This window comes from Macrobrachium rosenbergii, chromosome 23 (assembly GCF_040412425.1).
Source record: "Macrobrachium rosenbergii isolate ZJJX-2024 chromosome 23, ASM4041242v1, whole genome shotgun sequence".
In the NCBI taxonomy this organism is placed as follows: domain Eukaryota; kingdom Metazoa; phylum Arthropoda; class Malacostraca; order Decapoda; family Palaemonidae; genus Macrobrachium; species Macrobrachium rosenbergii.
The window spans coordinates 8,663,508-8,785,403 of NC_089763.1; the positions used below are offsets into that span (position 1 = coordinate 8,663,508).

At 39.8% G+C, this 121,896-nt stretch overlaps 1 protein-coding gene across 1 annotated transcript; it reads right to left on the bottom strand.

The window, feature by feature from the left end:
* Positions 1-61,139: 61,139 nt before the first annotated feature.
* LOC136850999 (uncharacterized) lies at positions 61,140-121,343 on the bottom strand. Its single transcript, XM_067124973.1, has 4 exons — positions 121,281-121,343; positions 113,204-113,389; positions 108,974-109,091; positions 61,140-66,835 (listed from the first exon to the last, which is right to left on the bottom strand). Exons 1-4 carry the CDS (start codon positions 121,341-121,343, stop codon positions 66,252-66,254), a joined length of 951 nt encoding a protein of 316 aa, XP_066981074.1. The 3' UTR covers positions 61,140-66,251.
* Positions 121,344-121,896: the final 553 nt, after the last annotated feature.

Consider the following 121,896-nt stretch of genomic DNA (forward strand, 5'->3'; position numbering starts at 1 on the left):
ACTTTATAAGATGATCAAGGTGCTGGCACAAGGCCAGCTAAATCTAAAACATTAACTCCAGTTCAGGCTGCTCAAGCAATTGTGCTGGCACAAAACCACAAAAGCAAATGAACAATCAAGAAATACACTTGTCTTCCTGCTCACTTGTGGATGTAATGATTGTTTCATTGAACTGTGCAATAAAAACAAAAGCATAACAAAAGACAGTTTAACAAACATTATAAGAAATTTTATAAGATGCAGAAAAAAAGAAACTACAAGTTTAGACACTATGAAAAGGGCTGTATGTGCATTGGACACAATGTCTTATAAAGAAAAACAAATAAATGTTATAAATAGAATTTTAGAAAAAATGCAAATTGATGATCCACAAAAAGAAAATAAAACTTGAACACACTAAAAAATATTTTCAATAATTATATTATACAATGGAACGTGAATGGTCTACAGACCAGATAACAATTGGGAGAAATACAACGATTACTAAAGGAATATGAACCAATGATACTATGTTTTACAACATGTCAACAAAACAATATCAACAATAGGTAAGATATACCTTAGTATCTACATCTAGAGAGGAAGAAGGAAATTTAGGTACTGCTATATATGTACATAACAAAGTATGTTATGACAAAGTACCTGTAAACTTTACTGACTTGCAAATATCAAGTATTAAAATACGAATAAAAAACGATAATTACATAATTTATAATTTATACAACCAACCTAATAAAAATTATGACATTGATAAACTTAAAGATTTACTTAACAATACCAAGGAACCTACATTAATAGTAGGTGATTTTAATGCCTCACAACCCAATATGGGACTGTAATTGTACAAACTCAAATAAAACAGGTAGTAAAACAGAAGAGTTCATGGATTCAAATGACATGTGCTGTATAAATGATGACGAAATTAGCACATATTTTCTAAAAAGCACATGGAACATTTTCCTCAGTAGACTTAACCCTATGTACAACAAGTATAGTTGACAGATTGGACTGGAATACAGTTGATGACTTGCATACAGTGATCATTTCCCAATATTAATTTCTTTATTACAAAATAATCTTGCAAAACATGTCCCTCAATATAGTATTTATAAAGCAGATTGGGAGCAATATGAATTCCACAATGGAAATATCCCACCATTTAAATATTTAAAAGACCATAATGAAACTAATAAATTTCTTGTTGATTTCATTAAAAATGCTGCTGATAAAGCAATGCCAAAATCAAACCCCATCCAACAAAACACAAAGTTCCATGGTGGTCAGATAAGTTAACAGAATTAATAAATATAAAACACTCAATAGGAGACGATTAGATAATTTGAATAGAAAGCTCAGTAAAATAAATAAAACATTACCAATATTAGAAGGAACTTTACAAAACTGACTATATTATTACTAGAAATTGATACATTAAAACCCTCTATATAACAAAATATCTGCAAAAGTTAAAAAAGAAGTAATTCAAGGAAGAATCATTTCATGGAAAAAATATGTATCAGATCTCTCTAAAATACTCCCATACAAAAAATATGGGAAAAATTCAGGAAAATAAATGGCAAAAAACCCATGTTAAACCACCTAGACATGCCATATTAAAAGATGGGAAAAGAACACTTGATCCAAAAGAAATAAGTAATGTAATGGGAGAAAATTTGGCAAATGTAAGTAGTGATAAAAATTTAGATGAACACTTCCGTACAAAGAAAAATGAAGTAGAATTATTAATAAATTTTGAAACAATAGAAGATATATATTTAATAGAAAATTTAGTATGGAATGTTTGAAATTTGCTCTGTTGAACAGCAATAAATTTTAACATATTTGTTTTGAGATGATCTGCCACTTAGCACCTTTGGTAAAGTCATACTTATTAGAGTTTTATAATCATTTATGGCTTCAAAATTCATTTCCTGATGAATGGCGTAAAGCTATAATAATTCATATCCCCAAACCTGGAAAGGATCCCAGTAATGTAAATAATTACAGACCAATTTCTTTAACAAGCTGTTTATGCAAATTGTTAGAGAAAATGGTAAATGCTTGACTAACATGGCACATTCGAGAAAATAAAATTTTGACTCCCACTCAGTTTGGGTCACAGTGTAACAGATCTACATTAGATTCTCTCTCTAACTTAGAAGACCATATATGTAGAGGTTTTGAACGAAAACAAATTACTGTAGCTGTCTTTTTTGACATTGAAAAAGCATACGATACTACATGGAGGTATGCTGTATTAAAAACTTTACAAAACAACAATATCCGTGGACATTTACCTAGGTTTATACAAAACTTTTTGACAAATCGCAGTTTTCAGGTGAGAATTGATGAGTTCTGTCTAGAACATTTCCACTTGAAAATGGTGTTTCACAGGGTAACTTCCTTAGTGGCACACTGTTTTGCTTTAGCAATTAATGATATCAGTAATAATCTACCTATTGGCATTAAAAGTAACCTGTATATGGATGATTTTGCCACATATTATTCAGCATCCTGAATAAAACATGCAGAACAAATCATTAATAAAAGCTAGTAAAAATAGATGAATGGGCCTCACTGATTATCTGCAGGCTTTAAATTTTCATAGATAAAATTCAAGCAATCATGTTTTATAAAAAAAAAAATGGAAAAAAGGTGAAGAAATAGACTTAAAAATCAGAAACCATAGTATACCAATTGCCCAAACAGCAAAATTTTTGGGATTAGTATTTGATATTCACTTGAACTGAAAGCCCACATAGCATACGTAAAATCTAAATGTAAAAGAGCATTAAATCTAATTCAGAAAACTATCGAACACTACTTGGGGAGCCGATAGACATACCCTTACTTTACTGTATAAAACAACAATTCTGTCTATCATTGATTATGGAAGTGAAATATATGGCTCAGCATTGGATGCAGCGCTGAAAATGTTAGACCCAATTCACAATGAAGGCCTTAGAATATGCTCAGATGTACTTTAGATCATCACCAAAATCATCTTTACAAGTTGAATGTGTGAACTGCCTCTGTCTCTCCATAGAGAGCTAGTAACAATGAAAAGTGCTCTAAGAGTTCAGACAAGTGATTCGCCAACAAAAAAAATTATTTGAATTAAGAGATGTATTTATAAATAACCATCCACCACCTTTCCCAATTAGAGCTAGAAGATTGAGTCGCTGAATATAAATATACAAGTGCCTTTAACAGTAAAATCACCTCTTCCCTGGACAATGAATAAAATGAGAATTTGTACACACCTCAAGTATTTATCAAAAAGTTGCTCATATACACCAGAACACCATAGACAACATACATTAGAGCATATAAAGTAGTAAAAGGTCCACATTACGCAATATATTTTATGGATCTTTAAAATCAGAACACAGGTGGAATATGCTGCAGTGTCCCAAGAGAAACTTATCAGTTCTCTCTTCCTAATAACATGCTTCAGTATTCACAGCAGAATTGTGTGGAATTGCATCAGCTACAAAAATAATTAAACATCATCCAATAACTTTGTTATTTTTAGTGACTCGAGAAGTGCTATAGAAGCTATTCAGAGTTACAAATAAAAATATAATACAGTATAACAATTAAATTATATCTCCATAGTTTAAATAATAATGGAAAAATGAAGAAATATGTTGGATCCCTGCCCATGTAGGGGTCAAAGGAAATGAAGATGTAGACAAAGCAGCCAAAGAAGCAACCCACATGACAAGATCAAATGTGAATATCCTTGGTCACTGAATATTCAAAGATACATAAAAATGGGTGTCATAAATAAATGGCAATATATATGGAATGAAGAACCTGAAAATAATAAATTGAAACAAATAAAACCTGATGTTAAAAAATGGAGTTCATCATGTCAGAGAGAGAGAGACACGCACAAGTAATTCTAACACATCTCAGAATAGGCCATACTCGTCTGACACGTAGGCACTTAATGAGCAACCCACGTGGCCCAGCTCCAGAGTGTAGACTGATACTAACGGTAAGACGTGTGTTATGTGTGTCCCAAGTATGACCAACAGCGACTGTCAACCTTTGGAAATAAATCAATGGAGGAAATTTTGTCAGAATCTTTTACATTTCAGTCGTTCCGATTTTGATGCGAGGAACTGTAATTTAATTAATAAAATATAAAAATGAAGTAAAAAATAAAAACTGAAAACCCAATCAGCATTTGTCAAATTAAAAAAAAAGCAAAACTTTAAAATATTACTTAATTATATTCTGAATTTTAATATACCCTTTTTAGTGTGAAATAAAAGGAACACTGTAAATGTATTTATATATGTATGTGTTCCAGTATGCATGGGCCTATGTGCAGTTTTAATTTCATTTTAATTTGTTCATCATTGTACTGAATGATCTACTGGGTCCTAGTGCTTGGTATTTTAATCTAATTCTTCAGGCCAGCCTATGAGAAGCAAAAAAGTCAGCTCAGTGGTCTTTGTTAAACTACTTTAATAATAATAATGATGTTCAGTGGACCTTCACCAGTAGTGCCTGTTGTTGTTCTAAACAAACCCACTGAGTCATTTTATAAAGATAAGCATAACAAGCTCGGCCAAAAATCCTTTATTATATACCACTGGTTAACGTAATGTTAAAAATTTCTGGACATGGTTTGTCTTGACTTCAGTCTGCCAACTCCATGATCCTGTGACAAGCCGTCTGTCAAAGAATTTCTAAATTATTCCTGTCGGTCCACTTCCCTTAAATGTTGAAGAAAACCAGGATTAGTCTTGAATCATTTCTTCCACCTCCTGGAGAAACGCTCATTGGATTATAACGTCTTCTTAAATCTTAGCCAGAGTCCAGTTGTAAAACAGAGTACTAAACTCAGTTTTTTACCGAGGAGCATTTGCACTCACTCGTAGGGGTGCCCTTTTAGCTCGGAAAAGTTTCCTGCTAGCTGATTGGTTGCAAGTATTTTGTCTGAATAGCATTATTGGTTTCAAATAATTACCAAGTAGTGTGAATCGAAACTTATTTACTAACCCAAATTTCTCTATCAGATATATGTTTTGTTAATAAATAATGTTAACGAATAAAGAGATTATAAAGTATTGTGATGGTAAGTCTAAATTTAATAACAACACCCGCCGAAGTCAACGACAGGAGCTTGTTTTCGGATGCACACTACATATTTTTTACTTTTCACATATTTTAACACCAGTTGGGATAAATTGCACTAAGCATAAGAAAAGCATGTTATTATAAACTTTCTTTGAATACCAGAATCTACTAAAAACATGGAATTAATAAAACTCGCTGTTGATGAAAACTTCCGGGCAGGTAAAAGGAACAGCCTGTGGCTTTAGATAAAATTTAGATAAAATTACCTAGATAGGTAGGCCTATAAAGTCGGTTTTTTTCCATCTGTCCACCCGCCTGTGGTGCTCGCGCATGGTTAACGCTGCGCCCCGGCTTTAAATAGTTATGCTGTGTGTAAGTTTTAGGTAAATAAAAGGATATCTGGGTGTACATTTGCAACTGAAAAGTGTTTTAATAATTTACTGTATGCGAATTACACCGTTAATATCGAAATAGGATATTGTTATTATTGTTGAATGTAAGCTGCCTTTTCAGGGTGGCGAATGGAACAGCCAGACGCAATGGCGGGAAAATTGCTTCTCTCTCTGTTCACTACGGCAACAATAATGTATTGATTTTATGTAGCGATATTATTATTATTATTATTATTATTATTAATTCTAGCCAATAAAATTACCCTAATGAACTGGTGAAATAATTAATGTTGTTTTCATCTTTTTCTTAACAGTTATTTTTATTGTTATCCCTCTCTCTCTCTCATGCACATGCATAAGAAGTTTATCTCAATATAAAGAGGAATAGAAAATTCAAAAGATAAAATGTTGTTTATTTAGCAAAATATCGCATCTGGCTAAAACGCATTTTATAAAAATTAAAAGTATATACTGATATACTTACGTGTAATGAAGTAACACGTAGCCTAGTGGCAGAGTAAGTGAGGTCCAGTAAAGTTGACATCTTGCCGTAGTGAACAGCGAGAGAAGCAATTTTCCCGCCACTGCGTATGGCTGTTCCATTCGCCACCCCAAAAAGGCAGCTTACATTCAACAATAATAACAATATCCTATTTCGAATATTAACGGTGTAATTCGCATACAGTAAATTATTAAAACACTTTTCAGTTGCAAATGTACACCCAGAATCCTTTTATTTACCTAAAACTTACACATATCGTAACTATTTAAAGCCCGGGACGCAATGTTACTATGCACGAGCTACCACAGGCGGGTGGACAGATGGAAAAAAACCCAGTACAGTTATTCATATGGTATCCAAATGCCAACAAATGTTGATGGGCAAGAAAACTTTTCAGATACATATCATCTTTTATAGGCTTTTGTGCTGAAGCCTTTTGTTATATCATTATGATAAATATGGTGATAAATATGAAGAGGCTATTTTTCTTTACACAATAATAATGTACTTTCCCTTAATATGGCTTTTTTATTTCTTGCACACATTTCAAACTAGGCTAGCCTATGTCTATGTGTCTTACACCATTTTTGACAATTGCAATAAATTTTTTTAACTCTTTAAAAGTAAGGGTAACAGTAAACAGTAGCTGATGCTTGATATAAGTTTTAGGCTAGGTGTATGTAGGCCTATGGTGTAAGTCCGTATAGAAAGGGTTTGCTAATTTTGTCGTGAAGGTATAGATTCTATTAATAGCACTATTTTCGGTTTGAGGATACTGTATTGTTCCATAAATTGCATAAAAATCACAATCAAAAGAATTCATAATTTCACCGAGTTACACCCATGATACCCTCCTTCCCCTTCCATCCCTGCCTCGGTATTTGACAGTAGACGCCTATAGACTACTAATCCTTAAAATGTATATGTGTATAGTACTTTTTACTCAGTCACATGTTCTTTTACGTCTCAAAATATCCAGAAACTCGTGTTAACCTTATATGTGTCCTGAACAGAATGCAAAATAAGAAAATAAAAGTTTTTCTTATCTCGCATTTGTCTGCTGTAACTAACATGAAAGAGTAAGTTGTTAATTCTGCGAAATATATTTTTATTAGTGTGCACCTACAAAAAAGAAGCATAGAAACTAATTGCAGATATAGCCATTAAAGTAATCTCAATAACATAACACTGATTTCAACACTTACATAAATCAGGAAAAAGCTGCAATGACATAAATCAGGAAAATGCTGCAATGGGAATCAGCTGGGATACCTTTCCGCCAGGCCGCCATAGGCTGTTCTTTTACCTGCCCGGAAGTTTTCGCCAATAGCGAGTTTTATTAATTCCATGTTTTTAGTAGATTCTGATATTCAAAGAAAGTTTATAATAATATGTTTTTCTTATGCTTTGTGTAATTTATCCCAAGTCGTGTTAAAATATGTGAAAAGTAAAAAAGTTATGCAGCGTGCATCCGAAAACAAGCTCCTGTTGTTGACTTCGGCAGGTGTTGTTAATAAATTCAAACTTACCATCACAATACCTTATAATCTCTTTATTCGTTAACATTATTTATTGACAAAACATATATCTGATGGAGAAATTTAGGTTAGTAGAATAAGTTTCAGATTCACATTACTTAGTAATTATTTGAAAACAATGATGCTATTCGGACAAAATACTTGCAGCCAATCAGCTAGCAGGAAACTTTTCCGAGCTAAAAGGGCACCCCTGCGAGTGAGTGCCAATGCTCCTCGGTAAAAAAAAAACTGAGTATATTTACTGTGATCCTCATAATGCAGGTGGTTCATAGTTACCAGACGAGGTTAGTTAAACACTTCATAAACTCTAAAGGTCAAGCAAGTTTTATTTTGATTTGAAAAACTTGTACATTACTTTAATAAAAAATGATGTCCTTACAAATCTATAAACATTTTGTTAATAGTACTCAGTCTCAACACATTTCATTTCATCATAAAACATGGAAATGGGAAGAGGAAAGGGAGGGGAGAGGAGAGGGATAGGAAAGGAGGAGGGGAGGGGAGGGCGAAGGGGAGGGGGAGGGGCGAAGGGGAGGGGAGGGGATGGGGAAGAGGTGAGGAGGGGAGGGGGGAGAAGGGGAGGAGGGGATGGGGGAAGAGGTGGGGAGGAAGGGAGAAGGGGGGAAGGGAGAGTGGAAGGGGATGGGAGGGACACACAACACATGCAAAAAGGCATCCAAGAAAATTTATTATATATATATATATATATATATATATATATATATATATATATATATATATATTATATATATATATATATATATATATATATATATATATATATATATATATATATATATATCTATCTATATATATATATATATATATATATATATATATATATATATATATATATATATATATATATATATATATATATATATATATATATATATATATATATATATATATATATATATGTTAAATGGCCTATCCCCAGGTCAAATAGGGCCATCTTTTATTGCTGTGGCTGTTTTTAAGAACAGAAACGATCAGTGGCTCATCCTGGGTCAGCAGATTCCTTCTCCTTCGATGACTCCTCTCACTAAATCTATTCTTAAACAAAGGCCTACTGAAATTAAACACTGATATACAAAGCTAGACTTTATTAGCAAATTTAACGAAAGTGATCCAGCAAAGCTACGATCATGAAATGGAGTGAATTCCACCCACTATAAAGGAAATCATTACTAGAGGAAATTCTGATTCATAAATATTCAGATTAATAATACGAGACCAACTACTACTAGTGACTAACACCCTGGTCACCAAACAAAGTAATAGGGTCATAATTATTCTAGACCGCAATAAATGTTATATAGTATATAAAGAATAAACACCGCTTCCCAAAATACTTTTCCTCTCAGGACGAACCCAGAATTCCTGTTGAAAGAAACATATATATTAAAGCCTGAAATGGTGTTAAAATACATGAATAATCAAATCAGGAAAATGCACAATGGAAAATGGAACAGAAAAATGCACAAGGGAGACACAACGGGGCCTCACTGCAGCACTACTAGGTCTTTCCACCAGATGTCTGGAAAAGATATTAAGTGTTCATGAGCTATTGTACTCACTTTCTATGGCGACAAATAACAGATTTTCCAGTGGCGATCTTCCAACACTTCGCCACTAACCAAAACAGGCCCAGTCTCTTAATGAAGTCCCCCTGCATGAGTTTATCCCCCTGTTAATATACCATTCTTGAGTGCAACACACATACACACTCACACAATCATTTCTTCCAGAAATGTGAGGACCCAGGTCAATGTTCAGAGATCACGCTGTCTATGCACTTAAATCGTGATCAAAAAGCTCTCTGTACCAACTGTGCAAACCTCCAAGTCGACACAAATGCACCTGCAGGAAGTACACTGACAGGCCAGCACATACTTCTTCAAAGTCATCCAGGACTTTATATATATATATATATATATATATATATATATATATATATATATATATATATATATATATATATATATATATATATATATATATATATATATATATATATATATATATATATATATTGTAATATCAGCTACATAAGTTTTTATCTCGTGGCTCACGTTAAAGTAAACATTTGTTTATTAATTACTGTTCAATTTTCACTAGTCCATTTGAGCCTCGAATTCTTGGTTAGAGTTTTGTTTTGTTGTGCTTCTCTCACCGCTCATGAAAAGTTCTCTTTATTTTCATGCACGAGTGTTTCGTTGGTTTGGCCTTTGGCCTCCTGCGTGTTGGACTGTTTAAGAGGCGAGTTACATATTTTCGTCTGGATTGACAAGGTATTGCGTTCGGCTCTCCCTGAGAAGATCCTAAGTCTTTTTTTGCAGCCCTGCTATATTTGGATGAACTTCTTGCTTCGAGTGGGCTTGTCTGCTGCTGATGATCAGCGTTGCTGGATGCACACACCTGACCCCCTTTGTAACCTACGGGTGTGCTCTCGTGCTCTCAGGTGTACTGCGACCATCGTCATCACCCACATCCTGAGCTCTTGTCAATTGTTATGGTGGCGCTTCCGGAATCTTCCTGCGAACAGCTGTTCTTGACTCGAGATCTTCTGAGGGCTGTTAGGAGGCCTTTTGGTCACGAAGAAGAGTAAGCATCTGATTCTGTGCCTTCTTTGTATCCAGAATAGACTCATTCCCGTATGGTTAAGCATTAGTGTCCTGGGACGACCAATACGTCGAAGTGTCATCGAAACCATCACTCGTTTGATAAACTGCTTCAGTGCGGAGATTAGTGCCTTGTTTTTGTCCGGTGTGAGGAACGTATCCATGTAATGGTATATTATTACCGTAAATATTGTGTAGAGTTAGGTTAAGGTTTTCGCTCTTTCTTTCATCTCCCACTTATTTCTGACTTAGTGCAGAAGTTTTGTTTCTCCCTTCTCCTCAGCACTTTCCCTCTAACTGTCGTTTACGTGAAGGTTAACTGTGAGTTTGAGTGGGAGTTGTAAGAGAATGTGTTCTTGCCCTCAGCCAGTAATTCGAGGACGTGTACAAATAATTCATTGTAATAAATCTAGGCATTTACGCTGAATTTTTCAATTACCCCCTCAATAAAGTGTATTCTGTCTATATTGCTGGTAAATCTTACTTTTTAGCTTACAAGCTGTCGTAGTAAGTGTAATTTTTTTTTATTGGAAAGCTCAGAAAGTGCCTGGAAATATTATTCGAACTTTAAAGTGGAAAAACCAGCGTTTTGATAAATTATCTTATCGGAACAACGGAGTTCTTAACCATATACATTAGCACTGAGCATCATAACACACGGAATATTTTTCATGCGACCCGAGACCAATTTGATTTTCTCATCAAATAAAATAAGTTCAACTGATTACACAATTTAATATCCATGGACACTCCATGTGAATTTTATCATGAGGTACTTCCTGCAGTAGTAGAAAAATGTTGCTTTGTTCAAGGAGGACAAGTGCTTTCATTTCGTTAACAACAAACTTGAACTTACTGTACTATTAAGAAAAGCAATATTAATTCCCATGATACGTTTAAGCTACTTCTAAATTACTGTAACGTGGGATGTCAATTAATGGGTTGGAGGGTTAACAAACTTAGGTTCTGGAAAAGAATTTCATTATGCCAGTTTCTGTAGTTAAAGATTGGGGATAATCACCAGTTGTGCCATTGTGCCATTCCACCATAAGGAATTTTGGTGCCAAATCTTTACTAGTACTACCTCTGGATAGAATATCAGCTGGATTATCCTTAGAGGGTATACTGTAGAGGAACTTGAATTCATTAATTTCAGTGGACTCTGTTTCTGGGTAATATTAGGAATTTTACTACAGCTGTTCTTCACCCAACAAATAGAAAACCATGGAGTCATCAGAGAGAGTGCAAGAACTCAATCTTAAATCATCATTCTGCATTAATCTTCCAGCAAGTTTCACACCCATGATTGGGCGCCAGTCAATTCCAAAACGCGGAATAGTCTTGTTTAGGTTTGGTGCAACTTTACACTTACTGACCAGTAAATTATTTACACTTCTCTTGAAATCAATCACATAGGCAGCAGCTCCATATGCCTTGTTAGGAGGCATCACAAAAGAGCATGTAAGTGGGAACCTTCAGGATGTACAACAAACCTAGGAAACTTTAAACTTTCTACACATTTCTAATACACTTGCAAATTTCATCAAACCTTGAAATAATGATTCTATAGTTAATATCCCAATCTGTAGTTACTCTCAAATAAACATTTAAGAAAATGACACTTCTCACCAGACAGGACAATAATCCCAGAGGACAAACATTGAGCTTATTACTGATAAAACCTTTCGCTTGCTAAAGGTCCTTATAATTGCACAATTTACTTCCTTCAGTGACATCTCATCTTGTGTTAGATACCACTAAACCCAAAACGTTCACTCCTTTCTTTGATAACATCTATGGTTCTGTTAAACTCTGAATTATTACTGACCCATTCTGTAGATATATTAGCATCTTCAAGAATCTCTACTTATTACTGATACTCATCCATCAAGACTGACACATCCTTGTAAGTTTACTAAAATTATTCATACATAGAAATTTTTCATCAGAGATGATGCAAGGGGATTATCATGTAAAGATAAATGATGCAAAAAGGGTTTGCTGCAAGAGAAAGGGGAGCATGTAGTCTCTTCTAAACAAACCACGCAAACCGGTAAGTTAAGGTGCAGACTTCAAATCGGAGACTAGTTATCCATAGAAATTGCAATAATCACGACAGTCAGGTGAAATGCCTATCCTTAAAAAGGCTTTACTGATATCTGAAATCACAGCTACTGGGTTTGTACGGAAACTCAACAGGGCATCAAAAAGTTTAGTAGTTAATGAGGGACCAGTTAATAAACAATCATTTAAGGAAAGTTCTCCTTTAGCCTTGGAAGAAGCATTAAAAACTATTCGAATGGGAGTTGTTTCTGAATCCTTCAATACAGCATGGTGGGGTAAATAATGTCCATAATAGGGGAGCCTGAGGGAATTAATTTATAAACCCAGACTGAACGTAATCTTGATAATCTTATCATATCGAGCATACAAGGAGGGGTCAGATTCGAATCTATGTAGCGAGTAATTTAATTCGACTAAAAAGGTCTATAGCTGACAGGCGGTCTATTTTCATCTTAAATGGTAAGGACACTTCATACTTATTGTCAACCCTTTTATTTTATCCTTTAAACACTTAACTGATTTTCTTTCTTCAGGACTACTTCAGATTGACGAATACCAACACTTTCAAATCCCATAATTTTCTAACTTCACAACAAGAATTAATAGATTTCTACTTATTCTGAACAACATACATTTGATGTAGTAATTCATTAGATCTTCATCGTCATAAGACCAACTAGGAAGAGGTCCAAAATTAGTGCACCAATTGTGAACTATTCAATATCTGTATTCCAGAGCAAATTTCTGACTGTTATGAATGAATTTTCCATAGTAATCAGCTCCAATGACTAATTCTATACCATTCACTTCATCTGAATTTGCAAATCATTATCTGCTAATTTTATGCCTTTACTCGTCAAGAACGCAGCTGACTTCTTAAACCTGAGAATAAATTCTGAATTAACTCTATCGAATGCAATGGCATTAATGACAGTACGAATCTTACCTAGTCTCACCACAACTCTACTATATTACAATTAACTTCCATGGCATCACTGCCAACGGTCGACTTTACACATTTGTTATGGACGGTAGACTGCTTTTTATGAACTAATTCCGTTGCAATAAACGTTCTTGTGCACCAGGAATCAAAGAGTGCTCCAAAGGAGCGATGTCCATTCCTGACACAATTACATTAGCAGGGAAGAGCAGTCGAAACAGAAATCTTATTAGTCTGAGAATGATCAATACCCAAAGAAGCCAGTCATAACTACTGGGAATCACCTCTACTTACAGCACCTTTAGAATCATTATGAGATTTCCCAGAATTAACATTTGACTTACTAACATTAGTACTATTTACACTCAACTTGGTGGAGCAGGATTAATAGGGTTTTCTGTTTTCATAAATCATCGGGGTAATGAGGCCCATCATATACATTACATTTCGGTTTGTTTCCTCTACATTCAGAGAATAAATGATCCTCCTTGAGGCAAAAGGTAAAGCACAATCTAAATATTTAACTTGTCCCTCTACTATCAATGGTTTTGAAAGTCTTACAATCGCGAAAGGCATGGTTCGATGAGCAAAACACAATTATGGTAAGAACCACACATTAGGCTTACTGGTTTTACTTTTGTTGTGCTCTCAATGTTTCATAATATTTGAGGAATCACTTTATATCAGTTACCCTGATCACGTTTTTCTGTTATTAGAATTTCACCTTCGTAACAAATTCCATTAATTCACAAACGTATTTCAAACCTGAGGAAATTTGTTTAAATCAAGAGATACCATATGTTTACGATAGCTTATAGCCTTACGTGTTTCAGGTGATAATTTCGCATATTATACTAGAGAAAATATTCATGGCCTTCACATCTAAATTCAATGTGTTCATTTGTAAGATAATCTTCATATTCCAATTTGAACGTGTTCAAATCCTCTATTGTATAATTGGGAGGGACCAAATGCGTTAATCTTGACATAAGTCTACGTTTCAATTTGTCCCATATCACACTTCCAAGGGTCTGAATAGCTACTGAATAATTGGCATTAGTAACAGTGCAAATCTTCTATGGCTTTAAAGGCGTTATCCTTAAACCAGCTCTATGGGTAGAAAACTTTAATCACATTGGAAATATCCCTACGATCGTGAACTAAACTGTTAAATATATCCCAAAATGTGCAAGCCATTGTTCTTCCTCACTGCTAAATTCAGGTATCTTAATTGCTGGGAGCTTAGGGGAGGGAGAGGGTTAATGGGAGCTGAAGGAGTAGGCAAAAGTGGGCTGGTTGATTTATATTTCCCGTGTCAATCTCGCTCATAGTTTCGTGCAGCAGCAATAGCTTTCTACACATCTAGTTATTAGTTTCATAACTTACATAAACTATCATATTCACTATCCTGTGAAATAATCGTCACATTCTGTGACCAACTATCTTCAAAACGTCGTAGACCTCAATAAGACAAACGTTCATACATTACAAGGGTCGATTTTGGTGTATCGGTATCACCGATGCAGTTACCTGCCTCATCATGCAAATCTTGTAAGGAAATAATTTCCCTTTCAATAACTACCTTAATCTTGGAATCCATTATCTTGTTAATGGATCAATAGCAAACTTGCTCAAATATCAAAAATTATCTAAACCTGATTGAAAATATAACTAATCTTATTCACAGGTCGAATAACATTCACTGAATGATAGACACCACCTACGTGCTCTTCATCACTTCACAAAATACATCTGGTCACGAAAACCTAAGTTCAAAATAGCTACGAAATTCAACAAGAATTTCTTCACAGAGTGATCACTAAATACGAACACACACCCATAAACAACAGATTACTTGGCAAAGACCTTAAGTAATTCAATACCTTACCTCTGCTCACCAAATAACTTTGACACGTGCCAGCTACACTAAAATGACTTTATAGCCATCCATCACCAACGTGAACTTTATCGTAAATTATCTTAACATCCAAAAATCCTTTGTAACCGTGTTATGCATCCGGTTCGTTCGAAGGACCAAAGCAAAGTACTACTATATAACTAGCAAAGAATGTGGTGAACTTAAAGTTTTAGGCCCACATTCGGCATGATTTCATTCAACCTAAGCCTCTGCCCTAGCTTGAATGAGACCAAGTTACAGTGCTGAGGAGTTTACTAACTTACTTAAATGTACTATGAAGTCAAGAAACATTATATTCTTCCAACAAAGTGTTGAGAACAATCAACCATATTTCCTTGCACCAATTTTTTGGTGATGCCACGCGGGTTCACAAATACGCATTTAAAAAGTTTAGCACATATAATTACATTTAAAGGACACAACAATCATCCAAGTTATATTAAGAAGGAAACATTAACATATTAATGCAAAAATTGACAAACGTTACGTTACTTTCGATAGAGGAAACATAAATGGCCAAAAAGGGGGATTTTGTGAATATTCTATGAAGAAATTACTGCAATGGCGACGACAGTTCACGAGGTGTGATGGGGCTGGATTTACGGAGAACTTCTTCTACAACTGCTTCCGAGTTTGCTGCGAACAGGCAGAGCTTCATGTTCTCACCCTGAAGAAAATCGAGGAGTACATTGATAGTACAGTTGTCACATCTACAAAACTACAGGGTTACGAACAAAACCATCAACTAAAACACAAACATTAAGTTGTTTAACAGAACCCAACATACAAAAAAAAAAAAAGGGCTCTGGTCCCCATAGCTACAAGCTTAATCCTACTGGCATGCCTACAACAAAGAAAATAACATATACATTCCCTCACAGGAAGAAGCTGATACACTGCAGAATCTGATGGTCATCTAATTTTATAGAGATGGATAAAATTTATGAGAAAGGTGTGTTTTACTACTTTAAATATCAATGTACTAATTATACAAACTCATTGCTATAGTTAATATAATAAAAACTTCTGTGGAGCAAAACAATCACATCAACGTATTTTTTCTATAGAAACTGGGAAATACATCAAAATAAGTATTCAAGAAAACTAGGAAATTTTATTCAAGGGGAATAAATGGCAATTTTTGACAACACATATTCTTTATATACTGTACACTTATTGCCATCATATGTTTTATGTTAGTTTCACTATGGCCTTTCTTTACACAATTTTTACACTTGAAGATGCTGCTAGCACATTCATTTGATTTGTGATTTTCACCACATCTAGGGCAAGCTTGGTCATTTCTACAATTTGTTGCTCTATGACCAAATTCCTGACATTTATAGCATTTATGAGGCATGTAGGCTATTAGTCGTATACTTTGCAACGGTTATACAGCCGTGACGCACTTGTCAATTTATCATAGATAGTCTAGATTGTGTGTCCATTTGATGATATAGTACTAGATTATCATCTTATTATCATTTCCTTCACAATTTTCAGGTCGTCATTTTTAGAAATGAGATTACCTGTAGAAACTTAAAGTTTTAGGCCCATATTCGGTACGATTTCATTCAACCTTAAGCTCTCCTGCTCCTAGCTTGAATTACCACTTATAGCGTTGAGGAGTTTACTAACTTACTTTAATGTACCATGAAGTCAGAAAACATTACATTTCCAACAATGTAGTTGAGAAAACAATCAACTATATTTCCTGCACCAATTCTTTTGGGTGATGCCACACGGGTTCACAACACGCATTTAAAAGTTTAACACATATAATTAATATTTAAAGGACACAACAATCACTGCTACATTAAGAAGCAAGAAAACATTAACATATTACTGCAAAATTGACAAACGTTACGTTACTTGATAGAGGAAAACATAAATGGCCAAAAAAGGATTTCAGAATATTCTTGATGAAGAAATTCATTACAATGGCAACACAGTTCACGAGGTGATGGGGCTGATTTACGAACTTTCACAATCCCACTTTCCTGGAGTTTGTCATGAACAGGTGAGCTTCATGTTCTCACCCTGAAGAAAACCTTCGGAGGAGGCATTGATAGCACAGCTTCTTCACATCTACAAAACTACAGGGTTACGTAGAACAAACCATCAACTAAAACACAAACATTAAGTAGTTTAATCGTAACCCAACATACAAAAAAAAAGGGTTTCGTCCAGAAGGCAAGCTTAATCCACTGGCATGTGCCCTTACAAATAAGAAAATAACACATATATTCTCCACAAGAAGAAGTTTGACAACACTGCAATCAGACGTCATCTCCAATTTTATAGAGATGGATAAATTTGCGAAAAATGTGTTTTACTACTTTAAATATCAATGTACTAATTTATACAAACTCATTGCTATAAGTAGTTAATATAATAAAAACTTCTTCTGTGGAGCAAACAATCACTTCAACGTATTTTTCATAGAAACTGAGAAATACATCAAAATAAGTATTCAAGAAACTAGAAATTTTATTCAAGGGGAATAAATGTACTTTTGACATTCTCCCCAAGAAGAATCATATCAGAAGCAATCACAACTGCACCCAGGAGCGAATTGGTTGAATAACGCTTATGCAGCTGTGACCATCTTAACACATCAAAATTTAAATCAAATATATATTTTAGAGTACATCCATACTCCTCTTCAGGAAATTATTAAATCCAACAAAATTCTACCATTGTCAGATAATCAGATTCCTCGCAGAGAATGATATGCTACAAAGCGTCGAAAGCCAGTAGGGAATGGAAGCAGTCGCGGAATGAGTCAATTCAAAATGAACTGCCCTGCTCGTGTAGTACAGTAAATAGACATATAAAGACCTTCTCCTCCAAGCCGTCCATGATCAAAAACATTAATAGCACCAGTATAATCAACTCCTACTGATTGGAAAGATCTATCACATCTCACTCTCTTTCTGTGGGTAATGTAGGAGGAGGAGGTAAACAACCGTTTCTTGGTTAACTTGACACAAAACACACTTTTGATAGAATTGATGGATAACTTGTCGTGTTTTCGTACCCAAAAGTTTTCAACAATACCAGTACAGAATTGACACCACAATGGTGATGATGTCTATGCAAAATACACCAACTATCAACACTGTTAACAACTTCTGGAAGGCAATAACATTTTCAAGTAATTGAGTATCATAAGACATGAAGCGTTTTTCATGCGACCCTGAGACCTAATTAGATTTTCCTCATCAACAAATAAGTTCAACTGATTACACAAATTTAATATCCATGACACTCCATGAATTCTTATCACAGAGGTAATACTTCCTGGTAGTAGAAAATGTTGCTTCTGTTCAAGGAGGAAAAGTGTTTCATTTCGTTAACAACAAACTTTAGAACCCTACTGTAATACATAGTATTAATTGACCATGATACGTTTAAGCTTACTTAAATTACTGTAACGTGGGATGTCAATTACTGAGGGTTAACAAACTTAGGTTCTGAAAGAATTTCATTAACATGCACAGTTTCTGTAGCTAAAGATTAGATAATCACCAGTTAAAAGCCATTTAGGGGCTATTCCACCATAAGGAATTTTTATACAATCTTTACTAGTACCTTCACCTCTGATAGAATATCAGCTGGATTATCCTTAGAGGGGGGTATACCGTGAGAGGAAACTGAATTCATTAATTTAGTGACTGTTTCTGTACATAGGGAATTTTACTATTATTGTTCTTCACCCAACAAATAGAAACCATGGAGTCACTCCAGAGAGTGCAAGAACTCGACCCTAAATCATTCTGCATTAATCTTCCACAAGTTTCGCACCCATGACAAGGTTATTGACCTAAACTATGGAATAGTCTGTTTAGGTTTGGCAACTTTACACTTACTGACCAGTAAACTGTTTACACTTCTCCCTGAAATCAATCACATAGGCAGCAGCTCCATATGCCTTGTTAGAGGCATCACAAAATACATGTAAGTGGGAACATTCAGGATGTACAACAAACCTAGGAAACTTTAAACTTTCTACATTTCTAATACACTTGCAAATTTCATCAAACCTTGAACATAATGATTCTGGCAAAGGGTCATCCCACCCGTAGTTACTCCACAAACATTTAAGAAAATATTTACCTTCTCACCTGTATTATGACAATAATCCCAGAGGATCAAATCATCGAGCTTGATAATGATAAAAACCTTCGCTTGCTGTTGTCCTTATACTCACAATTTACTTCCTTCAGACATCTCATCTTGTGTTAGATACCACTCTAAACCCAAAACGTTCACTCTTTCTTTTGATAACATCTATGGTCTGTTAAACTCAATCATTACGACCCATTCTTGTAGAGGCATATTAGCATCTTCAAGAATCTTCATTTATTACTGGATACCATCCACTTAAGACTGGACATCCTTGTAAGTTTTACTAAAATTATCTACATAGAAATTCCTCATCAGAGATGATGCAAGGGGATTATCATGTAAAGATAAATGGATGCAAAAGGGTTTGCTGCAAGAGCAGGGGGAGTATATTCAAAACAAACTACACAAAACCGGTAAGTTACAGTAGACTTCAAATCGGAGGGATCAGTTATCCATAGAAATTCGTACACCACACAGTCAGAATGCCTATCCTAAAAAGGCTTTACTGATATCTGAAATCACAGCTACTGGGTTTGTACGGAAAACTCAACATGGCATCAAAAGTTTAGTAGTTAATGAGGGACCAGTTAATAAACAATCATTTAAGGAAAGTTCTCCTTAGATTCCTTGAAGAAGCGCATTAAAAACTATTCGAATGGGAGTTGTTTCTTAATCCTTCAATACAGCATGGTGGGGTAAATAATGCCCTATAATAGGAGCCTGAGGGAAGCACTTATAAACCCAGACTGAACGTAATCTTGATAATCTTATCATAATGAGCATACAAGGAGGTAATAGACTGAATCTATAGTAGCGAGGAATTTAATTGACCAATGGCTATTCTATAGCAGGCGGTCTACTTTCATCTTTAAAATGGCAAGGACACTTCATACTTAATATCAACCCTTTTACTTTATCCTTAAAACACTTAACTGATTCTCTTCTTCAGGACTAATTTCAGATTGACGAATACCGCACTTTCTAAATCCCATAATTCTAACTTACAACAAGAATTAATAGGGATTTCTACTTATTCTTGAATACCATTTGATGTAGTAATCTCATTAGATTCTACACGTCATAAGACCAACTAGAAGAGGTCCAAAATTAGTGCACCACCAGAACTATTCAATATCTGTATTCCAGAGCAAATTGACTGTTGTGAATGAATTTCTTCCATAGTAATCAGCTCCAATGACTAATTCTATACCATTCACTTCATCTGAATTTAAATCATTATCTGTAATTTTATGCCTTTACTCGTCAAGAACGCAGCTGACTTCTAAACCTGGAGAATACCCTGGAATTAACTCTCTATCGAATGCAATGGCATTAATGACAGTAATGAATCTTACCTAGTCTCACCACAACTCTACTATATTACAATTAACTTCATGGCATCACTGCCAAAATGGTTTTACCTTTAAGGCTACTGTTGCTGGACGGTAGACTGTTAAGAACCAACTCTGTTGCACAAACGTTCTTGTGCACCAGAATCAAAGAGTGCTCTCCCAAAGGAGCGATGTCCATTCCTGACACAATTACATATTAGTAGGAAGAGCAGTCGAAACAGAAATCTTATTAGTCTGAGAATGATCAATACTCCAAAGAAGCAGTCATAACTACTGGGAATCACCACTTACAGCACCTTTAGAATCATTATGAGATTTCCCAGAATTAACATTTGACTTACTAACATTAGTACTATTTACACTCAACTTCTAGAGCAGGATTAACAGGGTTTTCTGTTTTCTACAAATCATCGGGTAATGAGGCCCATCACATATATTACATTTCGGTTTGTTTTTACATTCAGAGAATAAATGACCTCCTTGGAGTGCGCAAGCAGCACAATTCAAATATTTAACCTGTCCTCTCTAATATCACTTATTAGTTTTGAAAGTCATACAATCATATGAGAGGCATGGTTCAGATGAGCAAAACACACAATTATGGTAAGGGACTACCATTACTTAGGTTCACTGTTACTTATTAAAAGCTTCTGCACGTTTTGCACATTTGAGGAATCACTTTAGGAATAGTTACCCTGATCAATGTTTTTCTGTTATTAGAATTTCACCTGTAACAAAATTCATTAATTCAATAAACGTATTTCAAACCTGAGGAAATTTGCTTTAAATCAAGAGACATACTATTATGTTTATTAGCTATAGCCTTACGTGTTTGTGGTGATAATTTCTCGCATATTATACTAGAGAAAATGGGGGTTCATGGCCCTACATCTAAATTCAATGTGTTCATTTGTAAAATAATCTTCTCATATTCCACTTGAAAGTGTTCCAAATCCTCTATTGTATGACTGGGAGGGACTAAATGCGTTAATTTGACATAAGTCTACGTTTCAATTTGTCATATTATCATATTCTCCTTAAGGGTCTTGAATAGGCTACTGAATAATTGGCATTAGTAACAGGCAAAACCTTCTATATGGCTTTAAAAGCGTTATCCTTAAACTAGCCTGAGGTAGAAAACTAATCACATTGGAAATATCCTTACGATCAGAACTAAACTGTTAAATATATCCCAAAAATGCAAGCCATTGTTCTTCCTCACCGCTAAATTCAGGTATCTTAATCGCTGAGTTTAGGGAGGGGAGAGGGTTAATGGGAGTCAAGGGAGTAGGCAAAGTTTTGGCTGTTGATTTATATCTCCGTGTCAATCTCTGCCTATAGTTTTCTGTGCAGTAGCAATAGCTTTCCTTACACATCTAGTTATTGCTCATAACTTCTACATAAACTATCATATTCACTATCCTGTGAAATAATCACACATCTCTAGACCAACTATCTTCAAATGTCAGACCACAAGACAACGTTCCATACATTGGCATAATGATTTTTGGTGTATCGGTATCACCGACAGTTACCTGCCTCATCATGCAAATCTTGTAAGGAACACTCTCTTTCAATAACTACCTTAATCTTGAATCCATTATCTTGTTAATGGATCAATAGCAAACTTGCTCAAATATCAAAAATTATCTAAACCTGATTGAAAATATAACTAATCTTATTCACAGGTCGAATAACATTCACTGAATGATAGACAATTTGACCACGTGCTCTTCATCACTTCACAAAATACATCTGGTCACGAAACTCTGTTCAAAATAGCTACGAAATTCAACAAGAATTTCTTCACAGAGTGATCACTAAATACGAACAATAATGTTCCATAAACAACAGATTACTTGGCAAAACACTCCAAGTAATTCAATACCTTACCCTGCTCACCAAATAACTTTGGACACGTGCCAGCTACACCAAAATGACTTTATAGCCATCCATCACCAACGTGAACTTTATCGTAAATTATCTTAACATCCAAAAATCCTTTTGTGAATCGTTATGGCATCCGGTTCGTTCGAAGGACCAAAGCAAAGTACTACTATAACTAGCAAAGAATGTGGTGAAACTTTAAAGTTTTAGGCCCACATTCGGTACAGATTTCATCTTGCAACCTAAGCCCTTCCTGCCCTAGCTTTGAATGAGACCAAGTTGATAGTGCTGAGGAGTTTACTAACTTACTTAAATGTACCAAGGAAGTCAAGAAACATTATATTCTTTTCCAACAAAGTGCAGTTGAGAAACAATCAACTATATTTCCTGCACCAATTTTTTGGTGATGCCACACGGGTTCACAACATGCATTTAAAAAGTTTAATACATATAATTAATATTTAAAGGACACAACAATCATCCAAGTTACATTAAGAAGCAAGAAACATTGTAATATATTACTGCAAAAATTGACAAAACGTTACGTTACTTGATAGAGGAAACATAATGGCCGTCAAAAAAAGGGGATTTCAGAATATTCATGAAGAAATTACCGCAATGGCGACGACAGTTCACGAGGTGATGGGGCTATCATGAGAACTTCTTCTACAACTTGCCTTCCAGGAGTTTGCTGCGAACAGGCAGATCGCTGTTCTCACCCTGGAAGAAAACTCGGGAGGAGTACATTGGATAGCACAGTTGTCACATCTACAAAACTACAGGGTTACGTAAAGGGGCCCATACACGTTCAAAAAAAGCGTCCAAATTTTGCATCAAAATTTTGATATCAAAATTTTGATGCAAAATTTGAGTGTGAGTAGGACGTTTTGATGTCAAAAAAAGATTTGAAGCAAAATTTTGATTGATCAAATCCGTTTGATATTTTTTGACGAGTCGTCAAATTTTTATGCGTGTGGGTTCTGTCAAAAATTTTTATCAAACTTTAGTTCACAGGTGACTGACGAGAGATAGACCATGTCTGTGAAGAAGGAGGCCGAAAAGAATTTGATTGAAGTTTTAGGAGAATTCTGTCAGCAGTATTTTAAAAACGCTGACATTATCATAATCGAATTTACTTGCTCATGATACCATCCATGACTCTCTTCCAAAAAAAAAAAAAGGAACAGACAGGAAAATCATACAAGGATCCATTTCGAATCAAGACAAATCCACGCGGATGTGTGGGCTTACATTACAGCTAAACCTGCGCTTTTTTATTGTTTTTTTTACTCTGTCTCCTGTTTTGCACAAAAATTAAACTATATAACTAATAAAATACCCTGTGACAGTGCAAATGAGAAATAATATCCAAATAACCAGATATAACTTGAATCATGAACCTTCCCTTACCCAAGCACTTATTATCAACCATACTATTATTCGGTTATAACCTTCCATATTATTCTGTTATACATGTTTCTGACATTTTCTCTGCGCCAGAGCGTGAATGTAAAACTTCTTACATACAGAGCTGAATTCTCACAAAATGGCCTTGTAAGGTGTCAAAGAAACGATATAAAACATTGCCACTTTATTACAGATCCAGGCAGTTTATATTGCAGCTGGACTGACGCCGGGTCGTGGAGAGACAATGGAATTGACTGTGACCTGAGGTCAAAACAATAAACAATAATATGCAGAATGAGTACAAATTACAATACAAACATACAGAGCTACAATATAGATACAGTCTTGATGCCTGTGAATGAAGAAACATGTGATACACAATGTGACATCTGTATAAATACCATAAAGTAAAAAATGATTAAAATGCGTGACCTGGCACGTTTTAGGCGTGACTAATTGAGCTTGAAGAAAACGGGAAGTCACCAAAGAAAACAAGCTCAGCGGAGACTTACTCACGGCGCCGCCGAAACACCATCCTGGCGCCGATTTGGTGACTCTTTTTACAAATACTCCCAAGACGCAGGGACGCGTCTGATTAATCCCTGTATCTGCCGGGACGCCAGCGCGCCGCTCCTTGGAAGATAACTGAGGGGCCTCCCGCCTGTGAGGCTGCTGTTTGGGCGTTCCCTTCCCTGGGGCGTACGCTTCGCGGGGGTGAGGCGTGCTGGAGGCGCTTGGGCTTAGCAAGGCGTCGCTGCCGGGACTCCGGACAGGAAGGCGGGCTTTAGCCGGTCTATGGAAACCCAGTCGTTTGCCTGGGAGTGTTATTGAACGCTCTTCTTGCTGTTCCGCTCCAGCACGTGGAAGGGTCCCCTGTAGGCTTTAGTTAGTGGTGGACGGACGGCGCCGACTTGACGAAGACGTGTGGCGGATGACAGCTGTGGCGGCATGAAGGTGGTTGCTTTGTCGAAGGGCGAGCTACTGCAAGGGCGAACTTGCCGCCACGCCGCGGAGCCTCTCGTGAGATGGGAGTGGCGCCATCCGTCACGCAGCCTTCCGCACCACGAGGGGTTCCCCATAGGTTTGTTCAGCTGCGATGGGTGCCGCCGGGCTCTGGGGTGGTCTCAACCCGGTGAGGACCCACGGCAGCTGATGCTTCCAGTCCTCAAGTGCAGCGGCCATGAGGGAAGACTTTAAGGACCTGTGGAACTGCCTAACCAGGCCGTTGGCCGCTGGGTTGTACGCTGTGGTGGTGTGGTGCGTGGTTCCCAGCAGCGAGCCAGGGCAGCAGACCACAACTCGAGAGGAAAGCGGCCCTGTCGGTTGTGATGTGAGTCCGGGACGCCGGGCCGCTAACCCAACTGAGAGCAGGGCTCAGCGCACGCAGCTGGCGGTGGCTTGCATGGGTGCGGCTTCGGCCACCTGCCGAACGGTCTACCACCGTGAGGAGGCATCTGATCCGCCTGATGGGGAAGGGGCCCGATGACGTCGCATGTGGATGTATCGGCCGCGCCTGGCTGGAACTCGCCACCCCCAACATCATGACGCACCACTTTACTGCTGGTTCCTTTGGCACTGCAGGCACTGTTTTGCCCAGGCTGCATGTTCTTTGCACCCGCATGACTAACTTTTGGAAAGCAGTTTCACGTGGTCCCGCCGGGAGTGGGTGTGAGAGGTCGTGAATGATGTCGAATACCTGGCGGCAAGGGTGAGGTTGGAACCAAAGGGCGGGGCTGGCCTGTGCTGATGTCACAGAGCAGGCTAAATTTCTCCGGGGCGAGGGTCACGCCCCGCCACTTGAGGGATGTGATGGCGTGTGCTGTGGCGCTGGGGTTTCTGGCCACGCCTGTTCTCTGGCAAGGTCCTGGCACTACACCAAGCTGCACTGGGCGCTCAACTCGACGGAGAGGGCGCTCTACGATTTTTCTTTGCCGGGAGGTACCTGACGGAACAGGTAAATTCGTTATGGCTGAGAGGTGGCGCTGCTGTCTGAAGACCGTAAGGCCCCCTGCTTCGTGGAAGGCGTGAAACCAGTGGCTGGCGGTCTGTGAAGATTGTGAAGAGCGCCTCCAGGAGTGAACTTGAGGCGCCAACTGCGCCGGTACACGCAGAGTTCTGTCGAAGGTGCTGTAGCGGACTCTGCGGGACTGAACTTTGCTGAAGAAGGCGATGGCCAGCTTTCTTCGTTGATGATTTGCTCCCAGAACAGCCAATCGCAGGCACCGCACACGCTCGTCGCTACTGAGGAGCCTTGGGATCTTGAAAAAGCCAAGGCTGTTAAGTTTTGGTGAGGGCGGCCTTCGCCAGGGTGCGCCGGCTGGGGGTCCCAAGACAGGGACTGCTGATCTTTTAGGACTTCCGCTAGGGGGCCAAAGGATCCCGGGATGAACCGCCTGTAGTAGTTTACCATCCCAAGGAACTCCTGACTGGCCTGACGGAGTGGTCGAACTTGGCACTGCCACACTTTCGATGTAAGAGGCTGGACGCTGTCGGAGACACCTCGTGACCCAGGAATTCTGCTTTCTGGACGAAGGTACACTTGTTTCCAAACGACGACGAGAATGCTTGAGGCGCTGAGGACTGCTTTGATGTGCCTCTGGTGTTCGCCAGAGACCTGGAAAATATGAGAGAATGTTGCCGACGAGCAGACGAGAATTTTAGGTCCCCAGGATGCTGTCCATGAGCCGCTGGAAGGTGGCCCGCGTGCTCTCAGCCCGAAGGTGGAGAAGGCGAACACATAGGAATCAAGGGCGTGATGATGGCTGTTCTTTGGTATGTTCTCAAGAACAGGTACCTGGAAATAAGATTTAAGAAGGTCCAATTTAGTGAATATTTTGGCCCCGTGAAAGGAGAGGTCGTGAGGTCTTGCATATTGGGTAGAGGTGCAGTGGTCGGGTTCTGTTGCAATGTTGATTCTGTAGTCACCGCAGGTTCCAGGAGCCGTCCGGTTTCTCGCACCATGTGGGAGGGGGAGGCCCATGGACTGGAGGCTTTCCTGGCAGATGCCCATCTGTTCCATCTCCGCTGCACGCTTGCCGCTTCCTGAAGGCGCCGAGGTCATGACCAAGATGCAGTCAGCCCTTTAGTCACTATATGGTGGTATATGCCGCGGCTTGGCTGGGGCCCTGGGACTTGGCGTAGCTCGGGCTTAAATACCTCAGGGAACCCGACAGAAGGTACACTGGTGGGGGCGACGGGCGCTGATGGTGGGTCTGGGTCCCGCCAAGTAATGGAGACCGCAGGAGTCGGTATCGAGGAGGGCGCTGCCCACGCCGAGACTCAGCAGGCCGAAGTGCGCCAGAAAATCGCCCCAGGAGTGGGGTTCCCTACGTCCAAGGACGATGAAGTCCTGGTGAGGCCCTGGCCAAGGATGGATCGGTTGAGAGCCTGGTGCCGCAGGAGAGACAGTCTTGCTATATGTCAGAAAGCGCCGGTCTGGTGTCTGGTTGCGTCCTCTCTGATGCTGGGAAGACCGACTAAAGGCTCCTGTGTCACCAGCATCATCCTGCCGTGAGACGGTGTCGCTGGACTTAAAACCTACTGTTTTGAGGCTCCCAATTTTTTCGGGCCGCCATGGCGTGCCTGTCTCTGTTGGCCGCCACCCCTTCGCTTTTTTTGAACGGTTGAACGAGCAGGGGCGGGCAGGCAGTTTCGGCGCCCCCAACCACTTGTAGCGACAGAAGCCCGGGACCTCCGCCTGCTGTGGTTCAGTGGACGCCTGTTGGCGATGCATGACGGCTGCTCACGCCCTTCAGGCTGACCTGAGCGACCGGCTGTGTAATGGTTTTAGCCGCCAGAAGCTTCTGACGAGTTCAGAGGTGTTGTGCCGCCTATGCGTCCTCGACAGGTGGGCTGGTGTAGGGGTGAGCTTATCTGGCTGCTGCATTTCCGGGAGTGAGCTGGCGGCTGCAGATTTCGCATGAAGCTTATCTCCTGTCACAAGAAAGCACCAAGTTCATATTGACAGGAGATCTACGCATCATGCCCCAAGCGCCTCTGGATTGAGGTCGTGGCGTGGATTATTGGCGCGTCGATAGCACGGGCGGCCCGCTTCGGCGATGGCAGGAGCAAGCTTCGGTGAGGAACTTTTTGTGGTGCTGTATGTGAGGGTGTGTTTCGGGTACTCGCGAGATGACGCTTTCTGCGTCGCCCTCCGAATGGCGTTGGAGCACTGTGTCGGCCTGTAGGATTTTCGTCCGTGAGGTCCGCGATTCTGAAGTGGCTCTCCACCCCGCGCAGCCACATCGATGGGTTCCCCGCGTAAACGGGCGCAGCTGACAGGTGAGGGCGGCCCGCGATTGTGTTGCCCGCCACGTGTGTTCGGGCGCTGGGTGTGGAGTTGGCGGGAGGGCCTCGATGCGGGAGCATGGAATGGCTGTGATGGAGGTAGGTAAACTCTCGGAGTCCGGGGTCCGCTAATCAATAACATGAAGGAGGGGAGCATCTGCCCATGCTCAAGCCTCCTTTGGACCCCTTACTGAGTGGGGTACTGGTTGGGGTACGCACTTTCAGGCGCTCGTGGTTCGCCAGGACGCCAGGGGTACGCGACGAGTCAGCACGCCAAACGCTGGCGTTACAGCTGCGTTTGTGGCCGCTAAGGCCGTTGGGAGGAAATCCTGGAGCCAAGACTGAGTCAGGTGAGTCCGCTAATGGTCTGGATACTCCGGGGTCACCACTGCAGGTGTCAAAGAAACGAGCAGCAAAGTTACTGCTACTTTATTACAGATCCAGGCAGTTTATATTGCGTTTGATCGACGTCGGGTCATGAGAGACAATGGGAATTGATCAGACCTGAGGTCAAAACAATAAACAATAATATGCAGTGAACGAGTACAAATTACAATACAAAACATACAGAGTTATTACCAGGGATAATACGTCTTGATGCCTGTGAATGAAGAAACATGTGATACACAATGTGTGGCGATTCGCATAACACCATAAAGTAAAAATGATTTAAAATGGCGTGACTCATAACGTTTAGGCGAGACTAATTGAGCTTGAAGAAAACGGGAAGTCACCAAAGAAAACAAGCTCAGCGGAGGCGATCAATGGCGCCGCCGAAAACACTATCCTGGCGCTGATTTGGTGACTTCTACAGCCTCTTCAATCATTTAGCCATCGTTTCAATGAAACAAGGAATATTTCCACTTCATCTTTTCTCTGTTCATGATGCCACAATGCCAACACTAGCTTATGGCCACCGGATGCATCCATGTCGAAGATTTTGACGATACTGAATTTTGATGGGAAAAACGCCTAAACGTGTGTGGGCAATTATGCATCAAAATTTTGTATCAAAGTTTTACACGTCAAAATTTTGATGCAAAATTTTGACGCTTTTTTTGAACGTGTATGGCCACCTTAACAAACCATCAACTAAAACACAAACATTAAGGGTTTCGTCCAAAAGGCAAGCTTAATCCACTGGCATGTGCCCTTACAAATAAGAAGATAACACATATATTCTCCACAAGAAAAAGTTTGACAAACACTGCAATCAGACGTCATCTAATTTTATAGAGATGATAAAATTTCATAAAGTATGTTTCACTACTTTAATATCAATGTACTAATTTATACAAACTCATTATAGTTAATATAATAAAAACTTCTTCTGTGAGCAAAACAATCTTGATCAACGTATTTTCATAGAAACTGGAATACATCAAAATAAGTATTCAAGAAAACTAGGAAATTTTATTCAAGGGGAATAGGAATGTACTTCTTGACATTACCTATCCATGGATTTTTCTTACAATGTTATCGACAATGTCATCTTCATCCTTCGACATAGAATACTTTTATTTTAGTTTAAGTTTTCCTTCTTACTTCTTACTGACATATTGCTGATTTCCTGAATCTCCATTTTTGCCTTTTCTGAGTTTTTCCTGTCTGGAAATCTTACAAATAAGTGTCCATCTCTTGTTGTAAAATTTTAACCTGTTCAACTGGCGCCGTTATTTTACTCATAATTTGTCTCTTTTCATTTGCTACTGTGCTCTCTTCTTTTGTAGATTTAATCAGAAGCACTTTTTTTTTGTCTTTAGTGATTCAGCATAAGTTTTGTCCATGTTTGTCATGGTCTTTACATCTTTATCAACTTTAACAATTTTGTTTTGGATTTCACCTACGTTGATCATTACGTCACTGCTTTTCTGAGCCGAATCCTGAATCAACTTTGTTAATATTTCTGTGTTTTCTTTATTTCTTCAGGTTCATCTTCAATGAGTTTTTTGTGTTCTTTGTTCAGGCCTCTTGCAATTATTACATAGTATGTTGTCACTCCGATTATGGGTGTGTATCTGACCTCGATAACTGAACATTCATAGTGGAACCATGCATCACACATTTCACAGCAAGTTCCTTCAACATCAACTTCCCCAGAGCAATGTCTGCAGGTTGCTGACTCTCTCTCTCGATTTGGGTTGACTCATCCTTCTCCAGTATTTTCTTTAGTGTTCCATCTTTTCGTGCTGCTTCGATAATTATGAGATAATGCTCGTATGATAGTTTGATCTTTCCTATACAGTACTTGATTTAATTGCTATTGGTATTTGTTTTCTCTTTTTCCTTCCTCCTCTTCGTATTCACTTTGAACATCGCGCAAGTCAGGCACTTTTACACAGAACACTTCACAGACATGTCCTACCCGCACGAGCAACAATGGGAAAACAATAAATGGATGTAAGTAAGAGTTGTATGGAAGAGATGGGAATAACTGAAAGAATGCTCATAAGGATGAATGAAGAGGAAATAAAAAAATGAAAAGAAATGGATTGTAAAAACTGAAAGGAAGATGTCATCAATAAAAGTGAGGAACATATAGTGAATGGAAAACAGAAATAAGAGTTGATGAAAACAGGCCAGGAGCATTTCATTTTTACTGAACTAGAGAAATTGGCCTTCCCCTAAACGAACAAAAGTAAAAGAACTACATCACCCACAGCGATAAACAGAGAAAAAATGTAGTAGGAGACTCCTTGTTTACAGAAGAAAGAAAAGAAACGCAGAAAAGAAAGACACTATACAGAATGTGGAAGACAAGAGAAAGGACACTACAAGAGCGCTGGAACAAGGAGGTGCCGATGTAAAGGCAACTCGTGAAGACTGACTTGAACTTGCACGGGAAAACTTTTGGGTTCAACTTCAGGGCAAAGCAAAAGTTTGTACTCAAGCTTCAATTGACAAAGCAACTCTCTCTACGTCAATGAAGAGTTCAGGTTCGTAATTATTTCTTGATGATCTATGAAGTACTACTTCCGGAGTAGTTAGGAAATAATATTTAAGGAGCAGGATGGGAGATATGGACGTTTCTTCGAATAGTTTGCCTCAAAATAATGAAAGAAGTAGCCAAGTGTTCTGTCATCTACGTTAGAACAAAGAATAGCCTAAGTAAGTAAGCTGGCAGACGACCTCTAAGTCATTTCCTCTCTTCTCCGCCTATGTCCACGATTCTGTCTACGGCCACATAACATGAACACCCATACCTCTTACATACACACTTTTATAACATTTTAATGTCTTTGTTTATTGTTCGTGTTATTTTGGATAAGATAATATGCCGACTGGATATCAAGGCAGACCAGCTGTGACCCTTAACGCAAGGACTCGGTTTCCTCTCCATCCCATATGATCAAATAACACAAAGCATTACAGCGGCACTTAGCTCTGCTCAATGAAATGTTTAGACAAAGCAGAGGCTGCCTGCATAGCCTAACCTTTATGGTGGGTGGGGTGGGGTGGGTGGGGACGGTTCATATATCCCATACCAGTGTGAGATGAGGCTAAAAACCTTGTTGTATAGAGAAGTGGGCTCTGGCACGTGGGGTAGTGTGGATAACTGAGGTACGCGCCTGTAGCTCATTAACAATGTAACGGGTTACAAAAAACGAGCGACGTGAGGAAGGTAGTAGCAGAAACAAGGTTATAAAGCTATGGACGAACTGCATACAAGGCTCTGTTTCAAAACATCACAATTCACGTTGCAATAAAGCAACTGTAAAAAGAAAGGTAAATGCTCTGCTTACCTTATTCAGAATCACTGCTGTCCTTGTTGGTGCAGCCACTTCGTAAATTCACCAGTGTTCCGTAAGAACTAGAGGGTCGTGGAATGTACAAATCCGTGTACGAATTAAATTCTTTAACGGTGTTAACTTTCAGGAAAAAAATCATGTCGTGACTCTCCATCCCGGCTGTTAGAGAAGCAAAGAAAGTGTGACTGTGGTCTGAGCACGGTCCTGTGAATCGTATCGATAAGAGAAATTCTGATTGGTTCGAAGTATTTAATCCGTGAGCCCTAGGGAATGACCTGGGTCCGCCTGAGATACAATTGGACGGAATTAAATTTCCCACAGTCAGGTCGGGGCGATGCACGGCGGCAGCCTTAGGAACTACGGGGTGAGAGGAGCACCACACTTCGGCCATCTTAAGAACTACGGAAGAGCAGTGCTGCTTGACACCGTTCACGTCAACTTGGTACTTAGAAAAAGTTACGCTGCGCTGAAAAAATTGTTGTTCAGGAAAATCAAGCAAACTGGTAAGGTAAGTTACTTTTTGGGTAGATTCGGGCACGCTGAACAACATTTATTCTATGCAATTTTTCGTCGGGAGTCATTGTTAGTTTGTTTATATATTCCTTGAATATCCACACCAACTGCAGTACTGGTTTTGGACAATAATTCTTTATTTTGTTGAAAACAGAAATACAGATTACAAAACTACAGGGTAACTCTGCACAGATTACTACCTTAGAAATAGATTTTTCCTATACTTTTAGTGTTGCCAGTGAAGGAAAGGAGGTGGTGTTTATTGTCGGTCAATTATTAATAACCTCACATCTACCCAACATGGTTGGTGGTTGGGGACCCTGTGGGAGCACGGGCTTTTAGAAACGGGAGAAAGACCGGACTGCCAAGTTGTTGTTATGGAATGGTTTTGCGAATGCACAAGTCATTAGGGAGCCCTATGTTCAAGAAGGGATACCTATTATAAAGGAACTATACTAACCTAACATACCCTAACCTAACCTAACCTACTTAGCCCCCTGGACCCCCAGGTGAAGGAAACTCCACTTTTTACCAAAAGCTGCCCTATTCCACTGTGCATGCATTTACGAGCATTCCAGGATGGCCAAAATACAAAAACATTCACTTGATGTTAACATACCACAGTCAACCAAAAACTGGCAATTTGTTAATAAGCAACCAAAATTCCATAGGAAAAGTCAGTTGTTCCGACACGACATACAAACCGTCGGTCCTTTACATTAGAATTGCTTATATAGGCTGGAAACGGCCACAAAACTCTCTTGGAGCAGCGTGTTAGCAGCAATCATCGCTAGGAAGGGAATGCCCGCCTGCCCGGATGTAAACATTCCAGTTTGCTTTTCGCCGTCATGCGTTGCAGGCGTGGGTTTCGGATCTTCTGCCTGACTGTCGTTAAGCCTTATTATCCCAGTAGGATCTTTCCAATGTATTTTTGTGTGTATACTGTATATTGCGTAGTTTAATATTCATTAACACAAACCTACCATTTGTGACAACCTTGCATAAGCCGTCATTCCCGCGCGCTATCTTGGGTTTGACGCCATGGGTCTATAGTGTATTTAGAGAAGCCGTAACTGGAGCATAATGCTTCTTCCAGCAGCCTTATTTTAGATACCATGCTCCCTGCACGCTGGGAGATATTAGGTTAGGACGTAATGTCTTCGCTCCCATACATTGATCGGAACGTAAGAGTTCACTTCCCATCCTGGTCTCTCGCCTTCTGTGTACAAGGACATGACTTCTTCCTTCCTACTTGTGCTGAGTGTTGTTTTCGCCGCCTGCGCTTAGAGGGTTGCGGGTGGGTGGGAGGCCCGGCATCATCTGTAAGTTCCGCTCCACAATGCCCTTGGTGGCCTCCTCCTTCCTTCTCTCCCTGTAAGGCCCTTTCCCTATCTCTCTCAGAGATCTCTCCCGCCTCCTCTTCGCTGCTCATGCAAGGGGCGGTCGAGCAAACCTTCTAGGGTATCACCTCCTGCCAAGTGTAGGGCAGTTCACCTTGTAATGAGAGGAGTCTCCTCTACTAATCACCTTTACTTTTTCTTTCAGGTTGACAGCAGCATTGCAGTACTAGCAGTAATTGGCCAGATATCTCAGATATCTTGCATGATGGAGTCCTCACATTCATCCATTGCTGCCGACCCACCTCCACAGTACCCGGTTGGAATGATGTTCATTATCAGATCGTTCACACTGTTCCCACCAATGTGATCGATCATTGTTATTGCTGGTCTTCATGCATACTTCGTGGCACCGTTTCCGGCGATTCGTGGTCCATCTGCTCCTGCTGTTTCGTGTTGTGCTCCTGTTAACCGACTTTACAGTCTCTGGGTTGCTCTTCCGTCACTGCTGGTGACTTTCATGTGACGCCTTTGCCGCTGCTGTAGTTCTGCACTGGCTGTCCTGGATCGCGGCTCGCTACTTTCCCGGTGGTCGCGCTTTCCAAATAGCCATTGTGTTCCTGCCTAGCTGCCCTGGAGGTTATGATGTCCGCCATCCTGTCGGAGTTGTCGGAGCAAAGGTGAAGGAAATTGCCCTGTGGAAGCAACGTTCCTGGCCGTTGCGATAGCTCCTGCCTTTTGAACTGCTACCATAGCTCCTGCATTGGCTGTCCTGATCATGCCTCAGATGCTCTCCCGAGGTGGTGTCCTGCCGTTTCTGTTGTGTTCCCGCCTTAGCCGCCCTGGAGGCAGGATATCATGTCCACCAGCCTGCAGAAGATGTCAGATGAAGGTGAAGGAAGTCGCCGTATAGCTGCCATCTTTCTTCAACTTATCTTCATTTCATTTCTCGCTTCTTGCTGCCTCTTCTTCCTCTCCGAGGTCCAAGGTCCAGACCGCCAGACCTCCATCGCCATGGAGAGAAGGCTGCTTCTTTACCCTTGATGTCTCTTGATGTCTAGGGACTGCCTCCTCTTCTGAGGAGGCAGTGGGCCTCGCTGGTTTTTCTGACCTTTTGGGCTAGGAAGTCGATTGCCTACCCCCGGGTTTTGTGTTTTGCGTCGCGGGTGCGACCTCGGTTTACATCCGTTCTAGTCCTAGAGGTTCCGGGCCTAAGATCGGCTGCTTCGGCGCCGTCAAGGTGCCACTCTGAATGCTCAAGATTTTATGGAATATCGAGTATCCTGATCTGGTCTGGAGAGTACTCTTCCCATCCTAGTTCAGGAGCAGTGCGAGAAAAAAGGGCTGGGGCACCCAGGTGTCTCAGCTCTTCCTGCCAGCACCACAAGCACTCCCTGAGTGCTTACCAGTGCTCGGTCGGGTTCCCAGTCTGGTGTCTCGATCCTATCGGTTCGAACACCAGATGAAGCTGAAAAGAGATTCCCTTTGGGAGTCCCAGCGGACCCATAAGGACCAACTCTCTTCCGGACAAGTTTCTCTCTGGCTCTTCCTAATTCAGGCGGGGACCGATTCGCATTCTCCTGTGGTGTCTGGATGCTTAAATAATGAGCACAGCCTCTCGAGGCCACGCCCCTCATTGCCAGTCTTAGAAGTCTGCATCTAAGACTGGTTCTGTGCCTGGCTCTTTTCGATTTCTTAGGAAACTGAAAGCAGCCGCTCCCGATTTTTGGGAGTCTCGTAGGTCGCTCAAATTCTATGAATCACGAGCGCTCTCCTGGTGAGAGGCACAGGACGAGAGAAAGTGCCGAGACCCAGGTGTCTTGGTGGCAATACGCCCAGGTGTCTCGATACTGCCTGCCAGCTGCTTCAGTTGTTTGGCCAGTTTCATCCTCGTCTTGAACCTAGGTTCGAGCGCAGGGATAACAGACACAGACCTTTGAACCGATATTCTCACCGAAGGAGTTTAGAGCTGGGAAACGAGCGCCAGTTCATGGCAGACGCAGTTCTGCCCTGTCCAGTGCCAATCGGGGGAGCTGCGGCAATCGCTTGTCCGCCTCGCCAGCCCCGGTCGCGCTTGGCGACCGGTCACCACTGCTTGCCCGCCCTTCTGCCCAGCCCTGGTTAAAGCGCAAGACTGGCTTGGCTACCGCCCACCTGCCTCCCAGTCCACCGCATACCACCCAGTCAGATTGCGTTCACGTGATCGGCTCGATTCGGTGCATCTTGTCTCTGCCCCACTCAGTTTTTCCGAATTGGGCTCTCGGCTCTGTTCAAGTGAACTTTCTGCTTTCCCCAGGAAAGCTTGGTATATAACAGATTGTAAAACGATTAAAGCAACACAGAAAATATTATCCCAAAATGATGCATGAATTCGTAACGCGCGGACGCAAAAAAAGTTTTTTTCATAAATTCTTAAAAATCAAAATATTGTGCTAGAGACTTTCCAATTGTGCCAAAATGAAGGAAATTGATTGAATATTACTAGACTGTAAGTTTTTTAACTTACAATTGCATTTTGAACCATTTCGATCGAGTTAAAGTTGACCGAAGGTTGATTTTTCTATTTATCGTTATTTCGATGTAAATATTTAAAAACTGTGAAGAGCTAAAGGAATGATTTATTTTTTGTTGTATTCTACATGAAATTGCGCACATTTTGATGTATAACACTTTATGTAACGAATAATATGAAACGGCGAAAAAATTACGGCAAACTGACAAGAAATGACACGATTTTCAGCGGAGTCGGGCGGAGCGGAGGAAATTATTTTTTCAAAAATTCACCAAAAATCTAAATATTGTGCTAGAGACTTTCCGTTTGTTGCAAAATGAAGGTAAGTGATTGATTGTTACTCGAATGTAATAATTATGGCTTACGAATGCGTTTTTCGATCATTTCGGTCGAGTCAAAGTTGACCGAACGTTAAAATTTTAATCAATTATCGTGATTTCGGCGAAAATATTAAAAAACTGTGAAGAGCTAAAGGAATTATTTATTTTTGTTGTATTCTACATGAAATTGCACATTTTGATGTATAACACTTTATGTAACGAATAATATGAAAGGGCGAAAAAATTACGGCAAGCTGACGCAAGAAAATGCCACGATTTTCAGCTGATTCAATTTATTTGAGCGGAGGAAATTATTTTTCAAAAAATTCACCAAAAATCTAAATATTGTGCTAGAGACTTTCCGTTTGTTTAAATGAAGGTAAATGATTGATTGTTACTCGAATGTAATAATTATGGCTTACGAATGCGTTTTTCGATCATTTTGGTCGAGTCAAAAGTTGACCGAACGTTAAAATTTTGTCAGTTATCGTTATTTCGGCGAAAATATTAAAAAACTGTGAAGAGCTAAAGGAATGATTTATTTTTGTTGTATTCTACATGAAATTGCGCACATTTTGATGTATAACACTTTATTATGTAACGAATAATATGAAACGGCGAAAAAATTACGGCAATTGACGCAAGAAATGCCAGGATTTTCAGCTGATTTTGCGCGCGCGGAGCGAAGGAAATTATTTTTCAAAAATTCACCAAAAATCTAAATATTGTGCTAGAGACTTTCCATTTGTTGCAGAATGAAGGTAAATGATTGATTGTTACTCGAATGTAATAATTATGGCTTACGAATGCGTTTTTCGATCATTTCGGTCGAGTCAAAATTGACCGAAGGTTAAATTTTTTCATTTATCGTTATTTCGATGAAAATATTTAAAAACTGTGAAGAGCTAAAGGAATGATTTATTTTTGTTGTATTCTACATAAAATTTTATTTACATTTTGATGTATAACACTTTATGTAACGAATAATATGAAACGGCGAAAAAATTACGGCAATTTGACGCAAGAAATGCCACGATTTTCAGCTGATTCCGCGCGCGTGGAGCGAAGGAAAATTTTTTTCAAAAATTCACCAAAAATCTAAATATTGTGCTAGAGACTTTCCGTTTGTTGCAAAATGAAGGTAAATGATTGATTGTTACTCGAATGTAATAATTTTGGCTTACGGATGCGTTTTTTCGATCATTTCGGTCGAGTCAAAGTTGACCGAACGTTAAAATTTTGTCAGTTATCGTTATTTGCGAAAATATTTAAAAACTGTGAAGAGCTAAAGGAATGATTTATTTTTTGTTGTATTCTACATGAAATTGCGCACATTTTGATGTATAACACTTTATGTAACGAATAATATGAAACGGTTTAAAAAAATTATTTATTTAAATTTATTTTCAAGAAATGCCACGATTTTCAGCTGATTCCGCGCGCGCGGAGCGAAGGAAATTATTTTTTCAAAAAATTCACCAAAAATCTAAATATTGTGCTAGAGACTTTCCATTTGTTGCAAAATGAAGGTAAATGATTGATTGTTACTCGAATGTAATAATTATGGCTTACGGATGCGTTTTTCGATCATTTCGGTCGAGTCAAAATTGACCGAACGTTAAATTTTTCTATTTATCGTTATTTCGATGTAAAATATTAAAAACTGTGAAGAGCTACAGGAATGATTTATTTTTTTTGTATTCTACATAAAATTGTTGCACATTTTGATGTATAACACTTTATGTAACGAATAATATGAATTTTTGTCGAAAAATTACGGCAAGCTGACGCAAGAAATGCCACGATTTTCAGCTGATTCCGCGCTCGTGGAGCAGAGGAAAATTTTTTTTCAAAAAATTCACCAAAAATCTAAATATTGTGCTAGAGACTTTCCGTTTGTTGCAAAATGAAGGTAAATGATTGATTGTTACTCGAATGTAATAATTATGGCTTACGAATGCGTTTTTCGATCATTTCGGTCGAGTCAAAGTTGACCGAACGTTAATTTTTCTAGTTATCGTTATTTGGATGTAAATATTTAAAACCTGTGAAGAGCTAAAGGAATGATTTATTTTTTTGTTGTATTTAACATGAAATTGCGCACATTTTGATGTATAACACTTTATGTAACGAATAATATGAAAGGGCGAAAAAAATTACGGCCCTGACGCAAGAAATGCCACGATTTTCAGCGGATTCCGGGCGCGCGGAGCGAAGGAAATTATTTTTCAAAAATTCACAAAAATCTAAATATTGTGCTAGAGACTTTCCGTTTGTTGCAAAATGAAGGTAAATGATTGATTGTTACTCGAATGTAATAATTATGGCTTACGGATGCGTTTTTCGATCATTTCGGTCGAGTGAAAGTTGACCGAAAGGTTAAAATTTTTCATTTATCGTTATTTCGATGTAAATATTAAAAAACTGTGAAGAGCTAAAGGAATGATTTATTTTTGTTGTATTCTACATGAAATTGCGCACATTTTGATGTATAACACTTTATGTAACGAATAATATGAAACGGCGAAAAAATTACGGCAAGCTGATGCAAGAAATGACACGATTTTCAGCTGATTCCGGGCGCGTGGAGATTTGTTTTTTAGTAAAATTTTTTTTTCAAAAATTCACAAAAATCTAAATATTGCTGTTTCTAGAGACTTTCTGTTTGTTGCAAAATTAAGGTAAATGATTGATTGTTACTAGAATGTAATGTTACTGGCTTACGAGTATGCGTTTTCGATCATTTCGGTCGAGTCAAAGTTGACCAAAGAACATTTTTCTATTTATCGTTATTTCGAAAATGTAAATATTTAAAACCTGTGAAGTTGCTAATTTTGATATATTATGTTTTGTTGTATTCTACATTGAAATTGCGAAAAATTTTGATGTAATAGGCAGAGCAACTGCTATTCACAAGAATACTTTCTGTTGATAAACCACTGGAAAAAACTAAATTGATACGTGAAGCTTTGGCTAACAGGTTTTTGAATGCTCAAGATTTAAAGCGGATCAGTTGCCGCTAATTACAATGACGCGGACCAAGGAGAATATTACTTTCAAAATTGAGTCAAAAATCTAAAAATTGTGTTCTTTTGCCAGACTTTCCACATTGTTGCAAGAATTAAGTTTTGTTTTTTCCAGAGTCCAAAATGATTGATTGTTACTTCGGTGAATGTAATAAATCAAGATACACATAAAATGGATGCGTTTTCGATCTTCATGTTTTTCATGGTTGAAGGAAAGTGGTGCTGTGAAAAGTGCTTCTTTCAAAAACAATTTTTGACTCTTAATCGCAATTTCGATGTAAATTTTTCAAAACATGTGAAGCCTCACGGGGTGTTTATATTTTTGTTGTATGTCACATTATTTTCTCCCAATCTTCATCTAAAATAAGTAAAATTCATTAGCTAGAGCCAATTTGGTTCAAGAATAACTTTTTTCAAGGAAACAACATAAAAATTGAGCCCCATTTTTGTTGTTGTCTAGTTTTGGAGTGATAAGAAGCTGTTTTGAATTTCAGCGTAACATTTTTTTTGTATGCGTCGCGGACCACACCTGCATAAGAATGTTTACACTGTCTGTTTTCAGAACATCATGCAAAATTTGCATGGTTCATTACTGAAAATTTTTAGCTAAATGTCATTGTGCTCAGACTTACTTTCCGTTTGTTCAAAATTGTCACTCAAGGTAAATGATTGATTGTTACATAGAATTTGAACGTTTGAATTATCTGGCTTACAAGTAAATGCGTTTTTCGATCATTGGTCTTAGTCAAAGTTGACCGAAGTTTGATTTTCTTCTACGTTATTTGTTCATTTCCGAGGCTGTAAATATTTTCATTTAATCAAACGTTTCAAAGGAAATGACGCCAATGTTAATGCAGAGATTTTTTGTATCAGACTCAGTCCTTGTTTTTTTCGCGGTTTCAAGAGTTGACCGAAAATCTTTGACTTAATGACACGCCACTTTGCAATGGACCTGTCAGCTTTCATGGCTATCAAAAACAGCGAAATCCGTTGGCAAGCTGACTATTCAAAGACAATGACTTTTTTTTGCTTATTCTATCACTTCCGTTTTCTTTTCCGCGCACATTTGCTAATCATACTGACAAAATAATTAGATATATTTTCTCTCTCCCGTTTCCTAGACATTGTTTTTCACCAAATTTCTTAAATATTGTGCCAAAGACTGAAGAACCCCTGCTTTGTTCCAAATTGCGCTGCACCAGTGGTAAATAACACATTTTGTTAAAAATTCTTGTAATGGAGGCTCCAACACCAACAATTCGACCTTACTTTTGAGAAATTTCTGTAAGACATTGTTAAAACGAAAAAATTGTGTTATTATACTTATACAGTACAGTAAATTTTCTTTTTATCATTTCTATCTTTTTCATTGCAGACCTTTAAAGCACCTGTGAAGAGCATCATTCACAGTCTTAATGCCCCCCTGTTCTAAAAGTTGTATTCTACCATGAAATCCCAGTAAAGTAAGTTTGACGGGCAGCAAGCCAACCACTAGAATTTGTAAGAACACGAATGTTTTATAAATTGTTAAACATTTTATCAAAAATTAGTGTACTGTTTATGAAATCCACAGAAGTCTTCTTTTATTACCAACTCATTTTTCATGTACATTATCATTCCAGGGTCCCTGACATGCACCTTTAACCTGACCTTTTTTTGGAACTGTACAAAAATCTAAATATCATGCTAGAGACTTTGTTCTTTCAAATGCAAAATTGAATTAAGGTAAATGATTTTTTGTTATAAATGTCATATATGGCAGTACATTTGATAAATATATCATTTCGGTCGAGTCATTCTAATATTCCAGACTGTTGAGCATTTTTCTAGTTCCGTGATATTTCGCCTCCATCTTATAAAAATCACTGAAATTAGCTAAAGGAATCATATTATTTTTTTTTGTATTCTGTTGAACATAGCACATTTTGATGTATAATACTTTATGTATACAGATACAGTGTAAAGGAAACATATTACAAACTCTGCAGCAATTTTAAATATCATTGCAGGATTTTCACAATCTCCATCTCCCCAACCTAGCCTGGAATATATTTTTCAAACAATCACTGAATGAAAGGGAAATATTGTGCTTTATATACTTTATATATTTATTATTCTATGAAATACTAAATGATTGATTTATTACTACAGTATGTAATTGTTGCATGCAGGACTTACAGTATTATATACGTTTTTCGGCATTTCGGTCCAGAAAAGTCCCCTGAATCATGTTACACCATTTTTCCAGGGTTATCGAAGCACGGGGCGAAAATAAAAAAAGTAAGAAGCACTTTTTTTATCTTTATAACTCTTTTGTATTAATTACAGTACAGTATGTACTGTACACCTGTGTTACTGTATAACATGTTGTATTTTACTTTTTGCAGTATATGTACAGTACTCTCTATACTTTACTGCATACAGGATTTACTGTACAGTACTGTATTTGTAGTATAATTGCAAAATTTTAAATTCCAGAACCACCAGTTTTGGATCACACCACATCAAAATGTAGGTAAAACATCAAGAAACAACATGCAGTATACCCAAAGGATTAAAGTAATATTTATAAAAATTTGTTTCAAATTTTTATACAATTTTCTGGCGTATAAGTATGCCATCGTTTATTGACGATTTTATATATTCTGATATATATATACATAAGAATAACCACCGTCAGTAATTACCCGGGATTATATATATATATATATATATATATATATATATATATATATATATATATATATATATATATATATATATATATATATATATATATATATATATATATATACATATATATACATATATATATATATATATATATATACAGACATTCATACATAAACACATATAAATTATATTGTTTTTACTTTTTTGAAAAACATAACTAAAAGGAATGGTTGTGAAAAACTTTGTTTTTGCATAAAACGAAATTATACAAAAACAGCAATGAATACAGATATATAAAAACTTGTAATAAATATAAAACTAAAAATAAATTCAATGCAGAATACTCACTCATAAATATAAAACTAAAAATAAATTCAATGCAGAATAAATAAATATAAAACTAAAAAAAAAAAAAATGCAGAATACTCACTCATAAATATAAAACTAAAAAAAAAAAAAATGCAGAATACTCACTTGTAATCCTGACTCTTTGTGCTGTTTCTTGTTTTCTCCCTCCTCCATTGAAGAGTCTTGCATTTTTCCTCCCGACATGACGGGCACAAGCGGAGGAGGAGACGCGCGAAATTACTGCTGGTGGGCCGCCCTTGCCGGCAGCTTCGCTGCGCCCTCGGTGTCGCTCAGGCAGGCGCACTCCAATAAATAACCGCATTGTGGTACCTGCTGTTACACTCATCCAACCTGCAAAAGTGCTACCTTGCAGGTGCGAATTAACACCCGGCTGTCTCTCCTCTTGCCATTCATATGGCACACCCGGCACCGTTTCTGTCTGCCCCCTTCGATGAGCTCCAGTGTGTGATCTCCTGGCTGCAGCCGACACACAGGGGTCGGCTACCCGACGGGACACTGGAATTTGAGGGGCGTCATCTTCAGGGGCAGTGTCATCATCAGGTCGGCGGCAGCAGGCGGCGCCGGCAGGATGAGGAATTATGATGTCGGGGTATCGCACGACATCTGACCTTTCCTCTCGGGGCAGAGCTGGAGCTCGGGGCAGGGGGGCACCGTTGGAAGGCCACTCCTCGGGATCAAAGTTGATGAGGGCATTCCCAGCCACCTCAAGAAACTGGATGTGGGTCAACCTCCGAGCGTAAAATTATACCCACAGTAAATGATGTAGGCATTCTGGAGGGCCAACTGAAGGAGGTATTTGAGGAGCTTCTGTGTCCACCTCCTGGTTCTCCTGGCGAAGGGATAATACTGGATGAGTTGATCAAGAGATCAACTCCTCCCATGTGCCTGTTGTAGTGCCCGATGACAGTAGGGCGTTGGACACGAAACTCCTCATACGTAACTCGGCCCTGCGGCGTGTCTTCTTCCGCTGGGTGATCTCCTCTTGGATGGGCTCATGATTTGGGCATTTGAGTCGGACCCCTTCCAACAGATGACGAAGGCATCTCCCTTCCGCCGCCACTCTGTCTCTCCTCTTGCAAGATGTTGCGGGTGGCTAGCAAACCTCTTGAGGACATTCGGGCCCCACGCACCAACCGAAGGGTACCACTGACGTGCACACCTGCTTCATACAGTTCCTGGGCCAGGGATACCGAGTTATAATAATTATCCATAAACAGGTGGTATCCTGGTTACGGAAACGATTCACAAGACCGAAGACAGTGTCACGCAGCGTGAGAAGACCCCAGAATACACCAAGAAGTCCTGACGTATCCAGTGTTGGCTTCCGTAATAAAAAAATAACTTTACACCATACTTCTTTGGCTTCTTCGGGTTGTACACTTTGATACTTAGATGCTTTTTTTGTATGGCATCATACCCTCATCCAAAGAAAGGTTCTTCGAAGGAACCACGAGAGTCTGGCACCGTTCACGAATGAACTCCAACACTGGGCGGACTAAGATGAGGCAGTCGGGTTATTCCAGGGTATAGCCCGCCGGTTGAAGGCGTTGAAATACCTGTCCAACGCCAGAAAACTATCACGGGACATAATGCCGGCCACATTAGGCGTACTTAAAAAAAAATTCCGCCTCCAATATTGCCTGACGTCAGCAGCAGGCATCATCCCAAAGAATATGTGGAGCCCCAAAAAGTGCGCCATGTCCGTGAGGTTGCAGCCCCGCCAGTGGTGCGACAACGTCGTCTGCAATTCCTCACGGCAGTACCGAGCGTAATCTACCGTCTCCGCAAGCAGGAATTCAAGCAATTCCCGCGTCAGGAAAAGCTGAATGAACCCCAGTACCGTGAGAGGCACAGGGACGGTCAGTCCAGGTACTGCCGTGAATGGGTGCATGTTAGGTGGGGTGGGGTCCTCCGACCACCCCTCATCACTTTCGGACGAACGGCCTTCACCCGAGCTGCCACGACGTTGCGACCTTCTACGGGTTTGCGCTCGCGCACGCAAAACACTCTCACACTCCCAGCTGGGCCATCTCCCTTCACTTTCCCCATCACTTTCTGTTTCGTCCCCACCAGCCACAATCGAGTCATCCTCCTCCTCCTCCAACTCACTTTCTCCCTCGTAGGCACTAAACCCACTAAACTCTAATTCACTTTCCTGCTGAGGATCCCGTATGGACATTGGTGGCAAATACTCGTCATCGCTGACGTCAGGCATTATGTCGTCATCGCTAGATGACCAACTACCACCGAAATCAGGACTTTTGACCTGCTCTCGATCGAGCTCCAACAAGTACTCGTCAATGTCCTTCTGTTGGAGGCCTCCCAAATGTTTTCGGATGCCCCTCAGGACACCCCGATGCTTCCTAGGGGTCGTAAAGGAAGGGGATGTGGTCCTTGGTCACCATAGGTCACACGTGGCCGAACAACACGCTTCTGAGAAACTGGGTCACTCTGGTTGCTAGGTCCTTCTCCAGCATCCAAGTCCAAAACTCGCCTCACACGCTCACTTCCGACAGGCAATGTGCGCCTTTCACGGTCCTGACGCCTTTGCGACATCTCTGCAAATGTTCTGTTGCAGCACGAATACGCTAACACTCGCAAAAGTTCAACAAAACACGTCTGCGTCAAAATATCGCTCCCGCAAGGCGCTACTCTGATGCTCTCTGATGCGAGATGGGGGCAACCTGACCACATCCCGTTCCTTTACGACCCCTAGGAAGCATCGGGGTGTCCTGAGGGGCATCCGAAAACATTTGGGAGGCCTCCAACAGAAGGACATTGACGAGTACTTGTTGGAGCTCGATCGAGAGCAGGTCAAAAGTCCTGATTTCGGTGGTAGTTGGTCATCTAGTGATGACGACATAATGCCTGACGTCAGCGATGGCAGTATTTGCCACCAATGTCCGTACGGGATCCTCAGCAGGAAAGTGAATTAGAGTTTAGTGGGTTTAGTGCGAGGGAAAAGTGAGTTGGAGGAGGAGGAGGATGACTCGATTGTGGCTGGTGGGGACGAAACAGAAAGTGATGGGGAAAGTGAATGAGACGGCCCAGCTGGGAGTGTGAGAGTGCAAAGACGTGCGTTGGACAGGTATTTCGGTGAAGGCCGTCAACCGAAGTGATGAGGGGTGGTCGGAGGACCCCACCCCACCTAACATGCACCCATTCATGGCAACCTGGACTGACCGTCCCTGTGCCTCACGGTACTGGGGTTCATTCAGCTTTTCCTGACGCGGGAAATTCTTAGATTACGCCGGTACTGCCGTGAGGTTCGGACGACGTTGTCGCACCACTGGGTGGGCTGCAACCTCACGGACATGGCGCACTTTTTGGAGCTCCACATTTTTTTGGGATGATGCCTGCTGCTGACGTCAGGCAATATTGAGGCGGAATTTTTTTTTTGGATGAGGGGCATTATGTCCCGTGATAGTTTTCGGCGTTGGACAGGTATTTCAACGCCTTCAACCGAAGGGCTATATCAATAGTGTCATCTTAGTCCGCCAGTGTTGGAGTTCAAGTGAACGGTGGTGGTTCCTTCGAAGAACCTTTCTTTGGATGAGGGTATGATGCCATACAAAGGGCGTCCTAAGTATCAAAGTGGAAGCCAAAGAAGTATGGTCAAAGTTATTTTTTATTACGGAAGCCAACACTGGATACGCCATGGACTTCTTGGTGTATTCTGGGGTCTTCTCCACGCTGCGTGACACTGTCTTCGGTCTTGTGAATCGTTTATCGTAACCAGGATACCACCTGTTTATGGATAATTATTATAACTCGGTATCCCTGGCCCAGGAACTGTATGAAGCAGGTGTGCATGTCAGTGGTACCCTTTCGGTTGGTGCGTGGGGCCCCGAATGTCCTCAAGAGGTTTGCTAGCCACCCGCAACATCTTGCAAGAGGAGAGACAGAGTGGCGGCGGAAGGGAGATGTTTCGTCATCTGTTGGAAGGGGTCCGACTCGTGCCCATGATTACGGCGAGTCATGAGCCCATCCAAGAGGAGATCACCCAGCGGAAGAAGACACGCCGGCAGGGCCGAGTTACATATGATGAGTTTCGTGTCCAGCGCCCTACTGTCATCGGGCACTACAACAGGCACATGGGAGAGTTGATCTCTTTGATCAACTCATCCAGTATTGTCCTTCGCCAGGAGAATCAGGAGGTGGACACAGAAGCTCCTCAAATACCTCCTTCAGTTGGCCCTCCAGAATGCCTACATCATTTACTGTGGGTATAATTCGGACGCTCGGAGGTTGACCCACATCCAGTTTCTTGAGGTGGCTGGGAATGCCCTCATCAACTTCGATCTGGAGGAGTGGCCTTCCAACGGCGCCCCCTGCCCTGAGCTCCAGCTCTGCCCTGAGAGGAAAGGTCAGATGTCGTGAGATACCCGACATCATAATTCCTCATCCCCAGCGCCGCCGCCTGCTGCCGCCGACCTTGATGATGACGCCGCCCCTGAAGATACCGCCGCCCCTCGAATTCCAGTGTCCCGTCGGGTAGCCGACCCCTGTGTGTCGGCTGCAGCCAGGAGATCACACACTGGAGCTCATCTGGGGGCAGACAGAAACGGTGCCGGGTGTGCCATATGAATGGCAAGAGGAGAGACAGCCGGTACGTGTCGCACCTGCAAGGTAGCACTTTGCAGGTTGGATGAGTGTAACCGCAGGTACCACAATGCGGTTATTTATTGGAGTGCGCCTGCCTGAGCGACACTGGAGGGCGAGCGAGCCGCCCGAAGGGCGGCCCACCAGCAGTAAGGGCGCGCGTTCCTCCTCCTCCGCTTGTGCCCGTCATGTCGGGAGGAAAAAAAAATGCAAGACTCTTCAATGGAGGAGGGAGAAAACAAGAAACAGCACGTAAGAGTCAGGATTACGAGTGAGTATTCTGCATTTATTTTTTTTAGTTTTATATTTACGAGTGAGTATTCTGCATTGAATTTATTTTTAGTTTTATATTTATGAGTGAGTATTCTGCATTGAATTTATTTTTGTTTTATATTTATTACAAGTTTTTATATATCTGTATTCATTGCTGTTTTGTATAATTTCGTTTTATGCAAAAACAAAGTTTTTTCACAACCATTCCTTTTAGTTATGTTTTTGTAACAAAGTAAAAAACAATATAATTTATATGTGTTTATGTATGAATGTCTGTATATATGTAGTGTGTATATATATATATATATATATATATATATATATATATATATATATATATATATATATATATATATATATAATTTTTTTACTTGGTCTCTTTTGGGTAAGCAAAAAATCTCATATTCTGGTGATATTCAATCCTTTACCTTCATTTTGCAACAGACGGAAAGTCTCTAGCACAATATTTAGAATTTTGGTGAATTTTTGAAAAAAAAAATTTTGCTCAGCGCTCGCGGACTCCGCTGAAAATCCTGTCATTTCTTGCGTCAGCTTGCCGTAATTTTTTCGCCCTTTCATATTATTCGTTACATAAAGTGTTATACATCAAAATGTGCGCAATTTTATGTAGAATACAACAAAAAATAAATGATTCCTTTAGCTCTTCACAGTTTTTTAATATTTTGCGAAATCACGATAACTGACAAAATTTTAACATTCGGTCAACTTTGACTCGACCGAAAATGAAAAAACGCATCCGTAAGTTTATTACATTCGAGTAACAATCAATCACTTACCTTCATTGTGCAACAAACGGAAAGTCTCTAGCACAATATTTAAAAAAATTTCCTCCGCTCCGCTGAAAATCATGGCATTTCTTGCGTCAGCTTGCCGTAATTTTTCGCCCTTTCAAATTATTCGTTACATAAAGTGTTGTACAACAAAATGTGCGCAATTTCATGTAGAATACAACAAAAATAAATGATTCCTTTAGCTCTTCACAGTTTTTAATATTTTCGCGAAATCACGATAACTGACAAAATTTTAACATTCAGTCAACTTTGACTCGACCGAAATGATCGAAAAACGCATCCGTAAGCCATAATTATTACATTCGAGTAACAATCAATCATTTACCTTCATTTTGCAACAAACGGAAAGTCTCTAGCACAATATTTAGAATTTTGGTGAATGTGAAAATCATGTCATTTCTTGCGTCAGTTTGCCGTAATTTTTCGCCGTTTCATATTATTCGTTACATAAAGTGTTATACATCAAAATGTGCGCAATTTCATGTGGAATACAACAAAAAATAAATCATTCCTTTAGCTTTTCACAGTTTTTTAATGTTTTCGCCGAAATCACGATAACTGACAAAATTTTAACATTCGGTCAACTTTGACTCGACCGAAATGATCGAAAAACGCATCCGTAAGCCGTAATTATTACATTCGAGTAACAATCAATCATTTACCTTCATTCTGCAACAAACGGAAAGTCTCTAGCACAATATTTAGATTTTTGGTGAATTTTTGAAAAAAAAAAACGGAATGGGCTGAAAATCGTGGCATTTCTTGCGTCTGCTTGCCGTAATTTTTGCCCTTTCATATTATTCGTTACATAAAGTGTTATACATCAAAATGTGCGCAATTTCATTAGAATACAACAAAAAATAAATAATTCCTTTAGCTCTTCACAGTCTTTTAATATTTTCGCCGAAATCACGATAACTGACAAAATTTTAACATTCGGTCAACTTTGGCTCGAATCAAATTATCGAAAACGCATCCGTAAGCCATAATTATTATATTCGAGTAACAATCAATCATTTACCTTCATTTTGCAACAAACGGAAAGTCTCTAGCACAATATTTAGAATTTTGGTGAATTTTTTCGCCTGAAAATCATGTCATTTCTTGCGTCAGTTTGCCGTAATTTTTCGCAGTTTCATATTATTCGTTACATAAAGTGTTATACATCAAAATGTGCGCAATTTCATGTAGAATACAACAAAAAATAAATCATTCCTTTAGCTCTTCACAGGTTTTAAATATTTACATCGAAATAACGATAAATAGAAAAATCAACCTTCGGTCAACTTTAACTCGATCGAAATGGTTCAAAAATGCAATTGTAAGCTAAAAAACTTACAGTCTAGTAATATTCATTCAATTTCCTTCATTTTGGCACAATTGGAAAGTCTCTAGCACAATATTTTGATTTTTGGTGAATTTTTGAAAAAAAAACTTTTTTTTTTACGTCTGCGCATTACGAATTCATGCATCATTTTTGTGATATTTTCTCTGTGTTGCTTTAATCGTTTTACAATCTGTTATATATCAAAATCTTCGCAATTTAGTGTACAATACAACTAAAAAAAATTAACTCATTAGCTTTAACCGTTTTCCTTACAGCGCGATTTGTATACAATTATATACGATTTTTTTTTTTGCTGTCATATATTCCAATATTTATATATGATAATGATATTTTTTTTCATTTCTGATGATTGCATACTAAACTTCAGGCAATGAGAAAAAAAGGAGCCAAAAATGAACTCTTAATCTTGAAAACTAAGCGTGCTGTGATTTTTTGAAAAAAAATGTTTTTCCGCTTCGGCGCTACCTCTCGGAGGCCGCCGGCATACGGGAGACGTTTTTGAAAATAGGGCTTCGGAGTTAAAGGGTTAATGTCATGCCATAATGGGCTGCTACTTCTCCGTGACTTTCACCCTCTCTTAACAAAACAATCATGTCTACTTTCTTCTCATCAGTCATTAATTGTAGGCTATTGGCCAGAGGCCTTAGAAGAAGCAGAGCATTCAGAGGACATCTTAATGCACGATTTCAATAAATATTCTTAGGCCATAGTACTGTACACGCAAAGCACACAAACAAGAGATAGCAATGAAACGAGTTATATTGGGTCATTTGCCAATAATTTGCTGCTACAGTATACACATGGTACTGCTGTATTGCGCATACATATATTAACACTGATATTCTGCGTATACAGTACGTACATTTTATTAAATGTTTTGTTGTAGGATGATTTTTAAATATTACATACAAAACATGTTTTAGGATGATACATAGTACAGTACAGTACTACGGGTAGTATGTAGAGCATATCTAAAATACGTAAGACAACAGGAATAGCAGGGTACTTATGTTTACGTCTGCGGTACTTAGCATTTTCATGTATGTGCTAAGTATATATTCATGACTACTGTAAGTACATTTTGTATGATGAAAAAAGATTTACTAATTTTCAAATATTACAGTACTGTAATATATTAATGTAAACACAGCAAATTTCAATAACATATATTTGTTTTTCTTAAAAGTGCTTCACCTAAGCTACCTCTCTGCAAATATAAAGAACTCGAGATGCTGGACGCTGTGTACCCAGGACCAGTTATATTCGACACACTATTGGCTGTCATCTGCAAAGCAGCCAATCCAGAAGCACCATTCATTTTCCTTGGCGCTCATTGGCTGAACATTCACAACCAACTCGCGAACATGGAATTCTGGGAGACCACATCCACGGCATCTTTCTCAATTCATGCATAGTTCGCAGCATCTTCTTACCATGTGAAATCGCACTTTGCGTTTGGTTTTTTAATCTTAGTGCATCAGCTGTATTCAGCCCTAAACTGCCTCCTAAAAAATGCCCTGTTCCTTCAAAGACTTCTGGCAAAGAGTCTAAAGGAAAGAAGACTGTTATGAAACTCGAGGAGAAGGTGAAACTTCTTGACATGTTAAAGGAGGGCAAAAGTTTTGCTGCGGTTGGCCACCATTTTAATGTTAATGAGAGCACAGTGAGATATAACAAGAAGAAAGAGGCGGAGATACGCAAGTCTGTGAGCATGAGCTACTTCGGTAGTGCATAGACAGTTTCGACAGTGCAGGATAAAACAATTGTGAAGACGGAATCTGCTCTGGCATTCTGGATAAAGGACTGCCGGAAGAAAAACGTGCCTCTCGACCCCAACGTCATTTGTGAGAAAACGCGACAACTGCTAACTCTACCAGCAGTTATCAACTGCTATGGAAGGCGACGACGTAGTACAGGCAGAGGAAGGCGTTGAAGAAGGCGAATTAGAATTCTTAGGCTTTGATGAACCAGCATCTACAGAAGCAGAAGAAGAAGAGGGGGAAGAGCCCCAAGCAGGACCATCATCAACGCCTCAAGGTTTCCAGCCAGCAAGGGGTAGTTCCACCAGTTTCAAAAGCGGTTCCACCTAAAGTCTGTTACATTGCATGGGGAATGGGGAATCAGCATCTGCAGACATTGAAGCAGCTGCGAAATATCCGGAGGCCTTCAAGAAAATCATCGAGGAGAAGGGCTACCATCCACAACAGGTGTTCAATATGGATGAGACTGGCCTGTTCTGGAAGAAGGTTCCTTCCCAGACATACCTTATGAAGGACATAGCTAAAGCCTCCGGATTCAAGGCCCAGAAGGATAGGGTTACCCTCATCATGTGTAGGAATACAGCTGGTTTCATGCTTAAACAAGGCCTCATTTACAAGGCTGCAAACCCCAGGGCCCTCAAGAATAAGAACAAGGCATTGCTTCCTGTGTTCTGGATGCATAACCCTACGGCCTGGATCACCAAAGTCCTCACAAAGTACTGGTTCCATCAGAGCTTCATCCCTCAAGTTAGGCAATACCTGAACGACTTGGCCATGGAGTTCAAGGTGTTGCTGATTATGGATAATGCTGGTGGCCATCCTCTCGATCTTTATTACAAGGGAGTCCAGCTTGAGTTCCTCCCTCCCAACACCACCTCTCTCCTCCAGGGCGTGATCCATGCCTTCAAGCCACTCTATACCGGGAACTCCCTCCAGCACCTTATGAATGCGATGGACAGTGACAGTGAATTTGCGCTAAAAGAATATTGGCGTAAATTCACGATTGCCACGTCTGACCATCATCAGCTGATCACTGAATGACATGAAGGAGGAGACCCTGAACGCATGCTGGAACAAGTTGTGGCCGGAGTGTGTTCATGATTACAGGGGCTTCGCTCCTGAAGAAATTCAACATTCGGCCATTAATAAGGCTGTCCAGTTGGCGAGGATTCTAGGTGGAGAAGGCTTCGAGGACATCACTGAGGATGAAATCGGCACCCTTATTGATGCTCACTCTGACCCCCTGACGGACCAGGATTTGGAAGAGCTGACGAAGTCTGCCAGGGAGGAAGAAGATACGCCAGGTTCAGGGGAGGAGCAGGTGGAAGAGGAGGGCGGCCTGACTTTGGAACGTCTGTCCCACATTAAGAGAATGATCAAGGATACGCAGAAGTATGTTTCAACATGGGATCCTTTTATGGAACGCTCCTTAAAGTTTTCAAACATCCTTGATTTAGCATGGGAGCCCTATAATCAAGCCCTCACCACCATGAAAAAGCAGCGACAGCAGCTGCCTATCACCATGTTCATTAAACAGACAAAGAAGGCCCCTCCAAAGCCTCCCAAATCATCCGAAGTAGTGCCTCCCAAATCAACTGAAGAAGTGCCTCCCGAAGCGCCTCCTGAAGGTGAAGAGGCACCCTCAGATGAGTTGTAACTCCTCTGCTTTGCTGTGCAGTCATATCTTCGTCATTCATCGCACTGCACAGCTAATTCATCATCATCTTTGATCAACATTCATCGCTGGTGAGTACCCTTACAATTTACGTATGTAGTAATCTTATATATTAAGTAGTATTAAATTTTTTAAAATGTGCATACTTTTTTTTTGTTTTGTCTCTTTTTGTGAATTACGTATATGTAAATACCAATGTTCTCCCGAAAAAAAAACGGGACGGCTTGTAACTGTATGCCATACAGTACGTACATATAAATGTAACGATAAAATGTTTAAGATGGCTTGGAAATTATATTAATAGTATTTCAAAGATTAATACAGTAATAAGGTAATATTTTAATGTATATTTGATGTAGGCTGGTATTTTTAGGCATACTTTGGTGTTTGACCTTTCATGGTAGACAGGTACAAATATACGTAGTATTAAATTTTTTGAAATGTGCATACTTTTTTTATTTTTTGTCTCTCTCTCTTATTGTGAATTACATGTACGTAAATACCAATGGTTCCCCCCGAAAAGAAAACGGGACAGCTTGTAACTGCATGAAAGAAAATGTGCGTGGCTGAATATGTAGGGGGGACTGGATTATTTTCACCTACAGCTGTAAGCCATACAGTATGTACATATAAATGTAATAATAAAATGTTTAGGATGGCTTGGAAATTACATTAGTAGTATCATTTCAAAGATTAATACAGTAATAAGGTAATATTTTAATGTATATTTGATGTAGGCTGGTATTTTTTGGCATACTTTGGTGTTTGACCTTTCATGGTAGACAGGTATAAGTGTTTTTAGAGGGGGGTTGTAAGTATTCGCAGATTTGAGCTATTCGCGGGGGGGTCTGGAACGCATCCCTCGCGAATACAGGGGGTTCACTGTACTCTTTATCAAAAAAAACACTGATAAACCAGTTGAGGGATACGAATTTATTCGTATGACAGTAGGAGTCCTTTGCCAAGACAAGCAAATTCATACCTATCCAGTGATCCCAGCAGCACCTTTGTCTGTCAAATTTGTCAAATTCCTCACCTGGATGCGGAACACAGCACTGGTTTGCAAGACTGGATGGGACAAAACTAAGATTGTGTGCTATATGTCCAAAAAGATCAAAACACTGGTGCCTGGGATGTAATGTAGGAATTCATGAGAAGTGCTGGCCCAAGTTGGACCACTATTTTCGGGTGAAAGGGCCCCCAAAGAAGAAACATAATGATAATGAATAAATAATAAAGAAATCTTTGAACCTGATGTAAGTAGAAGAAAAAATATTTGAGTTCATTTGAGTTTTATAACACTTATTCAGTGAGTAATATTGGTGTTTGCGCTGGTTTGCATAGGCTATGATAGTAAAATACACATGCATATAAACCCATCTAGCCAATTAATAACTATTGTATATTTTTCGTATTTTTTTCAGGTATTTCCTCAGTATATAAGGAGTAATTTTGGAATGAAAAAATTGTTATTGTATAAGAAAATACTGTACAGCGCCTTCCAAAAATAAAAAGTTGTTTTTGAAATTTTTTTTTTTCCAAAACAATAATTTTAAATAAAAATTTTTAAAAGTATCTTATATTTTTTTTATTGATTATTCATTTGTGAAAAAACGTGATTTCAACCATGTATAATACTAGGTGATAAGTTGAAAAATAAGCGAGAAAATATTTGTTCTCTGATATTAGATGCAAATTGCCACGGCATCCCCCCACCACCTCATGGGTTAATATGTAGCCTTAAAGATAGGCTACCATATCATCCAGCACAGATTACTATTTCATCCAGTCAAAGGTTACATGGTCTAGGCTAACGATTTAGTCCAAAACTGGGATGTTTTGTAAAAAGTTATCACAACTTGATATAAAGTACTGCCTAGTCCTGGATTATTTAGATCATGCTTATGTGCACAGGCTTATATGAGGAAACAATTATACTAATATGTAGCCTTACTGTTGGGCTATCAATTTATTTTGCCCATATATTGTTATTATCTGATCCTAGGGTCCTTTGTTTAAGCTAGGCCACTTAAGGATACATAATTCTAGGTCACTGGCTACAGACAACATCCACTATTAATCTAGTCTAAATTATTCTCACTTACTGCCTAGATTATTGTAGACATCGTATAACCTGAAAGGATTCTCTATATTAATTATTGTAGACATCGTATAACCTGAAAGGATCTTCTATATTAATAATAAGTTGTGGAACATTTTTTTTTGTTAAAACATTTAGTTAGAATTTAAAACAATTTTTGCTTTAAGAAACTAGCAATCAACAATGAGTAAGCACCGGGTTTTGACTTTCACACACACATTATCAATTCCAAAAGTTTAAAACTAAAACTTTTACCTGAAACTTAGCATCGAGCATTTGTCTTGCTAATTTTGATGTTTCCATGATCCTCGCTAATGAAACCAGGGGAAAAAGTTGAATTTTTTCAGAGCACTGGTAACGACGTAAACCGTTTGGTGTTGACCAATAGAAAGTAATGACTCCCTTGTCTTTACCGGCCTGGTTGTAAACAAGAGGGCAGACGCACATGCGCAATAGTCACTTCTTGTTCTTGCAGGTTCTTTGACGTTGGAAAAACTGGGTTCAGCTTTGCTGAAGATAGGGGAAAGTGCCCTCTTATCTTTGAGTCCATTATATACTCCATCACGCGTTATAATGTTAATCATTACGACACAATACCTGGCCAAAAAGACCGACTAGAAGAGAATTCTTTGATATTAGTTTGGTCACCATAGAGCTCTGGTAGACCATGGAAGGTAACTCCTTGAGGACGAAACAAGTGACTACACTATCAAAGAGCCATAACTGATAAAAACTGTATCAATAGGGACAAAATTTACTTATTAGAAAAACATAAATAATTAAAACTTTACCAGTGATACAAGCGTTACAAATTATGAGCAACTGCTCTGAAGAACATGACATAAATGATGATAGGTTTGATAAACAAAAGACATTATTGATAAGAATTGTATCAGTAAGTACAATATGTATTTATTTCAAAACATAATTAAAACTTTATCAGTGATACAAATGTTACAAATGAGAGCAATTGCTGTTAAGAACATGGCATAAATGATGATAGGTTTGATAAACAAGAGACATGATTGATAAAAATTGTATCAGTAAGCACAAAATTTATAAAAAAAAAAAAGTTAAATTTTATCAACAATACAAGTGTTACAAATTACGAGTAACTTCTGTTAAGAACTGTACCCCTTGACCTGGATTATAATTTGTGACTAGGTTCTTGATCTGGATTATAATTTGTGACTAGGTTCTTGATCTGGATTATAATTTGTGACTAGGTTCTTGATCTGGATTATAATTTGTGACGGTTCTTGATCTGGATTATAATTTATGACTAGGTTCTTGATCTGGATTATAATTTGTGACTAGGTTCTTGATCTGGATTACAATTTGTGACTAGGTTCTTGATCTGGATTATAATTTATGACTAGGTTCTTGATCTGGATTATAATTTGTGACTAGGTTCTTGATCTGGATTATAATTTATGACTAGGTTTTTGATCTGGATTATAATTTGTGACTAGGTTTTTGATCTGGATTATAATTTATGACTAGGTTCTTGATCTGGATTATAATTTATGACTAGGTTCTTGATCTGGATTATAATTTGTGACGGTTTTTTATCTGGGTTATAATTTATGACTAGGTTCTTGATCTGGATTATAATTTGTGACTAGGTTTTTTATCTGGGTTATAAATTATGACTAGGTTCTTGATCTGGATTATAATTTATGACTAGGTTCTTGATTTGGATTATAATTTATGATTAGGTTCTTGATTTGGATTATAATTTATGACTAGGTTCTTGATCTGGGTTATAATTTGTGACTATAGTCTATTTTTTTCCATCTGTCCACTTGCCTGGGGTGCTCGCACATGGTAACACTGCGTCCCGGGCTTTAAATAGTTACGATATGTGTAAGTTTTAGGTAAATAAAAGGATATCTAGGTGTACATTTGCAACTGAAAAGTGTTTTAATAATTTACTGTATACGCGAATTACACAGTCAATATTCGAAATAGGATATTGTTATTGTTGAATGTAAGCTGCCTTTTCGGGGTGGCGAATGGAACAGCCAGACGCAGTCGCGGGAAAATTGCTTCTCTCGCAGTTCACTACAGCAAGATGTCAATTTTATTGGACCACACCTACTCTGCTACTAAGCTAAGTGTTACTTCATTACACATAAGTATATCAGTATATACTTTTAATTTTTATAAAGTGCGTTTTAGCCAGATACTATATGAAGTAACAGCAGAGTAGGTGTGGTCCAATCAAGTTGACATCTTGCCTTAGTGTACAGTGAGAGAAGCAATTTTCCCTCCACTGCGTCTGGCTTACATTCAACAATAACAACAATATCCTATTTCGAATATTAATGGTGTAATTCACATACAGTAAATTATCAAAACATTTTTCAGTTGCAAATATACACCCAGAATCCTTTTATTTACCTAAAACTTACACATAACGTAACTATTTAAAGCCTGGGACGCAGTGTTACCATGCGCAAGCACCACAGGCAGGTGGACAGATGGAAAAAAACAGACTATAGGTTCCTGATCTGGATTATAATTTGTGACTAGATTCTTTAATCTCTGGTTGATTCTAATACATTTTAGGTTCTGCCTTCCAATTTCTTTCCTGAGTTAACTGACATAACAACACTTCTGTATTTGCTTGTTCTTATTTTATTTTTTTAACCAACTTTTCTAAAGAAGCATGCTTAACAAACATTCTCCTATTAAAAGCATTATGCCACCCTTCGAACACATTATCTGTGAGTGGCAAGCCATTTACAACACGATTATGAACTGACCACAGTTGGATTTCGTAACAGGATTTACGTCGTCACCCACGTTAGACTACACTTCACCATGTCACTTCAAAATACAATAAAAATTCATCTAGCACAGATTCTATCTCATTTGTGAGAGAAGCAAGCAGCTCATCAAACAAACGATATACGCAATAAGAAGGAGCAAATGCCAATGCTTGAAACTGCTTTATGATGAAGGCATTCCTGGTTTCCGTATACCAGGACTGTAAGCTAACCAACAGGATTTAGCGCCATAGGCATTGGCAAAAATGAAAAAAACATCCATAAATAATAGAAGTTGGGAATGTCTTCTTTTACTGTAACAGCAGTGCTCTCAAAATCATCACTGATTGAGATTGGGTTCAAACTGCGGTCTTTTAAAAAATTACAAATAAACTCATAACTTTGCTCACCCTTCTAGCTAGTAAGGCAATACACCAATGGTAGGGTTTTGTTATCTCTCAAGGGTATGAACGGCATACAACTGCTTCCCCAAAGGAGTTGAATCAAATGACCCATTGCAAAGCCATGCTGAATATGTTTCTAATATTCTAAGATTATCATATTTTGAGTAAATGCTTCTCCTCTTGTAGTTGTAGTCAAATCTTCATCTCTGTTACTTACATTGAGTTGTCATCTAATTGTACGAGCAACTGACTCTTTCTTTGGTAAAGTGCCACACACACACACATCTAGCAACAAAGCATAACCTTCGTAAAGAAGTTTCATGCCACCTTTATTCGCATTTGTTATCTCCATTACAGCGACGGGGTGGTTTATAAAAACAACTTTGACACACTTCCGATCTTGACGAACTAATAGTGTTGAAAAAATATGCTAAAACGTTAAACACTCTCTCTTTGTTAACAACTCTTTAACGATACAAGACTACCAATTTAACGTGCTTTATTATTGATAGATTAACAGAGGAGACAGAAAAGGAGATAGAAAGAGGGGAAAAAAAACAGTGAGAAAATGAAAGGGACTATTGTAAAAAGTTAATTAAATTGCTTTATTTTATTTATTTATTGTCATCAACATTTTGTCCTGTTTGAACGGATGTCTGCATTTTGCCCATTGACATTATGTCCATAGATATTTTGTCTGTCAACATTATGTCCATCGACATATTGTCCAGCAACCACTAAACCATGCACTAACTTGCTTCTGAGTTTGGTTCTTCTGTGATGACCAAAATACGATATACGAGCACTTATAAACATACAAATTCTTGCTGTGTGATAGTGGCAGCAGAGACCAGAGAAATGAACAGGTCTGGCGCAGAGTGCGTGGTTGGCACAATAATGACCAACATGCAGTTCATTGTTGCCACATGCAGGTTAAGAGTAGGCAGCTGCTGTAGACAAGAGAACAAGCCCTCTTGTCTTGAAGTCCATTACTTTATCAGTGTTAACATGCACTATACTAGCCAAGACCAACTAGATGAGAATTCTTTGAAATTGGTTTGTGGCCAAGACCAACTAGAAGAGGATTCTTTGAAATTGGTTTGTCTATCTTATGGAGCCCCTCTAGGGATCATGAGAGTAACTCCTTTGAGGACAAACAGCAGCTACGCTATCAAAAAAATACTTAAAATTATTGTGCATGAAGGCATAATTATGGAAGAATAACGGCATATTTTCCTTTTTCATAAAATTACTCATTAACAAAGTTTCTGCACTGTTGTACAAGACAAGAAATCCTTACAGTTAATATTCATAAAAAAAATAAAATTCTTACCTGCTTATAAATGAAAAAAAAAAAGACTACTTGAAGGAAAAATGAGGTGATTTTCTACTGCTAGCTCTCTTACTACAACATACCCTTAACACCACGTGAGATGGCAGCTTAATGATGGAATATGAATCTCAAGGGAGCCCTATCTAGGAAAAGATTCTGGGAAAACCTATGATGAAAATATTCTATAAGACGCAATCAAGGCTAGGAAGGTTATTAAAACTATCAGCATGACTATTCATCTGAGGCAGGCCAAAGTTCCAGTTTTTAATCAGAATCTCTCTCTTCTTTGTCATCATTGGAAATTACCTATTAACTCCAAAATCAGTTCCAGAAATGTAATCTCATCTTAATTTTTGTCCAATTTTCTTGTAAGATTTTAGATTACTTTTCTATGTATACAGTATACATTATTTCTTCAGGTTAAGTCACAAGCCCTAAACCCTATCTTTTGGTCCACAGGTCAGGACTGAACCATGGACCTGGAAACACAAGCCATAAGTTATACAGTATATGCAAATATTTTCATCATTATATTGACCTCAATTTATTGTGGTAGGTGATAAATAGTTATAAGATGTTTGAAAGATAACATAAGAAACATATAATTGAACATAAAAAAACAGAAACAGGAAGGAATCCACCCTATACAAATAAAACAATTTTAATTGTCTATCATTATGAGATAAAGAAATGCTTCCTCATTTGTCAATTTACAAAATGTTTAACTGAATTCCCTCACACGAATTATGAAAGGCCACTAATTGCCTTTCATCACTTTGATTGTAAAATTCCAAGAACAGGTCACTCAGTGAGAGAATTCACGACTAATTATTCACTAACATTCAGCTTTGGAAAGAAAGTTCTTTATCTAAATTAATTTTTGAATATCATTTTGAATAAAAGTCCTCAGGGAAATTGTTCCCTTCAGTGTTAATTAATACTGGAAAGCTGGAAATATCCTGAGGAGATGTGTTGGGGTATTTTAAAAGGAATTGGCATATATGGAAGGAAGGAAGGATAGAGAGAGAGAGAAAACCCAACTTCACCTTGTATTAGGCTTCAATTGTCTATGATGGGATGGGTGTAACATTTCTGTTAACTGATTTTGGGCTATAAATTTTAAAAACATTGATTTAATTGTTCTTTAGCTGTGACAAATTCACTTAGTCTACTTCCAACTTGTTAATCTTATGGATCATACAGCAAAGGCCAGCTTTGCCAATACACTGCACTGTTCCCAGTTTTTAAAATCTTCATTGCTTGATGCATACCACTAGCCTCTTAACACAGTATAAGTTTACTTCTCCAACTTTATCTGTCTAGCCTCACTAAGATAGCACAGATTATGAAACCTCTCATCATATCCTAGGCTAGAAGAGGTTTTACCATGTAAGCAAAATAAAACTGGATGAGAAAAACAATAAATATTAATAAACATTTTAATCATGAAATTTATGGCTGATCTACATCTAACTGTTTAATTCTATGAAACATTTCAACAGATTTCCTATACAATGTTAATCTTAGAAAATATTTTGTGATTTAGAGATCACTTTAGCAAGCAATACTTTAAGCAAAGGTATGGTTTTAATTTTGGTTAGGCTCTTATTCAAGAAAACCAATGCAATAATAATGGCACTATAGTATACAGCAAGTCAAAGTTTAATTTTGGTGGAAAGATAACAACATAAATCAGACAGACAGATGGAAAAATTTATTCATATTTTCCAAAAACCTCAACTGTTTACAGAACTTACAGGTATTATATATTACATAATAGTTTTAATGAGACCACCAAACTCCATTGCTAAGCTAGATGCCCGAGGGCTTTCCAAAAATTAATCCAATAAAGTAGTTATAGACAGTCAAGTAAGAAAGACCAAAGGGAGCTGATGAAAAGTACAAAAAAAACAAACCAAGTAATGCAGCTGACAACAAAGGAACAAGCACACATACTCTCTCTTTCTCACTCTATCTCTTCTAAATGCAGCTGACAACAAAGGAACAAGCACACATACTCTCTCTTTCTCACTCTATCTCTTCTAAAGTGTGCAGCGAAAGGTACACCATAAGCAGTGACCCTTTACCTACAGGGGCATATTATTAAGGTAAATATTTTACTTTGGGTATGCCCTGCCATCTGATAGCTTTATGTCCATTCCCAGGCCCCAAAACTTAAGAATATACATACAAAATCTTGATATGTCAACAGTTTTTCAATAACTTCCACTCTGTGACAAAAAAATTTAAATTGGTACCAGAGATGCATGATCAACTAGTAACCCAGCCATAGGGGGTGAAACCAGCCATAGGGGGGTGCAAGCCAGCACAACTTTATGCCGGTCCCAAGCCCGGGTAAATGTTGAGAGTTGGTGGCAGGAAAGGCGTCCGGCCGTGAAACCTCTGCCAAAACCATGGACAGTAGCCCGGAACAGCCAAGAGAAGGCCAGGACGTGGGAGGGCTTCGCCTAACCCACCTGATAAATGGGCAAGGGCTACCACGTCAAGGATGGGCGCGGTTAAAGAAGAAAGCCCAAGAGCTTAGAATTGGAACTCTGAATGTTGGCACCATGACTGGACAAAGTAGGGAGGTGCCAGATGTTATGGAGAAGGAAAATTGATATCTTGTGTGTGCAAGAGACAAGGTGGAAGGGAAACAAGGCAAGAGAGATTGGTAGCAGACTTAAGATGCTGTATGGTGGAACTGGTGACAGGGAGTTGGGGTTGTTCTTAGTAAGGAAATGAAGAAAAATGTAGTTGAAGTTGAGAGAAAAAGCTGTAGTATAATGAAAGTGAAACTGTGCTGTGGGGGACATATTCTAAATGTAGTCAGTGTTTATGCACCACGAGTGGGCTGTGACGAGGAAGTTAAAAACAGATTCTGGAGGGAGATGGTTACATTAATAGAAACAGAAGAAAGATTGGTGATTGGAGGTGACCTGAATGGACACACTGGATGCAGTCGCGACAATATCAGTAAGATTCATGGACGGCATGGAATGGGAGAAATGAATGAAGAAGGAGAACTTATAGTAGATTTTGCATTATCTTTTGATTTGGCAATAAACAACATCTTTTTTACAAGCAAAAACTACGCTACATACAGTAGTGGAGGGAGACAGACACAAAAAGATTTTCTGTTGTGTAGAAGAAACCAACTGGTTGAAGTAAAGAACAGTTAGCCCACAACACAGGTTAGTTGTGTCTGATTTTTTTATACGGCCGGTTGCACAGGGGAAAACTATAGTGCAGCCCACGATAAAGTGGTGGAGGCTAAATGACCAAGAGATGAGACAGAGTTTTAAAGAAAAGGTCCTGCACAGCATTAGATTAGCAGATGATGTGAACATCTGGTGGGGAGAAAATAGCACAACGATACTGAGGACAGCAGAGGAGCTATTAGGGAAAACATCAGGTAAAGGACCACCTAATGATAAGGAGAGCTGGTGGTGGAACCAAGATACTCAAGATTAGGTAAAAAGGAAACGAGAAGCAAGGATAATATGTGAAAGGGATGAACCTGTGGAAAATGAAATGGCTTGGAAAATTGCAAATAAAGAAGCAAAAATAGAGCTGTGGCAAGAGCAAAGGTAGAAGGAATAAATGAGACGTATGAGAAAGTAGAAACATCAGAGGGTCAGAAGATGATCTACAATGTAGCAAAAAGAAGAGATAGAGCAACTAAAGCTCTGACGCACATCAGGCAGATCAAGGACCGAAATGGAAGAGTTTTGTCAAAGGAAGAATGTATAAGAGCAAGATGGAAGGAACATTTTGAGAAGCTATTGAATGAAGAGAATCCCAGAAGAATAAGAGAAGAGGGAAACACCCGAGTAAGAGCAGTTCCAGATATCACCAGTGAAGAAGTGAAGAGAGTACTTGACAAAATGAAAATTGGAAAGGCTATTGGACCTGATGGTATACCAGTTGAGGTGTGGAAATGCTTGGGAGGAGAAGGGGTTGATATACTCTGGGACCTCTTTTCAAAGGTCTACCATCAAGAAAAAATGCCGGACAGCTGGAGAAATAGTATTATGGTCCCAATATATAAGGGAAAGGGGGATATACAAGACTGCACAAATTACAGAGGGATAAAATTGATATCTCATACTATGAAGATATATGAACAAATTATAGAGAAAAGAATAAGGAATGAAACAACAATAAGTGAAGAACAATTTGGGTTTATGCCCGGAAAGGGTACAGTAGATGCAATATTTGCACTAAGGCAAGCAATGGAAAAACATGCAGAAAGACAGAGAGGGCTACATCTAGTATTTATTGATCTGGACAAGGCATATGATTGGGTTCCTAGGCAAGAAGTGTGGAGATGAATGAGAGAGAAGGGTGTTTCAAAAAAGTATGTTAAAGTAGTCCAGGACATGTGTGCAGAGGTTACCACTCAAGTAAGGAGCACTGTGGGAACAACAGAAAAGTTTAGTGTAAGAGTTGGTTTACATCAAGGCTCAACTCTCAGTTCCTACATCTTTGACCTTGTGATGGATGTTATTACATCATATGTCAGAGAAGAGGTCCCGTGGAGTGTGATGTTTGCTGGTGGTGATGTTTTGGTGGACCTGACTAGAGAAGAGGTGGAGATAAAACTAGAGTTGTGGAGACAAGCACTTGAAGATCGATGTTTAAGGATAAGCAGAGCTAACAGAATATATGTGGATGGAAGGGGAAGGAAAACAGGGTGCAGTTAAATTAGGTTTAGACGTCATCAAGAGGGTTACCACTTTCAAGTACCTTGGGTCCTGTGTGATGGATGATGGTGGCATGGACTTAGAAATGAACCACAGGATACAGTGTGCTTGAATGAATTGGAGATCATCGGGAATATTGTGTGACAAGAGGATTAGTGCAAGAATAAAAGGAAGGTTTTATAAAAGTGTAGTTAGACCAGCAATGGTGTATGGGGCTGAGACATGGTCAATAAAGAAGGCTCAAGAAAGGAAGTTGGAAGTGGCAGACATGAGGATTATGAGATGGATGTGTGGAGTCACAAGAAAGGATAGAATTAGAAATGATTATATTAAAGGGACAGTATTATATTAGAGGGACAGTCAAAGTGGTAGAAATGTCAAAGAAGATTCAGCAAAGAAGATTGCAGTGGTTTGGTCATGTCATGCGGAGAGAGGATGATCATGTGTGCAGAAGGGTCATGGACATGGAGGTGGGTGGGAGGAGGAAGAGGGGAAGGCCAAGATTAAGGTGGAAAGAAAACGTAGCAAATGACACGCAGGAAAAAAGTTAAGAGAACAGGATACGCAAGATAGAAGAAGATGGAGAAGGCTTACATGGAACAGCGAGCCCATATAGAGATGGGTAAAGGCTGAAGAAGAAGAAGAAGAAGCATGATCAACTACTGCTAACAGATTCTACTGTTAACTATATAACAGAAACAAAGTATTCATTTAAACCTGCTTTGTCATGAAACAATGTGTACCAGTGACATCTTAGGCTAGGCCTATAGCATTTTTCTTATGCCAAATCTAGTGGAAGCTGACTATCATATATAATGGGTGCAATATGCACTAAATTTTTAACATATGATGAATGTAAAGAATAACACTTTAGAATGAGGGTTTCACTAACTTCTTCCATAAAGTGTTAACATATTCATGCTTTTTACTGATGTACAGAGCCTGAATAAAATCAGGAAATTTGACCACTGACAAAAAAAAAAAAAAAAATGTTAATAACATTGCCATTGATACAAGAAACCTAGGCTATATGTAGGCTATGCAGTTATAGTCTTGATGTATGTTAAAGTATTCATACTACAGTATCTGAGATTTATTTTCATTAAAAATGTGCAAATTATGTGAGACTACACAAAATAAGAGCATAACATCTTGGCTATTTATTCAGTAAAAGAAAAGTGGAGGAGGTGTCTTGAGACACTTGTGTATTGTGTGTGATATCTGCTGAACATCCAGTCCTCTGGAGCACATCTTGGACACTGAGTGGTGCATCATTGTAATCTAATTTATGAACATTTTTTTAATTTGTTGTATGGAAAGTTGTGAAATAAATCAACAGAACTCAGAACTGATAAAACCCACAGATATCTGCAATTAAAAACAAATCCTTCTGGCAAGCCATACGAGTTTAAAAAATGTGATACGGTGGTCTCATAATTTACAACAATTATAATATTACTACAGTAATAATATTGCAGTATTACAGTGCAGTACAGATTTTCCATAGTTAATCTCATTTTCATGATCATGGATTTAATACTGGCCTCTAACGCCATCCCGACTGTCTTGAAAAAATAACTACTGAATCAGAACTTAACCTACAGTATACATGTCCATTTCTTTTAATAATTTTTCCAAACATATCCTATAAGAATGCTTATAGTCATTACCAAAAAACAAAAAAAAATATATATATTCAATGTAGTCTTCATCCCTCTACCAAATCAAAACCCAAAAAATTTGGGAAATATAAGCATTTCACAAAACTAACCCAAATTAATTGCCCTTTTTTGAAAGATAACACACACAATAACATTTAATGTCAACTGACCTAAAATCTGACCCAATGAGGTGTTTTCTCTGTAAAATTTTGCTGGTTAGAATGTCTGTTTTCTGATCCTGCCCTTCTATTTGAGGGTGGATTAAAATGATCTTGGTTTTGGAAGTAATGTGAATAATAAGACTGATTTCCAGATGACTGAAATGCATTATTATCTTGAGAGTTCCCTGTACCGTGATTTCTAGCGTAACCTCTGGTCTGATGTCTAGAAGACTGAAATACATTATCATCAAAACTCCCTTGAGGCTGACTCAGTCTGCTGAAGACATTTAGGTTAATCATATCCCAGCTTATACGAGAACCACACGACCCAAGATTATTTTGATGAAAACTAAATGAATGTGACAACCTTCCTGATAAATCATATCCATCGTTCAATCTTCCCAAAGAGTAGTATGGGTTAGTCACTTGGTTCCCATCAGTAAAACTGGAAAATTGTTCATCCATATATGACTGAGGCATAGCATCCTTACCATTAGCCTCCAACCTACATTCCTCCAGTCTTGCCTGGCCATGGCTGATCTCTGCTACTTCCTTTCTCCTTTTTGCATTTCTTCGTTTGGCCCGTTTGGTGACTGAAATGAAACAGAGAAAATATGTAAATTTTCATAATAACATTTATTTTTGATAGTGTAGTTGCTTGTTTCATCCTCAAGGGGTTACCCTTCCATGGTCTACCAGAGCTCCATGGTGACCAAACCAATGTCAAAGAATTCTCTTTTAGCTGGTCTCGCGGCTGGGTACGTGTCGTGGTGATAAACACTGTAACACTTGATGGAGTATGTAATGGACTCAAAGATAAGGGGGGGGCACTTTCCCAAATCTTTACAGTGAGGTGTATACCCAGGTTCTTCCATTGCCAGAACCTGCTTAGAAGAAGTGATTAATAATGAGCATGCGCAGTCCACCACATTGTCAATAACAGACCCTTGCCGAGACCAAGAAGTATTACCTCTTCGTTGGTCAACGCAGAAAGGTTTATTATTAGCAGCGCTCTGAAAAAATTTTTTTTCTCCGATTTCATTAGCGAGGATCATGGAAACATCTAAAATAGCAAGATAAGTGCTTAATATTAAGTCCCAGTTAAAGTTTTAGTTTTAGACTTTTGAAATTGATAATTAATTTGTGTGTGAAAGCCGGAACTCGGCGTTTCTTGCCAACACATTGGTCGGTGCTTACTCATCACTGATTGCTAGTTTCGTACAGTGCAAATTGTTTTAAAGAATTTGTCATTCTAACTAAATGTTTTAACTACAAGAAATGTTCCACAAATCATTAATATAAAAAACCTTTCGGATTATACAATGTCTACAATAACCAGTAAGTGAAAATAATTTACACTAGATTTATAGTAGATGTTGTCTGTAGCCTATAGCCTAGGATTATATAATAAACCCCCGGTATTCATGGGGGATAGGTACCATAACCCCCAGTGAATAGCTAAAATCCACGAATATTTGACACCCCCCTTAAAATGCTTATAACTGCATACCTAAGCAGGTCAGACACCAAAGACTACCTATAAAAACATTCATAACTGCCTATTTAAAGGTTCCGACACCAAATGTATAACTTAAACTACACCAAATATACTTTAAACTATCACCCTGAAACATTTTAATATAATTCAAAAGTCATCTTACAACATTACCCTGAAAAATATCTTACAGCTAAGTGTGGAAGCTAAACTCAAGTCCCCCATTTTCTCTCAGAGAGTATTGCAGCTGTCCCATTTTCTTTTTTACAGAACAGGGGGAAACACAAGGAATTCACAAGTTCAGTACGAACTTGAATACTGTACACTGAAAAAAATACATTTTATGACATTATGCTGTGTTTAGGTTTAATATTAATATCTGAAATAAATCATGTTTTTATCATAAAAAATCTATTTAGTCATAAAAAAACATCAAAATACATTACATTCAATCAGAGCCATTTTCTCTCATAGAAAAATACATTTTATAATATTCTGCTGTGTTTATGTTAATGTTAATATTTGAAAATTAATAAATCATGTTTTTACCATAAAAATATGTAATTAGTCATGAAAATAACATCAAAATACACTACATTCAATCATAGCCATATTCTATCATAGAGTATTGAGGCTGTCCCATTTTCTTTTTACAGAACAGGGGAAACATAGAATTCACTTCAGTCTAGTAGAGTATTTACTAGAATACTTTAATATTGATAATACCTGAAAATTTGTAAATCATGTTATCATAAAAAAATGTATTTAGTCATGAAAATAACATCAAAATATACTAATTAGTGAATATTTCTCTACGAAAAAGTTTGTGAATTGCTGAATTTTTCGCCAATAATTTGGGGACATGTTCCATGGAAAAATCCGCGAGTCGGTGATGCCACAAACTGCGACAGCAAATAGCAGGGGTTGACTGTATCCTTAAGTGGCCTAGCTTAGACCAAGGACCCTACGATCAGATAATAACAATATCTGGGCAAAATAAATTATAAGCCTAGCTATACGGCTACATATTAGTATATTTTTTTATATAAGCCGGTACACTTAAGCATGATCTAAATAATCCACAACTAGGCAGTACCTTATATTAAGTTATAGTGATAACTTTTATTGGACTAAATCGTTACCCTAGACCAGGGGTTCCCAACCTTTTTAAGCTGATGAGCACCCACCTGTTTTCTGGATAACTGTGAGAGCACCACAATAATTTTATAGCCTGGGAATTAAGAAGCATTCCAATTAATAAGTGAAAGACTTAGTCTTCGTTTATATAACTAAGAGCACCACAATAATTTTATAGCCTGGGAATTAAGACGCATTACAATTAATAAGTGAAAGACTTAGTCTTCATTTATATAACGGCAACAAAAATCTTAAATTACTTGCATTGAAGATTCATAAATGAATTTATACTGCTTGGATGTCTATTCAAAGTTACTACTGACATTCATCAATCAGGCATATTTTACATAACTGTCATATATATTAAAGTACAATAGTGGCACACGATGATTCACAGGTAATATGTTTACCTCTTTAGTCAGATTATATTGATATCTAAAAATGTAACTAAATGAGTTTTATTGTTCAATAACAAGCTAAAACATACATTTGCTTATTATCTATTATATTTCTCATTATATTAATCATGCTGTGATATACATGAAAAACTACATAGAAAAAAAGATAATAAAATTCATATGAAACATTACTTCCTGAATACTGATACATAAGCTAATTATTTTCAAATCTTGGACATTAGAAAAAATAATAATAATAATAAAAGTCCTCCTCTCCGCTAGTTTGTGGATTCAGTGAGAGCCCTGATGCTAAACTGCTTTGGGTATTTGCCTCATCATTTTTGCCAAAGCAAACAATGATATAAGTGGAAAACTAAAAAGACAGAGAGAAAAAATAAAATTCATAGGAAGTGTTACTTCCTGAATACCGATATATAGGCTAATTATTTCAAATCTTGGACATTAGAAAAAGAATAATAATAATTATAATGAAACACGTCCACCTCTCTGCTAGTTTGTGGATTCAGTGAGAACCCTGATGCTGAACTGCTTTGGCTATATGCCTCATCATTGTTTGCCAAAGCAACTAGCAAGCAGTGTTCAGGATGGTCCTGGCTGAGTCTAACTCTCTTCTTATTGTTCATGAAAGAAAATGCACTCACAAACATAGGTAGATCCAAATAAACACAAAACTTTCAGAGCTTCAACACGAATGACAGGAAACCTCTTTGTATCTGGAGTTTTCCAGAAATCTTCACAACTCGAGTTCTTGTGTAAAAGTTTTAGTGATGTGGATGACTGGATTTCACACAACTCCATTTTAGGAACTGGAAGGTCGTGCTGAGAGAACACATTTTTAATTTCTTTTTATCAAATTGCACTGGCATCAAACACAGTTGAAATCTGTCAGCATGAACCTCCAAATTTTGAAACCTCTTCTCACATTCCTGACTGAGATTTATTATGCTGCTTCTTACATAGCCTATGCTGGGCATGAACACTGACTGTCACTGTAGTCTTGCAGCATTTTGTGAAGTTCAGGATAGTGACAAACAAAAAAACAAAAAAGACAGAAGGGTATTTTAAATTTGGCAGTTAGGCCTATGAAGAGTTGGTGCTCACGAGCATGATTTTAACAACTTCAAAAGAGCACTGCCAGACCATCAGAGAGCACAGAGGTGCTCGTGAGCACCAAGTTGGGAACACCTGGCCTAGACCATGTAACCTAAGACTAGATGAAATAGAAATCTGTGCTGGATGTGATGGTAGCCTAGTTTTACAGCTACATACTAAGGTAACTGTGTTTTGTGTAATCTGGATTAGGCAGTAGCCTAGATTAGAGTGATAGCCTAGCTATATGGTTACACATTAGTGAGTTACTGTTTTATATAGTAAAGCAAGATGCCTAGGATTGGATATAAACAACAACTTGGGTTAGACAAAAATAGTAGCCTAACTATAAGGTTACATATTAGTAAATTTCTGTTTTTATATAGCCTATACATTTAACCCTTAGTGGACGGATTGAGCTTCTGTGTGAAGTAAAACAGGTTTGGGGAGGTGGAAGGATTGTGCTTCAGTGTGAAGCAGAATTACGCACCACTGTTATGGTAATAATGATTCGAAACAAAGGTGCCAATACTTCTATATGCTATAAATTCACTAATGGCAACTTTTATACAGACGTGAGAGCTAGGCCAGTATCAGTAATGCTTATGGCTTCAAGGGGGAAGGTACTGCATCTCTCTCTCTCCCACATGGGTCTTTTTGTAAATTTGCTTGTAAATATACAAAGGGGTTCCTGTTGTTTTTTGTTTTTGTCTTTTATGATAGTATGTTGGTTGTAAATGTAATTTTACAAAGAAATATTAGAAAAAGCATGTAAAAGTAAAAAAAAAGTTACTGAATCTTCCTTCTCGTAAACTTACGTGAATATTTTACAACAAATATGCAAAAAATTTGTTACTGCTTTTATTTCTTATCTGTTTTGATATTGTGAGAGCAGTAATAATAATTTTACAAAATCCAAAAAACTTATTTATTAGAAAAAACATATATAAGTTGGTAAAATTTACGATTGTCTTGTACATGAGGCCCCACAAGGGGTTGTAAATAGTCATTTTCAACTTCTCGCAGAAGGTAGGGAAATTTTTTTAGGATTTTTTTATTTATACAGTGTGAATGTGATTTTTTTTTTATTTTGCCGACCTCAAAGTTTCCCCGGTCTGGGGTGCTGCACATTGATAAATTATGCCGTCCCTTAAGGGTTAAGAGTGATCTAAAATAATCTGGATTAGGCAATACCCTATACTAGGCTTAAAAAAAAACATTTTAGGGAATATCCTATTATTGGTCTAAGCGGTAGTTTAGAACAAATAAGCCCAAGATTATATATAAACAGTATCCTAGGCTCAATAAGACACTAGTTTTTACTCTAAACAGTATCCTAGGCTCAATAAAACGCTAGTTTTTACAACTCAGTAGCCTATCTGTACGGCTAAATAATAGTAAGGTCTTACGTAACCTATATCCTGAAAGGTGATATAAACATAGAACAGGCAGTAGCCTAACCAGATTAAGTAGGAATCCCTTTTTAAGGGAATATCCTACTATTAACCTAAAACAGCAGTGGTCGAATATCAGATAAAAGGATAGGCTTGGCGACATAACACAGAAAACCAGATTAAACGCCGGTTCTTTTCTGTATCCTTAAGTTTTAAATAAGCCTAGAATAGGTTAAGCGAGAACCCTCTAAGAAATCCTCAGTTCTTAGCATAATGTACATTATACTAGAAGCATTAACCTAAGCCATATAAAACAGTAGCTTGGGTTAGTTAAAACAAATTAGTTCATAGCAGTTAGTTTGAATGGTAAGACATTCAGAATTAAAATTTCACATAGCCATTGCAAAAGGGCTAATAGTGCATAAGTAATACAGCCATATACCGGTGTCAAAACTAACCAAAACCTTAGAGGGTTTAAGTTACATAGATATTTATGATTAAACATATTACAACTGCACACTTGTAATCAAGTTAACCTGTAATATGGAAACTATATGAGGAACTACAAAAGTGGCCCTCATTAAAAACAATTAATACTAATTAGCTCCTAATAACAACTTGTTTCATATCACTAGAGGGCCACCATTATGCAGGACCCAAAGCTCCAGTGCTCCATAACAAATTGCTTGGTTTGCTTTTTGCCAGTGAGTACAGCCCATACCACCTGTCATGAGCACAGTCCTTGTAAAAAAAAAAAAAAAAACCCCAGAGATTTGCTTGGTTGCCAGATATGCGTGAAATTTGTAGTATACTGCTGACAGCAAGTTTTAGGGTCGAAACAACTCATTTTAAGTTGTCTCGATGGGTCCTAGGGTTCAGTAGGGGTGAGGGAGGGGGAGGTTATATCTTTCCAGCAGAACTCCTGCAGCAGATATTTAACCCTTTCTCAGAACAAGATCTATGTTTGGGTCAAAACCCAGTAACATCAGTTCCCAGTACTTCCCAGGTTAACCCCACGGAGAAAGTAGATGAATCTTTACATGGGGTGACATTCTTACTAATGAATATGAAGTGGATATTGCCACTGAAATGGCCCTGCTGAACCCAGAAGGATCAGGGATGCAAATTTCAGCTAGCCATGGGAGAAACCTCCCAGAAAAATTCTATCCCCATGCAGCTATCGATGCTGAAGAGGATCTTTCCCAGCGAAAGGGATACTAGGATCCACCTGACTGTGACTGAAATTATTACATTTTCGGAGGGGTATAGTAACTTACCCAGGACGTCTGCCCCTTGGTTAACAGGCAGTTACAGTTCAGTTGTTGAACTCAGTTAGACTGCACAAGCTCCCAAAAGGGATACTTAGTTTAAGGCATTTGATGAATTCCATGTGGAAATTATGAATAATTATGAATAATATCAAAGATGTCCTTGCCAGAGAACAGCAATATATAAGGGACATGATGCATGATTCCAAAAAGGAAATTAACGAAATTAAGTCAGTAGTGTACACCCCCAAAGAGTAAAAGTACTGAATCCTGTAACCCAAAACAGAGAGTGGATACAAATGCTGTCCAAACAAGGTCTAATGTTAGAATTCCAACTGAAAACAACAAAATGGCCAGTTCTGAATAGAAAACTTCAGATCAAAAGATAATAGGGCTCCAATCCTCACCCTTGATGATACTGATAATCCTTGGCAAGGTGCCTCAATGTGCATTTTCTCTCCCAGTAGTAAGTATCTAAAAGGTTTTGACATAGGAAAAACCTGTTTTTGGTAGTCGCTGTTGAGTCCTCAAGGAGTTACCTTCCATGGTCTACCAAGGCTCCATGGTGGCCAAAGTAACATCAAAAGAACTCTTTTCTAGTTGGTCATTTTGCCCAGGTACTGTGTTGTAATGATTACCATTATAACACGTAATGGAGTATATAATGGACTCAAAGATAAGAGGGCACTTTCCTTTATCTTCAGTGAAGCTGGACCCAACTTTTCCATCAAAAGAACCTGCAAGAAAGAGAAGTGACTATTGCGCATGAACGTCCACCTCTTGTTTACAACCGGGCTGTTAAAGACCAAGGAGCCATTACTCTCTGTTGGTCAATGCAGGATGATCCCTTGCCCAAATCTCATGCTTTTTCGCCAAGGAAGTGGGAGGGTTTTGAGGACTCAACAGCAGCTACCAAAAATAGGTTTTTCCTACATCAAAATCTGGTTTTTGATAGCATGGTTGCTTGTTTCGTCCTCAAGGAGCTTTACAAAGAAATTGACAGGTGACAAAAAAGGCTTAAGCTCTCAATTTTTAATCCCAACACCCCAAAACGAAAAAACATTTCTGGTCCGAGGTCAAGCCACAAGTTTCAAGTCCCATTCTTTATTCCAAGTACTCTCCAGGTTTTGGTACCAAGAACAAGAAACTAGGCACGAACTTACATTTTAGGATGTAGTTTTACAGTGGCTTACCTATGCAAGCTGGGTTTGGTTGCAGTACTGTCGCCCTTCTCCCCGCAATAGTTAGCATACTCACCGATCAATAAGACACCTGGTTTTCTGCTGTAGCACCTAGGGGTTAGAACTAACCATGCCGCCTACTGATACACAGTGTAGTTGAATTTGTTCGAGCATGTGGCAATAATTTATCTGATAACCACCCTCTACATTTGGAGACTGCTTCAAAAGACATTTCTGAAGAAGGCCAATGATGTATTTTCTTTCCTAATATCATGTGACCTAGGAAAGGAGTGTGGATTTACCTTTTTAATGAGAGACACTACAATCATTCTCTGTGGTTAGTTTGTGATAGGGTGTAGGAAAATAGGACCCTCTGGGATGTTTGCCGTGAATTCTAGGTAAATCTTGAGTGCCTGAACCAGGCATATCATCTTGTCTACTAAATTGAGTTTTCTTATAAGAACAGATTTCCTTTTTAAAAGATTCTCATTCTTGGACAGGAATGATGGGCCAGGGGAAAATAACAACTGATAGTCACCTGTTTCCATGATGCATCGTTCCTATCTAGGAGAGCCCAGTTCACTAATATGAGCTCCTGACGCTAATGCAATCAAGAAGGCCGCCTTTTGTAGCATGTGCGTTGTGGTTGCATTGGGTCCACTGAATTGAGAGGTTGATAGAAGTCTAAGCACCTTGTTCTGGGACCAAATACTAATTGGAAGCCTTTGTAGAGCAAAAGACTGCAGAAGGGAAGTGACAACTACATTAATATAATGGAGTCAATCCCAAATCCATAAAGCAAGGGTTCCGTTAATGCAGCCTTGTATGCCATGACTGTTCTAGCCGCAAGGCATTTGTCTTCTAAAAGGTATATAAGAAAAAAAGTGTTTCTATAGAAATCTCAACTGGGCTCTCAGTATGGATATAATCTAACCATATCTTCCATATGGACTGGTATCACCGGATACATGATGTCCGTAATTTTTGCACTAGGTACTTAGCAATGCTGGGCGAGTAATTTTCACGACAGATATTTTTTAAAAATCCATACGTGAAGGTCTCGGCACAGAAAGAAGGATGCCTTCCTAAAGACTGGAACAAGGGGAGGACAGTATCTTTTTCCTCCATTGTTCCAGACTGTCGGGGATAAAACAGAGGATGGTGGTGGAGTTGATCTTTTTGTCCGTTGTTGAAGTAATAGGAACCAATGCCTGTTTGGCCAATTTGGGGCTAAGTAAGCTGTTCCTTTGAAGGTTAGAAGTTTGCTCAAAATCTTTGAAGTCTGGAACAATGGAGGAAAAAGATACCGTCCTCCCCTTGTTCCAGTCTTTAGGAAGGCATTTCTTGTCGTTGCTTGACTGTCCAGGTTCGGAGATATATAATGTATTAGGAGTTTGTGATTCCCGTACTTGGCGAATAAGTCCACTTCTGGTTGTGGAAGCCCGTTGGCTATTGTTTGAAAAGAGTGGTTGTCCAACATCCACTCTGTTGAGGCTGTCGTTTTCCTTGATAGAGAGTCTGCTATTACAATGAGACCCACCCCTGTGAGGTGAATTGCAGGCATGTGCCACTTCCTAGCTTGTGCCATCCAAAGGAAGGCTAGCATTACCATATTGAGAGGAGGTGAATTTGATCCCGACCTCTTGATGTAGGATATTGCAGTTATGGTCTCTCTTCTGGAGGTTTGAGTTTTTTGAGAGACAAAAAGACGGCCATCACTCCAGGAAATGGAAATAAGAATTCTTCGGAGCAGTTAATCACCTCCCTGCATCTGACAACCATCCCAATGTCCTCCAACCTGTCAACATGGCATCTGTGTGTATTGTCACTCATACAGATGGAGGAGTCAGGTGACCTATTTCGCCAGAGATTCCTTCCAGATCCAAGGTCAAAGTATCTCCCCAACTTTTTTAATCTTTTGATGAGGTCAGTCTCACATCTTTTTTCTTGCATGCAATAGCCAGAATTTGTTTGCATTTTCAGTTGCAAACTAAATACTGGATCTATTTCTGATGCAAACTGCAGCAGGCCCATCATACGTTCTAATTGCCATCTGGAAACTCTAGGCTGTGCAAAGAACCTTTTGAGGGCTTGCCTTATTCTGTTTTGAGTATGATGGGGAGAGACAACAGGCCGTGAAGACTATCCCAACAGAGTCCAGCCACTTAAAGTGTCTGCTGGGTGTGAGGCAGGATTTTTTCAAATTTATTAAAAAACCTTTTGACTGTAGTCTGTTGACCAATGCTCTTAGGTTTTCAAGTACTCTTTTCTTGTGGGCCCCCAAATCAACCAGTTGTCTAGGTAAGCTATCAGTTGTATTCCTTTTTGTTTGAGTTCTCGAACAAATACAGTTGCTAATTTTGTAAAATATTCTTTAGGCAATGTTTAGCCCAAAGGGCATGAATGAATGTATATGTATCTTTCCCTATTCGGAACTTTACGAAGGGGGAGAAGGGAATGGCTATAGGGATGTGCCAGTACTGTATGCATATTTCAGATTTACAGAAACTGTCCAAATCCCTTTTGGAATGATACAACATACTTGGGCAACAGTAATTATCTGAAACTTTAGGCAAACAATGTGCTTGTTCAATGTTGATTGGCTGAGGATCACTCTTCTTTTGGAGAAATCCTTTTTGAGGACACTGAAGAGACGTACTTGGTGGCGAATATACGCATGTTTCTCTATGGGCCCAATTAACCCTTAAATGCCGAGCCTCTATTTACGAAAGTGTCTGCTGTATGCCGGCAGCGTTCAGGAGTTAGCGCCGAAGCGGAAAAAAGTTTTTCAAAAATCCCAGCACACTTAGTTTTTAAGATTAAGAGTTCATTTTTGGCTCCTTTTTTTGACATTGCCTGAAGTTTAATATGCAACCATCAGAAATGAAAAAATATCATTATCATATATAAATATTGAAATATATGACAGTGCAAAAAAAATTTCATATATAATTGTATACAAACCACGCTGTGAGCAAAACGGTTAAAGCTAATGAGTTATTTTTTTTTCTTTGTATTGTACACTAAATTGTGATGATTTTGGTATATAACAAATTGTAAAATGATCAAAGCAACACAGAGAAAATATCACAAAATGATGCATGAATTCGTAACGCGCAGACATAAAGTTTTTTCAAAAATTCACCATAAATCGAAATATTGTGCTAGAGACTTCCCGCTTGTTGCAAAATGAAGGTAATTGATTGAATATTACTAGACTGTAAGTGTTTTAGCTTACAATTGCAGTTTTCGACCATTTCTGTCGAGTTAAAGTTGACCTAAGGTCAAATTTTTTCTATTTATCGTGATTTATATGTAAATATTTCAAAACTGATAAAAGCTACAACCATGAGTTATTTTTTGTTGTATTCTACATGAAATTGCGCACATTTTCATACATAAAACATTACAAAAAAGTGACAAAAGAATTTCCGAGATGTTCGGCCGCGTTACCGCACGGACGTAAGGAAAAAGTTTTTTTCAAAAATTCACCATAAATCGAAATATTGTGCTAAAGACTTCCAATTTGTTGCAAAATGAAGGAAAATGATTTAATATTACTAGAATGCAAGAGTTTAGCTTACAATTGCTTACCATTTGGTCGAGTCAAAGGACTGAAGGTTGAAAATTTTGGCACATCGCGATTTCTGAGTCCAGCCTCGTCAGCCGGTGAAATTCCATTGTGAAAGTACGAATTTCTTAGGTATAAAATGCTAGATATACCAGAGAAAAAGAGCTTTCAGGAAAGCTGGCGTTACTACCCCAGATCGAGCGTCTTCTCCAAGGAAGACGTCGGTATAACGAAGGGTGAGTGAAGGATCACTACCACGGAGTCTTACTCGAAAGATATCTCCCTGTTAAAACCCCCAGAAGAGAGCGGTGAGCCGCTACAGCCCCCCGCACACAAACGCCCGCCAGCTCGGCGACACCAGCCACCTACCTATTCCATTTTCTAGCACGTGTCTGCTACCACTTCTTTTTGTGTGCTTGTGCCCTTTTCTGGATTATTTCACCATTAATCATGTCATCGAGCAGCTTTACCATCTCCAAGTTAAGTACCATCTTATTGTGGGGTTTTGTTCGATAATTTGGCTGTAATTGTCTCGTTTTTTCACAATTATGAGAACTTGTTATGACGCCACGGCGTCCTCTGCCAGCCATGTCAATCATGAAATAATTCCCATCAGTCTTTTTTCTGTTGGGGTTGCCCTTGTCTATATGTTATTCATTGCCTCGAAAGTCTCTCTCCCATGGCTTCTCATGTGCCCCCCCTTTTTTCGAGTTTTACATATTTGTTAGGCCTTACGGCACATTTTAGGGTGATGCCCCGTCCAGGTCCCCCCCCAGGCTGGGTTCCTTGTTTGTTACTTGGTCTACATTAGGCTATATATATTTTATTTTTCTTGGCGATGGTGCTCTATTTTGCTTTTTATTCATTGCTACTCCCTCGAGGTAGCGGCAGCCTCAGATCTAACCGCTTCCCAGAGGTAGGCTACGCACCTAATATGAGCACATTTTTATTTATTCTATATGTTTTTGTGTGATGGTTTATTACGAGTGTGGTCTTCCCTTGCCTATTATAGCTAGTATTGCTTTCCTTCCTTCTGCCCGAGGCGAGAGGATCCATCGTTGAGGGAGTTTTGCTGCTGTTTCTCCGTCGTTTTTTGGGTGGCAGAGTGAGCTCCCTTAGCTCCCCTCTCTCTCTCTTCCTCTTCCTTCGAGGAATAGAGTTCTTTGGGTGTACCCCCAGGCTAGTCGCCTCTGCCCTCTTTTCGGTCCCGGTTGGCTCTCGGCACAAAATTTCTCTCCCTGTTTGCCTTCCTCCTCCCTTCCCGCACTCCTTCCGTTAACCTAGGCTACGCTTGGTTCGGTATTTTATTAGGCTTCGCCTAGTCAGGAGTTGGGCATTGAGGCTCGGTCGCATCCCTCCCCTAGTAGTAGGCCACCCTACACGCTTTTCATTATGCTTGGAGCGGTGTGTGTGCAGTTGAGCTGGTGAATCATTTTCCTTGTCTCCTGTTTTCATTCTCGTAGCCTACCACTCTTTCTCCTCTCTACCCCACCACCTCCCCTTCCCCTCCCCAGCTTTGTTTCACTGCAAGTGGTGACGCTAGATGGCGTTTTCTCCGAGTTGAGGGACCTCTGGTAGAGGATTCGCTTCCCTCCCATACAGTCCTCAAGCACGCTGTGTTTGTGTTGGTAATCTGCTTTACTCGGGCCCGACTAACGCAGTTCTAACGACTCTCTCACACTTTCTTCCTCCCCATCGGTTTCTTGGTTGTTTATACTTGCTCCGCTTATGCTTATATATCATAATGAAAGATTTTACCCACCTTGTTTCACTGGCGAAACCAGAGGAGGAATATATAAGGGGGCGGATCCTCTCGTCTCCGGAGTGGTTTGCCTTACCATCACTTGTTTATTTTTATTGTTTATATATACATATTTATATATAAGGTATTTTCCTATCTAACGGAGTGGGCTTCTCACCTGTCCCTACTTTCTTTATATATATGCTATTGAGTGCCCGGCGCCTCTCGGGGGTTCCGCCTGTTTTTACTGGCAACCCTTATGTGAGTTCCTGTTGTCTCATATCTTTCATTCCGCCGGAGTATTCCGGGGTCTGGAAGTAATTACCTTCCACTCTGTGTAATTTGGAGCTTGTTGGCCTAGTTTTTAACGAGGGATTTCCTCTCCACCGGAGCATTCCGGTTGTAAGCTGAAATTCCCGGCCTTGCCGGCTTTAGATTGCTTAGGGTGGTAGGTTCATGATTTACACTACAGACTGTTCGGCCAGAGGAGCCGTGCACCAAGCCATTGCAGCAACCCTATGGACACGTAGTGTGCCGGACCCACGCTGGTTGTGCGGTCCGGCTGGACGACCTGGTAGTCTGGCACCCCGATGGCTGTGAGGTTTGCTTTGCTTTGTGTGCGAGTGTCCAGGACGAGTCAGTAAGTGATAGTTTTCTTCCGTATTACGTTCCTCATCGGCAGTGTTTGCGGTTCCGAACTGTTCTTTCGCTCGCTAATTGTCGGAGCCTTCTTACAGGCGGACGAGTCCTCCGCCAGTCTTCCTTGGAATCCCTCCGCGCTTGGGTGGCTGGGTTCGGGAGGAACATCTGGCCGGGAAGCCCTACGCCCCGACGCCAAGTTGAGGGACCTGCTCTACCCCGGCGCACGGGTGGCGGCCGCAGTGCCAGAAGAACTTGCCACCCCCATCATCCAGCAGATCCGGGATGCGACCCAGCCACCCCAAGTGGACATCCTTTATGCTGAAGTTTCGGAGGACGTCGCCGCTTTAGACTTGGACCTGGAACCCATGAATACGGAACAGGACCAGGTGGTAAGTAGCGAGGTAAGTGAGGTTGCGGGGGCGGGCCCCCTTTTTGACTCCCCAGCTTCTTCTGTGTCTTCCTTTTCAGGTTTTGTGAAGTCTTCCTCCTTGGGTGATAGAGCTCCATCAGCTATCCCCAAGTTGAAGTTGAAGACTTCATGGAAGGCCTTAAGGGCTTTAAGTCCTCGTCTCCAGGAAAGCTTTGCTTTCGCCCCGCCACAGCAAGGTCTCAGCACCTGTAGCCTCCGAGCAAGTCTGTCCTCCGGCAAAGGCGCGAGTAAGAGGGCATCAAAACCAAGCCCTCCTCGCCAGCCTGCCTTTGACGCGGAGACTTTCGCTAACCAGCTCTTTGAACGGTTCTCGGCGGAGGTCGAGTCTAAGTTTACCCAGATATCAGAGAAGTTGACCAGCCATGACAACATACTGGCGGGAATAGCTCGCCCAGGCGGAGCCGAACCCCAGTATGCCATCTCCTGATACGCATGGATTCTCCCTTTGACGCCGAACCCTGGCGTTTCGCCCTCCTGGCTATTCAGCATGAGGGCACCTTAACGGTGGAAGGTCTTGGCATGAGACGGTTGGAAGAACTGGAGTTCTTTCCCGCCGATCTCTTGCCCCCCTACCCAGGCTTCGTTAGGCTGACGGAGGAAGCCTGGGTACGTTCAGACAAGGTTCCTAGGGAGACAGTGATCGTCCCTAGAGACCAGGCTCAGTCGGCTCTCCTGCGCACTCTGACGGAGTGGCAGGCCGACAACACGAAGCTGACGCCTTTCAAGGGCAGTTTTACTGTTCGCCTAAGATAGTTGCCGACTTCGTTTAAACAAAAGTCACCGCTTCCAGCCACGCCCGAAAGGCGTTTTGAGGGCAATCTCACCATGCCAAGGGAAACAGACTCCACATCCCTGGGTATTCCCAGGAATGAGTTGGGACTGACGCGCTGTCCACATTCACTGTTGGGAAAGGACGCCTTTTGTGCTTCTCTGTCTCAGTTTAGCGACAGCCCTCAACCAATGAAGCCTTGCTAAAGGCGGAGTTTGACGCCCGGACTAAGCTAGCCCGATCCTTGAACTCTGTCTGCCTCACGGAAGCCACTGCCGTCTCCTGTGCAGACGAGCCTTTCTTTCAGGTCTTGGCTAAATCCCTGCTGGCGGGATTTCAGTCCGACCTGTTTGACTTTATCATGGCCAGGCTCGAATGCAGGAAATTTATTTTCGCTGATGCCACCATCCGTCACGAGCCTAACAAGCTCGTGAAGAGCTCGATCTGTGTGGGCCTAACCTTCCCGAAGAAGAGGTTACGTATCGTTCTTAGAGAGGCTAGCGGCCAACCAGAGCCCGCGCCTCGCTGGGGCATTTCGTCTACAAGCGTAAGACCACAGAATCCATGTGCCCCCAGACGAGAGGAGGCAAATGATTCAGGAGGCACAAGAGACCCCATCATCAGACGGTAGTCCAAGCCGTCCCGGTCTCGGCAGTGGCACAGCCCTCCACCTCAAAGGCCCATCCCCAACAATATGTGCTGGTTCAACCCTTGCCGCGCCCTCGTATGTTGCTTTGCCAGCATACAATCCAACCTATGAGGGCCGTGGATTCTTTCACGGCCTTAATAGGAGCGCAAGGGGGGGAAGAGGTAGGGCCTCTTACAGCAAAAGTCGAACACCACCCCAAGAGGTAAGCCTGGGATGTAGAGGGAACAAACCCACTCCTCCCACTGGAGAACACACAGGTAGGTGGTCGCCTCTGTATTGGTTCAGGACCATGGATCTTCAGCCCTGGGCACACAGCACAGTCCATGGCTCCAGGATGGAGCTGGATCAAAAGACCTCCTCCTCTGACCAGGTTTTACTCAGCCACCCTCATCAATCCTACAGGATTACGTGGCAGAATTGCTCAACAAACAAGCAATAAAGAAAGTAAGGCACCTAAAGTTTCAAGGCAGGTTATTCACTGTTCCCAAAAAAGACTCCGATCAGCAAAGAGTGATCCTGATCTGTCGCTGGTCAAATCTCTGCATAAAATGCGACAAATTTCGCATGCTTACGTAGCTCAGGCACGGACTTACTCGCTGCGGAGCCGCTACCACCTCTATTTCCATCTTTCAGACGCTTATTATCACGCCACGGTTGGGCGCTGAACTTCTCTCCGCTCCTGGGTTTCAGACTCGGGAATCAAGCCTACTCCTTCAGGTCATGCCCTTTGGACCCAAACAAAACATTGCGCCCAGGATATTTATTGCTGGCGGACACGGTAGTTCAACAACCCGTCCCGAGGATACTCAGCAGCGTACCTAGACGATTGATAATTTGGCTCCAACAGTTCTAGAATGTCGGAAGGCTACATCCATGGTCATCAACTTCCTGAGTCGCTAGGGTTTTCAGCTGAACAGAGAAGTCCCGCCTGACTCCGGAGTCCCGGTTTCAGTGGCTGGGTCTCCTTGCGATCTGTCCTTCTCACACTCCATCCTCCCGCCTCCCAAGCGGGAAGGAGATAGCATCTCTACCAGAAAATTTCTGAAAACTAATCAGCATCCCGCCGACCCAAGAAAGAATCTGGTCTCAACTGCCTCAGTGACGACCACCTGCTCTTTAAAAGCAAAAATTAAAAGACATAAACAGGTGGCGGAGTCGAGCCAATGTCAAGCTCAGAGACAAGGTCTCTCTATTCGAATCTGAAAGGCGAGACTGTGGCCTTGGCCAGTCAGTGGCCTGTCCAAGACAGTTCCGCTTCAGTTTCCCCCCCGCGGCACTAGTTGTTCACACGGACGCTTCCCTAAGCGGCTGGGGAGGATATTCGCCAAAACAAAAAGTACAGGGAACGTGGTCCACTATGTTTCAGCAGTTCCATATAAACACCCTAAAGCCATGGAGGTTTTTCTAACCTAAAGAAAATCCGCCTCTCAACCGATTCATATCAGGCTGGTATTGACAGCGCAGTGGTAGTTCATTGCATCAACAGGGCGGCTCCAAATCAGGCTCGAGTAAAACCAGGTGATGGTTGCTATTTTCTCCCTGGCGATCAAGCACAGCTGGTATCTGTCAGCCACCACCCAGCGGGTGCGGAACGCAGGCAGATCTCTGTCCAGGCTACTCCGTTGGAGACGGAGTGGTCCCTGGACGGGAATCCTTTCAATTGGATTTGTCGCCAGGTTCCGGGTCTCCAAGGGATCTGTTCGGGCACGGAGCAACTTCCAAGCTCCCGTTATGTGGCTCCGAACCTGGACCCCGAGGCGTATGCCACGGACGCGATGACGATAGATTGGAACAATTGGGAGAAGATTTATCTGTTTCCCCCAATAAACTTGCTGCTGAAAGTATTACACAAACTCAGGACATTCAAAGGTCAACTAGCCCTGGTAGCCCCCTATTGGCCGAAGAGCAATTGGTTCCCTCTTCTTCAGGAACTGGGGTTGCGGAGTCTTCGGATTCCCAAGCCCAAACTGACCCAGACAGTACAAACCAAGACTGTGTCAGCTTCCTCAAGAATTCAGAATGCCCTAGTTTTATGGACTTTATAAAGTTCGCAGCCCAAAAGGGAGCAAACATTGACCCCGCTAACACTTCCGTTTTGTGAATCCAGACAAAAGAGATTCTACTCTTAGACAGTATGACTCAGCAGTAAAAAAATTGGCCTCCTTCCTGAAAACATCTGAAGCCCAAGTCATGACGACTAATCTAGCAGTTACCTTCTTTAGATCATTGTTTGAGAAAGGCCTTGCCCCGGCCACTATTACCACAGCCAAGTCAGCCCTGAAGAAGGTATTCTTATATGGTTTTAAAATTGACCTTACAGATTCCTATTTTTCATCTATCCTTACAGCATGCGCTCGTCTGAGACCCGTATCACGCCCACAATCGGTTACGTGGTTCCTCAATGATGTTCTTAAGTTAGCATCTGAGATTGACAACTTTCAATGCTCTTATCTGGATCTGTTAAGGAAGACTTTATTTCTGATTAGCTTGGCTTCAGGTGCCAGAATCTCAGGAGCTGTCGGCTCGCTAGAGGTGATGATTTTGTGAACTTCCTCTGTCCGGAGAAGTCCTCCTTTCCCCTGACCCTAGATTTTTAGCCAAAATGAAGACTCCACAAGACAGGTGGTCCCCTTTGAAGGTGGTGCCCTTCCACAAGACCAGTCTTTATGTCCAGTTTATACCTCTAAGTCTACCTTTAAGAACTCCACAGAGTAAGTCGGGTCCTCTTTTTTACTGTGAGAAAGGTGGTACTCATCAATAAATGCAATAAGACAACAAATTTTGTATTTTATTAAACAAGCCAACCCAGATTCAGTTCCTGTTCATGATATTCGAGCAGTTGCTACTTCTATTAATTACTTTCATAATATGGACTTTCCTCAGAACTTCTAAATACACGGGTTGAAGTCACCTAGTGTTTAAACGCCACTATTTAAAAACACTCGAAGCCCTGAAGTTTTCATATTAATAGCTGTGGAAGTAAATACCCCCACCTTAATTAGTCATCTTCCTTTATCCTCCCTGCCCTCCCTGCCCGCCTGCCTCATTTACTTCTCTGCTTGTCCTCCTGGTTGATCATGCCTCACTGCCTTGCTCCTCATATTGATATTATTTTGTCTCTGTTGGAGTGGAAACTGTGATTTGACATGTTATGATTGTGGTGCTTTTTCTTGTGGGTACTGGGCGGTTTTTATTTTGTCTATGTGTCTTATATATATATATATATATATATATATATATATATATATATATATATATATATATATATATATATATATATATATGTATGTAATTGTTCCTCATGTTATATTGTCTCTACGTGTGTAGCTATAAGGTTGTGTATACCCTTTAGTCTAAGTAATTTTCACTGGCACATCGTGATTTATATGAAAATATTTCAAAACTGATAGAAGCTACAACCATGAGTAATTTTTTTTGTTGTATTCTACAAGAAATTCAGCACATTTTCATATATAAAACTTTATGTAACAATTAATATAAAACAGTGCAAACATTGCAACAAAGTGACTAAAGAATTTCAGAGATGTTGGCTGAGTTACAGGGAATGTAAGGAAAAAGTTTTTCAAAAAATTCACCATAAATCGAAATATTGTACTAGAGACTTCCAATTTGTTGCAAAATGAAGGTAAATGATTGAATATTACTAGAATGTAAGAGTTTTAGCTTACAATTGCGTTTTTCAACCATTTCGGTCAAGTCAAATTTGACCGAAGGTTGAAATTTTGGCACATAGTGATTTATATGAAAATATTTCAAAACTGATAAAAGCTACAACCATGAGTTATTTTCTGTTGTATTCTACATGAAATTGCACACATTTTCATATATAAAACTTTATGTAACGACTAATATAAAACAGTGCAAACATTACGACAAAGTGACAGAAAGAATTTCTGAGATGTTCGGCCGTGTTATATGTGTGGACGTAAGGAAAAGTTTTTTTAAATTCCATAAATCGAAATATTGTGCTAGAGACTTCCAATTTGTTGCAAAATGAAGGTAAATGATTGATTATTACTAGAATGTAAGAGTTTTAGCTTACAATTGCATTTTTCGACCATTTCGGTCAAGTCAAAGTTGACCGAAAGTTGAAATTTTGGCACTTATCGTGATTTATATGAAAATATTTCCAAACTGATAAAAGCTACAACCATGGGTTGTTTTTAGTTGTATTTTACATGAAATTGCACACATTTTCATATATAAAACTTTATGTAATGGCTAATATAAAACGGTGCAAAAATTACGACAAAATGACGAAAAAATTTCTGAAATTTTTGGCCGAGTTACCGTGTGGATGTAAGGAAAACGTTTTTTCAAAAATTCACCATAAATCGAAATATTGTGCTAGAGACTTCCAATTTGTTGCAAAATGAAGGTAAATGATTGAATATTACTAGAATGTTAGTGTTTTAGCTTACAATTGCGTTTTTCTACCATTTTGGTCGAGTCAAAGTTGACCGAAGGTTGAAATCTTTTGTAGTCGACGTACGGTACGTCCGCTCGTCACCCGACAGACAATTTTAGTCAACTTACGATACGTCCAGTTGGCATTTAAGGGTTAACAGACCCTTTCTGACCATATAAATAATACTGTCCCCCACAAAGAAAACTTCCATGGTCTACGATGTCATCGAAGCCAACTCCCAACCATACTATTCCTATTGGTATACCTCTTCTTCTGCCTTCACCTTTGATTGACATTCCAGGTACTGCTTTTCCTTTTTCCCCCTATCAGATGGTTTTTGGACCTTGTGAAAAGGATGCATTGCTACTACTGTTGTTGCTGTCCCTTTGTAGGGAATTGTCCCTTTTGACCACCTAACTGTGTTTTGAGGAAAACTTTTGGGGATGACTGACGGCTTATATGATTTTTTTATCAAAGTGAGCCTTTTTAGGGGTTGGGTAAAGAAAAATTTTAGGTTCTTTGTTTCCTGAATTCCCCTTTTCCCAAAAGGCCATACACTGCACAATTCTGTTGGCGGGCATGCTCATTGAGTTGAGCCACAACAGACTCCTCAAACAGGTCCTCACAGAAGGAGTTAGAATGTAATAATGCAGTTACATTGGAGAGTGATTTGATGGAGCTCTCCAATGCTTCCATTTGCACTTTTATGCACCATTCTAGAAGTCAAAGAGTGCTCTCCATTGGGTTCTCAAAAGACTTTTGGCCTCAACAGCAAAAATGATTCTGGAATCTTCTGGAAGCCTTTTGGTGGCAACTTCCAGCAAGGTGGTGGCTGAGGTTATAATACTAAGTAGTCAGAGCCTAGCATAAAACTTTGAAGAGGCTGTCCCCTCTGAGAATCTTCTCATACGGGTCCCAAATGGAGCTTTTTCCTTTCAAAAGGGAGTTGTAGCAATGCCCATTCCTTGGTGGAATTTCCTAAAACTGGGATGACCGTGGCAGATGGTTTTAACCCACGACAGACAACGGCCAGCGCCGCCAAAGGATGACGGCTGTGTACTGATAATTAAAAAAAAAAAAAATCTTTCGTTTGAATTTATAAGTATGGTATCATTGAAACCACAAGATGATGAACTTTTTGAATATGCTATTTATTTTTGTATATATTGTTAATTAGTTTGGATATCAAAAGAAAATTCTTAGAAATTACAATTGCAAAAAAAATAAAATCACTTGGAAGCTGGACTATTACAAAACTTATTCCTATTTGTTTTATTAGCATTAATTTTCTAAAGAATTTAGTTTTGAAAATGTCCTCAAAAAACCAGAATATCCCGTCCAGTAATAGCTTAGTAAAAAAATTATGTGTCAACATATCAAGTGATACTTTTTCACCATGCAGTAATTCTGAATTACGTACATAAGTAACCTCGAGTACATAATTCTGAATACCACGAACTCAAGAATGAGGCTTCTTCACGTGTAATTAGAGCACTGACTTTATTGAGTCTTCGTGGTCATCATCGTCCTCATGTTTCCTCTTAGGACGACCTTTCACCCTGAAGTAATGTTGCAGGTTTGGCCAGCATTGCTCATGAATGCCAGCATTGCATCCAGGACACCAATGCTTAGAACGCTTGGGACAAACTACACATAATCTTTGCTTGCAACCATCTAACCTGGCATATACATGGCTTGAACCAGGTGAACTGACTGGAATAGGGTTACGACCTAGTGAGTTAGAAATTCGGCTACCTGGCGACTGTGGAATGAGGGGGTAAAATGCAGCACCCGTGACTGACAGACCTTCAATGGCGTCATGAAGTTTATCATCTCACTTGGATGGCTTATCAGTATTTTGCTGATAAATAATAAGCATTTAGAAGTGAAATATCTATACAATTACTATAAACTTGCTTCCAATATCTCCTGGTTGACCTCTATGCAGCATAATGATAAAGTGTTTTGTCCAAAAGGTCAACACCTCCCATACCAACATTATAGTCATTTAATGACTTTAGGCTTAACTTTTTCTCCATGTCTTGTCTGTAATGTGACATTTTCAGCATGAGCATATGTTGTCAAAAGGTAAACTGGCTTATGGGTTGCCTTTTCTTTGAAACCACAGGTAAGCAACTTTCCTTTTCTCACGTAAACAGTATCACCTGTGTTGAGCTTCTGCTTGACCAAAATTTGAGGCAAAAATCTAGAATTAATCTTTACTGTTCCTGTGGGTGATGTCTTTTGTGTTAGTAGGGCTTCTGCCAGAGGAATCTTTGTATACAAGTGGCCAGTAATTAGGTGGTAACCTTTATTGAGAAGCTTGCTTTTCTCCATTATATTCATTACTACTGTATGAGTAAAGCCTTGCCAACTTTCCGTAGCATAAAAATCATGTCCCGCGTCTAAATCAATATGATAAACACATCCAGCGGAAGCTTCCCAGAGTTCAAACTTTTTTATCCCAAACCTACAATGCCGTTCATTGGGCATATATTGTATGAATGCACACCCATTACACATACCAATCATGCTTTCATCAAGGGAAACAGTCTGCTGAAAATTATAATGTTCCTTGAATAATTTATGACAGGAATCTAAAAGAGGGCGTACTCAAAACCAGTGGTCATACTGTTGGTCACCTCTGGGCTTATTCAAAGTATGAATATGCATATGAAGAAAAAGTGACTAAGAAGAAGATATTCATCTCGTGGCATGGTTTCTCCAAAAAAAGGAATTAGAGTTGAACGAAAAGTACTCCAAAAATCCTTGATATCCTGCAGTCTTATCAATCCCAAGAGCAAACTAAGACCTAAAAACTTTTTAATTCTTTCACAAGTTACTGGTTTCCATCTTCTGTACTTGCTTCATGGATGGTCTCTCACCCACTCTTCTTACTAGCTAAAAATCTGTCAGCATATTTGTTGGTTTCACGAACAAGAATATCTATAATATTATCAGTTACAAATAAAGAAAAGTATTCAATAGGCTTTGCACTGGGGTTAGGAATCCCTAAAGGACCTAATTTCTTTGGGTAAAAACAAAATCACTCCCACAATCAATGCCTTCAGGCAGATAAATACGTGCCCAGGATGAAGCAACAAGTTCAATGTCAAGATCGTCAGCATAAAGGTCACTATCATTGATATAATCATCACTATCATACTCACTACGGCTGTCCAGATCATCAACACCTGTTTCTGAATTACTATGATATTCAATGTCAACCATTATAAAACAAACAAACACTTATTTTTACATAAAAAAAAATTTACTTTTATCAAGCTGGCAGAGAACAAAAACCTAGATTGATAAGCCAGATGGCTCCCACCCCAACCTCCAACTGCACATGCTTATAACGCTCCTATAACCTCAATTATAAAATTTTTGGCAACTTTGCTTTCTAAACAATCATTGATTGGTTGCAGTAGCCTGTGACGTCAATAGAAAGTGGAGCTAAAGCCATACATATCAGGGAGGAAGGAGGGAAAAAATGCATCCACAATATAGACGCTCGCAAGTTGATAGCAATGAATGCATCCATTACATGGACGGGTTGTCCTTCATGGGTTAATTCCGCCATTGTCTCTTGTTTTTAGCCACTGCAAGTTCTGAAAATCTGTCTTCACATGATTCATACTTTTGAAAGTGAAGGGACAGAAGGCTGGGGCTACTTGGTGAGCAACTTGAGTCTTATTCAAAATGGAAGTAGAGATCCATTTTTCATTGACCTGGTAAGGGGCGATTTCTAGAGCTTTTAATGCTATAGGAACAGGTACGAAAACCGTTTTTGTTAGTGGTTTCTCTTTCTGGTGAAGATGGTACCAGGCGCCATTCTGTATTAGGGAATGCTGCCCTGTTTCTAAATTCTACATGTACAACTTCGATCATAATTTTTCTCTCATTAATTACACACTTGCAATCAGGAGAGAAAATGCACACTGAGGGTTCTCACCAAGGATTATCAGTATCATCAGTCGGAATTCTAACATTAGATCTTGTTTGGGCAACATTAATTGTGTCCACACTCACTTTTCGGTTACAGGATGTAGTACTCTTACCCTATGGGGTATACATGACTGACTTCCTTTTTGGAATCATGCTTCATGTCCCTTATATATTGCCGTTCTGTGGCAAGGGCATCTTTGATGGTACTCAATTTCCTTACGGAACTGATCAAACACTGCAAACTGTGTATCCCTTTTGGGGGAGCTTGCACAATCTAACTGAGCTTCAGCAACTGAAATGTAACTGCCTGTTAATCAAGGGGCAGACGTCCTGGGTAAGTTGCTATACCCCTCCGAAAATGTAGTCATTTCAGTCGGAGTTAGGTGGATCCTAGTATCCCTTTTAGGGGAAAGATCCTACTCAGTAACTGCACGTGGAATAGAATTCCTTCTGGAAGGTTTCCCCATGTTGAGCTAAAATTTGTGTCCCTGAGCCTTCTGGGTTCAGCAGGGCTGTTTCAATAACAATGTCCACTTCATATTCTTTAGTAAGACTGTCAACCCCTGTAAAGATTCCTCTACTTCCTCTGCACGGTTAATCTGGGAGGTACTGGGGACTGATGTTACTGGGTTTTGGCCGAAACATTAATGTTGTTCTGAGAAAGGGTTAAATATCTGCTGCCGGAGTTCTGCCGGAAAGATATACTCTCCCCCTTCTTCACCCCTACTGAACCCTAGGAACCATCGAGTACTCCCACACCTGGCTCCCTCACTTCCAAACCCAATGCCATTGCCAGTCTAGAGTCTAGGTTTCACAAGAAAATTATCCTACTAGTGAATACAGTGGCAGAGTTAGGTGCATCACTGAAGGCATTTATGGGAAAACATATTCAGACGGCGCCGCTTCCCACAAAGTGACAAGTGATAGTATCGTGCAAGTGGAGGAGGTCACTACTCATCCCATCAGTTCTAGACCGAGGTCACTGTCCTACTCCCCCAACCCTGGGAGAAGACATACCAAAAGTCCAAAGGAGGCCAAAGAGGTTTGCCCTTTGACCGTGGGTAGTTGCCCCCTCAACCAAACCTGTTGTACAGTCCCAGGTGTTGGCAGACAGCCATTGGAAAAGCTTGTCCAGGGATGCGCATGGCTTGTCCTCAAGCCTATCTTTTTAAGCGCTCTTCTGCAAGCCTCGGTCAGAGTACCGATCCAATGGGGAGTCCAGTGCCTGTTAAGAAGTACAAGCATTTTCTTTGCAGTCCCAGGCCTTCATGCAGTTACTCAGTGGAACTTTATGTGTCCGCTTTGGTCCACAAGTACCCACACCTGTTCGCTTTGGACAGTCCGGAGAAAGTCTCATCCATCTGCTTGACTTTTGTCCACGAATGAATGAATGAATGATTTTGAGTTAACTGGCATCATGACAACTGGGTCTTTGTTGCCGACATCAATTAAATGAATAACATTGCTACTATAAAAACAATAAACAGATAAAAAAACTGAAATACTATATTTTTGCGAGAAGATCAGTGTTGATAATAAATCTCAAAATGCCACTGGCATCATACACCACATCCTCTCCAAGGATCTTGGCAAGGATGAACCTGCCATCCCAACCAAGAGCCTCAGAGAGGTAATGGCTTCTAATAACTCCAAGACTGGGCCACTCAACCAGCAAGTGCCTCACAGTCAAGGGGACCAGACAATCCTCACAAAAAGGTTGATTCTCCCCACCCATCAAAAAGCTGTCTGTTAGGCGAGTATGCCCAATCCTTAAACAGCAAAGAGCAGTCTCCCATCTTCTAGGCATCCCGCCATACTTCCAAAGAAATATAACATCCGTCATTTCTTTCATTTTATTTTCTCCTGTACTATTCCATTGCTCTTGACACAAATTAATTTTAAATTTTCTAATGCTTGGGAAGAAATCATTATATAAAAGTGGACACCTCCTTGGAAGTAAATCTAGAGCTGCTGCTTTGGCCAATCTGTCAGTTTCTTCATTTCCATGCACACCAGCATGTGCCAGAACCCAACAAACACTAATCTGTGTTCCTTTGCATAATAACAGGTGCTCCATTGCTGAATTTTTACAACCAAGGAGTTAGTAGAGTTAAGAACATAAAGTGCCTGTAATGTACTCTTAGAATCACTAAAAATTGTAAAGTTTGTTTCATCAATAATTGCTATTTTTTTTTCAACGACATTTAAAATTCCAAGCAACTCTGCTGTAAAAACAGATGTTAAAACAGGAAGTGCATCTTTGGTGCAAAACTTAGTACTAAAAACTCCAAATCCAATGCCAGCACTGGATTTGGAGCCATCTGTGAATACACAAGTTGAATCCTTATGAACCTCACTGTGTTCCATAAATATGGAACAGATCTCTACATCTGTCATATTTTTTTAAAACTATAAAAATATTTACAAAATTAAATTGCTATTAATTTCCTTGGCAGGGTTACTGACATTTCATAAGGAAGCACCTCTTTTCTACTAATATCAGCAGTGCCAAGTAACTGTTTAAGTCTATACCCATAAGGTTGTGGACATTTAGGATGCAACTCATAGTGCCTAAAATGTCTTTTGCTTGTTATAATTTGAAAGGCTAGAGAACTGGGAAGTCTCTGCATCCTATACCAGTAGCGAAGGATGGATGACTGGTGATGGAGTTGTAAAGGCAACTCCCCAGCATCAACCAGCAGGCTTGATATTGGTGAGGTCTTGAACCAGTGGCCAGTCTAATGCCTGCATGATGTATAAAGTCAAGCATTTTCAACCTGCTGGGGGTTGCGGAAGAGTATGCTTCACACCCATAAAACAATTTTGATAAAACCAGGGTTTAGCACCCATTCCTGGCTCCCAAGCACCCGACTCCCAGACATTCTATGTTGCTTTCCGAGCACCCAGTGCCAGCTACCGAGCGCCCGGCACCCGCTCACGAACGTCTAGCGTCCACTCACAAGCGCCCAGGCACCCATCATCTGCTTCATTTTCCCAGAGACTGAGGTCCCCTTCGCCTCCTCCAATCGGACCTCCTGCTTCATCTCCTTCATCTGTGGACCTGGTCGATCCTGCTCTGACTATGAGTAAATGCCAATTGGTGCAAATTATGGACATTCTGAATAAAGCTCCACCTAAGCCTGTTCAGGATGACAACCTGTCTCCGATTTCTTCGAAAGTAGAGGTCGAACAAGAAACTGCAGCTCCTTCGACATTTGCTGCCTTACTGAGATATTTGATGGCAAACTTTCCCTCTTTTTTCGTCCCAGCTGCCCCATCTTCTCCAGCCTTGGCATTCTTAATGAGGAACCAGATAGATAATAGTGCCCGTCTCCCCAAGATGGTTCTTTCCTCTTCTTCTAAGAAGTCAATTAAAGAAATGGAAGATTGGCTTTCTGCCAAAAGAGACCAGAGTGAAGCACCTTTTGCTTTTCCTCCTTCTCAACTAAGTCACAGGGAGTCGCTGCCTCCTCCCAAGGGAACTTCTCTGGTTTGATCGACTTGTCTCGTTGTTCAGCTTTTGCTTCAGCCAAGGTTGTGTTCTCGCCCGCAGAACTCAATCATTGACATTTTCAATGTTTTTAAAGTCCTAAGTTTCCTTGATTGGGTAGTGGGCCCACTGGCCAAGAGCATCAAGGATCATGAGGATCTGGCTGCGGACACTGCTTCGGACTGGTTCGGGGTTTTGTCCTGTGCAGACAAAGCCATTAGAGATGGCTCGCTTGAGCTTTCTGCTTTCATTACCTTTGGGGTACTCAAGAAACAAGAGCTCTGGTGCCCCTTCACATCCAAAGGGGTTACCCAGTTGCAAAAGTTAGCTCTGATGTTCTCACCGCTGGATAAGAATCACCTCATCCCTCAAGATACGGTGAAGGAACAGCCACAGATCTGCAGAAAAAGACAACTCAGGACTTGCTAACCCAGTCTTCAAGAAGCCCCAAGGAATCGTCTTCCTCTCTTCAATCCAGGACCGTCTCCCCTCCTTCAGTAGCATTCCCTTTCATGAAGGGAGAACGAGAACGTCTTTCAGAGCTCGTCCAATAGTCCGTTTTGCATCCAGCAACATGAGAAAGACTTCTGCCAAGTCACTGCAGTAAAAGTGAGTCAAAGTCCTCCATGTACCAGTAGGAGCCACACTTCTGGAGTTTTAGGAGAAGAGGCTGATGAGAGGAGCAGATTGTCAAGGTTCTGAAGGAAGTCTACATTATTCCATTCTTGAAAAGCCCACCATTGGTCACTTCTCCCATACAATTTACAGCATACTCAGCAGGCTCAGAGAGACATTTGGCCCTTCTGGAGGAATTCTCTTCTCTCACATAGAAAAAGAGCCATAGAGGAGGTTCACAACACCGACACAGGGATTTTACAATCGTCTCTTCGTGGTTCCCAAATCATCAGGGTCTGGAGACCAGTCCTCAACGTAAGCACCCTCAATCTCTACGTCCAGCAGACGAAGTTCAGATGGAGACGAACCAGTCAGTCCTTTCATCCATTTACCGGGGCAATTGGATGATAATCTTGGATATGCAGAATGCATGCTTCCACTTCCCCATCCATCTGCACCACAGGAAGTATCTAAGGTTCGTCTTCCAACACACTCTCTCAGGCGCCCCACGTCAGGTTAAACGCCTGTCTCTTGGAGCGCCCGGCACCGAGCAAGCACCCGGTGCCAGCCAAATTTTCCAGTTTCAGGCTCTTTGCTTCGGCCTCTCTACAGCTCCTGAAGTGTTCACTCGAGTCATTGCTCCTCTAGCAAATGACTTTCATTTAATAAGCATAAATGTTACTCAATATCTGGATGACTTGCCTCTTCAATCCCCTTCGAGGGAAAGGTGCATGAAGGACTTGAACATCTTCTTTCTCAGGAACTGGGAATTATCATCTACCTTCAGAAGTCCCAGTTGGCCCAGTTGCAAGAGTTCCTTCTCAGACTTTTCAGGGTTTTCCGCCTACCAAGAGAATTGCCAGCCACCTTCAGATGGTCCACAAGTCCCTAGCCCCTTCGATTTGCTCAGCCCATCAGTGGATAAGCCTACTGGGGACTCTGTCGTCCATCAGATGTTCGTCAAGTTAGGTAAACTTCTTAGGAGAGTTTTGCATTCTTCCTCAAGGCCAACTGGGACAGGGAAACACAACCAGACACCTATGCTTTTCCCATCAACCCAGTGATCAAGTTGGACCGGCAATGGTGGTGGTCCGAACGTAGACTTTTGGAAGAAAAGCCTTTCATCTCTGAGCCCAGACCTAGACTTCTAATCAGACTCCTCAGTTCTAGGTGGGGAGCCCTCTTGGGGAACCAGAAAGTTTCCGGGATGTGATCGCCGGAAGAACAGAACCTAATGTCAACGCCAGAGCCAAAAGCAATTCACTTAGGGCTTCAGTGCTTCTCGACCCTAGTTCACAACAAGACTGTGGTGGTCCATTCAGACAATACCACAGCCCTAATGTACATACAAAAGCCAGGCGGCACTCACTCATTTTCTCTGCCAGACAGCACCTTCTACTGTGGACATATCAAATTGAGTGAGTCTTGGTCACTCGATTTATTCAGGATAAATTGAATATTCTGGTGGACAAACTGAGATATCGAGAAGTAGGCCCTCCCTATCTTGGATCCCCTGGTCTATCAAAATCTATGATACTATGGGGCACAATGACATTAGACCCATTCCTCAAGGAACTATCGCCTTCCTCTCTTTAGTTCTCGGGTCCCAGACCCTCTAGCATGGGCAACAGATGTCATGCTGCAAGATTGGTCCCACTTGGACCACTAAGCCTTTCTGCCCTTCAACATGGTCAGGGAAGTGCTGAACAAGTCTTAGGCTCATTGCAATGTTACAGTGGCTCTCACAGCCCCCGTTCTGGTCCAAAAAAGAATGGTTCCAGGACCTGCTACGGTTGTAGGGGGACTTTCTGAGACTCCTTCCCTTGAAACTGTGTCTACTCAGACAACCACATTTTAAGAGATACCAAAGGGTTGTCTGCTCTTGCCCTGATGGGCTTCAGACTGTCCATAAGCTTGTCAGAGCGTATGAGTTTTCAAGATCTGCTGCAGAGGCTGTGTTTAGCTCAGTGTTTAAACATGGGTCCTGAATCTGGCATCAACCCCAGATCTTAATGACCTTGTTAAGTCCTGTGATACATCTAAGCAAAGAAAGGAAGGAAGACCCAGTCTCCAGGAACCTGGATGTAGCGTTAAGAGTGGCTGACATGTCCCTATTTTGAACCCTTTTGTTCCTCTTCTCGGAGAAACCTTACTCGGAAGACTCTCTTCCTCGTGGCCTTGACAACTGCTAACATATTAGTGAGAACCAAGCCATTGATAAAGGGTAAGTTTTTTCACAAGGAGACACAGTATGCTACTGTACACTTGGATTTTAGCCTTGAACGAGGACCATTCCAAGCCCCAGCCCTGTTCTTTCTCTGTCAAGACCATAATGGATACCTTGGCTCTGACAAGAAGGGAGAATTCTTTGTCATGAGCAGGACCGAGAAGATCGGAGGACCATCCAGTAACCTCTGGTACTCTGTCAAGAACCCGTCTTGCCCTCTGACTAACAACGCATTGTCCTTTTTCGTGAAAGACTTAATTTCTGAGGCGCACTCTCAGATTCAGGAGGACATTTTGCCTAATTTTAAAGTGAAAGCTCTTGACATCAGGGCAGTCTCTATCTTATTGGCTTTCAGGCACAATATGTCCCTCACTTCCATTCTGCAGTCAGCCTACTGGAAGTGCGAACCAATCTTCGCATCTCACTATTTGAAAGAAGTTGTATCAGTGTTCGAAAATTGCAGTACCTTGGGACCATTTTCAGTGGCTGGCATGGTACTGGGGAAGGAAGCATAGGAATCTCTCTTCTTTTCCTACTATCTCTCCACCTTGAAGTAGGGTGTACCCAAAGTACCCACTAGCCTAAGTGGATGGGTTGTGGTGTTTTCAGTGTAGGTGACAGTATTGTCTGGTTGTTTTTCATTTTGGTACTGCACCCAGGACAAGGGCACTTATATATGCCTTGCTAGCCACCAGTCCTATCCTTCACTGCAAAGCTCCTACTTAAGTAGAGACGCCCCATGTCTTTACTGCCACGCCACTACAGGTTAAGATGAGCACCAACCAGAGGCAGTATTCACCTGCAGTAGCTACCACGTAAAGAAACGACAAGCATTGTTTCAATGCTAGCAATTTTTCTATTTCCAAGTCATTATCATGCCTCAACGTTTTGGAACAGAGTATGTCCATGCATCCCACTCCCATTCAATGTGGGATTCAGCTATGTACTTACTTGTTAAGTTACTTATATGAAAATGATATTTTCATAATAAAATTAAGTTTCATATATACTTACCAAGTAATTACAGATTCGGAGCCCGCCCTCCTCCCCTCTCATGAACATAAGGGCACAAACAGAATGAAGTTTTCTGCTAAGTCGTTTCCAGTACTCCCGTTAGTGGGCGGGGCTTGTCAACTAAACTAAACTATCAAAGTGCTACCGTGATTTTTTAAACAAAGGCTGCCCCGTGAGCTAGAAACTGTAGATATGTAATTACTCTCAGTAAGTATATATGAAACTTAATTCATTATGAAAATATCATTTCTCTGACAAGAAAATTATTTACTAGCTTTCAAATATTAATATTAATGTATACTGTATTCTCTCTTTCTCCCTAATAATTCATGAATAATTTCACACTTGATATTTAAGTAAAGCCAACTGCCCATCTCTCTCTTTCTCTCTCTATTGTATATATCCTTTAATGAAATATGGATCACTGTATCAACATAAAAATATATTAAAATTCTGGAAGTTCACAAAGCCATCATCGGCTATGTTACAATCTTTTTTATTGCTTTGATGTAGGCTCCACACCGACATGCTATTGGCTAGAGGGATTAGAAGTAGCCAATGACAGAGCTTGTAGCAACCCCACCCCCCTTACAACGCGCTATTGGCTGGAGGGACTAAAAGTAACCAATACAGTACAGTAAAACCCCATATTCGCAGGATTTTCTGTGGAACATATCTATTAATAATTCGTGAAAAATACGACAATTCGAGGACTTTTTTGTCGAGAAATATTCACTAATTAGTGTAATTTGATGTTATTTTCATGACTAAATACATTTTTTATGATAAAAAAATGATCTACTAATTTTCAAATATTATTAAGATTGATAAGATAAAATAATAATAATAATAATAATAATAATAATAGTGTAAGATTAAATAATACGTAACTCAAAGAGAGAGAGAGAAACTGGTTTTCTCCCCTCCATTCAGGATGGACCAGACCTCATTAAAGCTAAGATAGATGCTCAGAACTGATACTATTGAAATATTAAAATTATATTAAAGTACTATTGAAATTATATTAAAATGATATATAAGTTTTTCAGGATGATAGTACAACCAGTTTTAGAGGATACATTTTATGATGAAATAACTATTTACAATACTAATTTTCAAATATTAACATAATATTAAGTTTAATGAGATTAAATAGTAACACTGAGTAAAATACTGTCTCTCTCTCTCTCTTATTTAGATGAGAGAATTTTTCTGGCATGTACTATGTACATATGTTTTTTTTCTGTATGATAAATAAATGATTTACCTAATAAGTACTAATTTTCATACATTAATAAGATCAAATAATAATAATAATAATAATAAAGGATTTTGACAAAGGAAAAATCTATTTCTGAGGGAGGACCTGTGTCAGCCGGTGAAATGTCCTTTAGAGCACACATTTCTAGGTATAAATATTGCTAGATATACCAGAGAAAGAAAGCCAACAGGAATGCTGAGGTTACTACCCTCAGAGCGATCACCTGTTATGTAACAGGTGTCGGTATAGAGTAGGGTGAGTGAATTTGTCCACTACCACAGGACCTAACTCTGTAGAATGTCCCAATGTCAAAACCCCCGGTACGAGAAGAGCCGTTCCAGCGGCAACTCACCCAGACCTGTACCTGACGACCTGAGCGCCACCTACCCTCATTCCAGATTAGCATCCACATAACTGGCTTGGTATGCCTGCTAGGGGGGAAAATTGAATAACCTGGGAGGGTCACCGGGTGACACAGGTCCTCCCTCAGAAATAGATTTTTCCTTTGTCAAAATCCCTTTTCTGAGCTCTGGACCTGTGTCAGCCGGTGAAATTGTATCAGAGAATCATACCAAGCAAGGTGAAGGATTATAAGTGACAAATAAAAGGTAGAGATGAATAAAGGCACTGTTACTTAAGCCTAATTTAATTATCTCAGCAGTAGAGAAATATAAGTTAAACATTAAACTTAAGACTAAGAATCTTTGTGGACAAAACAAGGTTCTGAACAGATAGTATCAAAACTTAAAGTAACTATGAAACATAGACAATTAACAGTACTCAAACTTAAGATTAACACAAAGAAAATGTACAAATCCACTTAAACCTAACACCGCAAAACAGGTACAATTATATATACATAAACTAGGGCCAGGATGTGAAGCATGCATGGCCCAGGAGAAGATGGCAGGGAAAGCAAATGAGGCAGGCAGGCGGGAGGGGAATGGGGGAAAGACTAACTAGGAGGGAGGGATAATACTCCCTGCAGCCACTGTAGGGAACTTCAGAGCTTCCAGTGATTTAAGATAGTGGCGCTTAAACACTGATGGAGATTTCCAACCCGTATACTTTTTTAGGTCATCAAAATTCATATTGTAGAAATAGTTTGTGGAGGTTGCCACTGCCCGGATATCATGTACCTTTGGTACTGAATCTGGGTTAGCTTGTTTAATGAAATATAAAATCTGTTGTCTGATAGCTTTTAAGGAAAGTGTCCCACCTTTTTCCCTGATAAAAGAGGACCAGACAAAACCTGAGAAGTTCTCCTTAAGTAAGCCCTCAGTGTAGTGACTGGGCACAAGGATGGATCCTGTGGAAGAGGAACAACCTTCCAAGGAGACCACCTATCCTGATTGTCTTCATTCTTTGCTAGGAAACTTTGGTCTGGGAAAGAAGAACTTCTCCTGACGGGAGAAATCTACATGATTAACACCTCTAGAGAGAGCGGACAGTTCCGATATCCTAGCACCTGAAGCTAAGCTAATTAGGAACAACGTCTTCCTTAACAGACTCAAATATGAACAGTTATCATTATCAGTTTCTGATGCTAGTTTCAAAACATCGTTAAGAAACCAAGAAACCGTGTGAGGACGGGTTGCTGGTCTCAGATGAGCACATGCCTTTGGGACTGATGAAAAGTATGAGTCTGTTAGGTCAATGTTGAAGCCATGCAAAAACACTTTCTTCAAGGCTGACTTAGCTGTGGTAATTGTAGCTGCAGCTAGACCTTTTTCAAACAATGACCTAAAGAAAGAGATTGCCAAATTCGCGGTCATAACCTGAGCTTCAGAATGTTTAAGGAAAGATGCCAGTTTTTAACTGCTGAATCGTACTGCCTGAGAGTAGATTCTCTTTTATCTGATTCCAAGAACAGAGTGTTAACTGGGTCTATATCTGCCCCTCTCTGAGCGGCGAACTTCATAAAGTCCACAAAGCCAGGGCATTCAGAATTCTTGAGGAAGCTGACACAGTCCGCGTTTGTACTACTTGTGTCAGTTTGGGTCTGGGTAACAGATGACACTTGAATTTCAGCTCCAGCAGAAGAGGGTACCAGCTGCTCTTCGGCCAATTGGGAGCTACCAGAGCCACCTGCCCCTTGAAAGAATTGAGTTTGTGCAGCACTTTCAGCAGCAGGTTTACCGGAGGGAACAGGTAAATCCTCTGCCACTTGTTCCAGTCTAATGTCATTGCATCTGTGGCATGAGCTTGAGGGTCCAGGTTAGGGGCCACATAACAAGGAAGTTTGTGGTTGCTCTCCGTGGCAAACAAGTCTACCTGGAGACCTGGAACCTGAAGGCAAATCCAATCGAACGAGGCTCTGTCCAGAGACCACTCCGACTCCAGCGGAGTTGACCTGGACAGAGAGTCCGCAATGACATTCCGGACCCCTGCAAGATGAGTGGCTGATAGGTGCCACTTGTGCTTTTCCGCCAGAGAGAAGATGGCTATCAACACTTGATTGATACGACTCGACTTGGAGCCTCCTGTTTATACAGTGTACCACCACTGCACTGTCCAAAACCAGCCTGATATGGATCTGTTTGGGAGGGCGAAGCCTTTTCAGTCAGAAACACTGCCATTGCTTCCAGGATGTTGATATGGAACTGGCGGAACATTGTGGACCATGTTCCTTGTACTTTTTTGTCTTGTGAATTACTAGTGTGAATTACTAGTGATGGAGGAGGAAATTGAAGGGGCACCGATTTTGACAGACCCTTGACTGTTGATCACGGCCGGAGTCTTTTCCTCAAAACTGGAGGGACTAGAGACACCTTGTCCCTGAGTTTGATATTGGCTCGTCTCCGCCACACTCTGTTTATGTCTTTCAGTTTTGCCTTCAGCAGCAGATCTGTGACAGATGCGAACTGAAGTGAACCCAGGATCCTCTCCTGAGTCCTGCGAGAAGCTTTCCTGCACTTGAGGAAGTGCCTGGTAGCCTTGGCTATCTCTCTTCTTTTGGCTGGCGGAAGAGACAGTCTGTGTGAGTCTAGGTCCCATTGGATACCTAGCCACTGAAACCGAGCCTCCGGAGTTAGATGGGATTTCTCCCTGTTTATCTGAAAGCCTAGGGACTCCAGAAACTCGATCACTATGGCTGTAGCTCTCCGGCATTCCCCGACGGTGGATGCCCAGATTATCCAGTCGTCTAGGTATGCGGCTAGCATGATCCCCCGGGACCGTAACTGCTGTACTACTGTCTCTGCCAGCTTGGTGAATATTCGGGGCACTATGTTGAGCCCGAATGGCATGACTCTGAATGCATAAGCTTGCCTTCCCAGCCTGACTCCTAGGTAAGGAGAGAAGTTTCTTGCAATCGGGACGTGATAGTATGCGTCTGAAAGATCTATAGACATGGTGACGGCTCCACGAGGAAGTAGAGTCCGTACCTGAGAGATTGTAAGCATGCGAAATTTGTCACATTGTATGTAAAGGTTGAGACGAGACAGATCCAAGATTACTCTTTGTTGAGCGGAGCCTTTTTTGGGGACGCTGAACAGTCTTCCTTGGAATTTCAGGTGCCTCACTTTCTTTATGGCCCATTTTTGGAGTAGTTCCTTCGCGAAGTCCCGCAGGCCTTGTGAAGGGGGGTTGATGGAATCTGACCCGAGGTGGTGGGTCCTTGACCCAACTCCATCCCAGTCCCTTGGAGACTATACTGTGGGCCCACGGGCTGAAGGTCCACTGATTCCGAAACAGGTAAAGCCTCCCGCCTACCTGAATCTTCTCATTGGGAAGGGAAGGTTTACTTCCTCTGCCCCGGCCGCCTCTTCCCGGAGAGGGACCGCAATGCAGCCTTGCCTCTGAAGGCAGCCCTTGCTCTGCTTCCCCTTGCATTTTTATTGAAGCCACGAAAGGAACCATGGCTTTCATAGGCTGGGTTGTACGCGGAGACGTCACAAAGGTGGGGAGGCAGGAATGCTGTGCCGGCTGCACCAGCACAAACTGTTGGGGTTGGGCCTTTGAGGTGGAAGGCTGACCGACCGGAGAGACTGGTACAGCCTGAACTACGGTTGGGGTTTGTGGCCTCCTAAACTTCTTATACCTTTTCCCGACCTGCCATGGGAACCGGAGGACTCGGAGATTTTGCGTTTGGCGGGAATACCCCACCGGGAGCGGAGGCTCTGGTTGCTTCCGCCAGGACATTGTTCACCTCGTCCTCGGGGAATAAATTAGCCCCCCAAATCGAGCTTTTCATCAGTTTATTAGGTTCGTGCCTAATAGTGGCGTCCGCAAAAATATGTTTGCGACAGTTCGTCCTTGCCACTGTAAAGTCAAACAGGTCTGCTTGGAATTCCGCCAGCAGAGATTTAGTTAAGACCTGGAAAAAGGGTTCATCTGAATACAGCACAGATGTCGCCTCTGCCATGCACAAGGAGTTCATTGCACGGCTCAGCCGACACCTAGCGTCGAACTCCGGCTTCAGGAGGGCCTCTGGAATTTTGGGAAGCTGCTCACTGAAGAGAGTGGACGCACAGTCTGGGTCCAGCTTGCCCGCCGTAAAGGTGGACGGAACTTCGTTCCAGAATTCGGAGTCACCGGGGAGGACCAAAGAGGTGGGATCGGTCTCCCGGAGCTGCGGCATCGACTTACCCTCCATGCATGCCTGAACAGTTGCCTGAGCCACTTTCGACATGCAAGGAGTTGCGATCCTATCCCCCAAAGAAATCATCGTAAAATTTCCTTTGAAGGGGGTCAACTTTGTGTTTTCTGCTTCCCACTCCACAAGGGTGCGAAGCAGAGCAGATTGAGCCTGATCCCTAGGAAAGATGACTGTCTCCTTAGGGACCTTATCTGTTCTCACCCACGCTTCCTCTGTCAATCTAGTGAAGCCTGGGTAGGGGGGAAGCAGACCTGGAGGAAAGAACTCCAACTCCTGAAGTCTGCGCGTCCCTAGGCCCTCAATGGTTAATGTATCCTCATGCTGGGGAGCATGAAGAGCCAAGCGCCAAGGGTTCCCCTTATCGAAAGGGAGGAAGAGGCGGAGGCGTCGGAATGGTGAAGGATGGAGCTGACCTACCGGAGCTCACGAGCCCGGAGATCTTGGTCTCCTGGCTCTGCAGCTTTTCCAATACTGTCTTCCACCTCTCGTCCATCTGCTTGTTGATTGTATCAAGCAGCATGCTTGCCAATTCTGGAAATTGGAAGCAGGTTGACGAGGGGGCTGGCTTTGGCTGCCCTTGCTCTCGACCCCTTTACAGAGGGAGTGTCACTAGCAACGGAAGCCGTCGGGCTAGAAGCCTGTACTTCCCCGGGGGAAAGGGAGTTGCCTTGCGGGAGGAAGAGGACTTATATGCCTTACCTTTTAGTGACTTTTACCTTGCGGATGGTCGATGTCGACCTATCCTCAAGGTAGGAGGACTTCTGGAAACCCTGAAAAGAAGATACAGAGGATGAAGGGGAATTAAAAGGAGTCCGCTCCCCTGCCTCACTTACCTCCCTACCTACCTCCTGGTCCGGTTCCACATTCATGGGCTCCAGGTCCAAGTTAATGGCCGCCACTTCTGCTGACACTTCCGCTGCTATGACATCCTGGGAGGGCTGCGTCGCTTCCCGGATATGTTCGATCAAAGGAGCTGCCACTTCTGCTGGGACAGCCGCAGCGAACCGGATGCCGGGGAAGAGGAGGTTACAGATGGCCTCCGACAGAACATATGGCCTCCCCGACGGGACGTTCCTCCCAAAGCCAGCCACCCAACTCCTAAGGGTGGCCAAGGAAGCATTGCGAGAAGCTTGATTGGCCTGAAAATAACAAGGACTAACTAATTGCACATCAAGGACTTAAAATATATATAAGGGATATAACAAGAACCTTATAAACTATCAAATAAGTCAAGGAACCAGGTAAACTAAAGGCCGTAACTTTAGGCTTACCGACTCGCCCTGGAACTGCTCAAACAAAGCGTAGCACACTTCACATCCATCCCGGTGCCAAACGATCAAGTCTCCCACCCTGACTGCGCGCAGCGGAGTGGGAGCGGCAGACAACATGGCCGCAGGGCTGGTGCAGCACTGCGGTGCACCGGGCTCCTGGCAGCGTACCATCTGCATGGATAAACTGCATATGAGTATGCTTATCTGAAGGCACGCTGGAATAAATCCGGCGGAGATAGGGGCCTTATGCTCGAACAAATAACAGGTCATGCAATTAGCAGATTAGTCCTACCGGAGCAGTCCGGTGAAGCAAAACAAATATATTATTCATGGCAAATAAGTTAAGGAACGCCGGAGTTAAACCGACGGAAATAATATATACCTTAACCTAAAATCATGCAACATGACAGAGTAAGTTAAGTGACGCCGGATATAATCCGACGTGAATGATATAGATACCTTAACCTAAGGTCATGCACACTTAGAATTAAATATAAATTGCCATAGGTGCCGGAGACCGGCAGAAAATTCGCTGGTTAAATACATGGAATAGCAGTTTTTTAATGCTGGACATGTCATTCCAGTACTGAGACCCCGGAAACCCCGCTACCCCCGCCATTGGTTACGATGTAGGGGCGGAGTGGTTCACTATTAGAGCAGTTCTCGTACGTCCATAGGAGAACAAAAGTGAGTAAAGCCAACCTACTAAAACCAAAGACCACCGGAGTGGAAAAGGCTAGCGGTAATGGGGGTACCGACGGAGTCAGCTAGGGTTGTGTAGGCCCTGAAAGTGTCCGGAGTTCCGCGAACCAATAAGGAAGCGAACGAACGAAACACTAGCGAGGTGTGCGACGTTAAAACGGATACCAGGAGGGTGGACAACCTCCGATTGGAGACCCGTCTAGGTCCCCCCCCTAGAGAGTGACGACCCCGAGAGGACGACGCTCCACACACGGGGAGGGATAACACCTTACCTGCTATACAGGGGAAAGGTGGGGGAGTAACGACATGGCTGTGTCACGATACTAAGGCCGACTGAGTGGGGGGAACCACCAGACACTGACCGCAACCCCCTTACCGGGTGTTGAAATGTACCGAGCCTCCCCCCGCAGGGAGAAGAAGACACTAGCCAGAAGTTACGAAGAGAGGTTAGGCTAAGCACATTGGATTACTGCAACCCAACTCACATCTTTTCCCTGAAGACGAAGCCTATAGGGAAAAAAGGGAGAGAGTGGAGGAAGGGGAGGTAGGGGGGAACTGTGAAGGGGAGAAAATTTTTGTTCAGAAGGCCAACCGAAGACCGACATGCAGGGCACAGGGCTATGCATTGCGAATCACTCTTCTCCCTTCATTAGAGGGGGAGTAGGATTAACAGAGAATCCAAGCATACCCAAAACATGCAGAACAACGGATGGAACAACAAACGTGGCGCTCCCTTCACTGGCCCACACCTCCTTCCACGACTCAAGCGACAAAGTCGGGAGAGAAGGGAGCAGAGTCAATGAGCAAAGCTAACCTACGTAGCCTAACCCACCGATTAAGACGAGAGGGTCAGGCTAGTACCACAAAACACAAATATATACTGCTAAAATTTAACCAACAACTATATATCAATACATAAACAAATCAAAATTATAAAATAATAAACGCTTGTGCTAGGGTATGTTCTACCCGAGCGAAGCGAACAGGAAGTGGGCAACCAAAATGGCGCTCCTGACGTAAGCTAAGGTAATATTAATCCATAAATATCCATGTCATCCATTGTATCACAATTCAGAAAAACAGACTGTAAGACAACACCAGCTTGGGGAACAAAATCTACTCGAGCGAAAGCCAAAAATTCTTTATGAAGGGGTTAAAAGCATAAAACCGTGGGAGGGCGCTCCCTAAAGAACTGATACTAACACCAGTATTAATACCAGCACACTGGCCCCCTCAATGTAGATAAAATTCCCCAAAATGAACTTCCTGAAGGGGTAACGTCAAATGTAAGACGAAACATTAATGTAAATGACCCAGCAAAACCTCTACTAAACTGGTCTATAGAGGCGTACCGCTAGGTCATCAAGGGCGGGTGGCTTAACGCAGAAGAACGCCCGATATTTGACCCAATAATTATTAAATTAAGGGCCAAATACAGCCTCGATACAACTAAAACCCCGCTAGGAGAGGAGTACTTAACTTAGTGGCGGTGATTTCAGTGACGGAAGACATGATATTCCAAATTAGCTGAAAAGAACACAGAGCACAAGCAAAAGCGCGTGCTAAGAAGGAATGAGGGTAGGTGGCGCTCAGGTCGTCAGGTACAGGTCCGGGTGAGTTGCCGCTGGAACGGCTCTTTCTCGCACCGGGGTTTTGACATTGGGACATTCTACAGAGTTAGGTCCTGTGGTAGTGGACAAATTCACTCACCCTACTCTATACCGACACCTGTTACATAACAGGTGATCGCTCTGAGGGTAGTAACCTCAGCATTCCTGTTGGCTTTCTTTCTCTGGTATATCTAGCAATATTTATACCTAGAGCTCAGAAATAATAGTTATAATATAATACAATATTTTCCATGCACTTGCGTAGTAAATTATTTAACATCCTGAACAAACAAATAGCGATTCCCAGGGAATGTAAATGTCAATTTACTTGACAGCTCTCTCTCTCAGGGAATGTAAATGTCAATTTACTTGACAGTTTGACATCTCTCTCTCTCTCTCTCTCTCTCTCTCTCTCTCTCTCTCTCTCTCTCTCTCTCTCTCTCTCTCTCTCTCTCTCTCTTTGGCTGGAAGTCTTAGAAGAATGTATGTATATATATTTAAGGGTACTAATGTTTAAGATGACTTTGCAATTATATTAATAATACAATTTCAAAGATAAATACAGTACAGTAATAGGATAATAATTTTTGAGTAAGATGATACTTTAAGTATACAATTGGTATTTGAACTTTCAAGATAGGCAGTTATAAGCACTTTTAGAGGGGGGGGGGTAGCTAGTATTCGCGGATTTTAACGATTTGCAGGGGAGTCTGGAACGCATCCCCGTGAATACGAGAGGTTTACTATAACAGCTTATAGCAATCCCAACCCCCCCCTCTCTCTCTCTCTCCCCAACACACTATTGGCAGGAAGGGTGAGATTTTAGCCAACCATAAAGCTGGTGGGTAGTATTTCTCTCTCTCTCTCTCTTTCTCCCTCTCTCTCTCTCTCTCTCTCTCTCTCAGAAAGAGATTTTTATGCATATGTAACATGTACTGTGTTTATTTTTTTATAGTTTTATTTATATTTTCCATGCTGTAATTACATTTCAACAACTAGGAAAAATTAGGAAAGATTAGGAAAAATTAGGAAAGATTAGTAAAATTAGTCTCTCTCTCTCTCTGCATCAGAACGGAACCCCAGTCACAAACCGGGGTACTGCCTGTATATATGTTGTGACTAATAAAATAATTAACTACAAGTGTGCTTTGCACAGTATACTTGATGCTTTCCTGATATTCTGTTTACAAAAAAAAGAATTACTCTTTTGAAAATTACAAAGAGAGCCAATCTTCCATTCAGAATAATACCACAAATTAACCAAACAACTGCAAGAAGACAATGAAGTATAAAATGATGAGGGAAAATTCTGTTTCTTTCCTCTTTTCATATAAAAAAAATACAAGTAACTACATATACATGTCATATGCAACTTAAAACTAAAACATAAAAAGGGTTATCCTCACAGAATTTTTTGCTTATGATATCTCACATGAAAGGAAAAAAAAGAGATAGTTCAATGTATGCACACTTTCTTCTTCCTTGTAAATTTCATGTGTGAAAATGGAACACCCATTTCTCAAAAGATTGTTTTGCAAATTAACTAATTTGGCATTAACAAAGCATCCCTTTTAATGCTGACTTTCACTACCTCTACAAAATAATATTTATAACCAAATGGCGACAAATTTAGCTAAAACCTTTTAACATTCAATATAGTCTTGGTGAAGAAACTGTTTTCTCAATGAACAATGATTACTTTCAACTGAAAATGTGACAAATCTAAACCACTTAAAACTCTCATACTAAAACTACAAAGGAAGATCAAAATTCCTTTACCTCTCCTGGTTTGGTTAGGATTAATCTCTGTCGTGTAACCCTCCCCATCACTAGTTTCCTTTTCATCCAACTCTTCGGCAATCATTTCCAACACGTCTTTCCCGAGCAAAATCTCACTCTGAAAGTTAAAAAGTGAAGATACAGGACATTTTGTCTATTTCAGTGATACTGTACTTTCATTTTAGACCTGAAAAACATAGTCTTCAACTTGTGATTAAGAGTTTTGTACCTTTATCTCTTCACATCACTGTTAATCACAAGGCTGAGGGCAAATGTTCAATCTCTACCTAAGTATTCAGTTAATGTACAGACATCTGAACTGTGTTTCAGCATAAGAGAATGGAAGAAAAAGGAAATGTTTAGGGTAAGCAACCAGAAACCAGAATCCATGGTAACATTATCTGACCCTACCAATTACTTTGGAGTTAAAAATTCTATTAAAATACAGTATTCTCAAGAGCACATGAACTCAAGGAGATTTATTTTTATTTGAATGTTTTGTATCTCTTCACTGATTAGCCACTTTTGGGCTTTCTTGCTGGTTAGCATCCAGCCATTTCTCTACTAAAACTTCTCACTGGGGAACTCCTTCCACTTCACCAACTGATTACTACTCATATCCTTTTCTTGTCATTATGCCCAAACCATTTCAGCCTGTTCTATGAACATTTTTCTCTGATTATTGCTCAATTGTATTTCAACCATCCTAGGTGCAGAGTATTATTTTCTCCATCAATTTTGTTACCTTTTGTGCTTACATGGTATTTGACTGTTTCTATTGATTCATTCAGGCAATCAACATTTTGCATTCTTGGACCTACTGTGAATTTCTGCTGCCATCAGTACGTTCATTTTTAAGGCAGTAGTGTTTATTGAGTCACAGATGGTTGGGGTGCCCTATTGAAAAGACACCCATAGGTAATTATTTTTCCTTAGTTGAGCATATCATCATCATATCATTGCAGAAAAGGTGCCCATACAGTAAGGATATTTTCTTACTGTTCTCACTGCTTTTACTTCACTTGGATTTGGTAGAGATTTATATTCTAAATCATCAAATTTTACTTTATAAAATGGAGTTAACCCTTAAACATCGAGCCTCTACTTACAAAAGTGTCTGCTGTATGCTGACGGGGTTTGAAAGTTAGTGCCGAAGAGGAAAGAAACTTTTTTCAAAAAATCACAGCACGCTTAGTATTTAAGATTAAGAGTTCATTTTTGGCTCCTTTTTTTCTCATTGCCTGAAGTTTAGTATGCAACCATCAGAAATGAAAAAAATATCATTATCATATATAAATATTAGAATATATGACCACAAAAAAAATTTCATGTATAATTGTATACAAATCGCGCTGTGAGCAAAAGGGTTAAAGCTAATGAGTTTTTTTTTTCGATGTATTGTACACTAAATTGCGATGATTTTGGTATATAACAAATTGTAAAACAATCAAAGCAACACAGAGAAAATATTATCACAAAATGATGCATGAATTCGTAATGCGCGGACGTAAAAAAAGTTTTTTCAAAAATTCACCATAAATCGAAATATTGTGTTAGAGACTTCCCGTTTCTTGCAATATGAAGGTAAATGATTGAATATTACTAGAATGTAAGAGTTTTAGCTTACAATTGCGTTTTTCAACCATTTTGGTCGAGTCAAAGTTCACCAAAGGTTGAAATTTCAGCACTTATCGTGATTTATATGAAAATATTTCAAAACTGATAAAAGCTACAACCATGAGTTATTTTTTGTTGTATTCTACATGAAATTGCACACATTTCCATATATAAAACTTTATGTAACGGCTAATAGAAAACTGTGCAAAAATTTTGACAAAGTGACTACAGAATTTCTGAGATTGTAAGAGCCTGACGCCGTTTCTTCCAAACACGTATGTTTGTGCGTTCATCACCCATCGGAGTGGCGAGACGTTTGGCGTCTTCACAAACAGAAACATACACACAGTTTGATACAGAAGATTCGTTGGAACATTATGAGTACATGATTAGAATGCTTGCATGGCAATGCAAGTAGTGGTGATTGTACATACATCAAGACAACAATGGTTACTTGAAATCTCGTTCCTTTAGAGAAAGAAAACGAGATGCTCTTGTTGTCTTGTCCACTCCAACGGACGATGAACACACGAACACACGTGTTTGGAAGAGACGTCGTCAGGCTCTTACAAGATTTTCAGCAGAGTTAGCGCGGACATAAGAAAAAGTTTTTTTTCAAAAATTCACCATAAATTGAAATATTGTGCTAGAGACTTCTCGTTTGTTGCAAAATGAAGGTAAATGATTGAATATTACTAGAATGTAAGAGTTTTAGCTTACAACTGCATTTTTCGACCATTTCAGTAGAGTCAAATTTGACCAAAGGTTCAAATTTTGGCACTTATCGTGATTTATATGAAAATATGTCACAATTGAGTTATTTTTTGTTGTATTCTACATGAAATTGCACACATTTTCATATATTAAACTTTATGTAACGGCTAATAGAAAACAGTGTACAAATTATGACAAAGTGACTAAAAAATTTCTGAGATTTTCAGCAGTTAGCGAGGATATAAGGAAAAAGTGTTTTTCAAAAATGCACCATAAATCGAAATATTGTGCTAGAGACTTCTCGTTTGTTGCAAAATGAAGGTAAGTGATTGAATATTACTAGAATGTAAGAGTTTTAGCTTACAACTGCATTTTTCGACCATTTCAGTAGAGTCAAAGTTGACTGAAGGATTAAATTTTGGCACTTATCGTGATTTATATGAAAATATGTCACAATTGATAAAAGCTACAACCATGAGTTATTTTTTGTTGTATTCTACTTGAAATTGCACACATTTTCATATATAAAACTTTATGTAATGGCTAATAGAAAACAGTGTACAAATTACGACAAAGTGACTAAAAAAAATTTCTGAGATTTTCAGCAGAGTTAGCGCAGATGTAAGGAAAAAGTTTTTTTCAAAAATTCACCATAAATCGAAATATTGTGCTAGACTTCTCGTTTATTGCAAAATGAAGGTAAATGATTGAATATTACTAGAATGTAAGAGTTTTAGCTTACAATTGCATTTTTCGACCATTTCAGTAGAGTCAAAGTTGACTGAAGGCTGAAATTTTGGCACTTATCGTGATTTATATGAAAATATGTCACAATTGATAAAAGCTACAACCATGAGTTATTTTTTGTTGTATTCTACATGAAATTACGCACATTTTCATATATAAAACTTAATGTAACGGCTAATAGAAAACAGTGTACAAATTACGACAAAGTGACTAAAAAATTTCTGAGATTTTCAGCAGAGTTAGCACGGATGTAAGGAAAAAGTTTTTTTCAAAAATTCACCATAAATCGAAATATTGTGCTAGAGACTTCTCGTTTGTTGCAAAATGAAGGTAAATGATTGAATATTACGAGAATGTAAAAGTTTTAGCCTACAATTGCATTTTTCGACCATTTCAGTAGAGTCAAAGTTGACTGAAGGTTGAAATTTTGGCACTTATCATGATTTATATGACTATGTCAAAACTGATAAAAGCTACAACCATGTGTTATTTTTTGTTGTATTCTACATGAAATATGTAAAGGCTAATAGAAAACAGTGCAAAAATTATGATATGTAAAGGCTAATAGAAAACGGCGCAAAAATTACGACAAAGTGACTAAAGAATTTCTGAGATTTTCAGCAGAATTAGCTGATGCTTTCTTTTGGGATAAGAAAGAAATTTGCGCATGCGCAGCTGGGTCACGCTTGTAAACAAAACAACAGCATGATCCATGAACTTCCAGCATCCCTCAAGGCGCGATTTAAAATTTTTTGCAAACGAGGCCTATAAGTATTTTTCCGCGAATATTTAAAAAAACTTTTTGTAGGTGACGTATGTTACGTCCACTCGGCACCCGACAGACAACTTTTGTCGACGTAAAATATGTCCAGTCAGCGTTAAAGGGTTAACCTGAATCATGACCTTTTACTACAATGCAAGAAAATCCTTAACCTAAATCCTGAACCTTTACTACAATGTGGGCAAATCTATTACTAGTTTTACTTCTTTGAGCTCATTCACACTCAACAGCAGCAAATGAAAAAAAATATTTATATCAGTAAAAATATTAAATAAAAATATAAAAAATGAAATGACCAAACATCACCATTTTTCAAGTGGAACCCACTTTCTTGATTTGCATTACTTTTTCAAAAGGGCAATGAAACTTACTGGTTTTTCAGCTTTGTCAGCACTTTCTACTACTCTGTCTAGGCTTTTACTGGAGAAATTGCCAGGAAGGGGTTCATCTAAATTCAGAGCTGAAAAATATAAATTATCATAATAAAATATATTACTTGAATAATTACCTACAGTTAAAGATAGCTTACATCCTTGCACTGGTAGGTGAGATAAGCACTCAAATAAAGAAGAAAATCACTTAGTTAACCCAGATGACTGCCTAGTTCACCTGTTCTCCATAAGGTGTGTCTAAAATGTTTTAGTTCTCGTCAGAATTTTTCTTGACAACCCATAAGTTGTGGGGAAGCTGGGAAAGTTCTACTTGAACCTGTTAAGCGTCACCAGCAGTATATTTCGGTCGCCTGAATCCCATATCACACCACCTTCAACGGAGTAACATGTTCTCCCTCTTTCAATGCTAGTGCCGCACTGATCAAGCTCAGAAATACACTTTACTCTTATATAAATTGTAGGAACATCATTTGGTAACACTATGAGCTAAATTAGGGGTAAATGGCAACTTTTTTTGTAACGGAAGAAGTCCGGCAGAGGACTTCTACCTGTTGCCTCCTGCTATGCTTCAGGCATTCATCGATAAATGACTGATTTCTTTTTGTTCTGATCCCATTTATCCCCCATAATGAGTGTTCCAAAGCGAAAGAAAAATCTTTTGCCTGAAGAGATATTGTCACTACTCAATGTAGACCTGATGATGACTACAAGACTCAGAGTAGCAGCTCAGAAGCCTCTAACATAGACTGAATAAGATTTATCAGATTCTGAAAAAAAAAAACCATAATTTAGATTCAAGCACCGCATTGTTAAGTGACTGGACAGTAACCAATACAGAGAGGAGTCCCTTTACTTTCCACTTGCCCAAAGCTGTGAAATTTATTGTTCAAGGTGAGTGAAACCCCGTGGAGTTTTTCTTTTAGAAGTGTTTTAGATCAGTGGTTCCCAACTTATGGTCCGCGGACCGGTGCTGGTCCGTGGTGCATGATTTGCTGGTCCGCCAAATTGCTCTACCTGTTACTTATCATTTTATTCATAATCTAAGAAAAATAATAATCTGTAAAACTAACTTTATACATTTTTATTTCAAGTAAGCAGTTGTTATAAAAAAAATTAAATATATTGAGTGTGACTATTAATTGTATATGCCTATAGGACAGACATACTACATAAGAGATGTACAATCAACGCCCGTTAATAGTGGCGCCACTCCCCCTCCCCCACCCGATGGTGAGCAGTTGTCCGCCTCTCAGCACGCCTGATCTTGAGGTATCGGGAAGCAGGACTTGCCGCAGGGTTTGTTTTGGTGCAGTCATGTCTAAACAAACTTCCGTAATTAGTTATTTCAACAAATCAAAGGCAATTTCAGCAATTGATAATGGCCACAGGATTAACAGTACTGTATTAGTGAGCGATGATGAAGACTGCAACGAAATTTAATGCAACTGCTAACATCACAGGTCACTCCGTCAGTGATGAGATGCTCACGTGAACAGCGTCATGAAGGAAGGGACAAGTGAGCCTCCAACTAAGAGATTAAAAAAAGACGAGCTAGCCGTAGTTTTGTTCGGAAATGTGATTCTTCATATACAAAATTTGGGTTTACTAAAATAAATGAAGGTGAATGCGACAAACCCAAGTGCATAGTATGTGGCATTATTCTTTCTAAAATGATGCACTGAAACCGTCCAAGCTAAAAAGACATTTAAGTACAAATCACAGTGAACTGGCAGTGAAACCTAAGGAATATGTTGAAAGAAAGCTTAAGGAACTTAAGTGTGAAAGAAAAAGCCCCCAGAAATTTGTCTCTACAAATCAGGCTGCATTGAGAGTTTCTTACAAAGTGTCGCTTCGCATTGCAAAAGCTAAAAAGCCTTACATACAGTATTGGAGAAGACTTAATAATGCCATATGTGAAAGATATATTATGTGCTGAAATGTTTGGCGAGTCATCTCTCGCTAAGATTTGTGATAACATATCCCTATTAAATACTACGGTAACGAGGAGGATTGGTGAATTAGCAGATGATGTAGAAACAGACTGAATATAAAATCGCCACTTCGTCTTGCACTTAGTGACATTGAACCACGTCTTGAGAAGCTTGTTTCAGCAAAGCAAGCACAGAAATCTCACTAATTTAGCTACCCTGGTTAAGCTAACTAATAAGTGTTTTTGATTGCCTTTATATTTAGATCCTCTTGGATTTCTGGGTCTTATATACACTCAAGAATCAGTTAAATTATAAATTATAATAGTTTTGCACAAACATGAAATTATATAAAATTTGAACGGTAAAATATGAAGCATGATTTGGATAAGTGTATTTTTATTGCTTATATATATAGGCCTATTTCTCATTTCATTTGTTAAATATGAAATATTACATTTTGGTGTATTGATAGTTCCTTGCAATACAATTGAATACATGAATCTGTCACCATGACTCCCATTTCTACTGTAGTATTTTTTTTACCACCATGGCATGCATTTGATTTGGAGTTTTTTTCAATCAATTTGCTTTTTATAATGTGAAACATATAATATACAATTATACATTATGGTTACATGGCATTCTCACATAGAAATTTGAATTGCTAAAAAAGTAAATAAAATATTTTGAGGATATGTGCATTTGTTATGTCTTTGGTTGTTTTTGATGATTATTTGGACTAATTAAATGCCAGTGTATGCCTGGATGTATGTACTGGTCCGCAGAATTTTTTTTTACTCTCTTGACTGGTCCATGAAGTTGAAACAATTGGGAACCACTGTTTTAGATGATGAAGTCATGGAGCACATTGTAACAGTAACGAACAGATTTGCAGACCAATTTCTATACGAATATATAGAAAGTTTCACTACAATATCAGGTGCACTAATACAGTAAGAAACAAATGTAAATGAAATGAAACCATTTACTGCTCTACTTGCGCTATGTCACAGGGAATGGCGTAAGAAAGAATAATTTTTTCCCTTTTATGTTTCATGCTTGTAATCTGTAAGATAAAAAATGCAAAATAAAATCTTTCATCCTTTCTCATTGTACATTATTTATTATCCTAATATGTTTATACAAAAAACAATATCAGTGTAATAAAAAAGAACATATAAAAAAGCCTAAAAATTGGCAGAGACCAAATGCCTGCTCTGTGAGCAAGAAAATGCGACAATACAGGAGCAGCAACATCTCCTATAAGTGACACTTAACAGGTTAAAAGTAGGTAAGAAACCAAACACAATATTCTATTATGAACACTTACATAATTTGGGATGAATCTGACATACTATATAAAAAATAGCTGATCTCCATATTGACAGAGGAATGGGGATGAGTGGTTAGACAAGAAGCCACTCAGCCAAGTAAACTACAAGTTTCTTACTTGAAACCCAAATCATTTTAACCTGACTTGGGATCCTTCCTGGAAAGTATTGCTGCCAGAGGATGAATCCCTCTCACAGAGTAAGACTCTCGAGTACAACAAGGTAAGAGTAGCCTTACGGAGAAAATCACCTCTGCATAAGTGGTGTTAATGAGACACCCCAACAAATGACAGTACAAAACTAAAAGAATACTTATTGCTCCAAAGATAGGCTCCTATAAATATAATACAGTATACCCTCATACTCTCCATCACCCAAGAACAGGCTTTAAAATTCAGGAAAGAGAATACATGGCAGCACTTTCATTCGGTTAAGGAAAAGACTATGCATGCTATGACTTGAGACTAAGGGCTTTGCAATTTTCGAAAGAAATTTCCACGTCTTTAAGGTAATGTATGACAAAAACAGAATTAAACTTCATTGTGCTACAGAATTAAAATCCGTTGTGCTGAGTTAACTTCACCCTCTGTGCTGAGTTAACTTCACCCTCCAGACAAATTTTCCAAAAAATTACATGAAGCAGCAATATCCTTCACATTATAAATACTTACCTTTAGCAAAATTAACAGATCAGGATTAAGATTTTCAATGATTAATTTGACCAACAGTGAATGAAGGACTTCATATTTTTGAGACAGGAGTGTTAAGCCTTTAAACTCCACAAAACAATGGGTTAACTTTGCCTCTAATAGGATTTAATGTATCCAAGTACTGTAAAATTTAATTGCCCTTAATGGGCCTAAAACGGCCTCTTCCTCATTACCCACAAAGGAGGACAAGTTCAGAATTCTGACAACTCTTGAAGGAAGTTTTGCCTTGATGTCATTCTTTGCTTTGGAAAAAGGCAAAAAGAAAAGAATAGCATCTCCACTGAAAAAAAAAACCTGTTTCATGAAAATGCCTGCAAATATCAGTCACTAGAGCTGACAAAAAGTGTGTCTTTGCAGTTAAATACTTCAAAGAAACCATTTCCAAGGGCTCATGCTGGTCAAAACTTTAAGACTACATTTAAATTCCAAAACAGAGGTTGATTTTGGAGTCTGATGAGATCTGAAGACCTCTATAAGGTCCAGACTGTCAACGAAATCTATCTGAATATGATTCTGCAGAGGAAAACATTGACCTATATCCTCTAATGGTAGAAATCAATAGCTTCCTAACATATTGTAAGAAACAGAAAAATCTGATAGTGTTATCTTTACAGGTATGGGCGAAGGACATCCCCCAGTGACACCAGGAGCAACAGACACACCATTGCCTTTAATACAAATCAGAGATTGAGTCTCTTTTTGACTTTAGCACAGGCTCCACAGACACCTTAGAAACACCTGACACTTGCAAGAGATAATTTATGGTCTCCATGCAATCAACTGAACATGTGGAGGCTTTGATGAAACTTCAGGGCATTTGGTTATTTGAGTAAGTTTTTCCTGAAAGGAAGGATTCGAAGATCTACCAACAGAGACAGGTCTAGAAACCATTCCATTTGTGATCACCATGGGACTACTAGTCATCCTAGAGTTCCTGGACTCTCTTTGTTAGTTGAGAACTTTTCTTATGGTTGCAATGGGCAGAGAGGCATATGAATCTAACCATGACCAGTCCTGGAGAAAATCATCCACTGCCTAAGCAATGGTGGTTTGTGACTAGGAAAGTTTTATTACTAATTTTTATCATATATAACAGACACCTCACACGTCTCGAACTGTCGACCTAACCGCTCAACTCTCCTCGCTGCTGGGAGAAAGGGAGCTGGGGATTTGGTACGATACATGTACACATGCACTACCGGGGTCTAAGCGACGTCAGACAGGGCAGCCGATCGAGGCTACGGTATACCCCAACGCCAAATCAAAGACCTTCAAAAGAAGGCATCGTGCTTACCCCAAATAAAAAATGGGAAAAAGCACGTTAAAGAAGAAGAAGAATCATATTTGATTAATTTTGTAAATTATTTTTGTATATTGTTTAATGGTCAACTTCACCCAATGAGTTATAAAAAGTTTCCTTTCTGGCTGGTAGCCAAGAGATATTTCTTGTAGCCCCAACAGCACCCTCATAGGAAAGTGGCTGCCAACTCTGCAAACCAAATGAATGAAGATTATTCTTTACTTCTACATATTGTGAATTCTTGTCTTCCAGCCTCAATTCAAGGTCTGTTTTTTATGTAAACTGACTGAAGCAATTTTGCGTAAAACTGAGCCAGGGTGTTGCATTCCCCAGTAACTAATCTGAAAATTTCAACATTCATCATGGTGTTGGGTTGCCAAGGAACTATTCTGAAAATTTCAAAATTCATATTACAGGCAGTCCAGGGTTATCAGTGGTCTCGGTATTGGCGATCCTGTTTTTTGCCTCTTGTCTAGCGATGAAAATTAGTGACTTTCGGCGCCAATATGCACCAATTTCCGCTTACTGGCGCCGATATATACCTAACAGAGGCGCCAATCTACTGTTACCAGCACCGATACTCAGTTATAGGCACTGATGAGTGCTAAAAATTGCAGATTTTTGGTTATCTGCGATTTTCACTTATTGTCAAGCAATCGGAATGGGACCCTTGCTGATAACCAGGGACTGCCTGTAAGTATTTAAGTAGGAACTTCAAAAATTTGTCTATGGACAGTGGTGTGAAGAATATTGTAAATGCACAATTGCTGAAGTAGCTGGGCTATTTCATATATAAGATGGGATTTCATAGTACAGGCATATTGCTTGCAAATAAATTTTTAACATAAGCAGTGTATAAGTACTAGCTGTATGAATGTGTGGTTGTATGTGCGTGTGTATATATCAGTAATAAATATAAGTTTTAAGTGAAATTCTTACACGTGGGAATATTCAAATTGCTTAACATATCTACCCCACCTGTATATATTTTGACGCCCAAAATGGGGCAACTCAAGATTAGGAGTTGAGGGATCATGGAGTGGGGAGCAGGTCAGAGGTAAGTGTAGTTGTGATTCTGTCAAGTGAGAGTGAGTAAAACTACAGAAAATGGACAAAATGCAAGAGGAAATCAAGACTTTGAATGATGAGTTGGTAAAGAGAGTGAATATGAAAGGTTGTGGAAGAAAAATGGATAATTGAGAATGCTAGTAAAGCAGATGGAAAAGAACATGGGAAAAATGAATGTGCATCAGAAAAAGAATGGAAGAAAGGATGGAAAGTAAAATGGCTGAAATGACGAGGAAGCTTTTGACTATACAAGGTGCTGCTTGAGGAGAACAAAAGAGTATGTAGAAGAAAAAAAAGGTAGCAAGTGAATGAATCTGCAATGTCAGTGAATGAAAGTGAAGTAGGGTGTAGGGAAAGGATGAAAAAAGAAAAGGAAACATGATTCTCCATATATATCAAGATAAATTGTGAGGAAAAGACAAACAGCAGTGAGGGTGAGGTGTGAAGTGACTGAAAGCAAGTAGGAACTGCACAGAAGTGTTCTGACTGGGGAAGTCTCTTGGATAATAAAATTTACTATACAATCACTACTCAACTTACAAACAAGTTACATTATGGATGGCAGTTCATATCTTGAATTGCTCATAAGTTGGTTTTTAATATGTACTGTAGTGCACTCTTACTGTTGATGTTTACATTCACGAGTTAACTCAGGAGTCATAGATTATACTATTTTCACTGCTATTTTTAAATCATGCAATATTATCAACAATTACCGTACTTTGTCTGCTCATATATCTGAATGTTCATAACAAGAATGTTCGTAGAGAGAGAGAGAGAGAGAGAGAGAGAGAGAGAGAGAGAGAGAGAGAGAGAGAGAGAGAGAGAGAGAGAGAGAGAGAGAGAGAGAGAGAGAGACCTTATTCAAGGAACATGAAAAATTTTATTTGGAAAAGTTCAACAAGAATAAAATGTTATGGATGAGAGAGTTAGGAGATTAGGATGATTAGCCGAGTTCTACAAAACTATTATGTGTAGGCAACCACAAGTATGATGTGGTGAATGAGAGGATTATTGAACAAGCTAAATGAGTGAAAGAAAGTGTAGTATATTGGAAGAACAATGAACCTGAGGATGCATGAATGGGAACAAATGAAAATTTATAAATGTATGTGCATCAGCAAGGAAAAAAATTGGTGATCATAAATGTATGTGCATCAGCAAGGAAAAAAACTGGTGATACAATGATTAACTAGAAAAAAGCTTTAAATAAGAAAATTGGCTACGGTTGTGGATCAGGAAATGTAGGAGAAATGACAATGAAAGGAGGCTACATGCAGGTCAGAAAGTAAAATCTTACAGAGTTGCATTACTAAATGATACTGTTTGTGTGAAAGGAAATTTTCAGAAGACTACTATAGTCAAGGAATGGATAAAAAGCCACTTTTCTGGGATCGCCCTGTGTCGCTGAGTGAAATGTCCTTATATAGCACACATTTCTAGGTATAAATATTGCTAGATATACCAGAGAAAAAGCTATACAGCTAATAGGATGCCAGAGTTACTACCTCTGGTTCAATACATCCTTATAGGATGTCGGTATGTCATCTAGGAGCGAGTGGAAGCCACTACCACAGATGCTTAACCCAATAGATTCCTCCTCTCCAAAACCCCTCTACCTAAGAGGTGCCGATACAACGGTCCTTCACCACTCGCTACTACTAATTCTACCCATAATGCACCATCAGCTTATAGCACGCTTTGAAAACAACTCACGTTGGTTTTTCGTGGTGCCAATTCTGCATCTTTTTCTCTTTGAGGATTATTTTGTTTCTCCATGATGGCTTCAGTTGATCAAGGCGCATCTTCTTCCAAGTTGAGTATTCAATTTTGAATGTTTTGGGACTCGATCGGGTTAATTAAGTCCCGTTTGTTATTTACGCCTGATCGGCTCCGGGCCGCCATTTGAATATCTTGTTCGTTTTAGACGATTGGCGACTGTCCACAGCTTTATCATGTGAATATCTTCTTTCGTTTTAGACGATTGATTATTAATTTATTATGATCCTGTTAATGATAGTTTCAATTTTCGCTCGATCTGGAGCGATCGGCTATTATTATTATATTTAGCTTTCCTTTATATGGGTGCAGGCCCTTCCTCCCTGACCAGTTGATTCTTCAATCTCGGAAGGGCGGTTCGGTGCTAGCGCTCTTTCTCGTTCATTATTTTGGCGCGTCCTAGCCTACCTGTCCAGGAGTTGTCTTCGGGAGGTTAGGCTAGGCGATAGATATTATTGTTATCTTTTCGCCTTATTATCTCACCCCCATTATATCAGTCTTTAATTTCTTGGCTCTCCCTTTGGGGCACTTTAGAGCGAAGCTCATTTGCCCC

What these genes read in the sequence shown, in the direction of transcription:
- LOC136850999 (XM_067124973.1), bottom strand. Translation starts at nt 121,343, where the DNA reads ATGGAGAAACAAAATAATCCTCAAAGAGAAAAAGATGCAGAATTGGCA. An exon ending in TGGCACCACGAAAAACCAAC is followed by an intron (nt 113,390 to 121,280) that starts GTGAGTTGTTTT and finishes TCTTTATTTGAG; the next exon opens with TGCTTATCTCACCTACCAGT. An exon ending in CTGACAAAGCTGAAAAACCA is followed by an intron (nt 109,092 to 113,203) that starts GTAAGTTTCATT and finishes TTTAACTTTCAG; the next exon opens with AGTGAGATTTTGCTCGGGAA.